We start from the raw sequence: 126,581 nt of genomic DNA on the forward strand, positions 1-126,581 counted from the left end.
AAAAATAGAACGTGTCGAGTTGTTAACAAGCACATGTGCTAAAACTTCGTTCTATCAATAAAATATATAGCCTTGACGCTAGAGACGATATCGTAAGCGGAAGCCGCGTGGACCCAGCAGTGGCAGCCGTGGGCTACCAGTACACTCAGTACGGCCAGAGTAAGTAAGACTATTATGCATTACGGCGGTGAAGCGGAAGCCGCACCAAAACCGCGCGCCGGTGTTGTGCCCAAATCCGACTCCCGTACAAAATCCCCCCCTCGCGTGAACGCGCATTCTGCTGCGCTTCCGACAGGCCGTCGCGGTGTCGTGCGTATCGCGCCCGAAAGTACCCGCGCCGCAGGTCAGGGGCTCGCTCGCGAATAATAAGGATAAGCGGTGCAGATAGTGAGATGAGATTTTTTTTTTCTTTTTGAAGAGGCGTCGCTACTTCGCAGATTTTCACTTTTTGCGGGTGGCTCTGCTCCCCATTAAACGGGTATAAAAAAATAATAATAATAAAAAAAAAAGTGTGTTTTTTGTTTTTGTTTTTTTTTTTCTCTTTGAAGGGGCGTTGCTACTTTGCAGATTTTCAGTTTTTGCGGGTGGTTTTGGTCCCCATTAACCGGGTCTAAAAAATAATAATTAAAAAAAAAATATATATATATATATATTTTTTTTTTTTTTATCTTTTATTTTTTTTAAAGGTGCACCGCTACTTCGCGGATTTTCACTTATCGCGGGTGGTTTTGGTCCCCCATTAACCGCGATAACCGAGGTCTTACTGTATCAGCAAAATATGTCATTATTTTCTTTGCTTTAGCTAACTGTTAGCCGCAGGGGTCAGGAACCTTTTTGACCCAAAGAGCCATAAAAGCAAAAAATGTTTTAGAAAGAAATTGAGAGAGCCACATCATATATTTTCAGACAAAATTGAAAAAACTGCCAAACACGCTCTCAAGGCAAAAGTTGATTCTTCAGCACATTTTATTTCTCTGTGTGTCATTTGATGATTTAATCAAATGTGTGAAATGATAACAATGCCAAATCCTGTGTCCCAAATCAATGTAAGTATGCCATTTACAATTTGTCTTCCACCTTCAGTTAAGAGTGTTGAGGCAATTTTTTCCATGAAATTTGTCCTTAATAACGGTTTCAAAACAATGTGCATGCAAAGTTCTTTTGTAAAAATGTCACAAATGACTGCTAACGATAAGCATATCGTCATATTCACTTTCGGTGTAGACTGCACTGAGCGAGAGAGAGGGAAGGAAGTGCCTTGCGCTGTGTGCAGGGATCCGCCCACCTGTACTGCTCACCCAATCAAAGTCGTTTGCCAGCGTTTTTATTTATCAGTTTAAATGGTTTCTTATCAAACTTCTGCATTAAGTTGCTTCGGCTTTATATGGAGCAAAATCGGGATGAAATCACTTGACTTTGGAACGCCACAGAGAGATGTGCAATATTTACATTTTATTTCGGAGCCATACGTACTCATGAAAAGAGCCATATATTGCTCCCGAGCCATATGTTCCCTGCCCCTGTGTTAGTCTTACCTCTCATCTCATTAGCTGCACCGCTTATCCTCAGTAGGGTCGCGGGGGTGCTGGAGCCCATCCCAGCTATCTTTGGGCAGTGGGCAGGGGACACCCTGAACTGGTTGCCAGCCAATCGCAGGGCGCACAGGGACAGACAACTCGCTCGCTCATTCACACCTAGGGACAATTTTGACCGGCCAATCCACCTGAAATGCATGTCTTTTGTGGGAGGAAACCGTTTATGTTTAAATATTAAGATATATTTGTGGCTCTGCAAAATACATGATTCATACCATTCTTCTTTTAATGGTAGTGGAAAATTGGCTTTTGAAAGTCCTTAAAAAGTGCTTGAATTTGGCCATGAAAAAGGTGCATGGACTTTAAGTCGGCCACAGTGTTTAAAATGTAGAAAAAAAAGGGCAGCTTGTAATCCAGTGGTTGGTTGGATCTCTTACCACTAGGGTGGTGGGGGCACCATTTCCTGTGGTGTTTGGTGTGTCTTGGGCAAGTACAGCCTGGTGGCGCACATCCCTCTCCAGGCCAACAAATGTTTTCACCCGTTCTATAAGTTGGTTGGTTGGATCCTGTAACCGCATGAGTTGTAGTGGCACCATTTTGTGTGGTGTGTCTTGGGCAAGTACAGCCTGGTGGTACTCATCCCTCTCCAGGCCAACACATTTTTTCACCCGTTCTTGAAGATGGTTGGTTGGATCCCGTAACCACACGTGTTGCAAAGGCAGCATTTCCTGTGGAGTGTCTTGGGAAAATACAGTCTGGTGGTGCCCATCCCTCTCTAGGCCAACAACTGTTTCCACCCGTTCTTGAAGGTGGTTGGTTTAATCCCCTAACCACTAGGGTGGTAGGAGCCACAATTCCTGATGTGTGTCTTGGGCAAGTACAGCCTGATGGCGCCCATCCCTCTCGAATCAGGGAGCTTTCGCGTGTTCGGCAAATGTGCTAACCACTGCCCTACAGAAAAATTATGGTAATTGAAATAACTGCTGAATTCACTTGAAACCCCTGGAAAATAAATCACCGTTTATTTATGCTGATAGTCTGTTTACCCGATTTTGCTCTGTGCAATGCCGGAGCTTGTTCTTGTTGTTGTCTGCCGCTATCAGGAACACATGGCAGCTTGCGTTTGGCTGAGCAGGGACAAATTTTCGTCTTGATGGGCGCCCTGCGCCTGCTGCTGTCCTTCACCTGTCACACGTCCACAAAAGAACACGTTGCCGCCAGCATAAACACCATCACGCTAACGGGGTTTTTTTTCTTACAAGAAGCAATTTTCCGCTGATTCGGGACATGGATCGAGATACTATGCAGGCACCGTCCTGTTTTTATCTTCCGGGAGATTTACTTTAAATATTTAAGGGTTCGTACAGGTGCTTGAAATCCTTCAAATTCCTTGAATTTTAATATTGTGTGTTTAAGGGTTGAAACGTGCTTGGTTTTGGGAGAAGTGCTTGTCAATGCTTGAAACTGTTGCCATGTTTCTCCACGAGTCTGCTTTAAAATGACGCAAACGCTGCTCTCCAGTGGCTTCGCTTTGAATTTCATCTTCCCTTGTGATGAACGGCAGCTGGCATTTGTTTGTATAGTACTGTCCTATGACGCGTCATTGCCACCAAGAGTACAAATGCATGCAACACCTAGACAGGGCACTATGAAATGTTAGTGCAAGGTTTTAAGCTAGCATTTCCCGATGGTTGTTTGGAATGGGAAGATCTCGCGTCAACTGAAAACATTTAGCTACATATTACATTCATTTTTCACAATTTCACCCAATATGGGGAGAGATTTGTCTCAATGATATTTACACACGTATTTGTAAAATTCACAATTATATTCACAAGTTCTTCGAGATTTGAAAATAATAAAAATGACAAATGCACACGCAAGATTGAAAGTTGCATATGTAATTCGCAGATATACTCACATATATGCAAAATAGATGATTCACCAAATTTCTTATTTTAATGTTAATAGAGAAGTTGAAAAATTGGCTTTCAAAGTACTTAAAAAGTGCTTGATTTTGGTCATGTAAAATATGTACAAACCCTGATATTTAATTTTAATTGGATCTATTTTTTTCTTTTTGGTATGTGCCGATGAAGCGTACCATTGCAGTCTGCACTATTTTCGGCCCCGATCCATTACCACCAATACTATATTTAACCGGAAGAATGTACTTATGTTGGGTGGCATGCTGTTCTAGTTTAGTCCGCTTTAATTGAAATGCACTGTTTTAGCGCCATTCCATTATCCCTGGTCGGCTATTGCTGAGAGCAGGGGGCCTGCAGGGTGCTTTCTCTTTCCTTTTTGGTTCCAGCCGCTGAAGTGCGCCATTGTGGCTTGCTTAGAATAAACTGCACTAAATTGGCCGCAACCCGTTATCCACAGTCGACTATTGCTGAAAGCAAGGGCCAAGAGCAAATTCGTGTTATATGTAGTGACTGTTTCATTCTTTCCGGCTATAAGAAACAGTACTCGTGCAGCCATGATCCATTATCCTCGGTTGACTTTTACTATTACTTTGAACATGTTAAAATACTGTTTTTGATATACGGCGGCGCAGTGGTTAGCGCGTGTGTGGCACTGTTCTGAGGTCATGAGATCGAACCTTCCTGTGTGGAGTTTGCATGTTCTCCCCGTGCTTGCGTGGGTTTCCTCCAGGCACTGCGGTTTCTTCCCACATTCCAAAAATGCATGTCAGGTTAATTGGCCGGTTCAAATTGTCCCTAGGTGTGACTGAGCGAGTGAGTTGTCTGTCTCTGTGTGCCCTGAGACTGGCTGGCAACCAGTTCAGGGGGCCCACTGCCCGAAGATAGCTGGGATGGGCTCCAGCACCCCCGTGACCCTACTGAGGATAAGCGGTGCAGATAATGTATGGATGTTAAACTTATCATATACTTGTATAGTGATATGTATAGATAACAAAATTGGAGAGTTTCTCCTTTCATTGCGAGTAAATAAAATTTAAAAGTTAAAAAAGGATGAAAATGTTAAAAAGCAAAAACTTTATTGATATATAAGAAATTACTTCATGTTTTCTTGCATATCGCGGTGGACAGGGCTCTGGTTCCTATTAACCGCGATTAACGAGAGATTACAGTATATCTGTTTGTATAGTATTGTGAGCCCTCATATCAATTCATGGGTAAAATAAGAAATTCGGTCTACTTGTAGTAAAAAATGATTTTGGCTGGTTTCTTTTGGGGGGGACTGAGATCCAAAGTTTAACTGACCGGTTCTAAATCGTGTGAACCTGAGGCGCAACATTGAAGGGAGGTGTCAAACTCAGTCATGGTGGATGCACAACTGCCATGTGATGCAACACACATACAGGGGGAGACGAGCCAATGAGGCATTTGGTGCAGACACACACTGTTTGTGACACCTTGTGGCGGAGGTGTGGGGGTGGAGAGAGAAAAAGAGAGAGCGAGAGAGAGAGCTAGAGAGAGAATGAAAGCCTCGGATGACGGGAGAAGTGGATGATTAGGACGAGCAGATGTAGCGGCGGCGCAGCCGGGGAGGAACGCTTCACTCTTCTCCCTTCCCCGTCTTCTTCATCTTCACCGCTGTGAGTCACGGGAATCATTTCAGGTGAGACCATCCTCCCCCGCCAACTTTTGAGCTCACTTCTTCAGCCTGCATCTTCCAGAAAGCGAGCGAGAATCTCGCTTGGGTTTCCCCCCGGAGCCGACATGCTGCCGCAGCCTCAGGACCGCCCGGGAACATCCGCCTCCTCCACTCTATCTTGATTGACAGCTGAGCATCTCCACAGACATCGAGAGGCAGATTGCGGTAATTACCCCTGATTTCATGCCGTATTTTCTGTAATGGGTTTAGACATAATAAGTTCCCGGTTTTAACATAAAAAAAAACTTTATTACCTCATATACGGTCCCTTCTCAAGGTTTCTTTATTTTCCTCATATTGAGGTTTTTGAGTTTTTCCTTGCCCTCATGTAGGTTTTAGATCAGGGGATGGTGTAATAATAGACTGTAGTTTGCAATAATCTGTGGTCTGTGCAGCCGTTTGAGACTCTTTGTGATTCAGGGCGTCACAACTAAACATGACTTGACTTGAATTTAAGGAGGCCCCTAAACAAATAATGGAATGGAAAGTTGATAAGTTTAAAGTTTAGTCGACGCTCAAAAAAAAATAGACTTGTGCTCGGATTCCAATGTTTCTTTTTGTAAGAGGTCCAATTAAGCTGACAAACAACATGATACAACAGAAGTGTTACATTCAAGGAAAGTGGGACATCAGCATGTTCCCATTGCATGCCAGGAAGTAAGCATCAGAGTCTCAACCAGCAGGCTCAAGGACAGCTTCTTCCATCAGGTTGTCGGGACTCTCTCGCCTAGCCCCTTTGCCTTCTGCCAAATCAAGGCATAAATGCTCTATTTAGATTCCAGCTGTACTTTCTACATTTTTAAATTCTAAACCTTATATATTTGTATATGCATACTTTTTCTTTTTGTACCTCGTTGTTATTTGTGTTGTGTCTTATTTATTGCATGTTTGCACGTGGGGAAGAGGAAGTAAATCCATCTGTGCTGTAGGTTTTGCATGGATCATTTTGGACAGTAAAGTTCAAGTTAAAAGTTGATCAGATTTCAAATTATTCACAAATATTGACTGATATTGATTTATCTTAGTAACAGGGTTGGGTAGGGTTACTTTAACTTGATTACTTTCAATTACTTTTGGATTACTCCAATACCAAATATGCTAATAAAAGACAAAAGAAACAAAATATGAATAAAATTACTACATTTTGTGCAGGCTTGGGGAGTAACGGAATACACGGAATGGCAAAAATGATGTTGGCAAGCTGTTTGGATTTATTTTCATTTTGTTTCTGTCGCATTTTATGTTAGTTTTGCCGGAGATCAAAGAGGTCAAAGCCAGGAGAGAAAGCTTACCACGTGTTGTGAGTCATAATACTATTCTTATTTAGTTTTGTCTTTTATTAGCATATTTGGTATTGGAGTAATCCAAAAGTAATTGAAACTAATCAAGTTAAAGTAACCCTACCCAACCCTGCTTAGTAATAATAATCACCTAACTCAAATTGCAAAGAACAATTAATGGGAATCAAACTACTTTGTTGGTTACTCCACCTGGACTCATCTGACGTAAGGAAGACCCTGAGAAGGGTCAACACAAGGAAGGCTCCAGGCCCGGACAACATTCCGGGGCGGGTACTTAGGGAGTGCGCCGATCAGCTGGCTTGTGTACTAACAGACATTTTCAACACCTCGCTAGACCAAGCCAAAGTACCATCATGCTTCAAATTTGCCAACATCATCCCAGTGCCAAAGAAACCCCAGATCTTATCACTCAACGATTACCGGCCCGTTGCACTGACTCCTATCATAATGAAGTGCTTTGAGAGACTGGTTAAAGAGCACATCACCTCCAGTCTCCCCTCCTCATTCGACCCCTTTCAGTTTGCCTACAGGACAAACCGCTCCACCAGGGATGCCATCTCCTCTGCGCTTCACCTGAGCCTGACACATCTAGAGGAGAAGAACACCCATGTGCGGATGCTGTTCCTGGACTTCAGTTCAGCATTCAACACCATCATCCCACAACATCTGGTGGACAAAATGAGACTCCTGGGTTTCAACACCCCCCTGCGGAACTGGCTGCTGGACTTCCTCTGTGACAGACCCCAATCAGTGCGGATAGGTCAGAACAGTTCAGATGTCATCTACCTCAGCACGGGCTCCCCCCAAGGCTGCGTCCTAAGCCCCTTGCTGTTCACCTTGATGACACACGACTGCGTCCCTAGGTCCGCCACAAACCACATCGTGAAGTATGCTGACGACACAACAGTGGTGGGCCTCATCAGGGATGACAACGACCTGGCCTACAGAGAGGAGGTGGAGCAGTTGGTGGGCTGGTGCAGGGACAACAGCCTGGTCCTGAATGTCGACAAAACTAAAGAGATCATTGTCGACTTTAGGAAAAACCAGCCCAACCATGCCCCACTTTGCATCAACAACAAGGCTGTGGAGGTTGTCAGCAGTATCAAGTTCCTAGGGGTGCACATTACAAACAAACTCACCTGGTCCGTAAACACTGCATCACTGGTTAAGAGGGCACAGCAGCGCCTGTACTTCCTGCGGAGAATGAGGAGAGCCCACCTGCCCCCACCCTCCCTCATTACATTCTACAGGGGCACCATAGAGAGTATCCTGACCAGCTGTATCTCTGTGTGGTGTGGAGGCTGCAGCGCTACCGACTGGGGTAGTGTGAGGAGGGTAACGAGGACAGCAGAGAAAATAATCGGGACTACACTTCCCTCCATTCAGGACATTGGCCAGAAGCACTGCCTATCCCATGCTAAAAACATTACCGGGGACCCCTCTCACCCCCATCATGGACTGTTCACTCTGCTAGCCTCTGGGAAGAGGTACTGCAGTGTGCGGTGCAGGACCACCAGGCTCCGCAATAGTCTAGTCCCCCTGGCCATTAGACTGTTAAATGGTCAATCTAACATATAGTTAACTTAAATCTAAACGGCTGCTAATCTGACTTTTGCACTACTGGCAGTTTTTTTTATAGCTTGCCACTCCTTGCACATTGCTCTCTGCACTATTGTAATTACAGCGTTATTGTTACAGTGTTAATGTTACTGTGTACCTGACTTGTTAACCTGACTGCCCATTTTGCGCATCTGGTTAGCTACTCTTCTTGCACTATCGACACTATGGTAAAATACTATACGTAGCCAAAATACAATACAACATTATTTATATCTGTACATTCAAGGAAACTGTGGGGGTCAGATGCATCGACATTTCGTTCTGTATACACGTGTACTAGAATGACAATAAAGTAGATCTGAATCTGAATCTGAATCTGAATCTGAATATTGCCCAAGAAATGCATTGAAGTTCTGACCATTCTGACTTCCTTGAATGCAACTAAAGAATTAATGTCTAATGCAGTGTTTTTCAACCAGTGTGCCGGGGCACGGTAGAGTGCCGTGAGATCTTGTCTAGTGTGCCGTTAAAATTTTCCCAATTGTATCTTTCCAAAAAAACAAGGAACTGTAATAGTCATCCATATCAGTAGGTGGCAGTAGATTTTTACATACTTTTTAAACGCTAATTATCTGCTCATGAGGTCGGACAGTACATTTAATAGCTCAATTTGTTCAACAAAGCGGTTTAATATTGCACTGTAAAAATAAAAACAAATCAAGCACATCATTCTTTTTTATTTTAGGTATTATTGTCTTCTTTTTATATACTAATTGTCTGCTTATGAGGTAGTACAGTGAAATATTTGACATCACTTCATTTTCAAACATTTTCGACGGACGGTGTGCCACGGATCTTTTTTTATAAATAAAAGTGTGTCTTGGTTCAAAAAGGGTTGAAAAACACTGGTCTAATGTGTAGCAAACAATAACTGACCACGGTTTGTTTTAATTTGTTTTTTTTTTTTTTCCTAACAGATATTTAACCCTTCATTAGGACTTAAGGACATGTGCTGACCAGCAGATGGGACACCACCCACGGAACTAGCCAAAAGGTAAGACAATAAAACTCAAAACTTCCTTGTTAGAACACATTTAGCAAAATGTTGTTGATTCACGATTAGACTAGGTATTGAATGGTGATTTCCAAATCACATAATATTTAAAAAAAGAGAATTGCACTCGTGGATGACATTGTTCGGAAATGAATCCCAAATACAGACGCTGCCCAACCTACGAACAATGGTTCGTAAGTTGAATTTGTTTGTAAGTTGCTTCAGTGCTGCATTTTGTATGTTTAAGGTTTGTTTAGGTAACCTGTATTGTTTTGTACTAAAAATGAACATTTAAGAAAATAATATGCTCAATAAAGATAAATAAAGTTGAGTTTAACATACTTTTGGATGATGCACTTCAAGAGGTCTTCCTCCGTGGTAAAAAGTGGCTGAAAAAAAGCGTTGTGACCATTTTCTCAACCGCATCAAGCTTCCTTATTCCACTTTTATTTCACAATCAATGGCTCGCCTCCTTTTTACACTTTACACCAACTATATTGAATGGATGCACAAAATATTAAACAATAAAATGTCAAATTTCTTAGCGCGCTGGAGATACAGTATAGAATGTTTACACACGAACTAGGAAGAGGAAGAGGATTTCTTCTGCGGGGTGGATGCTGGGTGACGTCTCACTGCACCACACTCCGGTAGTGGCGGAAAGAAGTGCTACAGGACTGTCCTGTACTCATAAAAAGGTTCACACAATACAAAATCTAACTAATCCAAAAGCAACGTCCGGATATTTTTTGACATCCCGAAAAAAATGAGCGCATTTACTGTTTTTCATAAGAATTAACGTCGTAAGTAGGGGAGCATCAGTAGTCACTTTTTCCGTTTACGGTTTTTTGTTTTTGTTTTTGCATCATCAAATGAAACTGAGGTGTTTAAGTTGGGGGAAAAAATATTTTGAAAAACATGACTCGTGAGGTTTTGGCATGACCTCAGCGATAACTAGCCACTTAAGATAGATAGATAGATAGATAGATACTTTATTCACCCCCGCAGGGAAATTCACTTCATGCGAAGTTGATAGAATTTTCATTTCTGAAATCATCCCTGAAACCCCGCAGTGCAGGCGAAAACATATGTAGTAATTTGTTTAGCGTTAAAAAGAAAACAATTAAGGAAATGTGGCTATATGACATGAGTATCTGTCCGGCTACTAGTGTGGTCTGATAAGCGGTACAGAAAATGGATGCTTGGACGTGTAATTTCCCTCAGCAGACACCCTAATGCGCATCCAGCGGTCGGGAACGACTGACGTAAGCAACTTCCACAAGCAATCATGTAAGTGGCGCTTAGCACAAGCTAACGCTTTTAGCTAACCTAATCTGCTCAGACAACAAATTTTCATGTAGCTTCACTTACCTTTAGCCTGGGCATGAACCGGATGATGCCATTGCTACGCTGGTAACTTGACTTCAAAAGTTTCAGTCTTCATTCGCATTTGAGTTCCTCAAAAACGTGCCCTAATTTTCGGTCTACTCTTGAAACTTGAAAACCTTCATTTTCTCTCTGAATGTTCCTAAAAGCGGTCCGTGAGATGGGATAATAAGTTGGATGCAATGCATGTAGTCAAAACAAATGTAGAGGATTTTGTCCCATTTTATGTAATAGATTAAGACAGGTGTCAGCAACTTTTTGGAATCTTAGAGTCCCTTTTCCTTAGTGATTAGCACAAAGTTAGGCAGCACGGCAGCAGAGTGGTTAGCGCGTCCGCGGCACAATTCTGAGGTCATGGGATCGAATTCTCCTGTGCGGATTTTGCATTTTCTCCCTGTGCTTGCATGGGTTTCCTCCGGGTACTCCGGTTTCCTCCCACATTCTAAAAAGCATGCGGTCCAAATTGTCCCGAGGTGTGAATGAGCGAGTTCAGGGTGTCCCCTGCCCACTGCCCGAAGATAGCTGATATTGGCTCCAGCACTCCCGCGACCCTACTGAGGATAAGCGGTGCAGATACTGGATGGATGGATAGCATAAAGTTCTAGAAAATAACATGTTATTACAATGTTATTACCAGGTTGTTATTATTAGAAATTAAAATAGGCTTAGTCAACTACTAAAACATCAGTTAGAAATCACATTTTCTAGAAAATCACAATGACCCATGATATATTTTCAGAACCAGTCCGTGGAGTACTCAGGTTGTCTTAAGGAGCACCTCATTGGAGACCCCTGGGTTAAGACAAGTTGTCAATTAATTTTCAAAAAACGAGATGTTGTCGCGTTTCTGCAGTTTTGCACTGATCAGTTACTGTTATATCCCTCTGTGAAAGTAGGTAGCAGCAGAACACATTTTTTTTAGTAATTATCTGCACAAAAGAGCTAGTCAGCGCAATTCATTTTTTGGGCATAAACTTTGTGAGGTTATGATCTTGAGCTTAAGTATTGAATGTATAATTGTTTCCCCTTTAGATGCTTTAGCACATTTTAAGTTTATTTTTTCACTTGTAAGTGAAATTAAAAGTTTTACAGGTAGCATCCAACCATTCATCCTGCTCAACCTAAGTCCACTTATAGTTAGGACCACGGCCAGCAGACACTCATTTTTTATTCGCTGCCTGGCAAAGCAGCGGGTAACAGCGGGAAAATCCTTGAATTTCGGGTAAAGTGCTTGAAAATGGTTGAAATTGTTGCCGTTGTCATGTTTATTGGCAGTCTGACTATAGACTAGGCGAAAAATGAAGAAATATTTATAAAGGGTGAAAGCGTGAAAATGACAACAACACGCCTGCTCTCGTTCCTTATGGCGTTGCCATGTGAAGCACCACCGCCCCCTACTGGTCGCACCCAAGAGGACAGCTCTATTTAGAAAACCGGAACTTTTGGTTCGGCTCCCTTACAAGAGCTCTTTCGGCTCCCAAACGGCTCCACAAATTTTCTTTTATAAATCATTATCAATTTTATTACAACTTTATGCACCAAATTATTTAGTAATTAGTATTTTCATATGTTTTGCAGGCGATTCCCGAACGCACATGAAATACAAATTATAATATTCACAGATCTAAAATAAATTGGTAAAATATATAATTTTAGCTTTTTACACACTGAACCTGTCATGATTACCGATGTGAATCACCTGTGCCCGCTCATTTGGCGCCAACCACTGCGGGCTCTGATTGGCTCCCTGTCAATATTTAAACCCAGTCCTGTCAATCCCCTGTTGTCAGTCCATCTGCAAACCTCTGTTGTTACAAGGCAACCCTTTTTTCGACCCTGATTCCCGCCTGTCCCGTTTTTGCTCCCGTTCGTCTCCGGCTACGACCCGTTTTGATTCCGACCATGTCGGCTCTCCCGTCCTGACTTGTGACCTGTTTTTGATCCCCACCACCTCTGCTCTCCCGTCCAGACGTATAACCCGTTTCTGACCCCGACCACATTTTTGCTCTCCCAGTCACAGCTACCGGCCATTTTTTTCCGTCCCTTACACCGCCATCGCTTGCTACGGAAGATCCACTTCCGTGTTCGGATCACAATCCGAGTACGAGAGCGACTTGCTTCCCGCGTCCAGCGAACATCGGATCGCGGGAGCTGCCCTTCCTCTTTCTTTCAATAAAATTGTGAGAAAACATTACGCTATTGGGTCTACAGAACCGATTTAAAGTCAAGCAATAACACAAAATCCCGGAAACTGCAAAACCAAAAAAAATAAAATTAATAATATTTCCTCTTCAATGCGGTAAATAAATGATAACATGGTAAATGGTAAATGGTCTGCATTTATATAACGCTTTTCAAGTCAATGAAGACCTCACAAAACACTTTACAAAGTTCTGCACATTTACACATTCACACACATACTCACACACAAATAGGGAGTCAGCCATGCAAGGTGCCTACCTGCTTATTGGGGGTATTAGGGATTCAGTGTCTTGCCCAAGGACACTTTGACATATAACACGGAGGAGCCGGGAATCGAACCTGCGACGTCTTGATCCCAAGACGAGCGCTCTACCTCCTGAGCTAATGCATGCAAAATTATTACCTATTTATAGTTTTGTCTTAACCACTTAAGATACACATCTTTGAAAAATATCAATTCAAATAAGTAAAACAAAAAGCAAAGGAGCAACAGTCTCTAAATTAAAAGATTGAATGCACTGTGCTTTGTAGCACTCAATATCCTTAAAATGAGTCCAAATGTGTCTCCTTTTTCTGCTTTTTGTATATACGATACTTTCTTTCTTGTCTCCATTATTACCCAACTACTGTAAAGCCCGTTCCGTGTTTGTAAACAAGTGTGACATACAGTAGCTAAGCCGCGCGTGCATTGTTGAACCGGAACGGCAGAATTCATGTCAGTTTATAGCAGCCCATTGACACAAAACGATCATACATAGATAGATACTTTACTCATTCCCGTAGGGAAATTCACACTTCCAGCAGTATCCTTTTGTTGTTTATTAACAGATTAACAGGATGGCTTTGGGGTGCTGTGTTGTAGTTAGGAACAGCGGAGTGGATGACGTCACAAGCTAGGCCAAAAGTTCGACGTCCCTGCAGAAGATGGAAATCTTTGTGCCCAGGGTTACACTTTCTCGTTTTCACGTAGATAGCGAGTCCACCCCCTCTCCGCTTCCCGCAGGCTTTTGTGTCTCTGTCTAACAGCGCTGAAGCCGGGTAGCTCCGGGTAGCTCTACGTTAGCGTCCGGGATGCTAAACGTGAGCCACGTTTCCGTAAAACACAGCAAACTGCACTCCCTGTGCGCTTTGATGTTTTTCACCAGCACAGCCAGTTCGTCTGTCTTATTTGGTAGAGATTTCATATTTACCATGATTACGGACGGTACAGAAGACTAATAACGCCGCTAGCCGCTTAGCCTTAGCTCCGACTTTGCATCCACGATAGGGCCCCATCATCACACCGGCACGAGAATTCTTCAGGGCAGGAAAGGAGTTGATTCCTCGAATAAATGCATTTTTGTGCATTAAAACCCATAACGATAGGATAGAAAGTAATCAAAAGTGTAGTTGTCAAACGGTACAAAAAACAGTATGTGCCAGCAGCATGATATTGACTTTATTTTATTCATCAAAGTCAACAACAATAAGTTCTTATGAACTGGAGCTGGATTTGTTCGTTTGACGGTACTGGAAAAAACTGTCTTGAAAGAGCTTGAAAAGCGCTTGAATAGATGTGCCGTTAGCAAATGTCATCAGAAACCGGTATTAACAGTTCTTGGCTCCATTTTTGATTTTGATCCATGTGATTTGGACACCCCAAAGAAAACAATATGTCAAACGTGCCCCGGTTTAACACGTATTACGGCTGCATATGAGTCAAAGCGCTTTCCCTGCCCACAATAGTTAAGGTTTAATAGCGGCGCTAAAGGAACAGGGGTGGAATGCGAGGCCAGCGGGGGTCCCGGCAGGCTTCATTATCTCGGCAACCTTCGGCGGAGGCGGCGACGGGAGGGACGCGGGGAAGGGGCCGGAAAGCTCGGCCTCGTCCCCGGATTTTCCCCTTACGGTTGTAACGGCGGAAAGGAACATCGACTCCGTTTTTGAAGAGGTTCTATTTCTAGGAAGGCAGTGATCGGAGGCGATGGCATGTAACTCTTTGAGGCGACATTGATCTTCCTGCTGTAAAATTGTCCTATTTGAAATATTCGATTATGATATTATTTGAAAGCAATAGGGACGTTTCTTTTTTTTTTTTTGCCCGAGTACCCCTAACCCAACGGTGTCAAACATGCAGTCTGCGGGCCAAATCACGCCCGTCAAGGCAACACTGAGTGAAGCGCAAGAGAAAAATGAGTTACAGTTTTTAATATGTTCACTTGATGTCTCCAAAGCCAAGCGCCACTCTCAGAGCAACTCTATTGCTCTCTGTCTTTCTCTCTCTCTTTTTTCTTTTTGTCTTTCTGTCTTTGTCTTTCTTTAATCCTTTTTTCCGTCTCTCATTCTCTCTCTTCTGTCTATCCCTCTCTCTGCCCCTCTCTTTTCTCTCCTCCCTTTCTGTCTCTGTCTCTTTCCATCTTCACTCTTTCTTTCTTTCTTTCTTTCATCTTTCCTCTCTTTAATTTTCTTCCTGTCTTTGTCTCATTTTTTCTTTGGTTCTTTTTCTTTCTTTCTCTCTTTCTCTTTCTTCTCCTTTTTGGTCTTTTTCTTTCTCTTTCTTCTTTTTCTTTATCTCACTCTCTCTCTCTCGCTCTCTCTCTCTCTCCTTTCCTTCTTGCTTTCTCTCTTTTTCTATATATCGCTCTCTTTTATTCACTCTTTTGCTCTCTCACTTTCTCATCCTCTCTTTCTCTCTTTTGTTCACTCACTTTTTCTGTTATTCTTTTCTCTCTCTCCCTCTATCTGTCCCTCTCTTTTGTCTCTCTCTCCCTTTCTGTCTTTGCTTCGTTCTCTTTATTTTTCTCTTTCTTTCACTTTTCCTCTCTTTCGTTCTGTTTCCGCCTTTGTCTCGTTCTTCCTTTGTTTTCTTTCTCTTTCTTTCTCTTCCTTTTATTTTTTCTTGCTCTGTCTCTTTCTTTCTTTTTCTTTATTTCTTCCTTTCCTTTTCACTCTCTCTGTATCTTTTTTCCTTCTTGCCTTCTCTCTTTCTTTTGCTTTCTTGCTCCCTAGCTCTCTTTTGCTCTCTTTCACCCTTTTCCTTTCTCTCTTTCACTCACTCACTTTTTCTCTTATTCACTCTTTTTCTCTCCCTCTCTCTCTCTCTCTTTTTTCCTCTCTTTCTCGACCTCTCTTCCTTTCTCTTTAATCTACTAGTCCGACCCCGAAGAAATGTATTTCCTACCATGAGGCCGCCGAGCCAAATTCAGTTTGAGACCTTTGCCCTAACCAGTACTTTTGGTCAGAAATAACCCAAACTCTGGCTGACAACCGTCAGCAGTAGAGACAGCTGTAATAGTTGGCCACTAGATGTCACTGTATTGTAAAGTGCAATCAAAAATGAGTGCTACAAAGCACAAGGAAGAATATAAACCAGTGTTCATTTTACCTCTGAAAAGTGATGGGTCCCGGGGACTCGCATGCTCAAAAATCTATGGGTCCCAACAGAGATCTACGGGTTCCCAAAATTTAGTGTTATCAAGGTTGAAATTGTAAATCGGCGACAAATATATGATATAAATCTATATATTCATTCAGTTTTAACCATCACAGTTTATTGGTAATACAAATCAGTTATCACTTCAAGATTTTTCAGTTCACAACAATATTTTACATTATACAAAATAATATTGCTGAAATAATTATATTAATCTATATTCTTTTGTTTATTTTCTTTTGTCGAATCGTTCGCTTCAACACACGTGTTTTCCTTGTCTCCGCGATCTTCCGAAGAATTTCTCCGCCGTTTTTTCGTGCCAGAATTATTGCCGTTGTTATCACTTTCTGTTTCGACTTATTATTGACACTGAAGAAATTACCAATTTTGTGTTGATTTTCACCTAATACTAACTGTTTTTTCGGAGGCATACTCATACCTGTCAACCTCCACGGCTCCATGCCCTTACAAACTGTCGTATTTTCCCTTACAAAATACAAAAAAAAATGTGTTTCCTTATATTATATATATTGTTAATGAACATTTTGTTGTAAGACACTGGGTTGCTTGACATGAATGAGGTTTATTATAAAAAAGGTTCCAAAAAAAATTGAAGTAGCTTGGACGTTCACTACAGAAGGAAAAAAATACATGCAAATATAATTAAGTAGAATAATACATTTTCTTATTCAAATTATGAATTCATTTTCTGCATTAAATTATTGTTGGTAATATACTGATTAAAGGGATAACCTCAAACCTGTGTTTTTTTATTTTCTCATTTTATACTTCCTTTTTTTCTTAACTTCTTCATACAACATAATAATTCGTAATATAATGCATCAAAGCAAGTGAGCCGTTTGAGAACCGGCTCTCTTTGATGAGTTGAGCCGAAAAAGCCGGTTCTCTAAAAAGAGACAGACTTTCACTACATAACTCGAACTTGTTTGACTTGATTGATTTGCCGTTTTCATGATAGTCGGTGTTTACTGATGGTACCCATGATTGGCAAATTTGCGTTTTTCTCGTACGTCGTACACGTCTTAAAATGCATTATAAACGTACTTTGTACAGCAAAAACGTACAGGTTGACAGGTATGCATACTTAACCTTCCCTTGCCGACAACCACCACAACAATGATGTAATCTCGGAGCAACGACATCTCGTTTGCCGAGATCGGCGTGCAGACGAAAACTCGAACCGCGAGACCAAAACAGCAATGGCGGATCTGCCTGACGAAAAGTTTGGAGTGCGGTAAATCTTTGTTTTTAAAAAAACATCAGGTAATAATGACAATTTTGTGTCAAAAAAGTTGCGTCCCGGGGACGGACGTTGATTTGACACTATGCGTCCCCAGCAAAAATCATGCATCTAGGACGCAGGGACACGGGCAAACGAGAACACTGATAAACTATGGAGACTCAAAGTGACGTTTGAAAATCTTGAAATTTGCCATAAAAACCTAGTTTTAATTGGATGGCCTCTTGAATACCGACTGAAAAAAAAAAATCGGTCCGATTGTGTGTGTGAGTCAGGGAATGGAATCCGTGGCATGTCACGTTGTAATCTTCTTATAACGCGCAGCGGGAGGAAAAGCAGCAAAAAGCCGCTTTTGATACGCATTTGGCAGCTGTAATCTTGTTCCCCCAGATGAAAATCCCCATCAGAGATCATTTTTACGTATTTTGGGGGTCGAAAATATTTAACTGGAAATGTGAGAATCATGCTGGCGTTTTTTTCACCGTCATTTCTCTTTTATTCGATACAATTCAATAATGGTAATGGTAATGGCATTTATATAGCGCTTATCAAGTCAATGAGGACCTCCCAAAGCGCTTTAAAATATAAATAAAACGTGTACCTAAACAAAATGATAATTATTGAATTATTACAATAATCAAAATTTATTTTTAAAACCTACAAATATAACATTTTTAAACCATTTACCGTTCCTTCCAGCAGCGCTTCAACAGCAGACACTCGCGCACTATTTTCTTTTTTAACTCACCTGATCGTTGCTGTCACTGTTTTTGACTTTTCCTTGCCTTTATTCCTAACTTTTTTGGGACCCAGAAGAAGGAAATACAACCCACCAAATGACAACAAAATGGGATGTGGTCCCTTTTCAAACGTGATGAATGACTGAACAGGTAGACGAGATTGAGCAGTCCCCATCTAGTGTTAAGGAGTGTAACTGACCCTTCGTTTTTTTTTCTTCTCCGTAAATTTCTTTGGCCTAGCCAAAGTTCAGTGACCCACTGAAAAAAGGACCTGCCAGTTGAGAAACACGGCTATAAATCAATAGAATTAAATTAAAAGGTAATGCTGGCAGCAAAAGCAGTGTCTTTAGTATCTATCTATCTATCTATCTATCTATCTATCTATCTATCTACCTACCTACCTACCTACCTACCGACCGACCGACCGACCGACCGACCGACCGACCGACCGACCGACCGACCGACCGACCGACCGACCGACCGACCGACCGACCGACCGACCGACCGACCGACCGACCGACCGACCGACCGACCGACCGACCGACCGACCGACCGACCGACCGACCGACCGACCGACCGACCGACCGACTTTGGTCATATCCCTTAAGAGGGGTGACCGACAGCAAGACAAACACATACAATAACAAAGAAAATGAAAGGGAAAAAAAAATAGCAAAAAAAAAAAAAAAAACACACAAAAGTGTTTGGGACACCAGAAAGCGGCCGTGTCACTCGGGTCAGGGTGACACAACACACTCTTTTGTTCAACAGCAGGGCCCGACAGCTTTTACTGGTTTACCCCTGCCGCATCATACGGGTGTCCAGCCCATCCTTAAGAATGCGTCCACAATCCCACTATCCTTTCACAACACCTCTCCTCTTCCTATCACAAACAAGAGATCTAGCTTCCATTATATTTAGACCTCTTTCCTGCAGTGCACTCATAACACCATCCATCCACGTCAATCGCGGCCTTCCTCTTGGTCTCCTTCCATTGACTTCTGCTCTGTAGATCCTCCGATAATATAATGCAATAGAATAGAAATGTCTTTTTTGTCATTGATACAGTACCAACATTGTGAATACTGTTTACAATGAGATTAGACTGGTACTCCAGAATAAACATGTGATGTAAAACTAAAAATGAAAAAATAAGATGAATAATATTAAAATAGCTATATTCACAACACTCCACTTATTGAAACATGAATATTTTGTTTGTTTGTTTGTTTGTACATGATTCAACTGTTTGTTTGTTTGTACATGATTCAAATTGAATCTTTTCTTCCGGCGCCGTCACGAATGGCAGCCACTCCAGCAGCTCCCGTTATTATTTTCGATTGTTCTCGATTGTTCTCAGCTCAGGGATGCTGCTGGAAATGTGAATTTCCCTTCGGGGATGAACAAAGTATCTATCTATCTATCTATCAACATTCGCTCCTCATCCATCCTCTCCATGTGTCCAAACCAACCGAGTACTCTCTTATCAACACGCTTGCTCAGTTCCACGACTACTCCAGTTCTCTCTCTCACAATTTAATTTCTCAATCTCTTTAGTATCTAGGGAATAGAATTCTTTATTGTAATGTATTAATACAATTAAATTCTATTGTCTTTCAGGAATCAAAATTGAACTGTTTACTGTAGAAGAGTGGTAGGATATTGGGCCCGGGCCCGAACCCGTTCCGAACCCGGCCCGACCCGGCCCAAAGACAGCCAAAATCACCCTTCCTCATCCCACATACAAAAAGGAAAATTTGGGCTTACTGTTCCTCAAATAGGGTTTAACGATTAATCTCGGTTCGGGCTTCTATACCCGTGGGTCAGATCTGGTCGGGCTCAGATTTTTTAGGCCTGATCTTTAAGTAAAGTTTTACTGCTCTCAGAAACCTTGATGCTCTATTTTTAATGCTTAAAGTAATCTTCAATATCTATAGCCATCAACGGCAGCTTGGCTAAATTGATCTTTGATGGTTCCAGCCATGTATGGTAGCCTAGCTAAAAAGAATCTACGACACCTCGAACAGCAAATGACTCTCTGCTAGAATGGATCGTTGATGTTTATAGGTGTTTAAGGCGGCCAGCAACGATAGCCTAGCTACAATGGATCTTTGACCTCTATAATAATCAACGGCCTTTTATGGCAATCTATCCAAAATGGATCTTTGGCATCTATAGCTGTCTATTGTTGCTTTTCCACCACATGGTTCCAGGTCGCCTCGCCACGGGTACTTTTCGGAGTCTCCTTTTCTATTACAACAGAAAGCTTGACAGATTTGTATTAAGCCTGGCCTTCTTTGAACAGTCTTGAATAAATTCACCCTCTGTGAAAGGTTTGCAGTGCTAGCCTTTGTCACATTTTCATTTGACCCGGAGGGTCTTGTGAAAAAGCGTTGCTTTGCTGTTAAAACATTTTGCAGTTGCTTCACCTTTTCATAGCGTTTGTTTCCAGTTAGCTTTTCGCAGTCAGCATGTTTCGTCTAACGGGCGCTCTTAATATTGTATTGTTTGAAAACAGCCACAGTGTCTGGGCTAATTAGCCAGACGCAGTTGTTTCAGAATTTCTGTGAAAAAATACTCCAATTTCCACTTGGCCCTCACAGTCAACTTCCCTTTTTTCCTGTCAGAAACTGGGTTGGTCTAAAATTCTCACAGAAAGCCAAGGGCAAGGTGTCCAAGGGTTACTGTCATCATCTGGAGAAATTACGATTTTGTTTTTTGAACGAATGTATTTTATACCGCGGTCCACATTACTGACAGGCCACATATTATTAATTCTATGACAGAGGCCGCGGACCACTAAAAATCACAAGCAAAAGCCCCCCCAGGCCCGACTTTGGATATACTGCATTATAAAGTCTGCTATATGCTAACAAATTATGCTGATGGATGCATGCTAACGAGTCATCCTAACAGCTACATGCTAACGCGTTATGTAGGCCTCAACGGCAGCCTAGCTAAACAGATATTTGATGTTACAAGCCATATATGGCAGCTAAGCTTTAATGGATCTTTGATGTCTATAGCCGTCAATGACATCCTTGCTAGAAAGGATCTTTGATTTCAACGACAGCCCAGCTAGAAAGAAAATTTGATGATCCGATCTGCAACCTCAATGGAAATGTTTAAATCTAAACTTAAAACTCACTTCTACTCCATAGCATATGAATGACCTACTCTTCTCGTCGGCTGAAAAATAGTCTGTGTAATATAGTGTAATAATCTGTGAAGCCCTTTGAGACTCTTCGTGATTTAGGGCTATACAAATAAAGATGACTTGACTTGACTTGACTGGATCTTTTTTATCTCTAGCCGTCTACCGCAGCGAATAAGTTAGTATACAAACATATAGATTATTGTGAGATCTATCTACCTTTTTGATGACAACTTCATAAATGAATGTCTTCACTCCCAAGAAGTGAAGACGGTCCCCGAGTTATTGTCAAGCGGGAGGCAACCACCCCCCCCCCCACCCCCACCCCCCCCAATGTGAGCAAGACGGAAAGCTCTCTCTCCTATCGGGCTGGTCGCCATGGAGACCAACATCTTCCCCTTGCATCTTATTCTCACTTTTCCCAGTGCAAAGCTCCCAAAGTAGCAATCACACCTTTTCATTTTTCCCCCTCCGACACCGTCATCTTCTCCCGTTCTCCTACTTCCCTCTGGAGCCCAGGTAGCGCCCACTCTCCCTTCCACGTCCTCGGTGACTAACAGCCCAAAATGTCACTTTGACATCAGATGGCCTCGCCCGCAGCGGGGGACGATCGACACGGCCCGGCTGATGTCATCCCCGTTGCCGCGACGGGCCGTAAAACCGCTCTCGTAAAATCAAATATCTTTACCGTGGTCTCCCTGCCGGACAAAGAAGCTTCGCCTCAAGCTCCTCGTGAATTATTCATGAAACGGCGAAAGGGGGTCGCGAGTAAGTTCAGACGGGGGAATAAATACGATGCAGGAAAACAATCCTTAGCCTATTTTATCAGTATTTTTCTATTAATTCAAGATATGTTCTCGTTTTTGGTTTTATATTAATGAGAACATTTACAGTAAAAGCAGCTGCCAGAGCAGAGTTGGGAAAACTTACTTTTGTGGTTTACGGTAGCTGGCATGAGTTTGTATGTTTTTACCCTATAAGGCGTCATTGCGCCCAAAAAGAAGGGTGCGTGCTACACCTAAAAATACGTACATGTCAAGACCAGAACAGGAGGAGGACCCAGATGCGTAATGTTTACTCACAAGTTTATTGAGATAAAGAGGAAAAACAAGCGCCAGTGATCCGGTGCTCTCTGGGCGAGGGAAGCAAGCCGTTCACGGGATCGGAGCGTATTCGGAATGCGGAAGTGGATCTTCCAGAGCGGGAGATCGGAGCGTGGTCAAACGGGTAAAAACGGGTCGTTAGAAGTGGTCGGGGTCAAAAAACACGTTGTAGCCGGAGACAAACGACAAACAGACGAGGGGGAAACCGGTGACAAAACGGGAGCGACGGGAGTCAGAGTCAAAGTGCTTGCCTTGTGTAAACGAAGGTTCGCTGACGGACTGACAAAGGACGAGTGGCAGCACTGAGCTTAAATAGGAGGGGGAACAAATCCGGTAACCAGCAGCAGCTGGCGCCAAACGAGCGGGCACAGGTGAGTGTAATGAGTAATCATGACAGTATATGCTAATTTAAATCGCAGATGTATCCGTGGCTCTGAAAAATATAAGATTCACACTGGAATTTTTCTTGAAATAGTACTAAGGAAACTGGAAAAAAGGGCTTTGAAAGTCCTTAAAAGTGCTTTGATTTGGCCATGAAAAAAGGTGCACAAACACTGTGTATTTATTTGCCTTAATTGACTACAGGGTATTTATTCTTTTCCAACGTATCGATCTGCGCTACAGCAGTACAGTGTTACTTATATCTCGCATGAGTATTACTGGACAAAAACATCGGTAATGTAAAAAAAATATGACTTTGATTGAGTCATGAAATTGACACCTATTACAATTTGGCTATTGTGTTCAGAGGCATAAACGGGCTAAGCGGCTGCTTAAAACAACAAGGGGGCCCCCAAGAGTGGTTTACTTTTTTTGCTTCCAACATTGTCCTCGTTGTCACTTTGTTTATCCACTCAAAAATACTTCTACAGAAATACAACAAAAATACTACACAATAACTGAAAAAACTAGATCTAAACTAAATCCAGTGCTTAAAAACAGGCACTTCATATATTATTTTGATTCCATTCTGGAAAAAAATAGTATAGAATTACTACAAAATACTACTACTGAACTATTTACTCCAAAAATAATACAAAAAGACAAATACAGTAATATTGCAAAAATACAAAAGAAATATGACAAAATACTACTATGGAAATACAACAAAAAATCTCCAAAAATACTACCAAAATACTGCTTTGGAAAAACACCAATTATACTTCTACTTACAGTAAATACTAAATAATACCAATACAACATACTATAATATAGAAACCTACGAGAGAAATATTACTACGAAAATACTACTACAAGATGATTACAACATAAACTGCACACTACATTATAATGATATTACAACAATTATCTTATGGAAATAACACAAAGATATTACAAAATCAAAACTAAAGTGGATAGATGGATGGATAGATGGATACTTTATTCATCCCCGTAGGGAAATTCACACTTCCAGCAGTATCCTTGTGTTGAAAATAAAACAATAATAAAGTAAAAGGAATATAATACATAAATACCCAATGTAATGTGTTGATATAGAGTATGTAGATAGTGCTACATAAAATACACACTGTAAAAAAAATAGGGTAATATGCAATGTGGGGGTGTGGTTTAATGTGGGCTTTTACTCCCCCGGGTGGAGTTAAAGAGCCTCATGGCGTGAGGAAGAAATGATCTCCTCAGTCTGTCCTTGGAACAAGACTGTGACAGCAGTCTGTCGCTGAGATGACGCTGTTTAGTGGATGTGATGAATTGTCCACGATTGACCGCAGCTTTTCCAGTGCCCGTCTCTCAGCTTATTTATATCTTTATGTTTGAAGTCTGAAATGTGGCAAAAGGTCAAAGGGACCGAATAATTTTCGCAAGCCACTGTATTTATGTGTGACTTTCATGGAATGATTCCAATGCTACAAATTGAAAAGCCATCAGATTTGAGGCCTGTTACGTTTTGGTTCCGATCCAGTGAGGAACTCCTTATTTTCGTGGCTTGGCCAAGTATAGCATTGAGCTAGCATTCATTTTTAAAGAGACGTGTTCGTCCCCTGCATCAGCGGGATGAGAGTAATTGCTGGAAGGGGAGAAACTAACTGCATGCTTTCCCCCCCACACACACGCACACACACTCACACACTTTCCCTCCGCCACTTTTTCATGAATAAGTAAACACTTACAAGCCGGCAGTTGCTTTAAAAGTCTCCGAGTGGGAGGACCGACAACCGGCTGTTTACTCCTAGATGATTGCAACGTGCACATACACAACTACGTACAACAACACGTGTTGCTAGAGAAACCTCTCACACATTTTTGTTTTTTTGAGATACTGATGCAGAAAACGCATAAAAAGGAAATTGATGGTGTATGTTAATTTCTAAGTGTTTCCTTCTATGAGGGAAGGAGAAAAGAAATGATCCGTTTACATTTTTATGCTGGCGCAACGTGCATTTCCATATTTAAGATTTCTGGAGTTTGTGCATCTGTTTTATCGTTTTTCCATATGAATTAGTAAAGGGTACTTTCACTAACACGTGTATTTAACTGAATTACAACACTGTACATTTATAATTTCATAATGTGTTAAATAAATGTCTACAAATATGTACGATTATAATATAAATACCGATGTCTAAAAGTTATTTGGTGTAAATGTCACAAAATACTGCAAACGAGGATGCCGACGTAGTTACCTTCAGTGCAGACTGTCACGGTTGCCATGGCGCCCGATTGGCCCCCACCCATGTGGCGACAGCCGCAGCTCGTTGACAGATTGGCTTCCCTTCTATCTGAGCTCAGTGCTCACTTATCCTTTTGTTAGTCCGTCAAGGAACCTCTGCACCCACAAGATGTGTGTTTTGACTTTGTCCGGTTTCCTGTCCGGTATTGTTCCCGTCTATTTTGTCCTGTTTAATTTCGTTCTCCAGTGTTTGATATCAATCCTGTCTGTCCCGTCCTGTCCGGTATCGACCCCATCTGTCCGATATCTGTTGGAACAATAGGTATCGATCTCGTGGGCCTCTGGCTTCCTGTCATTCCACGCCAGACTGCTGCCTTGCGTCTACCGCCCAACGATCGCCGAATCACTGGCGTTTGGGTTAACGTGCATGACTGCCCCATTTCCTGTAAAATATAACCTTGTGTGAGAAACATCACACATCTGGGTTCTCCTCATGTTCCGGTTCATGACACAGGCGGCGCTGGGCAAAGAAAATAAAGTGCACGCGTCCTGTCCTTTCCTGTGTATACATCCGCCCAGTCCTACAGCTCACCGAATCAAATTGCTTTGGGTGCTTTGCTAGAGCTTCTGGGTGAAACGCTTGTTTTGGGTTCAAATTAGTTCTGTTATTTTTTATTGTAAAGTGTCTTGACAGTTAACCTCAATTGTTTATTGATTACCTCATGTGCGGTCCCTTCTCAAGGTTGAGGTTTTTGAGTTTTTCCATACCCTCATGTAGGTTTTAGATCAGGGGATAGTGTCATAATAGTCTAGTTTGCAATCATCGTTGGTCTGTGCAGCCCTTTGAGACTCCTTCTGATTAAGGGCGTCACAAATAAACAGGACTTGACTTGACTAATGCGGTGCACTTGCTATACAAATTTTCGCAACTATTAAAAGTACGCATTGACGAACCTTGTGTTTGAACACTTAAATAACGTAAACAAAGAAACTCATCTCCACCCTAATTTTGTTCGTCATTTTGTCACGTGGATTCAGCAAAACATTAAATCAGTTCTCATCCAGATGCAGAGACCAGCCACATCAATTTATGTATCTGTCAATTGGATTCAGCGATTGCACTTAATGAATTTTTCAGTGCCAGTCAGATTCTGTGTAAGCAACGAGGACGCCAGTGGCATTCATCATCAGGAGATGAGAAGACAAGCAGAATTTTGAATTCCTATTGACAGAAGCTTTTGACTATTTGGATCCAGGGAAAGGGAAATAATAATGAATAAAAAAATCAATCATCATCAATTAACCAATAAAAATTTAACTGTCTTGAATAAATACATTTAACAATTTTCTGATAAAATATTTGGTGAAAAAGCAAATAAATTACAGTACTTTAAGGCAGTGTTCCCTCTAAGCTGTGCGCGTGCGCAATTGCGCACTGCTCGCACATTCTCACAAGAAAATCTAGCCAGCGCACAAAAAAGAGGGATCAAAATTACTAATTAAGAAGCGACTACAGTGCAAAAAGGTAAAAATACACGGGTTCCCCTGACGTTGTTTCCTAAATGCGGTATTTTGAAGTCAATGTCGAACGAAGTTCAAAAGTAAAGTTAGTAGAGTTTGTCGAGAACCGGCTTCTTCGGCTCAGCTCACTAAAAGGAACCGGCTCTTTCGGGTCCTAAACGGCTCTTCGGGTTGTTTTTGCTTCTTTAATCCCAACATGACCAAATATTATGTATAACTATGCACAAAATGACTTAAAAGAAATGGGGAATAGAACAAAAAAGGAAAAAATACCAAAATTAAAAAGTAGTGAAAAGCTGGGAAAAAAAGAAACAAAAGGAAGAGAAAAAAAGAAGGAAAAATTTAGAAAAAAAGAAAAGAAAGAAACGTAGGAAAAAAGTAAATGGAGAACAAAAAAAAAAGTAACAGCTCGGAAAAAATAAACTAAATGAGACTTTTTTTAAAGGAATTTTAAAAAAAGTAGAAAAAAAACATGGAAAAAAGAAGAAAAAGTGTGTTGCATTAAAATTATTTCCAATTGTATCAAGTGAATCTTGTTGCCAACATTGTACTTCCACTAAAAAATGTGACTAAGTACAGTTCTGTATCTTGCAACCGACTAAATAAGCCCCCAAAAATGTAAATATTATGCGACAAAATATATCAGGAAAAAAAAGAAATGGATATCTTGTGAAAGAATTGTAAGAACAAACGACCTTTGTAGGCCGTACAACCTGAGTCAATTCATGCAAAAGAGAAAAATAATTTTGGATTGCCGGAAACTCAGCAAAATGTCAAGTTTTGGACATGTTTGATAATTAATTATCTTGCCACACTTGGCATTATGGTTGCTCACTGTTGTTTCAAGCGTTGCTCACCGACTTTATGTGAATGCTCAGACCCGTGGAAAATTAGAGGGAACATTGCTTTAAGGGCATAGAAAAGTTCCAGCTTTTATTTCATGCTATTCACATTAACTATTGTGGAAATCAAATTAATCCATTCTTGAAGTTTTGCCCAATGGAGTATTTATTAAAACAGTTCATTCATCTGAATGCATTGGAAAAAACGATTAATCTGGATCTGTCGAACCCTTCATCATCATGGTTACTGCGGTCAAGCACACTCGGATTAATAAATTTACTGCAATCTATCGTTTTTGATGTTAAAAGAATCCCCCACAATCTGCACCAAAAATGTGTTCAGCCAGCCTCTGCTTGAAGCAAGAGTTTACCGGGGATATTGGATCGCGGCTGCACTGGTGCTGTTCATTTTAGGTGGGGGGGGGGGGGGTTGACAGGAACAAAGCTGTTACGCATGACACGTTTTTTCTCTCTTCAGCTTTCAGCAATAGTCAGTTGAGGATATTAAATTGCAGCCAAAACAGTACAGTTCATTGTAAGCAGGCCATAATGATTAGCCTAAAACCCCAAAGAAGCCCCTGCTTACAGCAATATTCAATTAGGGATAATTTAGGCCCTCCGCCGGCTCCAGCTCACAGCAATATGAAATTGGGGATTATGGATTGCAGCCTCACGAGTGCAGTTCACCTTTTTTTGGACAGTACGAAAAAAAAGCTGCAAGATCTGACAAAATGTGCTCTGCTGGTCCCGCTTTCAGTTAAGTGCAATGCGTGATAATGAATCTTGGAAACATTTTAAACCGGCGATGCGCTGAGGCTGCAAAGTAGCAAGAGGTTACGTTATACATTCAAACAAAATTTGTCCAAAGAACCCATTGCTACCATGATTAAAAAAAGATGGAAGATTATAAATGGAAAAAAAATGATATATCACAGCGCATGAGGCGAAAGTCCTGCGTGTCGTGGTCGCTACACAAATGTTTTAATAGCTCCCAATCACATTATTTTTGAATTTTGCAAGATACGAGGTTCGCGACGTTAATTAAAGCAGCCCAGGGCCATCGGAGCGTTGGGTTATGCATTGGAAGCGCACTCACTTGAGGAAATGGGTCACGTTTGCTTACTGCAAACCGACCGGCATAAAATTGTAAATGCAAACGTGCTCGTAGAGCAATTTTTTGCTCACTTTGTTCCTTGGTGAAGGTCATCCATCCATCCATCCATCCATCCATTTTTAGAGCGTTTGTCCCCTTTATGGTTGCTAGTGAGGCAGAGCTTCTGCTAATTGATTTCAGACAAGAGGCAGGGCAAAATTTGTATTCGCAAACTACAGGCAAGCCAGGATTTACATCTTTTTTAATCTAAAAAATCTACACAACATGTGTGCAGGGTAAAATGACTGACTATCACTTTTATACTAGGAGGGTTGCCTATGAGAAAAACTAAACTTAAGAGTTAGTGAAACAATCCTTATATCACACCAGACTTAGTGTGGCAAGGACTGATAAAACTCAAGGCCTTCTCTTAACTGTAAACTAAAAGCACCACTTGAAACGATGTAGAGACTGATTAATGCTACTCCCTTAAATGCCAGTACGAAAAATGAATCCTAATTTTAAAAATTGTCAGGAACAGAACGGAGACAGGACCAACTTGCATTAAGTTTCTCACAAGTTTTATTAGAGGAAAGGGAAGGGTTGCCCCCACGATCCGGTGATCGCTGGGTGCGGGAAACAGGTCGCACTGAATGCGGAAGTGGGACTTCCGTGGTGAGCGATGGCGGTGTCAGGAACCGAAAAACGGGCCAGTAGCTGGGACAGGAGAGGAAAAATGTGGTCTTGGTCAAAAGCGAGTCATAAGCCAGGAAAGGAGGGTAGACGTGGTCGGGGGCAAAAAGGTTGAAAACCGGGACGGGAGAGTAGACGTGGTCGAGATCAAAAACGTCTAAAGCCGGGACGGGAGAGCAGATGTGGTCAGGATCAAAAACGGATTGAAGCCGGGGGAAAGACAGGAGCAAAAAACAGGTGGGAGTCAAGGTCGAAAAAAGGCTTGCCTAGTATGCACTGAGGTTCGCAGACGGACTGACAAAAGGGGACGGATAGGAGTGGGTTTAAATAGGGACAGGGAGCCAATCAGAGTCCAAGACAGTTTGCGCCGAAGGAGCAGGCACAGGTGATGCATATCGGTAATCATGACAAAAGTATCTTGATCCATTCTGAAAAACAGTTTTGAATATTTGGCAACTCAGCTGTTTTAAAAATTCTGGTAGCCATTTTATGATGTATTATTTTGTACTTCGTTTCGAAGTGTCGTCCCTCCCCCCCGCAATGCTGCTGCGCAGCTGCTGGGCGTAGCCGCCGCTAACGCTAACAAGGATAGACGCTACTACGCAGCGGTGGTTCTGACCCACATTATTTCCCGCTGTGTCCCCAGGCCCGTCGAATCGGGATGCGGAATAAACGGCCCTTGCGTTTGATTTAAGTCTTTCGGTATATTTGTATGCCTTGAAAATCATATCATGATTTTATTTTTTCAGAATTTCCATTTTTTCTTTGAGATTATTTGAACATTTCCGACCATTTTCCTTTCATGCTTTATTAAAGGAGATGTACAGAATTTGTAACTTTTTACTCACGTCCGCCATCTCCTGGCTCGTGTCATCAGTGCAGCTTTGTCAGCTCGTTCATGATGCACGTGCAAGTATGTGCATTTCTTAGACCGCTCAAATAAACCCTTCTTCTTTTGTCTTTTTTGGGGGTTGGGCTTGGCGTTTGGACTCGTTCTAACCTGCGGGGCTGAACATGACGTCACTTTCCATCACTCCAAACGGCCCCCATTCTTCCTGCTGAATGTGTTCCGCCACATACAGCTTTACTTAAGGTAGATAAAGTAGATAGGCACGGTGGTGAGAAACCATAAGGGCTTTTTGATCTCAATTGGGCATTGTTAACAAATAGAGAAACTCTTTAACATTCCAATTCTCAAACACCTCAAATAATGGCCACCCCACCCTAAAGTAGGGGGAAAAAAATCTTACATTTTCGACATTGTGTCTGCTTTAAAATCCTTCACTCATCAGGCCACAGAATGTTTCTCTAAAAGTATTGAGGATAATCAAGATTCAAAACAGAACTTCTAGGAAGATGTGGCTATTGCGCCTGCGCTAGCGAAAATATGCGTCTTATTCTGTCAAGACCAGAATGGAGACAGGACCCACTTGCGTTGCGTTTCCCACAAGTTTTATTGGAACCAAGAGAAATGGTTGCGCCCGTGATCCGGTGATTGCTGGACGCGGGAAGCAGGTCGCCCCGAATGCGAAAAGTGGATCTTCCGTAGCGAGCAATGGCATTGTCAGGAACGTAAAAAAACGGTCAGTAGCCGGGACAGGAGAGCAAAAACGTGGTCGGGGTCAGAAGCGAGTCGTAAGCCAGGAAAGGAGAGTAGCCGTGGTCGGGGACAAAAAGAGGTCGAAAGCCGGGACAGGAGAGTAGACGTGGTCAGGATCAAAAACGGGTCGAAGACGGGAGCGAAAAATAGGTGGGAGTCGGGGCCGAAAAAAGCCTTGCCTAGGGTTAACTGAGGTTTGCAGACGGACTGACAAAAGGGGACAGATTGGAGTGGGTTTAAATAGGGACAGGGAGCCAATCAGAATCGGAGGCAGTTGGCGCCAAAGGAGCGGGCACAGGTTATTCTCATCGGTAATCATGACATATTCAGGAGAGAGTCATCAATGGTGGTATCGAACTAACTCGTAACATTGCAGCCCCCCGCCCCCCTTTGTTTTTCAACCGACTCCCCAACCATCTACTGTGTTCACTCATTCTCTTATTTGTAAAACTGGACATGTACCGATACTTTATATTGATATCAGTGCTAATAATTTTTAAGGTAAAAAAACAATCAGTCAGTTTTGGCTGAGGGAAGAAATTTTTATGTGCTAAGAGTTTGGGCAGAACGGAAGGTTTAGGTATCAAATTACAGTATCGGCTCACAAAACTATCTTTGATTTTTGGAGATCTCATTCTTGTTTCAATACTTTATGACTTTGATGTGGATATTACGCAGAGATGCTAGCATTACCGACCACAACTACAATGCTAGCATTTGTACTTAGCCATTGTAACACTAGCATAGGAGAAATATGAGCTAAATTTAGCCTGGGGACTTCTAGAACAGAAGTGCTTACACCCTAGTGACGATCTGATTATCTTTTAATCAGAGGTCTCCAACCTTTTTCAAGCTGAGGGCTACTTTTTGTTACTAATTAGTGCAAAGGGCACCTAGTTTCATAACATTTCTAAAATAAGAACTTATCATGTTATTACTGTGTTGTTACTATCTTATTATCAAGTTTACTATTGAAAGTAGGGTCAAATAGACTCAGTCAACCACTAAATATAATAGTTTACAAGAAAATCACAATGTCCCAGGTCTGGTAAGCTATTTTTGGAACAGGTCCGCAGGCACTAGAGCTGTCTTTAAGGGGCACCATGTTGGAAACACCTGTTTTATTGTTTCAGATCACAATCTTGCTTATGATCTTCACGATTTAAGATCATTACGGCATGGGTGTCACGGTTGCCATGGCGCCCAATTGGCCCCGCCCGTGTGGCACCAGCTGCGGCTCATTGACAGATTGGCTTTCTGTCTATTTAAGCTCAGGGCTCTCATTTTTCCTTTGTCCGTCCATCAACGAACTTCTGCCCCGCAAGACGTGGGTTTCGAATCGGTCCTGTTCCTGTTGGTATTTTTTGTCCGGTATTGTTCTTGTTTATTTTGTCCTGTTTAATTTTAGTTTCCAGTTTTGTTTCAGTCTATTTTGTTCCTGTTTATTATTTTCTCCAGTTTTCGTTCCCATCCAGTTTGTCCTGTTTATTTTCGATATCCTGTTTCATTATCTTCCCTGTCTGTCTCGTCCTGTCCGTTATCGTCCCCATCTGTCAGATATCAACTCGGGCAATTGGTATCTTGCTCGTTGGCCTCTGGCTTCCTTTCATTTCATCCCAGACTGCTGCCTAACGTGCACGATTCCCCATTTACCGTAAAATAAAAGGCTTGTGTGAGTAACGTCACGCGTTTGGGTCCTGATCCTTTACTGGTTCATGATAATGGGTCTCAGAATTGCAGCCCCCAGGATGATAGTTTGAGCCCCCCTTTTTAATATGAAAGTTAAAGGGACAGTTAATGTATTACTTTACCACTAAATGCTCCAGTATTCTGACGGGCCACCGAAAAAGAGCGCTAAAAGCACAACGGAAGAAGACAAAATATGGAGACTCAAAGGGACCAAAATGCACCTTATTACTTTTTGAAAAGAAGAGAAATCAAAAATAAAAAAGGACAAAGAGAAAAAAAAGAAAAGCAAAGAAATTAGTCAAAAATTAAAACTCAAGAAAAAAAGGAAGAGAAAAATGCATTTTGTATTTTCATTTTTTAATTTTGTTTCTTTAATTGCTTTCTTCTCTTTCTTTGTTTTTCTCCATTTTCCTTTTATTTGGGCTTTCTTCTCCCCTACTTTTCTTTTTATTCCGTTTTCCTTTTTAGCCTCGTTATCTTATTTCTTCCTCTTTATTTTTCATTCCTTTTAAAAATATATATTTTTCTTCCTTCTTTTTGTCTTTCTCTAAGAAAGCCTGGGTAAAAATTGGAAGAAAAGGGTGATTTTTGCTCACTTTCAGTCTCTGTAGTTTGTAGTCTTCCTTGGGTTCATTTTTGCTTGCACTAAATAACACAGTGACATCAGGTGGACACATATAAGACACTGTCCCTTTAAGAACAGCGCTGTTTTTGTGAATAACCCGGTTTGGCCCGACCCCACCCAAATCCTAGCTTCAGCGGGCCCCCACTCAATTGACTTTGAGACCCCTGCATCAACAGTATAGCTGTGTACAAAATGTGAATTTTCCAGCCATTTGCCAAAAGTGTTTGCCCTGATGAAACGACATGTCCGGAATTTCCACTTTCGATTTTAAATTACGGAGGGACAGCGTCTTTAGCCCCGCTTAGCATCCGGGCTGATTGACGGGGCCTGTCCGGCGCGTTGTAGCGAGAGGCTAAAGGCGTTATTGATGCCTCCCCGCAGCAGCTCGACAGCCCGCAAAGTCAAAGCAAAGCCAAGTAATCAATCAGCCAGCGTGAGCCGCGTTTACAAGCGAGCGCCTCGTCCATCTCCATGAGGCGGCGAGGGGTCCGAGCTCTGAGAGGGGGGCGAAAAAGCCAGATGAACCGACCCTACAGAGGGCACCTTGAAGATGATAGGCGATCAGAGATACTCGAACGTTGTCGTCAATGAAAAAAAAGAATGGAGATAAGATGGAAAACAAAGATTGCGGAGATGCATCCTGAAGTCGAGTCAACGCGCTTTTTCTCTTTGTTCATGCACTGACGTGACTTCATTTCCATATAAATATATTGTGAGTTGCTTTGTGTGAGGTGTCTGATTGAAGTTAAACAAGAAAAAAAAAGATCCTTTCTCGGCTAAGACTGTCTGGATTTCTCATGACTGACCCTTTGAACACACGAAACCATGACGGACAGTAGTAACCTGTAGAAAACAGTGGACGAGGCTGTTAAAACAACAGACGACAACAACAAAAACAGCTAAAGTTTGTCATCAAAGAGAGTACACCCCCTCACATTTCTGCAGAGATTTCATCCATCCATTATCTGCACCGCTTATCCTCAGTAGGGTCGCGGGGGTGCTGGAGCGCATCCCAGCCGTCTTTGGGCAGTGGGCAGGGGACACCCTGAACTGGTTGCCAGCCAATCGTAGGGCACACAGGGACAGACAATTCACTTGCTCATTCACACCTAGGGACAATTTGGACCGGACAATCAACCTAACATGCACGTTTTTGGAATGTGGGAGGAAACCGGAGTGCCCGGAGGAAACCCACGCAAGGACAGGGAGAACATGCAAACTCAACACAGGCGGTTCGATCTCATGACCTCAGAACTGTGCCGCACATGCGCTAACCACTGCGCCGCCGTAGAAAATAAACTTGCATTTGTAGAATAGATTTGCGTACATTTAGAAAGAAATGTTGAAAGACTTGCTCACAGTTGGGAGAAATGTTGTTTACATCTCGGGAAGGTCTCGGCGGATAAACAATCCTCCTTAAGGGAGGACAACAGATAACGGCAAAGGGCAAGGTGACATAAACTGACATAAACTTAAGAACACTTCCAAATAAGGACGGAACCCTGGGCATGTGAAAAGGGACGGGGCCAAACTGGGTACACGTGCTATGCTGAAAACTATAAAGACACACGCATATCTTTGATTCGCTGAGTCTCTTGTTAAAATTGTGTATCAATAAAAAGAACTCCTTCTTACGTCATTTTGATTCCTGCATTTCTTTGAACACGTATGAGACGATTCAACAAATTGGTCTTATCTTCATCAGAAGTACGGGGCATTTGCACCTTGTATAGAAATCACCTTTGAGCATGTTGAAGATGTTTATTTTGGCCAAATGACGTTTTCTATTCTGAACGTACGTCTCTCGTGTTATCCTTTGGTAATTTAGTAGTTCATTTCGGCGTGATAACTTTTATGGTAGAGCACATAACAATTTTCAATACATGTGATTTTCAGAAGATTACTGTTTTGAATCCCTGGTTAATCAAAATAAAAGCAGCGTAGTAAGAAATGGTAACTGTAAGCCACTAACATATAAAGTTAGCATTAGCTAACTTGTTATATTGAGTGTCTTTGACGTGACTCGTACCTCTTTAACATTGATTTGCTCTGAAATACATCAAACATACCTTGTAAAAAATGTTTGCTGTAAATCCTGGAATATATGAGTGCTGCCGGCCTGCCAGTGTCCCTCTGTTTGACTGCAGATAAACTTTGCCGTCTCCTGTCTTAATAAAAGGGATACAATTCCGAATTGGGCTTAGAAGCTTGCCAACCACACAGGAACAAATCGCCTTGGTAAAAAGTGGTGGTTCCATTCTTCTGCCGTGGTTATTAGTATTAGTTTCAACTCAACTGCTTATTCGACTGCAGTGCGCTCAAGTGCCTCTTGCCGTCCGTCACGGCTCTCATTCTGCCACAGCAGGGAACATGACATCACGTGCAAAGATTTAATACAGTAGATACCCTGAATACGATATGAATGCGTATTAAGGTGGGGCCCATGAGGTGAGACTGCCATATCAGGGATAGAGACGTATGGTAATGCTCATGTGTTCCAAATCCCCAGTGCTCCAGGTTAAATCATCTAACTTGTATATACAAGCGAGTTCTCGGGCTGATAAAAGATTGGATTCGGCTGATTGGAGTGATCGGTGGTCCAGAGTTGCAGTACCCGATTTGGCCACCGCAGGGCGTTAGAAACCCCACGATAGCAAACCACATGAAAGCAGGTGTTTACCGATTTTGTGGGTATTTATTGGGGGTGATTTCACACGCAACCTCGCTAAAGACATTTGCAGAGGCCTAAAGTACAACTGTGTACTTTTTTACAAAACCGTTTCAGAGACAATGAGTCACACAAAAAGGGATTTAAAAGTAGCTTAGATTAGATCGATTTGGATATGAAACACTACTGTTTTGCTCTCCTTGTGTGTATGATACAGGATTTTAGCAGCAGTTTAACTCCTCTGAGAAAAAAAGTGTGTCCAAGCTCCACTTTATTCCAAAATAGAGTAAAACTGTCACAATTGCCCATTGCTCTCACCTGGGCCCGCTTGTTTGCCGCCAGCTGCTGCTGGTTGCCTGATTGGCTCCCCTTCTATTTAAACTCAGTGCTCTTATTCACTCCTTGTCAGTCCGTCAACAAACCTCTGCACTAGCAAGGCAAGCATTTTGACTCTGTCCGGTATCCTGCTCCTGTTTCTAGTATCCGGTATCACTCCCATCCGTCCCGTCCTGTCCGATATCTTGCTCGTGTTTCCAGTATCCGGTATCGATTCTGTCTGCCTCTCCTGTCCGGGATCTTGCTCGTGTATCCTGTATCCAGTATCGACTCTGTCAGTCCCGTTCTGTCCAGTATCCTGCCCGTGTATCCAGTATCTGGGATCCATCTCGTCTGTTCCCTCCTGTCCGGTATCTTGCTCGTGCATCCCGTATCCGGTATCGATCCCGTCAGTCCCGCCCTGTCCGGTATCCTGCTCCTGTATCCGGTATGGATCCCGTTTGTCCCGTCATGTCCTGTACCTTGCTCGTGCATCCTGTATCCATTATCGATCTTGCGTGTCCGGTATCCTGCTTGTGTAGTCAGTATCTAGTATTGATCCCGTCTGTCCCGTCCTGTCCAGTATCTGCTCGAGTATCCTGCATCTGGTATAGATCCTGTATGTCCTCTCCGGTTTCGATCCCGTCTGTCCCTGGCTTCCTGTTCTTCTCTGTCTCACTTCTTCTGCCCAGTGATCGTCGAATCGCTGGCGTTTGTGTTCCTGCGCATGACTGCCCTGTTTCCGTAAGATAAAGCTTTGGTGTGAAAATGTTACGCGTTTGGGTCCACTGTCTGTTCGGGTTCTGACAAAAACTGAAACATACAAACAAAATACAGTGAGTCTGATACTGCACCACAAACAACTGACAAACCACAACTTAATTTGCAATTTCGGTGAAATACATAAAAATGTATATATATCTTCAAAGAATATATTTGGAAACTTAGACTATGGGTTGAAGGCACGACAACAGAAAAAAATACTAACAAAATAGCGTAGTAAGTAGTAATTACAGTACATGTGATTTATGTGTATATGAATGAATAGCATTATAAATAAATATATATATGTTATGGGCAAATGACTTTTTATCCATCTTTGTGTTACATGACTTAAGCTGGTGCACTAGAGGTTTTTGGTGGATGCACAGGTGAGTGGAAACAATGGGTAAAATTGATACTGAGTGTGAAGAATTGTCATGCCTCTAAAAGACTTTTTTGCTTTATTAACCTTCTTATTCTTATTGTCGATTGGTAACGGTCATATTTCTAAGCAAAGGTAAAAATGCATGTGCCTTCTTTCTATTTATTGGCAATAACAAGCTTTTTTTCCATGGTTACCATATTTTTTGCTTCTCCCTTTGGCATCACCGCAGGTCTTGGGATCCATAGCTCATTAATGCAGTACAAAAAATACAATCTTGTATCTCGTAAAATTTAAGAAAGCACACAAGAGTCTGAACTGAAAGAAGAACGAGAAGGCCATTGTGGGAGAGAGTTCAGCCAAAAGCATATCAGCATCTTCATGAAGCCGTAGCGGGATAAAATGCTGTGATGTGGGGCCCAAAAAAAACATCTTACTCCACATTGTAACGTGAAAACATCATCATACTGTGGATCGTTCTGATTTTTGTTTCTACGGTGGCTATCTTACTACGACCATGAACGAACCAGGAGGAAAACTCTCTTTTCCACCTTGACCCAAACGCATCATCACCAGATTGCTTAGTGCTACCCAGTTTGAGAAAATTCAAATGAATGTGTGTCTTGGCAGTGAGCGCGCCATGCTGAGGCTGAAGTGTTGGGACACCATGCGCATCCTGAGGAAGAGGTCCACGCTGCCTCTGCTGGGCTTCCTGCTGGCCTTCCTGCTGCTCTTCAACCTCTACCTGGACATGGACGGATATGTCTTGGTGAGGACAGAACTTGGTTTCCAGCATTTTTGGATTTTAAGTTTCAAAGTTGAAATCCTCACATGTTAGATTCCAGCACCCCTCCTAGACGTTAGGTCTCATCGTCAGTGTCGGGAGCATTCCAAAACAATAGTAAAACTTAAGTTACTTTAAAACCAGTTACTTCATTTAAAAATTAACTTAATTATGCCCCGGATTTCTGACAACAAAATGTAACGCGTTACAAATGACCGTATATACTCTCGCGTTGAAACCGACCCCAATCTTGCAAATGAACACTTAGTTGAGACACTCCATATACATTTTGTCTCTAAGCTTCAAACCCTTTGTAGTTCCCCATGTCTAGGAAATGAAATTTGTATGGGTGCTTGAAATCCTTGAAAATGGTTAAATTTTAATGTGGTGTTTTCAAGGTCAGGAAAATGCTGGATTTTTTGTGAAGTGCTTGAAAATGCTTCAAATTCTTGCCATATGATTTTTCTTGGCAGTATCACTTGACAGACCACGCATTAAACAAATAGATATAGAAAATAAAATGCAATATTGTATTGCACTTACTTTTAATTTTTTACAAAGCACACAAGAGTTTGAACTGGAAGAAGCCAAAGAAGGCGGGAGTTCAGCCAATAGCATATCCGCAAACCGTGCCCAAGGAAGCGTTTCCTAGTGGCAAATTGTAACACGAAGACGTTTATGCAACTGAAACTTTAAGCTAGAAATGACTGTCATTTTACCCCAAAAACTAAAAGTGGAGATTTGTCTCAAAAATATTAACACACGTATTCTTAAAATGCACAAATATTCTCGCGATTCACTCAAAATCTAAAAATCATCGGTCTTGATAATTGTACACGCAAGTTTAAAAGTACTGCAACGGCAGATATATTTGTGGCTCTGCAAAATACAGGATTCACACTGATTTGTTCTTTTAATGGTACTGGAAAAAATAGAAAATTGACCTTGATAGTGCTTTAATTTTAACCATGATAAGGGTATTCGACTGTGTGAGTACTGTCCAAAATGTTTTATTTTGTTTTTCTAGGCATGGTGTATTTCTAAAATAACTACAAGAAAAAGAAAGAAATTTAGCACTCGTTTATTGTCAATTCTGTGCTCACCTTCGCGCCATTGTTGTTCCTGTACAAGCCTTCCTGCTGGTGACACACAACCACACATCTGCATATAAGCTGACCACTTGATTTGAGTATTTTATTTCACAATTGAAAATTCGGCTTGAATGCGAGTATATACAGTAGGGAGAATATCTCTATTAGGAGAAACTCAGCCACCTCTTTCTCTGTGCTTGAGACAGTGCTACCAGGACTGTATTCAGTTCTATTTTGTAGGTAAATATAAACAGGCCCACCTTTCTTTGCTGTTGGCAGTGGATTAAGGACGTTGTAGTTCATGATTTGTGAATTCCCCTATGGGGATGAATAAAGTATCCATCTATCTATCCATCTATCTATCTATCTCTATCTCTCTCTCTCTCTTTCTCGTTCTCTCTCTCTCTCTGTCTCTCTCTGTCTCTCTCTCTATCTATCTATCTATCTATCATGATTTAACAAGTAACGGAGTAACACATCATGTTGTAACCACAGCGAACTAAAAAATGTTGTCTAACATTAGCCAGAAATGTAAATTACATTCCAACGCTGGACAAAACCCAATTTCCAGAACGAGGAGGAGATTTCAACTGTGGCTTTGGTGTAAAGCTTCTGAGTTTTAATAGTCTGAAGCTTTGTTTTTGCTCAGGGGATAAAGCGGGTGGCTCAGTATCCCAAAGTCACCTGTTTGATTTCGTCTCCCTTCCAGATGTCAAGTGCCGTTGTGTCCTCGAGCAAGGCACTTCACTCACGTTGCCTTCACTGGTGCATGAAAGGTGCGAATGTTCAGTGTCGGTTGAAGTAGGCGTGATCTGACAGCCACGCTTCCGTCTGTCTGCTCCGGGGCATCGAATGAAGCTCACCACCACCAAAAAAGTGTGAATGTGTGAGTGAATGAATAATGCACCCTCCAAGAAGCTTTATCAGTCAGTTCTTCTAATGTATATATATATATAAAAAATCGTTATATCTGTGGACCTGAAAAACACGTGTGAAGATTGTGGACATATTTGAGGAGCACGAGTGACTTTAAACAACAGGGCTATGGATTGATGCACATCAGATTCCTTCGTTTAATGGTACTGGAGAAATTGGAAAAAAAAATTCGAAAGTGCTTACAAAATGCTTGAATTTGGTCGTGAAAGGGGTGTACGAACCCTACAAATACTTACAATTTTCCTTAGCCTACTACGCTAGTGCTAGGTTTATACATTTGTAGACACTCAAACTTAGAAGAGAACATAAATTTAGCTGGCCAGAATATGCTGAATCATCCAGTCCTTATTAACAAGTCTGTCAGAACCCGAAGAGACGGAGGACCCAGACGCGTAATGTTTTCACACAAGCTTTATTTTACGGTAATGGCGCAGTCATGCGCGTGAACACAAACGTCAGTGATGCGGCGATCGCTGGGCGGTAGAAGCAACACAGAGAAGTCAGGCGCGGGAAAACAGGAAGCCAGAGGCAGACGGGCTCTATACCAGATACAGGATACACGAGCAGGTACCGGACAGGACGGAACAGACGAAATGATCCCGGATACTGGAGCTAGATACACACCAACATTCCCCGTTTTGTCTGTAAATAGCTAAATAATCCTTTATATGAAAGCTCATTAAACAATATGTTCATTGTTGAGACACTTTATGATGAAAAGCCACATAACAAATTATTTTAAACACCCAAAAGCTCTAGCAAAGCAGGTTGAGCAATTTGATTGGGTGAGCGCACTCCTTCTCCTCCTCACCCAGCGTTGTCTGCACAGAAGGAAGATACGGTATCCTTCTCGTTTGCAGTATTTTGTGACATTTTTACAAAAAAACTTGCACGCACCTTGTTTTGAAACCATTGTTTAGAATAAAAATGACGAAATGAGCCTCAACACTCTTAGCAACTGCAGGAGTGAGTCGAATTTGAATAAGTGGTATGGTTATATGGGTTCTGGCATTAGCTTTTGTCTAGAGAGCGGGTTTGGCAGTTTTGTTGAATTTGTTGAATTTGGTCAATATCAAAATGTTAGTGCTTTTATGGCTCTTTGGGTCCAAAAGTTCCTGACTCCTGATCTAGCTGGTACTCCCCATGAATATTACCATTAATATATAGATATAGAAACTACACAGAGACCGTCGTCCACACTCACACACACCCTGTTTACGGAGTTTATAACTGCGCAAATCGGAAACTGTCGCCCTCAATGAGGTATGCTCACGCACACAATGAGGCTTTTTCTTTTTTTTTTCAAAACCAGACATCGCTGCGCATAATAAATGACAGATCAAAACACCGCAGAGACCAACTCCACCACAACCTGACAAGGACGAGTATTACCAGGATTTCAAGTACAGGATTTGCACGTGCAAATCGTACTCACTGGCGATTCAGCAGATGTCTTTACTCCAGATGATACAGCTTCAGCCCCCAGAATGACGCTGATGTCCTGGGAAAAAAGATGTAGATGGACATCAATCTTTGTGCCTGAAAGCCTCAGGCGAATGGCAGACCATCTTTGAAGGACCAAAACGTTAAGTCAGAATAAGGAGAGAAGACATCAATGAATTTTAGAATTGCAGGGAGGACAGGGAGAGAAACCTTCAGATAAGAAAGTCCAACCTGTTCTAAAGGCGCCCTCCCCTGAGCCTTTTCTTTTTATAACGTCTCTTAGATTACTAAAGCAAACTTTCCCAAAATGATATAGAAATTGAAGAACAGCAATCTTCCCATAGCAGCCGATAGTTACAATGATGCAATAGTCAAGACAATGAATAATCCAAATGACAAACTGGCATCCTGTTGAATCTCATTTGCAGGTGTCCATTATTATAAACAGAATTAACTCGTCAATGGATTTTGAACTTGAGAGGAGAACAGGGAGAGCCCAAATCTTAGATGAGAAATTCCGAATTCTTCAAAGAGCCCTTTCTTTTTATTACATTTTATAGGTTACCAAAGTGTGTGGAAATCCAAGAACAGCAACACAATTGGCCAATAGTGGCAATGATGTAAAACGTGCATAATTTGTATCACCTGAGTAGAAGAAGGGAAACTTCCACAAACATGCAGATATTTAAGGGCCTGGCTTCCTATTTTTGCTTTATATTGTAATTATAAGGTGTTTTTTTCTTTCAGGGGGCAGAAAAGCACCAACTGAACGAGGTGTTGATGCATCCAACCAGCTCTGAGAGATACATGCACACTTTCAGGGACCTGTCCAACTTTTCCGAGACCATCAACGTGACGTACCGCTACCTGGCCGGTTTCCCTCTATCGCGCAAAAGTCAGTATTTGCTTGTTGTCATTCGAATTTATCAGCGCTGAACACATCATATTCCATCTGCCCCCTCAGAGTACCTGACCATCGGGCTGTCGTCGGTCAAGAGGAAGCGAGGGAACTACCTACTGGAGACCATTAAGTCTATCTTTGACCAATCCAGCTACGAGGAGCTGAAGGAGATCGTGGTGGTGGTTCACCTGGCCGACTTCGATTCGCTGTGGTGTGAAAACTTTCTACGAGAAATCGTACGCAAGTTCTCACACCACCTCATCGCCGGCCGCCTGCTGGTGATCCAAGCCCCCGAGAGGTACTACCCGAACCTGGACGGCCTGAAGCGCAACTACGATGACCCCGAGGACCGAGTACGCTTCCGCTCCAAGCAGAACGTGGACTACGCTTTTCTACTTAACTTCTGCGCCAACCTCTCCGACTTCTACGTCATGTTGGAGGACGATGTGCGCTGCTCTCGGAACTTCCTGACAGCCTTGAAGAAGGTGGTGGCCTCCCGGGACGGTTCTTACTGGGTGACGCTAGAGTTCTCAAAGTTGGGTTATATTGGGAAGCTCTACCACGCATGGGATCTGCCGCGCCTGGCGCGGTTCCTGCTCATGTTCTACCAGGAGATGCCGTGCGATTGGCTTCTCATCCATTTTCGTGGCCTTCTGGCCCAAAAGGACTCTATCCGCTTTAAACCTTCGCTTTTCCAGCACATGGGCTACTACTCCTCATACAAGGGCGCTGAGAACAAACTGAAAGATGATGACTTCGAAGAGGACGCCCTGGACATTCCTGACAATCCGCCAGCCCGCTTCTACACCAACATTGCTGTTTTTGAGAGTTACGACGCCGCTAAAGCTTACAGCGCCGTGGACGAGTACTTCTGGGGCAAGCCTCCGTCAACCGGGGACTTCTTCGTGGTGGTCTTCAACAAGTCAGCCAAGATCAGCAGGATCCGAGTCGCCACCGGTTCCGAGGACAGACGGGGTGACATCCTCCACCACGGCGCTTTGGAAGTCGGGAAGAGACGTGGGGAGGGGAAGCAGGATGGCCAGTGCGCCTCTTACATCACATTAGGGGAGTTCCGAGCCGGCGCCGTGGAGGTCCGGGATGTCGACCGCAAGATTGGTTTTGATGTGGACTGTCTGCGCATCGTGGTGACGGCCAATCAGAAGGACTGGCTCATTATTAGGACCATCAGCCTGTGGACCGCACATCCTGGTAGTCTGAATACCAAGTGACCAATCCAATATCAAAATATGTCTATTTTCCTGTGTGTATTATTTTTCAACAATTTTATCTGCTGGATAAATGTGAAACAAGGTTCCGAATTCAGCCTTTCTACTTGTTTTTTTTAATAAAAGAAATTGATTTTAATATAGCTTTTCCAACTGTTTTCATAATGAGGTTCGTGTCTGGTGAGGCACAGTCAAGAAAGCAATATATAAATTGTAGCATAGAAAAAAACATTTATTGTCTTACCTTAAAAAGACAGTGTGTATTATTTGACCACTAGATGTCGCTACATAGTGCAGTGCAACCGGAAAACGAGTGCTAAAAAATCACAAGAAAAACAACGGAGACTCCGAGTGACCAAAATTCACCATTTTACTTCTCATCTTTGACAGTCTTGAGGTTTCTGTGTACCCGTAGCAGCAAGATGATGAACAATTATATCAGCTCCCTTAGGGTGAGGCTCGTGTTATGTAAAATAATTTACTAGTGTTCTGAAAAATGCACTTTTGTATGATCGTTAATGTACTTTTAATTATTATTCAAAACCATTTTTTTTCAATGAATTATGTTTTTTTACCACTAGGTGGCACTAAATAATAGACACTGTACCTTTAACTTATGAATTAAGTCTACGAGCTGTTCCTAATGAATAAAAGCATTAATAGATACGTACCCCTCCATTATCGAAAAAAAATACTGTATGACTGGATCTGCAGTTAGCTTGCGAATAGTATCAATAATGTTTGGGGACAAAGTGTGCACCAAACCAGAATCCTTGATCTCACTTTCGCCCTCTACCAGGAGGCAAGAGAATTGCGTGCCTTACTCAGCATCTGCAGAGGCTCAGCACAGTAACACGTTGCATACTAATTGTTTTAATAATATGTGAAAATTCAGCGATTTGGAAATAGACAATCAAAAAATGTGAAGTTAAATGAGAAGGATTTTTAACATTGAATAAATACAACCATTTAACACAATTGTAAATGTATATTTCTATGACGCCTGTATGTCACTGATTTCTAACTAGCGTTTCTCTTTTTCCATGTTGTTTTCTCCTGTAAGCACATTTTCATTTTCTATGCTGATCAATTTGAATTAAATTTCCATTATTTTGATTTTTACTTGCCCTTGAATTTTGCAGCATGTGCTTCACTATTCATCCAACATTCTCTCTGTCTTTTATTTTGTTTCTGCTCCTGATGTATTAATTCTCTATTGTTTTTTTTTTACCATTGTGTTGCAAACCTCCATCCCTACATCAAGAAAATCAGCAGTTCTGATATGCTTGTTGCGCCCATCCATCCACCATTATCTGCACCGCTTATCCTCAGTAGGGTCCCGGGAATGCTGGAGCCCATCCCAGCTATTTTCGGGCAGTGGGAAAGGGACACCCACAACTGGTTGCCGCCCAGTCGCAGGGCACACAGCGACAGACAACTCACTTGCTCAGTCACACTTAGGGACAATTTGAACCGGCCATTTTTTGGGAATGTGGGAGGAAACTAGAGTCCCCGGAGTAAACCTACGTAAGCACGGGGAGAATGTGCAAACTCCAGACAGGAAGGTTTGATCCCATGACCACAGAACTGGCACTTGTTACACCCATTTTAACAAAATAATTAATGTAGAATATTGTGTGAAGATAATGTGTGTCCAGCTTCATTACCTCTTCATTAGGATGAGATTTTTTTCAACTTAGTGGCTATTGTGCAAATGCAATGCTGAAAAGGCCCCTTCGAAGAATTTGATACATAACAGCTTTATGGCGTTGCAGGGCTTGTCTCGTCGGGTATTCTACTTGAGCGAGGTTGTTGGGGTTGCGATTTGTTGAAAAAGCGCCAGGGAGCCACTAGCAAGTGCCAAATAACAGTGACTGCATGAAGCTCCTGAGTCAAGTCAAGTCATTTTTATTTGTATAGCCCTAAATCACGAAGAGTCTCAAAGGGCTTCACAGATTATTACACAGACTATTTTTCAGCCGACGAGAAGAGTAGGTTATTCATATGCTATGGAGTAGAAGTGAGTTTTAAGTTTAGATTTAAACATTTCCACTGAGGTTGCAGATCGGATCCCAGGGGGAAGAGCATTCCACAGCACCGGTGCCCAGATGGAGAACGCTCTCGAACCAGCAGAACACTTCTTTGCTCTTGGGATCACCAGAAGACCGGCACTCTCAGATCGTAGGCTTCGGACCGGGACGTAGGGGCAAATCAGATCTGAAGGATAAGACTGTAATAAAAACCTCATCATCCAGTCCAGCGTGAATGTGGATCTTTGGTGGGACAAGTACACCGCGGTTACATTGGTGCCGTGACCCGTGACTTCTATCAAACTCTCCGAACCGAGGACTGTCCTACCTGCCACATCAGCTCACAGTATTTGAAATTTTGGTTACATGAACGTTATCATTAAGCTCATTACCATGCAGTGTCACAGTGATGCAGATAGCTAAGTGTGCTATACAGTGACGTGTTACGCAGGCTGCTGATTAATTTTGTGATTTTGACTTATTTACATCTTTGAAACGTGTTTAATCAGAGCACGAGTGACATTTCAGAGGGTACACGGAAGCGAATGTTTGGCGATTTTGATGGTATTTATTGGGGGTGCCTTGTCACCAAACTTGGCTAAAGACACTCCTGGATGCCTAAAGTACTACTGAGTACATTTTTTACGAAAATGTGCTTCACCGTTTTGGAGCCTATAAGCCACATACGAATGCATTAGGATTTATATAATAGTCCAGATTATATATTAGTTTTTTGAAGGCTAATATTGATCTTGGGTTTGCTTCATTCATGCTTTTTTACTATCAATGCTCTTATCGTCTTTGTTAATGCCCAAATTGCAACGATTAAATATATTTTCCTAGAGGTACTATTACTTCGAGAACATGTTTCTTCATATGCATTCATATTATGCAATTTAAAAAAAACATTTGCACTTGGTTCTGCGATGCAAGAAATTAGAATGATCCAAGTTGTAGATCAATACCCATTCCCCTAAATAACTTGGGAATTTTACACCCGTAATCAAGTTTATTTGATTTGTTTTTGTAAACTGAAACTTCCAACGCCAATCGTCATGAAAGAAAATAATTCGATATAGCATTGACTCGATCCTGATTGGATGACACATGCAGCGACAGAGAAAGCGACCAATTGGGTGGCACACGCAAGGTTTTAGTTCAAATTCCATTCCTCCACCGATTACTGGAACGTTACCCCGTCAAACAAGAGGTTGATCCTTTTTTTGAATAAATTTTGAATTCATTTAAATAAACTAAAATGTCTTATAGTCGCTACGCAAAAACATATTACGTGTTTACATGGTCTCTATCCTGGCTGAACGAGACAGGAAACGACCAATCAGGCGGAACAAAGCGCTCGATGACGTTTACTTTGACGTCATCAACATGCGACAGATTGATATCAACAAACAAATAAAGCTTGCTTGCTTTTGTAAACTTTACTCAATGACTATCGAGGGGGGCGATATTTGGGTAAGCTTTTCTTATTTCTACAGCCACGAAAATTAACGCGTGTTTTTCAGAAACGTTCTTGCTTCCCTGGCGAGGTAAAAAACAACGCTTTCGTTTTCTGCGCGAGCCATGTTGTTTCATGTGACCCCTCGCAACCAGACAAATTGTGTTTATGAAACTCTTTCAAGGACAACTTACGTATGCTAGCCAATTTCAGAAAAAAATTCTGCAAGTCATATTTGTATTACCTCTTTTACCATAGAGTCTCAAAGAGTTGCACAGGGCCACCCTTTCGGTACATTCGCCGCCCCTTGATCTTAAAATCTACACGAGAAATACTACAAAAAAAAACCCCATCATTTTCCTCATGATCAACAATGAGAAGGGGCCTCCCATAAAGGTAAGCCCCTTTGCAGAATGACCAGGATGAAATTGATTTTGAGTGGGCACTAGTAGACACAACTTAATCATCTTCCCCCAGCATAAATATTTGTACATTTTAAATAATAATGCATCGAAATGGAGAATTTTAGGCCAAACTCAAGAAGCTATGATGAACGCGTGCCCTTGGAAACGATAGAATCACATATATATATATACCGGAGCCATATCCCCCTAGTGCACAGGTGTCAAACTGGCGGCCCGCGGGCCAGATCAGGCCCGCTAAGCGATTGAATCCGGCCCGCGAGACAACACTCAGAGAAGCACAAGATAAAAACAAGCTGCAGGTTGAAATATGTCAACTTGATGTTGCTAAAGAATGGTGCTTCTCACAAAGACACTGCACTTGTACTTATTTATCTCTCTCTGTCTCCCTCTCTCTTTCCACTCCTTTTTTTTCCCACTCTCTGTCTCTTTCACTCTGTGTCTCTCTTTTTCTCTTCCTTTGTTGCTCTTTGTCTCTTTCTCTCTGTGTCTTTTTAACTTATTTTGCTCTAATTTCCTTTTTTTCCTTTTCTCTCTTTTCTCTTTCTCTCTTCCTACCCTTTGCGCTTTCTTTTCTCTTTTCTCTCCTTCTGTCTTTCTATTTCTTTTAGATTTCTTTCTTCCTCTCCCTTTCTTTCCCCCTCTCTCATGACTTCTCTTTTTATCTCTTTTGTTTCTCAGGCTCTCCCCCTCTCTCCCTTTCTTTGTCCCCCCTCTTTCTCTTATTTCTTTATCTCTCTTTTTCTTTCTCTTTAATCTACTGGTCCGGCCCCCAACAGAATGTTTGTTCTATCGTGTGGCCCCCGAGTTAAAATGAGTTTGACACCCCTGCCCTAGTGGGAGGCGGCTAGTGTCAAAAACACGTTCACATTTTTGACTCTTTCTGGGAGATTGATACAGAGGAGGGGATTCCCAGCCCCCTCGCTCAACCCAACTGCTGTGTTGTAACATCTCGTTGGGAGTCATTAGGTGAATTACGGAAGAGTGTGCGCTTTAACACAGCGGGGATAAGCTGATCGACCAAGATTATTCTGAGATTATTGCATAGCACAAATGGCATTTGCGATAGGGCTGCACGATTTTGGGGACATTTTTCAGACCAATATTGCAATTTCAATGTGATTTTTGTTGTCAATGAAAAGTGCATTTTCTGGGCTAGTTTTGTTATTTGTAAGTGCCGGTACTTAAAGCCCCAGTGAGTAATAGTTGACCATTAGATGGCACTGTTGTCTAAAGCCACTCCAGCAGCTCCCGTGTTATTTTCGATTGTTCTCGATTGTTCTCAGCTCAGGGATGCTGCTGGAAATGTGAATTTCCCTTCGGGGATGAACAAAGTATCTATCTATCTATCTATCTATCTATCATTCCTAAGACTTAAAAAGTGGTCGGCGGCGCCCTCTGTTGGCTGCGGCTGCATCGGCTCGCTACAACGGGTCAGGTGCAATCGACATTTCGTTCTGTGTACATTGTTACACAGAATGACAATACAAGGAAATTATTATTATTATTATCTATCTATCTATCTAATGCAAATGAAGAACCAGTGTCACAGCAGCAACAAGACAACGGACAAACATGGCGGCGACCTAAGTGGGGATTCCACTATGTAAAAGAAATACAAATTTCTCAACCTATGATTTTTTTTTTAATAAAAATTAACATTGGTCTTATAGGTTGTGTATTTTGGTCTTTTTACCAAAATAAAGTTTTTTTTGTACCACTAAGAGGCACTAAATGCTACGCACCGGCCATTTAATCATAACGATATACTCTAACCTTAAGAAAACAGCACCCTCTTTGCTACTGTTGTGGTGGGCGGGTCTGTGTAGCGTGCTGCTTTCAAACTTTGCCTTGCCTTTGTTGGCTAGTGCCGTTAAAACTTACCTCTGATGTATCGACATTTCGTTCTGTATACACGTGTACAAGAATGACAATAAAGTATATCTGAATCTGATTAGCTGGTGCTGTTTAAACCCAAACTGTGATAATTTTGGTTGGCCAAACACTTCATCCATCAAATAACAAAGGGGAAAAACACAAACATGAAAGTGTAAAGCCTTGAAAAACCGCAGTGTCTTGCAATTACACAATCACACTACGCCACATCGCAATATCAATTAGATTTGGGTTGAATGTGCAGTCCTAATTTGTGTTATAATCATGTATATAACGAGAAATCTAAGAGTTATTTTGATTAACTTCTCATTTATACATGTTTGAATATATTACTATTTTTTTAATAACACAACGTGTAAAACTCCGGCAGGACCAGTTAAACCCTTGCGGCCTGCCAGGATCTTATATATGGGAAACACTCAATGCTCACGGTCATAAGTTGGACTTTTTAGTCTCTCTTATTCCATATTTGATGTATGCAACCCTGATCCCTTTCTTTCCGTCTCTGGCAGATTTGAATGCCTGCGCTGCGTTCCGATTGGCGCCCCCTGTTGCCGCCTCTGTGATGGGCCAGCAGATCTCAGGACAGGCGGCGCGTATCCCTGAGAAGTTGCTCAAACATGTCGGCCTGGTACGGGACAGCGGTTATCTTACCTATGAAGAGTTTTTGGCCAGAGTAGCCGAGCTCAATGACTTGTGAGTATATTTTTATCCTATTATTTTTTTCCCCCAAAATTCTGAAACTTCATAGAATTATGTTAAAATGTCGTTTATTTTAATTTAGTCTGCGTTTTCCTACCTGCTATCTTGTCGTAACCTCCTCCCCGTCGTCTTTCAACTGTGACGGTGACACAAAGAACATGCTGGGAGACCACATGTACACTGAGTTGCCAGGCATATTTGAAGCGACAGTTTGTTTACGTTCGGGAAACTCTGAGACCGGCGAATAGCAGCACGTACTGTAGTGCTATCCGCATCTGGAGGCAATGTTTGTATCTAGATTCTAATTTTTCCCTTCTGGAACTCGTGAGCTGAAACTTTCGTATGAAAAGACATGCGTAAGTAGAGGTACCACTGTACATGTTTTTCCCTTCTTAATTATGCACTTTTTGGCTGGTGCGACTTACACACCGTAGAGACTTATAGTTAGGAAAATACAGTACATAAAATTGGGCCATTTTCTGAGAAACACTGCAATAGAGTCTGAATTACCCACAGCTCATCACTAACCAATGACAGAGTACATCTTGGTCAATGGCAGCGCCCATGTTGATTTAAACCATTTCCCGCCATTTTCAGGACCGCGAAGCTGGCGGCCGGACAACGCAAGCACCTTCTGTTCGAGGTGCAGCCGGGCTCGGACTCCAGCGCTTTGTGGAAGGTGGCGGTGAGGGTGGTCTGCACCAAGATCAACAAGGAGGACGGCGTGGTGGAGGCCACGCGCATCATGAACCTCTACCAGTTCATTCAACTCTACCGTGACATGACCAGCCAGGCCTGTCAGGCCGCCGGCGTGCTGGCGGCGGAGGAAGACGGCGCCACTGCCACCGTGGAGGCGGCCTATGCGCCTCCGATGCCTCTCAGTCCTGACGCCTGTCAGGCCAGCATGTGGATGGGGAGGTCGGTAGGAAAGTAAACCAGAATTTGTTCTTTTAACCCTTTAAAAATGTGATGCCATAAAGAGTTTCAATTTCATGTTACGATTGTTTTAAAAGGGAAAGTATGTACTATTCATTGTTGGTACACCCTTTTCATGACCAAGTTCAAGCACTTCAAGGACTTTCAAAGCCAATTTTCCAATGTTCCCCGTACCATTCAAAGAAAAAATCCATTGCAGATCAAAAGAACAGGGCCTAAACCTTAATTCAAAACCCTAACTAGCCCCAACCTTATTTCGTTGTCTTAAAATGTTAACTTGTAGCCCAAACCCCAGCTCCTATCCCTGGTCCTACACCTAACTCGAGTCCTCACACTTTTTCAAACTGTAACCCTAGCTCTAAACCTATTTTGGAACACTGCATTCGGTATAGAACCCTAATGTGGAGCTGAAACCCTAGTACCTAAACTACACGTAACTCGTAAACCTAGCCCCAATCCTATTTCAAAGCCCTATAAATTGAGTTGAATACCCTAATAAGGAGGCTAAACCTTAAATTCTAACCCTAGCACCAATCCCATTTTGGAACCATACAATACGTTTAAACTCCTTATTTGGAGACCAAACCCTTTCTCCTAACCTTAGCCAAACACCTAACAGAAGAAACATGGCAACCATTTCAAGCGTTAACAAGCACTTCTCCTAAAATGTAAGCACTTTTCAAACTTTGAAAACACTATTAAAATTCAAGGATTTTAAGCACTCCTACGAATTCTGTTTATTTGACCATCAGAAGTGGCTGCATGGTGTAGTGCAACCGAAAACAATTGCTAACAAGCACAATGGAGATGACAAACTACAGAGCCTCACGGTAACCCTAAAAATGGACAACTACCGTATTTTCCTGATTTTGGACTGGGGGGAATTTATTCAATAAAATAATAATAACACCAAAAACATTCGTGTCATCTTGAAAGGCAATTGACTTGACTATCATTCTGAGAAGAAAAAAATACTGCAGGAATACTTAAAAGTACTCCTACAGTACTACTATAATAGAAAAATACAACTACAGAAATATTACAACAAAAAAATACTGCAGAAATACAACTTTGGAAATTCTATAGACATACTACGAAATACTACTATGGAAATACTTCAAAAATCCTTCTGAAGAAATACTGGAAAACTACCACGACAGAACTACTTTACTACAAAAATACAACTACAATAATACTACAAAAATACTACAGATATACTAAAGAATTTCCATTATGGATATATAGAAAATACTAAAATAAAATAATACTACAAAAATACTACTATGGTAATATTACTAAAAATACTACTGCTGAAAAACTACAAAAATACTATATATACACGACAACATTTCCATTATTGCTAAAACACAAAATACAACAGAAATACACAAATACTACAAAAAATACTATCGTGGTAATATTACAGAACATACTAGTGCAGAAAAGCTACAAAAATACAACAAAAATCAGACTGCGGAAATACTACAAAAATACAATTATAGTACCAGGGTAATAGAAATTTAGTGTTAAAACAGGGACCTTATTATACTATTTTATATATAGATATATATGTATATGTATATATATATTATACTTAAACTTTACTTTGATTGTGAGCGTTTCGAAACCAATTTGATGAAACTAATCTATTTAAAAACACAGAAATAACAAATAAATATAACATGTAGATGTCTGCTTCTACAGATATTTACGAATAAAAAAATGAAAATAATTGGATAGGTCTCCTGGATCGCCCGCTTTGGCAAATCTTTTAACCCCATGCGGCCCCTAACCCCAAATAGATGCCCACCCCTGCGCTATAGACTACAGGCAACATCTAGCGTTCAAATATCCCACACTGTGTTTTGGGGTGGTGCAACGACGACTGTCACAATGTGGTCTCCCTTAGGGTGAAGGAGTTGACGGACGAGGAGGAATGCTGCATCTGCATGGACGGGAAGGCCGACCTCATCCTGCCGTGCACGCACAGTTTTTGCCAGCGCTGCATCGACAAATGGTGAGCTCACGTCCGGAGATAGCCGTCGCTAGGGCTGAGCACTTTTGGACAAAACCCAATTGCTGTTTTTTAGACCGGTCTTGCAATTTGGATTGATTGATTGGCATTTGTATCATTTTCCACCGGTCACCCTGTACAAAGGTTACCATTCATTTAAGATCAACAGCTCTGATAGACCATTGACATAACAGAAGGAAAAAAAAGGGCAGACGGGAAAAAGACTGAGCTTATCTTGGTCCTGTCCCCTCGACAACCCAAAAAACCTCACATTGTTATAGTCATGTTATCAGATTTTTATACCAAGGCATTTATGTAACGTAAATCACACAGGAGAAATATGATATTCGTAAAATCTAGATTACGTTCAGTACAATATGTCAATTTCATGTTCACCCCTCCATTCTTATTGTTTTCGAATTAATTTATTTTATTTCTGCGAGAAGAGCCAAAAGTCGATCTTGATCCGATGCAACCGGTCTAGCCGGTCTGTCAGTCAGTAGTTCCATTTTGACATTGTCATAGAACTTGTCGTGGAGGTCAGTTTCTCCAAGGATGGCATCACGGCGTTGAAGTGAGACCTCCGTTGCGCCAATCTGATCTCTGATTAGTCGGTCAGACATTTTCCCCAGCCTTGATCAAAAACTCCATATGTTTCTCAGACGAGAATAAAGAACAAGTTTCACTTCAACGTCTTCAATGTCCGGTTGTGTTTAACACGATGATTTCCAATTATTCCAGGAATCTTGTTACGTGCCCTTTTGGCAAGATCTTTCATCACTTTCAGCTCTCCTAGTGGAATAGATACTATCAATTCCACTGATTGCCCAACTAAGAAATTCCATTTTGGCAGCGCTGACTTGTCGTGGGAGCAGTGAGGTGTCATGCAAACTTTGAAAGTCTGTGGGTGCATTTTTTTTGCTCTCTGTGGAACGCTCAGCGCAGATGTAACACAACAGTTGCCTTGGTCTGGGTTCACCAATAACTTCTTGTGTTTGTTTGGTCAGCTTTAACCTTGATAAAGTACACTCAGTAGCAGGCCTATTTATGTTTTTGTGAGTATTTAATCATAGTAACATTTTTTTAATCTAAAGGAGACATCTCTCTCTTCCTGGTGCCTTGTTCGGGTTGCTGTCTGCTAACTAGGACCGCACGATTTTGGAAAAATACCTACTTGGGATTTTTCAGACCTGTATTGCAATTTCGATGTGATTTTCAATTTGACAAGAAAAGTGCTTGTTTTGTTTTCGGGGAGAACTTCGACATAGCGACGTGCAAACTTACCTCGAGATGATGTCCTGAGAGACCGAGAGTATACGACAAGTAACTAAATAACTATGGAGCTACAAAAAAACAGAATTGCAGTTGAACAATTAGTCTTTATTGTCATTATACAAAAGTACAAGGAAATTGGAGGGCTATTCTTTTGAGTGTAAGAAAACGATTTAGAGAGAGGCTGGCTAGCTACACGCTAGCGTCGGGTAACAGTGACTTCTGCAAGGTCTTTGTGATGATTAAAATAAGAGTCACAAATGTAGTTGTTTTCACAAGGTGTAGCTCCAAGTCGTCCGTTAATGGGTAATGGATCTGGCGTTGGTGACTAGCCACATTTGGCAGTGGTGGCTTAAGAGTTGTTAGCCTAGGGCTTCTCCTTTTAGAGAAAGAAAATGATTTAGAGAGCGTCCGGCAAGCTGCAGGCTAGTATCGGGGTAACCGCAACTTCAGCCAGGTCTACGCTTTCATTAAAACACATGGGTCATGAATGTAGTGGTTTCCTATGAGTTGTAGCACCAGATGATCCTTTTCATGGGTAATGGATCTGGTGTTGGGGACTAGACAGGCTCGGCATTGGTGGCTTGTAAGAGTTGTTAGCTTAGCCGTAGCAGTAGGCCGAATGGTAGCCTCGCTATTGCTTTCTCTCCCGACGTCGCCTCAGTCGCTTTTCGGACCCGATAACAATCCACGGAGCACCTGCTGGTGATCACTATTTCTTTTTGATTGAATTTTATTTATTTATTTTATGTAACAAACCGCTAAAGCTACTAACTGTCGCGTTTGTTTTGCTGCCCAGTTAGGCTTTTTGATTGACAGCATACACCAGCCTTTCCCAGTCGCGCACACAGACTGTCACGCCCACCCAACACACGCTTGCCTCTGGTTGGCCGGCACCGTTAAAGCCCAAACTGACAATTCCGGTTGGCCAAACATTCCATCACATGGAACTATAAATCTTTGATAAAAACGGCTGATTCCCGCGATTACGCAATTGCAATATCGAATAATATTGGGTAAATCGTGCTGGCAAATAGTAATAGATTTCTTGCCCTTGCAGGAGCCGCAACTGCCCCATGTGCCGCCTGCAGGTTACGGGCGCCAACGAGTCCTGGGTTATGTCCGACTTCCCAACCCAAAACGACATGGCGGGTTACATCCTAAACCTGGCCGACGAGGCCGGGCACCCGCATCGGCCGTGACGCGGCAAGTAAACTTCGCCAAACCGCAAAAAAAACCTCAATGGACATTCTGCGACAAATTGAGGTGCATTGTTGGGAGATCATGTGAAGACAGAACCTCCTAGGTGGAACACAATCTGGTATATCGCAAATTCAGTTTTCTGAAGGAATGTAGTCCGTTTCTAGTGCCATAGAATTATCTACGGAAGTCCAAGAGCCAAAAATGGAATAAAGATTTATGTACCGTATTTTCAGCATGTATAAGGCACACCGGATTATAAGCGCACTTGAAGACCACTTGATATGTTTCTCAAAGACAAAACAGTTACTGTATGCAGTATCATTTCATAGTATCTATCCACCATATTTTCTGGTATATAAGGGGGTTCTAAAGCTCAAATTCTGACCAATTTGAGTTTTTACATGCGAAAATACGGTCATAGGACTCTTCATTTTTAAAATAAGGTGTATTGATTGAAATTCTAAATTCATAGTATTAGTAAATATTTTAAAATCATGATACCCTCTTCAAAAAATGAAAAGCTATATATATTACTGAGTTACCTGCTATTTAGCAGAATGTTGTTGGTTTTTTTAAATTTCATAATGTCATTTTCATTTATTGCATTTTGGCACTCACGAGCTTCCATACAAATGTTCTGTTGCTGTGAAAAAGTTGCTATTATGGACCCTTTTCTTAATGATGAGTTTCAAATTCTCCATTGTAGAATATATGAGGTTTGGCTGGGTTGAAATGTAGCCATTAAGCTAACAAGTGTACTGTATTACGGAAATACTCCTGACGATACTTCCTGGTTATGTCATCCAAAACAATTAGCTTGCTGCTATTGGAAGGATATCTATTAGAACCCCCGTTAGCATCGGAAAGTTGAATTTACTTTCCTGATTAAGTTCACAATTTCTTAGAAAACAAATTTCTCTCCTAACTATATTTATAAATGTAGTGTAATCCCTTGCTACTTCGCACTTTGTACTTCCTGGCCTCTCTGGTTGAAAAATATTCGGCGATCCATTATCCCTGATCACATTTTTCTGCGAGAAGCGGCAAGCAGAACACAATTTTGTCACGGCTTGCGACTCAACTTCACTCGTGCGTCCGAGATCCGTTATTTCCGGTTGTATATTGCTGCGAACTGAGGCACTTTTGTCGGGCCTGGCGCCTTTTTACCATCACTGTATTTTTAAAAAAACGAACCGCACTTGTGCAGCCGCGATCCTTTATCACAGATTTCATATTCCTGTGAGTGGAAGCCGAAAGAAGACACTTTTGTTACAAGGCATGCTGTTCTGGCCTGACGAAAATGAAATGTACTGGTGTGGTCAAAATCAATTATCCCTGGTTGACTATTGCTGAGAGCAGCGGGCTGGCGGAATGCCTCTTTTAGGGAGGGTTTGAGCCGTTGTAACGTGCCGGTGTGGCTGTCTAAAATGAACTGCACTGTTTTGGCCACAATCCATTATCCCCTGTTGACTATTATGGAGAATGGGGGATGAAAGAGAGATCTGTGGCATGTGTGGCATTTATTTCCCGTTTTTGCCACCTAAAATGAACAGCATCTGTGTGGCCGTGATCCATTATCCCCGGTCGACTACTACTGCAAGCGGGGACCGTCAGAGTGCATTTTTAAAAAAGCAGGTGGGGAACTTTGTGAAATTTCACATAACGTATGGAGTTCTGGTCCCCATTAATCGGGATGAACGAGGGATTGTGGTGGACCTCTCTTTGTAGTTTTTGAGGCAGTTTTTTCCCTTCCGAATTTTGGTTTGATGGGAAATATTGCAGAGTTCCACTTTGGAGGTTTTTCTTTGTTAGAAGTGAAATAATGCCATTTGCAACACAATTTTTATACGCACGGATTGCACCTTGAATTCCTTCTGTATCGAGCCGGGGTCAAAGGGCATCTTTAGCTGTACTGACTGAAATGCAGGGGCCCTAACAGGGACATAGTGTGGTCACACTTTTTTTCTGTGAATTCCCTTTTATGTTTTTTTTTTTTGAGGTGGGGGGCCTTTGTATTAAAATAAATTGAGTTGCAAGCTTACCCACGTAAGGAATTGAACACTTAAATCAAAGTTCAGGCTCCAGCATGATACCGGTTTTGAACGAAGCTTACGAGAAGGAAACTCATTATATTCATAATTCATTTCATTGTTTTCTAAGCCAGCATGTTTGTATTTGTGTCCGTGACAATTTAGCATAATTCATGACACATACTGCTTATTTTCAAGTTTCTTTTTTTTACAATTACTCTAAACTTTAAGTACTGTATTTTCTTTTGGATTTTACTTTATTGTCTGATAAATTTCTAGTACACAGATGAAAAAAAAATTCAATATTGTGATTGATGAACTGACAGCTCTTTAATAGATTAGCATTGTGTATTCTGATGAATATCCAGAGTCTATTTATGACATTAATTTTTTGTGAATTTATTGATTGGTTAATTTTTGATAAATATTGTACCGATACAATACCTGCTTAACTATAAGCTGACCTTCCTGTACTCGATTTTACACTTAAACAAATAATATTGTATATGTCAATATTTATTTCACAATAAACCTTTTATTTCATTAGCTAATTGCAATGTTTTTTTTTTCTTATTGTCACGTTTAACTCTAATTGTAATGCATTGATTGGCCCTAAGGTGGCAACCTAACACTAAGGAGGGGATGGTTAATTTAGTGGTCATTTCACGAACACTGTTATTACAAAATTATTACGGTTATTACCCCCATTTTCAATCTAAATTTAGGGCAGGTTTTTCCTATATTTTCCTAAATATGCTTTAATTTTTCACATTTAGTTGGTTTTATTGTTTTTTTGTGGCTTATGTAATCATTTAAATATCATATATTTTCTAGGGAAATATTTACAGAAAGCTTGAATGCATAAGAAACTGATAACAGCGTTTTTATATACATGATCGAATTTTACTATAATTCTAAATAAATCTTTTAGAAACACCCCTTTCAATTACCGTATTTTAACGGCTATAAGGCGCACCCCCCAAAAATATTTTTTTTGTCATATATTTCCATACATAAGGCGCAGCGGACTATAAGGTGCTACAGTGGGAACGTCAACAAAACAGTGAGATGGTTCAGTCAATCTTATTAACCCCTTAACATTCCGACGGCTCGCAAAGAAGCAAATATGATGTCACCGATCACTCAAATGAGTCATTCTACATATAATTAGGAAGGTTCAACTCTTGGGATTCAAGAAATGGTTTCTATTTTCTTTTTCACTGGCAACTATGTGGACAGCTAAGTAAGAATTTCATTGTGCCGGGAATTTTGGTTCTTTACTGTGCATATGACAATAAACATTTTAAATTGAATTGAAAATAAAATCAGACTCATCACAGAAACACCAAGATCAGTCAGAAACAAAATACTGGGAAAATATAAAGCCAGGGTAGCTCACCAACGTCGTCTTGCAGCCGTCACATTCGATAATAATACGCAACCATGCTCCTCTTACATCCATGAGTGTAGTAAATCCAACCGTGTCAAATATTGACACACTCAAAGACGCTATGATGCCGACAAGTGAAAGAAAAAATTCAGCTGAGAAGCATCTGCATTGATAGACGTTGCTTGATGCTAGCTGTCTGTTCAGCCCTATAATTCCTGTTTACAAATACAAACTAGTAAATAATGTTTTCTCCATGCCGTAGAGCAACCGAACGTGTGATTCACATTCATCCTTTTCGGCCAATTGTAGGTTTTGTTTTTCTCCGCTTTAGCCTATGCGAGCCTGTAAATGCTAATAAGGACCCGCCTACTTTACCTCCGAATAACTTTTGCCAATAGTGACTGATTCAAATGATGATTGACACATTGGTTAGGAAAAGAAACACCGGTATATATATCCCAGCATACACCGCAGACTACTTCACCTACGGGGGAAAATCTAGTCGGCTTGCGTTAGTTGTGAGACCTTGCGACTCAATATCGATCCATCTATAAGGCGCACTGTATTATAAGCCGCATGGACAGCTTTTGAAAAAAATAAAGGCTTTTAGGTGCGCCTTATAGTCGTGGAAATACGGTATAAGTTATATCCTTGTGCCCCTTTTCAAGCAAGACGTTTCTATGTCGACTGAGCCTTTATTACGCTATTTTAAAAAACTAGTAATGATATAGTCATAACAACATAAGGCCTGTATATCATGTATGTATATCAAACTGGAATCCTTAAACATTAATCCGTTTCAATAGTACTATTTGGGGAGGATTGCTTCAACTTTATGCGTTTTTCCTTGTTATTAATGAAAGTCGTTTATTTCAAACCTATCGCTAACTCTTTCAAGTGTGTTATTTATTTAAATGGATCCATTTTGGAAAAGTTATAGAAACATGTTTGTCAAAAAAAATGTTGGTACATTTGTAAACTTGATGTGTTGAACATGCAAAATGTGCTCAGATTTCTGTTACAAAAAAGGGAAAATCTCAGAAAGTACAACCCACGTTAACATTAACAATGGTGGTGTGTCTTGGGGAGTACAGCCTGGTGGCACCCATCGCTCTCTAGGCCAATATATGAAAATATAAAATGTAAAAATATTGAAAGAAATTCATTCTACCAGTGGAACTGCAGCATCGGCTTTCACGGCATCCACCAAAAAACTGAGTTCGTTGCGCAGCGTCTCGTGGCGATACGCCATGCGGATTTGCGCCACGTTGGTGCGTCTGATGTCGTTGCCCTCAGGGCCGTCTTGAAGGTAGTTGGAGCCCAGGAAGTGTTTCTTCTCCTGGTGGTAAAAAAAAAAAAAATGGAGGGCCAACCAACATTTGTTAGACGGGTCACAAACTTGGTGCCCACTGACACGACATAGAACCCTGAGAACACCAGAGTAGTCATTAGCTAATAAGTTCCAGAATCCTGGCATCCCAGGTAAAAATATCAAAATTTTGTATTTATATTTAATGTTAATAATAACATCATATATGGTCAGTAAATGCGTGTAGTAGATCAAATAATATTATAAATCGTCATGTTCTTAGAAGACTATTGCTTTAATTGTCCTGATCGTAGAGTGGTTTGCACATTGTTCCTTATCAATGCATGGCCTTCTGTGATAATCGCAGGCTTTGTTTCCATAGTTATCATGTTTTTGCTTCTCCCTTTAGCACCACTGCAAGTCTTGGGACCAGAGGCGATTTTAGGTTCTGAGCAACCAGATCAGCGACTGGCAAACTACAACCCGCCAAACAAAAATTGTCCAAATATAATGAAGACATTATATAATAGTAAATACAGTAATAGTAAATACAGTACTAGTAAATACAGTACTAGTAATGCAAAGTATTTGTCAGTGCCAACCATTGTCCATTTGTGTGTCTGCAACAAACATACTACAACATTACTAAAAAACTAAATGTCAAATCTTGTGCTTAAAAACAGGGTTTAACATATTATTTTGTCTTCATTGTGATTAGAAAGAAAACTACAGAAATACTACAAAATACTAGTACAGTAATACTATGATACAAAAATACTATCGCAGAAATATTAAAAACACCGACAGTTACACTATAAATACAAAAACAATAATACAACGGAAATACTACAAAATACTTCTACAGGAACATTATGACAGAGATACTACAATTAACAACTAAAATAATAAGGCAGATATACGACAAATATTCTACTATAAAATAAAACAACATACTACTGTAAAAGTAATACAAAATACTACAAAATAAAAGTACAGTAATACTATAAAATACTACAGAAATGCTTTAATTATCTGATTGCAGAAATACTACGAAAAAATACCACAAAAATACAAATCAAGTAATACAGGAAAAATACCACAGATATACTACAAGGATTCTATTTCGGAAATACTACAAATATAAAACTACAGTAATATTACAGCAATACTACAAAACCATGACTACAAAAATTCTGCTATGGAAAATACTACAAAAATACTACTCTAGAAATACTACGATGTGGTGCTAGGAATGAAATAGACGTAACTATTTTAAGCAGTGGAGTATTTCCGATGCTGTGTTATTCACATTTCCGTTTTGTTTACCTGTTTTAGCGTTTTTTTTTTATCATATTTTAGCCTATTCTGTCTTTTATGAAGGATAATAGTTTAAAATATAGTATAATTTTTGGGGGGGGATCTTGGGTTGAATTTGGTCACCCCCCAAAAATGGACTAGTTCTGGCATGCTTGGGACCCATAAGTAAAAAATACAATGTTGTCTTGCACAAACTCGCTAATTATTTTCATTCTGTTCCTAATCACAGAAAGAGGCATTCTGGGAGGGATATTAGCCAAAAGCAAATAGGCATCCTCATAATACCGTTGCGGAACCAATAGCAGAGCAGCAACTAATATGACATCGACCAATAGCTAACGGGCAAATTAGAGACAACTCGCATACACATACACAGGTAAATAAATTTGTGTAACAGACGCTGCCCTTCTTATGAAAATTATCGTTCGTAAGTTGAATTTGTTTGCAAGTTGCTCCAGTGCTACATTTTGTATGTTTAAGGTTTATATAAGCAACCTGTATTGTTTTGTACTAAAAAAATAAACATTTCATAAAATAATATGCTGAATAAGATAGTTTAACTTACTTTTTGGAAGATGCGCTTCAACAGTTAAGCAACTTCCTCCTCCGTGGAAGAAAGTGGCCTAAAAAAAGCGATCCAACCATTTTCTCAACCGCATCAAGCTTTCTTATTCCTCTTTTATTTCAAATGAAACAGCACGCCTCTTCTTTACATCATCCATATTGAATGGATGCACAAGATATTAAACAATAAAAATGTCAACGTTCTTAGCGTGCTGGAGATGCAGTATACTATACTATATACAATACTATTAAATTATCTATCTATACTGAGTATAGTATGTTTACACGCGATCTAGGAAGGGGAAACCAGATTTCTTATTCGGGGTGGATGCTGGGTGACCTCTCACAGCGCCACACGCCGTTAGCGGCGGAAAGAAGCACTACGGTACTGTCCTCTATTTGGAAAAGGTGCACATAATACAAAATCTAACTCACAGCAATGTCCGGATATTTTTCGACATCCTGTAAAAAATGATCGTACGTCGAATGGTCGTAAGTAGGGGAGCGTCTGTAGATGTCACCTGGTGGGTACAATGCCATAACAAGGAGGCGAAGAAACATCTTATTCAGCATGGTAACCTGAAAACCTAGTGGTCTACCATATAGCCCTTTTGAGAATGCCACCCATGTCTGGATCCCCACTCCAAACTCAGTCCACATTAAAAGTCACCTGGTGAGACAGGCCACTTTGCAGCACGCTATTCCTGGCGATCTCGCACAAGTCGCACGTGCTGAGTTTCCAGAGCTGAGCCGCGATGGCGTACTCCTCCATCAAGGCTTCCTGGGAGGGATTTCAACTGGTTTTCAACGATACCTGCGTCATACTCTCCGTTTTACATCCGGCCAGTTCAGACCTTTGTGTAGTGGAACTGCATGGGGTCGTCGGTGGACAGCGAGACGCAGAGGCCCTTCTGGAGAAACTCCCGCAGAGGGTTTTTGGAGTACTGCAAGAACAGACTGTTGTTGCTCAGCGGCGACATGGCGATGGGGACTTGGGCCAGGTAGTACAGGTACTGCAGCACTGGACTCTGGTGGATAAGAGATCAGAATGTAAGGAAAAGATTGTCACAATCAAGGAGTCCGAGTAGGGGGTGAATGAGGTGACGACCTTTTTTGTGGTTATATAAGTCCTGCGGGTGATGGTTCAAGATTTACTCTAGAGCAGGGGTCACCAATGTCGTGCCCGCGGCCACCGGGTAGCCATTGAAGAACAACTGTGTAGCCCGCAGACTGGTTCTTAAAATAGCTCTCTAGTGGTGGGTTTTTGAGTTTTAGGAAATTAGATCTTTGACTGGGATGATGTGGCTCTGTTGAGGGTACAGAACTGGACAGCCTGACAACTGAAGCTGAGAGACGGGCACTGAACAAGCTGGGGTCATGGACAATTCATCACATCCACTACACAGCATCATCTCCAAACAGAAGAGCAGCCTCAGCGACAGACTGCTGTGACAGTCTTGTTCCACGGACAGACTGAGGAGATCATTTCTTCAACATGCCATGATGCTCTTTAACTGCACCCGGGGGAGTAAAAGCCCACATTAAACCCCACCCCCACATTTGCATATTACCCTATTTTTATTACAGTGTGTATTTTCCGTAGCACTATTTAAATACTCTATAGCAAAACGTTATATTGGGTATTTTTGTATTCTATATCTTTATTTTATTATTTTATTTTTCAACACAAGGATACTGCTGGATGTGCGAATTTCCCTACGGGGATCAATAAAGTTTCTATCTATCTATCTATTGGTTGACTGAGCCTATTTTTTACACTACTTCTAATAAACGGTTGGTTGGTTGTATTCCTTAACCACTGGGGTTGTAGGGGCACCATTTCCTGTTGTGTGTCTTGGAAAACTACAGCCTGGTGGTGCCCTTCCCTCTCCAGACAAACATATGTTTTCACCCGGTCTTAATACGAAATGGTAATTACCCCAAAAATAACATAGTGAGAATATGATTATATATATATATATATATATATATATATATATATATATATATATATATATATATATATATAAACGCACATTGAACTGATAGCTCTTGGCACTATTTGGTAACAAAGTATTGCTTAGCTTCAAAAAAGTTGGTGACCCAAGCTCAAAAGGGAAGTGTTGGTCTATAAACTTAGGTCCAAATTCTAACCTGGGCTCAATGAGAGTTATATTGTGATTTTGAGTTGTAGGTGACGGACACAGGTTCTTAATTCAGGTCTGGGTCTGTTAGAATGGAAAAGTTTGCAGAGACTAGCCCCTTCTTATCTTTCTGACTTGGTTCTCATGTTCCTGCTCAGAGCCTCTGCTCGGAAAATGCTGGTTTACTAGTGACTCCAAGGACCAAGTTCAGATTTTTTTGGGTAAATTGACATGATGTGTAAGCACAAATATGGACATTAACAACTGTAAAACCATGAGTACTATGGTTTTCCCAAGGGTTGAACGCCCGTTAAGGTTCTTTTGGAATCTATATCCGGGTTCTGCAAAAACATACGGCGCAATTACCTTCTTCAGGTTGAGACCATGGGAAATATTGTCCGCCAACAGGAAGGCTGACACCAGGTGAGTGATGGAGCCGGCTTCACCACAGTGGGGACGGAACTGGAAGGTGTTCAACCCACGCTCCCTTTGGATGGTTTAAAAATAAAAAAAGGGAGATTATTTATTTTTGTGTCAATATTTTTTTCTTCTGGGCTGATCAATCATTAACCATATGAAAGAACTGGAAAATAGATAAATTAAGCAAAAAATAAAAGATGTTTAGAGTATTGCTTCCTTCATGAATAATGCTAGGGCACATTATGAGACTATGTTTGAATTAATTCGGGCGGGAAACTGTGAGCATGACCTGTTGGCCGAATCGTTAACCACGGAATTAGATTCTGCATTAAATAGAATAGAATAGAATATGCCTTTATTGTCATTGTTACAACATGGGATATGCTGTGACAACGAAATTGGACGACTCCAGTTCCACATTTACAGTGAGGATAAGGAAACAAAGAGATAAAGGAACAAAGAACTAACTGTCTTTGTTGTAAGTAGGCTTTGTTTTCCTCCGGATTAGGTTAATGAGGGGGGTGAGGGACAAACAGAGTTGCTGGATACAAATGAATATAATTTAAAGCAATTTTCTCTACCCAAGGGACCCAAGGGATATGGCGACACCACTTTACGACGTTTTGACTCTACAGTGTGGAATGAAATGTTTTTTTTTCGGATCCACTTTACAGTTTTATCCTCACTTGACACCCCCTGACATCAACAAACAATATTGTGTGTGCCCCAAAAACATACAAAATTTAAACTTTGCAGTATTTGTCTATATGTAGTTACATCTCTTAGATGCCTGTCTGCTATTTTTTGACATCCTATAAAACACTGGTTTGCTATTGGTTTGCATCACTGCAACTTTAAAATCTATATATGCTATTCTTTGAACTCCCTATGACAATACACTTCTCTTTCTTCATTCATTCATTCTGAATCTTGTGTGCTTTATGTAGAATTTACAATACTACAGTTTTCGAACTGTAATTATTCGGGTCCTAAGGCCTGAGGTGATGCTAAAGAAGGAAGCAAAAACATGATAACTATGATTACAAAGCTTGTGATTATCAAGAAATATGAAGAGGACACACAAATGGCTACCCTTCCTAAGTTGCATTGCTGCAACCAATCAATATTTGGGACGATAGTTCAAAATAAGTACAACCATATACTATTTTGTATTTTCATGTTTTTTATCTTTGTAATTGGGGATTCAGAATGTTTTTGCTATTTACAGGTTTCTATGCCCCGTTATATGGTAATTTCAGTTAGCAACGCCTACCTCAGAACTTCATCCATCCATTATCTGCACTGCTTATCCTCACTAGGGTCGCGGCGTTGCTGGGGCCCATCCCTGCTGTCTTCGGGCAGTGGGCAGGGGACACCCTGAACTGGTTGCCAGCCAATCGCAGGGCACACAGGAACAGACAATTCGCTCGCTCATTCACACCTAGGGACAATTTGTACCGACCAAATTAACCTGACATGCATGTTTTTGGAATGTGGGAGGAAACCAGAGTGCCCGGAGGAAACCCACGCAAGCACAAGTAGAACATGCAAACTACACACAGGAATGTTCGATCTCATGACCTCAGAACTGTTTGAGGTATCCCGGGGTACTACAGTATTGGATTGAGCACCCAAATAATAATCAAGCTCCATTGAAAGTGACTCACTTGCGCAGGTTGTTGAGCACCATGATGTTGGCGTACATGTAGAACAGGTAGTAGGTGTAAGGCGGGTTATCATCTGAAGTCCACGACTCAGGTTTTGGACTTTTGTAGGAGAACAAGTGGTCACTGTGTTTGGATTCGTCATCTACGCTGTCGAATCCCGTCACCTGCAGGGCGAGATCAGGATCGGCGATGAAGAGACGTTAAACGGAAAGGTGAGCGTCGCTTCGGGTCTTTACGTATTTCAGGAAAACATGAAGAGCCGGATGCTTTTGCGGGTTGACTGTGGCCTCAAAGATGGGGACGAAGATGTTTTCCAACATCTTGCCGAAGTTTGGTATCAGCTTCTTTGATCTAAAAATGTCACTGAGGAAGGACAGTGGATTGCATTGATATGTGCGCATCTGAGGATTTTTGGACCTGGATCAAGAAGACTCACTAGATCCTAGGAACCTGGATCATCCATCTCATGTTGGGTGAATGGACCTTGTGCTGAATAAACCAAGTGGCAAGGCCTTCCCATTCGCTGCTTGATCGTCCGTAAATGGAGAGTCGAGGTTCGGCGTGTTGGTATTTGCTCTCCTCTAAATCTTTTGCCACTTCCTGAAAAGGTTTGACCAAAGGTATTGAGATGACAGCTTATGATCTGCAACTTGAACAGCCCTGCATTACAGATTTTCAAAGTTGACAAACCTTGATGAGACGAGCAATATACTCCCCCTTGATGAAGTTGTCTGACTTAAGGTAAATCTCCCGCAATTCGCTGGCTCCCACCGGGTTGTACTTTGAGTTGAACTTGTCAAAACGATGGAATGTTTGTCTCCCCTGAAAAATCGAAAAATATCGAGTAGACCTCGGGATCCAGCGCTCCCGTTTACGGAGTGGAATAAGATGTTATTTCAGCCCCTCTTTACGGCATGTTCACCACTATATGAGAACAACATATTATTTCACGTTTTTTTGGCAGAGGTCATGCGTATGACAAATTATCTGCCTAGGATGACTACATATACATTATGTCACAAAAGTGAGTACCGGTACACATTCCAGCAGAGATTTCATTATTATGTTCAATTGAACAACACCGAAGAAACATCGCTTTGACAGAATGAAATGTAGTCTGTGGAAAGCTCATATAGCAGTGTAAATTTATTTTTACCCTTAAAAGAACTCAAAATATAGCCATTGTTAGCTAAACCCCTGGTCACAAAAGTGAGTACACTCTAAAGTTAAAGTTCAATACTTTGAGTGGCGACCATGATTTTTCAGAACCACACTAATCCTCCTGGCCATGGATTTCACCAGAGCCTCACAAATTGCCACTCGGAAGATCTTCCACTCCTCCAGGACATGACAGAGCTAACGGATATTCGAAATCTTGTGGTTGTCCACCTTCCGCTTGAGGATGCCCCAAAGATGTTCTATTGGATTTAGATCTGGAGACATGCTTGGCCAGTAGATCCCCTTGGTCAGCTTAGAAGTGTATTTGAGGGCCTTTGATACGCTGGAACATTGCCCTGAGACATCGTTTCTGGAAGGAAGGGGATCGTTCCTTGCTGTAGTATTTGACTTTACATGCTTGAGTTCATGTTTTCCTCCATGAAATGAAACTCCCCAACTCCAGTTGCACTCATGCATCCCCAAACCATGACATTCCCAACACATGCTTGATTTTAGGCACAACACAAACATATTTGTACTCCTCGCCTGGTTGCTGCCACGCATGCTTCACACCATCTGAGCCAAATGAATGAATCTTTGTCTCATCAGACAAGAGCATATGTTTCCAGTAATGTGGTTTAGAGGTAAGATCGGGCCAAAAAAAAGCACCCGAGCCCGACGCAGGCCCGAGGGGTATTAAACCCGACCCGGACCGAGCCCGACTAATTAACTGGATTTGCTGGCCCGGCCCGAGGGGGCCCGAAATTACATATTTTATTTATAAGGAGGGGTGATTTATGATAACAAATTAAACTCTGCCTTTTGTTACAACATCTAGGCCTAAGTTAAATAAAACTGTATAAACATTTACATCTTTTATATTTCTGTGTCTGCACTGCAGATGTTACATTAAGCGACAATCTGTCATTGACGGTTTTTTTTTTTTGAGGTAGCGAAAACATTTAAGGGCGTCCGTCATTTTGACGACTTGATCATTGGGCCATAATCCACAGCAGCAGTAGTAGTACGTCCTTAAGATTTTAGCGCAGCACTTTCATTGAGGGGGTGTTGACGTGTTGTGCCCTTTTCCGACTCCTATGCAAATCCCCCCCCCCTGATCGTATTCTATATAAAACGCTTATTAAAACAATAAAGCGAGCTAATTATAATAATTGGGAGATCCTAGTCTATATAACGCGTTTATTTAAACAATAAAGCGTGATTTTATTCTGCAAATTGCGTTTTTTAACGCGGATGAAAATGTCACCAACGTCAATGTACGCTTCCGACAAAAGCGATCGTATTCTATATAATACGCTTTAAAACAAAATAAAGCGAGCTAATTATAATAATTGGGAGATTCTAGTCTATATAACGCGTTTATTTAAACAATAAAGCGCGATCGTATTTTACAAAATGCGTTTGTTAATGCGGATGGAAAAGTCACGCTATGATTTCCGCAATCACAACTAATTGTACACAAATAATATTTATTTGATTTACTATATTCCTTGGTCTAGTATCCATACATAGTTTAAGTATATATTTTTAATGAACATATATTTATAATTATTAATTAATTAAAAAAAAAAAAAAAAAAAAAGCAGGACCGAACCCGACCCGACCCGACCGTATGACTGACATTTCAGGCCCGACCCGGCCCGAAATTGCCTCGGGTTCGGGTTCGGGTTCGGGCTCGGGCCATAAATCTTAGGTCTAATGTGGTTACATAGTGTACTTCTTTTAATTGTGTCAAACCGATATTCCTTCGGTGATGTTCTAATAAATGTTATAATGAAATCCCTGCAGAAATGAGAGGGGTTTACTCACTTTTGTGACATAGTGTATATTGTTGGTCTGCTATTGGTTTGCATGATGGCATCATTAAATTTCAGATACGTTATTGGCTGAACTACATCCCACAATGCCATCCCTCTATTGTTTGAGCTCAAAATCTTAAATACTTTGCAAAGGCGGCGATTCAGCAATAAAATAAAATATATATCTGTATATATTTACTCAATATCCCAAGACTAGCTGTGTCGCTAAAGGTGGAAGCAAAAACAGGATAACCGTAGAAAAGAACCTTGCGATTATCAAGGCATATAAAAAGTTCACACAAATCCATCCATCCATCCCTTGTCTTCCGCTTATCCGGGGTCGAATCGCGGGGGCAGCAGCCTTAAAAGGGAAGCCCAGACGTCCCTATCCCCAGCCACCTCCTCCAGCTCATCCGACGGGATCACAAGGCGTTCCCAAGCCAGCCGAGAGACATAGTCTCTCCAGCATGTCCTGGGTCGCCCCCAGGGCCTCCTGCCTGTGGGACATGCCCGGAACACCTCCCGAGGGAGGCGTCCAGGAGGCATCCTTATCAGATGCCCGAGCCACCTCAACTGGCTCCTCTCAATGCGGAGGAGCATTGGCTCTACACAGAGTCCCTCTCGGATGACTGAGCTTCTCACCTTATCTCTAAGGGAAAACCCAGACACCCTACGCAGCGAATTCATTTCGGCCACTTGTATCCGGGATCATGTTCTTTCGGTCATAACCCAAACTTCATGACCATAGGTGAGGGTAGGAACGTAGATCGACTGGTGGATCGAGAGCTTTGCCTTTTGGCTCAGCTCCCTCTTCACCACGACGGACCGGTACAGGGTCCGAATGACGGCAGACGCTGCACTGACCCCGTCTGTCGATCTCCCGTTCCATCCTACCCTCACTCGTGAACAAGACCCCAAGATACTTGAACTCCTCCACTTGGAGCAAGATCTCATCCCCAACCCGGAGGTAGCATGCCACCCTTTTACGATTGAGTACCATGGTCTCGGACTTGGAGGTGCTGATCCTCATCCCGGCCGCTTCACACTCGGCTGCAAATAGCTCCAGCGAGAGCTGAAGATCACGGCCTGAGGAAGCCAACAGCACCACGCCATTTGCAAAAAGTAGTGAGGCAATGCTAAGGCCCCCAAACCAGACTCCATCCCCTCCAAGGCTGCGCCTAGAAATTCTGTCCATAAAAGTTATGAACAGAATCGGTGACAAAGGGCAGCCCTTGCGGAGTCCAAACCTCACCGGGAACGAATCTGACTTACTGCTGACAATGCAGACCAGACTCTGGCACCGGGCGTACAGGGACCACACAGCCCGGATAAGACTGTGCAGTACCCCATACTCCCGAAGCACCCCCCACAGAGCCTCCCAAGGAACACGGTCGAATGCCTTCTCCAAGTCTACAAAACACATGTAGACCGGACAGGCAAACTCCTATGCACCCTCAAAGACCCTGCAGAGTGTGTAGAACTGGTCCTGTGTTCCACGGCCAGGACGAAATCCACACTGTTCCTCCTGAATCTGAGATTCGACCTCCTGGCGGACCCTCCTCTCCAGTACCCCTGAATAGACCTTACCAGGGAGGCTGAGAAGTGTGATTCCCCTGTAGTTTGAACACACTCTCCGGTCCCCTCTTCTTAAAGAGGGGAACCGTCACCCTAGTCTGCCAGTCCAGAGGCACTGTCCCCGATGTCCACGCGATGTTGCGAGGTGTGTCAACCATGACAGGCCCACAACACCCAGAGCCTTAATGAACTTCGGGCGGGTCTCATTGACCCCCGGGGCCCTGCCACCGAGGAGCTTTTTGACCACCTCGGTGACTTCAACCCCAGAGATGCGAGAGCCCAACTCAGAGTCCTCCGGCTCTGCTTCCCCAGAGGAAGACGTGTCAGTGGGATTGAGGAGGTCTTCGAAGTACTCCGCCCACCGATTCACAATGTTCCGGGTCGAGGTCAGCAGCGCCCCATCGGCACTATACACAGTGTCGATGGCACACCGCTTCCCTCCCTTCCTCCTAAGACGCCGGATGGTGGACCAGAATTTCCTCGAAGCCGTTCGGATGTCGGCTTCCTTGGCCACGCCAAACTCCTCCCATGCCCGAGTTTTTGCCTCGGCAACCGCCGAAGCCGCTTTCTGCTTAGTCAGCCGATACCTGCCAGCTGCTTCCAGAGTCCCACAGGCCAGGAAGGCCCGATGAGACTCTTTCTTCAGTTTGACGGCATGGGCGGAGGGAGGCTAACCTCTCATCTACTGGGGTGAACCCCAACGTACAGGCGCCGAGCCTTGGTGCAACTAATATGCCCACACCGGCTCTGCGCCTCTCACTACGGGCAACTCCAGAGTGGAGGAGAGTCCAACCCCTCTCGAGAGGACTGGTACCAGAGCCCAAGTCGTGCGTGGAGGTGAGTCCAACTATATCTAGTCGGAATTTTTCAACCTCACACACCAACTCAGGCTCCTTCCCTGCCAGAGAGGTAACGTTCCATGTCCCAAAGCCAGTTTCTGTAGCCGGGGATCTTCGCGTCAAGGACCCCTCCCTTGGCCACTACCCAGCTCTCTGCGCACGCGACCCCTTTGGCCCCTCCTACAGGTGGTGAGCCCATGGAAAGAGGGTCCCACGTTGTCCCTTCGGACTGTGCCCGGCCGGACCCCGTGGGTAAAGGTCCGGCCACCAGGTGCTCGCCAGCGGACCCCACCTCCAGGCCTGGCTCCAGAAGGGGTCCCCGGCAACCCGCGTCCGGGCGATGGAAATTGAGGACCAATGTTTTTGTCGTCATAAGTGGTCTTGTGATCTGCGTTTTGTCTGGCCACTCACCTAGAACCTGTTTGCCATGGGTGACCCTACCAGGGGCTTAAAGCCCCCGACAACATAGCTCCTAGGATCATTGGGACACACAAACTCCTCCACCACGATGAGGTAGCAGATCAAGGAGGAGGTTCACACAAATCGCTATCCTTAAGTTTCATGGTCGTAACCATTCAACGATCGGGACTATTATTAATAATAAGGACTTCTAAAGGCATGCTATTCCTTGCAAGTGGAAGTTTTAAAATCAGTTTTAATATGACTCTGCCACCACATCCCCCTCTGCATCCACCCACTAATTCCACTGTACCAGTTTCAGTTACATCATACCAAATGTAAATAAAATTCCTTTTTCTTTTACATGCATAGTAACAGTATATTTATCTATAAATTGATTTAATCATATGCACAGATATTACGCATAAGTAATTCCTAATAAATATATATATATATATATATATATATATATATATATATATATATATATATATTTATTTTTTGAATGTTTACTGGGGGTTCGGAATGCCTTAGCTACGCATTACCGTACATTTCCATCCCCAATATACAGCAATTTCACTTTACGATCTGCACCATAATCGATTAATGTCATATCCCTGGGTCTACTCTAATTTGCAACGATTGTTGACCACTGCGAGGCGTTTTTCCTTACCGCATGCACATCCAATGAATCCACGGTGAGGTCGTAAGGGTCCATGTGGAGATTTTTGAAGACCTGTTCAAGCGTGTAACTTTGTCCGCCCTTCTCCAGGACAACGCGGCCTTTTTCCGTCTGGTACGTGGTTTTGATGAACTTCAGCAGGTGCTTTTGGTTCATGCAGGCTGCAGCATGTATGTGGGTGTCCACCTTGAGTTTGATTAAAGCCTTGCCTTAGCCTTGATGTTTTTGATATACGAGCTTAGATAAGTGTAAGTCAGAGAAACTGACCTTCCTGACGTTGTAAAAGTCTCTGTGTGGGACACTCTTGAGCTCCTTCAGCTCGGCCATTTCATTTAGCATTTCGTGAAGGTAAAATTTGGAGGCCAGAAAGTTGAGTCGTCTGTGGCAGTATGTCTTCCTGCAACACATCGAAGAGTCAAACCAGACAGGACCAAGGTTTTATTTGCGATGTATCTGTATAATGTTAAATAACATTATAAATATACATGTAAAGTAACCATTACATTGTGGTGTCACATGACTTGAGCTGGCAGAGTAGAGTTAGTGGTTGGATGCAAAAGGGAAAGAGACAGCAGGTTGAAATAACGTAGCATACAGTAATTACAATCTATTTGTAAAATAAAAAAATATTTAAGTATTAATTTCCACCTATTTGTGATGAATAATAAATATACTGCACATGTAAAGGAAAAGTTGCATGTTATTTACCGTTGGCGTGATGTAGATTAAAATGGCTCAGAGAAGTTTATGGGTGGATGCAAAAGGGGAAGAGATAGTGGATTGAAATAATGTATCATATAGTAATTACAACTCATGTGTAAAATATGTGCATATGATTGAATAAGAATGTAAATACAAATACACGAAGAGGATAACGAAATATTATTCACTTGGTTGAGTAGAGTTGGGCGAATGTAGGAGGGGGAAAGAGACGACAACTGCGTATTTAACTAAGACTGATTTTTAACCTTCCACTTTCAAAGCTTTTCATGTCCTTCAAAGATTTTGTTGCTTCAATCATCTTCATATTCTTAATAATTCTCCCGATTGTCGACCTGTTACAGCCATGCAACTTAGCAAGGGTTCCAGTGTTTCCATTCGTGCGCCTTCTTCAGGATTTTTGGAAATCATAAGCTTTGGTAGCATGGTGATCAGGTTTTTGGTTCTCTATCATCAGCGCAAGCCTTGGTAACCATAGCAAATAATAAAGTATCTTGACTATTGTATCAGCGACTCATCAAGTTGTTTTCAGAGCACACACATTTCTTAACTGAATGAAGAGAAAGGCATTGTGGGAGGCTGTTCAGCCAATTGCATATTAGGATTTTCATGATGCCGTGACCCATAGCAATGGCAGACAAAATTATTGTTTATAATAAACCTGACGTTGAACAGGCATATTAGAAACATAACACTACATATGCATGAATCTCGCAAAGTTAGAATTTTCAATTTATTTGGGCAAACGTAAAATGTTTTGTTAGTGATGTCGTATGGAGGAAAAAATGCCTCATAGAGGGGCTAAAAAAATAATTTTCTTCCACACCGTAGAGTGAAAAGTTGTAAGGCGGGGGTCGCCATATTCCGGGGTTCTACTGTAGGCTTGTGTCCAGGATCAAACCCCAGGTTTAGTTTTTGTGTCTTTACCATGAGCCACCGTTTACGTCTGCTGTGAAAAATCGCTTTGTTCTTACGTGGGACCATCAGCAATCATGGCTAGGACGTGACTCAAGTCGATGGCAAAGGTCTCCAGATCTGGATAAGGTAAAGTCCGTGGCTGCTGCTGTTTCAAAGCCTGCGCGTTGTTGTAAACGTGAACGATGCCATCCTTCATCTGCAGCTTGTAATCCAAGTTCTCGGGGATGCCCTCCATGGAGTATGGGTCCTCGTCTACACGGGGGAATGGCCAGATGTCTACAGAGCATGCCAAAGAATTTTGGTTGAAGTTGAGAATATAATACAAAGAGAAAGGGAAAATTTATTTTCCACCTGGTAAGACCTCCTCTTCCTCTCGCCAGTTCTCCCCTTCTGTGTTTCGGAGGAACCGGGCTATAGTCCTGGGAAAACGATGGTAAGCCAACCGGGAATACTTTTCCCTGATGGACAGAGCTCTCAGGAGGCTCTTCGCCGCCTGCTCATAATCCTCAACAGTGATCTGTATTAAACACATGGATTCGACAATAAAAACCAACTTGGCTTAGGGGTTTGCCAAGCTCTCTTACCCCGGCGCAGTAGTCCCCGCTGATCGTCACCCTCTGAAAGTCGGGGAAAATGTCAGAGAAAACCGGTTCAGGCGTGGTCGGGGAGAGCATGGGCGAATGAGTCAACAGGCTCCAGTCTCTGGAGGGAGTCTGTAGGGACAGTGACTGGGATCGCTTCATCATGAAGTTCTTTTTCCTGGTGACACACAGAAGACCATTCATCTCCAAAGAATAATAGTAAAAGTGGACGCCTAAGGTACCTCTTAACCGTCTCCTTAGACTGTTGCTCGGCAAGTTCTTTTTGAAGGATCCGCTCGCGGTCTTCCAGCAAACCAATAGGACAGTCCTCTGAAACGGTAAACAGGGCCATGACGTCCTTGTTGTCCTCCTCCTTTAAGGCTGAGGCGTAGACCTTCTCGGCCAGGAGACGCACCTTCTCATCTACCTCACTCATGGAGATTTTGGGGAAGAGCCGCGGCATGTCTGCAAAAGAGCGCATACTTTGTGTTACTTTTGAAACGCAGGTAGACGCTTTTCCTTAAAAGGACAGGAAATCAACAGAATTTGGTGTTCCTGTAATATTTCATTCTTCATTTTAAAAAGGCCCATTGCAGAGGGTAACCGATGCAGTAGACCCCAAGGTTACTGCGTCCTAACCTTCAAATATTTTTACATTACCATGTGGAGTATGCATTTTTCTGTCCCTCATTAATTTATCTTCCCCACTAAACAATATCAACAAAAAAATATTTTGTGTGCCCAAAAACCTTGTGGCATTTGTGCATATGACTGTTTGAGGTACTCTTTCATACGTCTTTAAGATGCCTGTATGCTATCGGTTGACATTATACAGGTCGATGTTATGCTATTGGTATTATAATTATGCCGATATGATTTTGGCTGAACTGCCTCCCACAATGCCTTCTTTCTCAGTTCACAATCTCCTACGCTTCATAAAACTTTGCGAGTTAGTGCAATACAATCCTGTATTTTTGGTTCCCAAAACTTGCATTGATACTTAAGGGAGAGGCAAAAACATAATAACTATAGAAGTCTAGAAACACGATGCACATGCTTAGTTAACGTTGCTAAGGAATACGGCTGTAACCCATCGCCAATAATGACATTTATTCTGAATTGCTGGCGATTGAAGCTATTGAATTTCTAAAGGGATGATAATATTCACAAATGGAAGTTTTGAAATCATTTTCATTTTGAATCCAAAGTCTCTGACACCCTCAGCATCCACCAAGTAACTCCGCTGCACCAGCTCAAGTCACGTCACACTAAATGTAAATAGAATTTCATGTCTCCTTTACATGTATATTTATTTACAATGTACCTTAATCATATAAACCTTTATTACAATGAATGTCAAATTTCTGGCGTCTACTGTATGAGTATCAGTCAGGGAGGAAGTACTGATACACTGTCAAGGCTGGTATCTGCACCAAGACTGTGAAAATTATATATCATGCTTACTGAAAAGGGGGCATTGTATGAAATTAAATTAAATGATCTGCATTTACAGTGCATCCGGAAAGTATTCACAGCGCTTCACTTTTTCCACATTTTGTTATGTTACAGCCTCATTCCAAATTGTATTAATTGAATCTCTTATCTCAAAATTCTACATAAAATACTCCATTATGACAATGTGAAAAAGTTTTTTTTTTTACTTTTTTTGAATTGATTAAAAATAGAAAACTAAGAAATCACATTTACATAAGTATTCACAGCCTTTGCCATGAAGCTCAAAATTGAGCTCAGGTGCATCTTTTTTCCACTGATCATCCTTGAGATCTTTCTACAGCTTAATTGGAGTCCACCTGCAGTAAATTCAGTTGATTGGACATGATTTGGAAAGGCACACACCTATCTATATAAGGTCCCACAGTTGAGTGTGCATGTCAGAGCACAAACACCAAGCATGAAGTCAAAAGAACTGTCTGTAGACCTGCGAGACAGGATTGTCTTGAGGCACAAATCTGGGGAAGGATACAGAAAAATTTCTGCTGCTTTGAAGGTCCCAATGAGCACAGTGGCCTCCATTATTCGTAAATGAAAGACATTTGGAACCACCAGGACTCTTCCTAGAGCTGGCCGGCCTTCTAAACTGAGCGATCAGGGAAGAAGGGCCTTAGTCAGGGAGGTGACCAAGAACCCGATGGTCGCTCTGTCAGAGCTCCAGCGTTTCTCTGTGGAGAGAGGAGAGCCTTCCAGAAGGACAACCATCTCTGCAGCAATCCACCAATCAGGCCTGCATGGTAGAGTGGCCAGACGAAAGCCACTCCTTAGTAAAAGGAACATGGAAGCCCGTCTGGAATTTGCCAAAGAGCACCTGAATGACTCTCAGACCATGAGAAACAAAATTCTCTGGTCTGATGAGACAAAGATTGAACTCTTTGATGTGAATGCCAGGCGCCATGTTTGGAGGAAACCAGGCACCGCCAATCACCAGGCCAATACCATCCCTACAGTGAAGCATGGTGGTGGCAGCATCATGCTGTGGGGATGTTTTTCACCAGCAGGAACTGGCAGACTAGTCAGGATAGAAGGAAAAATGAATGCAGCAATATATAGAGATATCCTGGATGAAAACCTGCTCCAGAGCGCTCTTGACCTCAGGCTGGGGCGAAGGTTAATTTTTCAGCAGGACAACGACCCAAAGCACACAGCCAAGATCTCAAAAGATTGGCTTCAGAACCACTCCGTGAAAGTGGAGTGGCCCAGCCAGAGTCCAGACTCGAATCCGATCGAACATCTCTGGAGAGATCTGAAAATGGCTGTGCACAAACGTCTCCCATCCAACCTGATTGAGCTTGAGACTTATTGCATAGAAGAATGGGCAAAACTGCCTAAAGATAGGTGTGCTAAACTGGTGGGATCATATTCAAAAAGACTTGAGGCTGTATTTGCTGCCAAAGGTGGATCAACAAAGTATTAAGCAAAGGCTGTGAATACTTATGTAAATGTGATTTCTTAGTTTTCTATTTTTAATAAATTCAAAAAAAAGTAAAAAAAAAAAACTTTTACACATTGTCATAATGGAGTATTTTGTGTAGAATTTTGAGATAAGAGATTAAATTCATACAATTTGGAATGAGGCTGTAACATGAACAAAATCTGGAAAAAGTGAAGCGCTGTGAATACTTTCCGGATGCACTGTATATAGCGCTTTTAAGTCAAGACTTCCCAAAGCGCTTTACAGTGTGCTTCACATTTCCGGCCGTGCAGCCATGTAAGGCGCTAACCTGCTTATTGGGGGTATTAGGGGTTCAGTGTCTTACTCAAGGACCCTTCGACATGTAACACGGAGGAGCCGGGATTCGAACTTGAAAAATGGGTATTCATATTTTGTTGCTGCCGATTGCTTGAAATTCAAATCCAAATTTATCTATATAGCACCTCTCAGACATAGAAATGCAATTCAAAATGTTGTACAGAAACATTGAATAAACAATAAGAAGACATCCAACGAAGTACTCTCATTCTCCTCTGATGTTGCAACCCTTTTTTATTTCACTTTATTAAAAAAGGAGAATCTTATTGCACTTCTTATTATTGCACCATTTCTAATTAAACTCACATTACGAAAGAAAATTACACTCCACTAACTTAGGCGAGTCTCCAAAAACTACCTTGTGAATAGTTAGCCAGTTAACCCACTCTTTATTTTGTCTCATTTTTCCTCTTTTAAGTCTTTATTACGTGTTCATCTCGTTTATCCCGGAGTGCCATGTCTAATCTTGTTTACTACAATGTTATCAGCAATAAAAAAAAAGACTTTTCTCTTCTACTCTATACTGATAGCTGGTTTCAATACTTTACATGGTTGTTTTGGTGATCCAAGAATACGACATATTCCTCGAAACGTGGCACCCTCAGAAGATTGCGATTTCACTCAACAGAAAGGATGACTCAACATCCTTGAGCACCTGGCATGTTTTGAAACCACACACCGGTAAACATGTCCCGTCCAGGCTTGGGTGTCACAGCCCGGGTGTCCCACGCATACGTTTTTAATAGACATTGACATGTATATAGCGCTTTTCAAGTCAATGAAGACCTCCCAAAGTGCTTTACAATGCGCTTCACACTTTTCCCTTTTACACACTAACTAACCGATAGCAGAATCAGCCATGCAAGGCAACTACCTGCTACCAGGGGCATTAGGGATTCAGTGTCTTGCCCAGGGACACTTCGACATATAACACGGTGGAGCTGAGAGTCATACCTGCGATCTCTGGATCCCAAGATGAGCTCTCTACCTCCTGAGCTAATGCCGCGCCCGTTTATTTAGTCAATAAAAAACACACTCGTCGAAACCCTTTATGCACATCGCTTGCATAGGACAATACTTCCCGTTTTAGAGCAATTTTCTCTATTATTTTAATAACTTTTTATCTTTTGAAGATGTGACTTTAAGGTGGCAGTGCTAAAGATATTAGCATTAGTTTGGGAATGAAACAAACAAACAACCAAGGCTTCCATCATTGCCTGTAAAAAACGGCATTCCATAATTTGATAATCAAGTCTGTCATGTGTCAGATTATTTGTATATTTTATTTGTACATTTATTCCCCTTTTTTAAGACTTTTTATCTTATGTAGATGATACCTTGCAATTTAGATGGCAGTGCTAGCTAACAACATTAGTGCAATTATAGGAGGAAGGAAAAAACAGCCTGGGATGCCATCATTTCTGCCAAAGATTCAGTTACTTGATAATCCTGTTTGTCACATAGTCAAGTCAAGTCACATTTATATATATATATATATATATATAGCCCTTAATCACAAAAATGTCTCAAAGGACTGCACAGGATTACAATTACACAATTGCACAATTACCTGATCTTAAAACAACCTTGCGGGCAAGGAACAACTCAAAACCTCAGTGTCATACCAATTTTTTGTTGTTGTTTTCTCAACGTGTTTTCCTTTTGTTTTTGACTTTTTATCTTTTAGAGATAGAACATTGCAGTTTACGGTTGTCATGCTAATGGAATTAGTACTAGTTTGGGAAGAAAAACGACAAAAACCCAGGCTCGCTGTCATGATTACTGATGTGATTCACCTGTGTCCGCTCATTTGGTGCCAACCGCCGCGGGTTCCGATTGGCTCCTTGTCCCTAGTTCAACCCAGTCCTGTCAGTCTCCTGTTATCAGTCTGTTTGCGAACCTCAGTGTTTACTAGGCAAGCCTTTTTCCACCCTGCTCCCGTTTGTCTCCGGCTTACAACCGCTTTTTGTTCCCGACTACGTCTACTCTCCCATTCTGGCTTATGACTCGTTTCCGACCCCGACCACGCCTTGCTCTCCCAGTCACAGCTACTGGCCAGTTTTTCCGTCCCTGACACCGCCACCGCTCGCTACGGAAGATCCACTTCCGTGTTCGGATCACAATCAGAGTACGAGAGCGACTTGCTTCCCGCGTCCAGCGAAAACCGCATCGTAGGCGCAGCCCTTCCTCTTTCCTTCAATAAAACTTGATAAATGTTATGCAATTGGGTACTGTTTCCGTTCTGGTCCTGACACTCGCGTCATCTGCAATATTATAATAAACATTTAATAATCCTGTAAATGTCCTACTTCAGATGATTTGTATAATTTGTTCATTTTCCCCCTGTTTATGACTTTGTCTTTTGAAGATGCATCTTTGCAATTTAAGGTGGTAGCACTAACCAAATTAGTGCTAATGTGAAGAAAAAAACACTCAGGTTCTTGTCATCAATGACAAAAACCGTGTTCCGTCATTTGATAATCCAGTCTGTCATACTTTTGGTTGTTTTGTGAAAATGTTTTCCCTTTGTCCATTACTTTTTTATGTGTTAAATATGTAGATTTTGCGATTTTTACCTGTAGCGCTAACAATATTAGCTGAGGTTTCGGACATCGCCGCCAAAGACAGAATTCAGTCATTTGAGAATCCTGTCCCGTCATATTTAAGATTATTTGTATATTTTTCCCCCTTATTTATGACTTTTATCTTTCGAATATGTGATTCTGCAATTGAAGCTGGTAGTGCTAACAACATTACCGCTAATTTTTTAAAAAACAACAAAAAGCCCATGTTCCTGTCATCGCCAAGATCGCCTATATTCTGTGATTTGATAATCCAGTGTGTCATACTAGATTATTCTATTATTTTATGAATTTTTTTCCCCTTGTTCGTTATCGTGTAAACAGTCTCAGTCAGAGTCCACTGCTGTCAATCAAACGTAGCTTGTCTTGGAAATAAAAACATAATTTCCCCTTGTCAGATCAGTGGAAACGTCTATAAATATAGTTTATAGTTTTCGTTCTCAAGCCCTTTTGGCCTGAAGATTTCTTCCCACTGTTTTGAAACTGAGCTTAATCCCACGCCACCGGGGACAGCCGATGTTAATCTTGAGTTGGCTCGACCTAGGGAACCTAAACTGCATTTTGTGGAGCACCCGGGAGAACCCGCCATAGACGCACCGTGTGCTAACACGTAATTTTATATCTTGTTATGTGCTGCCGACCTGGCGTGCTTGCCGTCCAGGCCTTCAAAGCGACAGCTGAGCGATTCCTCGCTCGACCTTGACCCACATCTTTAAAACATGGCAGACAACTGACACGGTGTCGTAGTAAAAAGGTATAACTGGGAACTTCAGTTTAAAGAAAATGATCACATTCAGGTACATTTTTTTGAGTAATTGATAGACTATTCGGTATTTTAACAAAAAATAGGAACTCAAAAAAAAAAACCAATACTGCCAAGTGTTATAAGCGTCCTTCTTGCTTACTACGGTCTGGTCGGTTAGCATCATTTTGAGAGAGATCGTCAGTCCGACAACACGTGTTGAGAATTGAATGTGATTTAGTGCGTTTTATTGTCTTTTTATCCAGGAATAATCGGTCCCAAGAAAGTTGGTGAACAAAAAATAGGAACTCAAACAAACCTCAATACTGCCAAGGGTTATAAGCGGTCTTCTAGGCTACTATAGTCTGGTTGGTTAGCATCATTTCAAGAGAGATCGTCAGTCCGACAACATGTGTTGAGAATTGAATGTGATTTAGTGTGATTTATTGTCTTTTTATCCAGAAATAGTCAGTCCCAATGAAGTTAGTGAACAAAAAATCTGAGTTCGAAAAAACCCTATCACAGCCGAGGGATATGAGCGGCCCTCTTGTCTACAATAGCTGGTCGGTTAGCATCATTTCGAGAGAGATCGTCAGTCCGACAACATGTGTTGAGAATTGAATGTGATTTAGTGTGTTTTATTATCTTTTTATCCAGAAATAGTCGGTCCCAAGAAAGTTAGTGAACAAAATATCAGAGCTTGAAAACCCAATCACAGCCGAGGGATATGAGAGGCCCTCTTGGCTACAATAGCGGGTCGGTTAGCATCATTTCGAGAGAGATCATCAGTCCGACAGCATAAGTTGAGAATTGAATGTGATTTAGTGCATTTCATTGTCTTTTTATCCAGAAATAGTCCCAAGAAAGTTAGTGAACAAAAAATCGGAGCTTGAAAACCCTATCACAGCCTAATGATATGAGCGGCCCTCTTGTCTACGATAGCTGGTCGGTTACGATCAATTCGAGAGAGATCGTCAGTCTGACAACATGTGTTGAGAATTGAATGTGATTTGGTGCGATTTATTGCCCTTTTTCGCCAAGAATAATGGGTCCCAAGAAAGTTAGTGATAAGGGGAAGGAAATTATAAAAATGATTGAAGAGGGAAAATTTTAGTGATCTTCAAGAAGGGTTTACGTCTCTGCCATTGAATCGCTGCTCAGATAAACAGTAAGTAGTTTAATATTTTACAAGCAAAATGACTCTGCGTTGCTGGGCCGATAGAAGATTCGGCTGCTTGGAGTGGTCGGGAGCTGCAGTACCCAATCTGGCGACGAGAGGGAATTAGAGTCCGCATGAAAGCAGACCACACAAAAGCAAAAGTTTAGCGGTTTTGTTGATATTTATTACGATTGCCTTGGCACGAAACAGTTAAAGACACTCGCAGAGGCCCATAGTAAAACTGTAAATTTTTCACGAAAATCAGTTCAGCCGTTTCATAGCCTGAAAGTCAGAAACACACACACACAAATCGGGATTTACTAAGTAATCTAGATTATATTTTTATCTTTGTTATGGTTAATCTTTACTATTTACACATTTTCATTATTATCGTGGTTTGGATCCACGTTTTATTAAAACCAATCCATTATTGCTGATCACTTATAAAGCCAAATTTGCAGATTTTTGCATATCCTAGGGGTTCTGCTCCCCCTTAACTGTGACAAAAAAGGGATTACAGAATTGTATTCATTCATTTGTCTTAAATATATATACATTTTTTTAAATGTAATTGTTTTTTTAATTTATTTTAAATGTTTTATAAAATGTCTCTCCAAGGCCTTATGGGATTGCTTCCTACCTTCAGTAGTGGCCTTTGCCATGCTGCCTGCTCGTACTCCTTCACCCCTGTGGTTGAAAACTTTTGTCGTTGCCGCTTGCCCCCTTCTAAAAAAATGTCGCTAGCTTCCCGGAGCTCACGCCTTCTTTCTCCCGGGCCCGCTATCTCTCGTCTGATTTTGAGTTTAATGGCTAGCCTGTTTACGCGTTAAGGTGTCGGCAGTAATGCAGACGTTGTGTGGAGCGTCCATCCACACGTCTCTATATTAAGGCAGTGAGTGCTATGGCAACAAGGGGCATCTAAATAGGGCAGCGGTGTCACAAGCAGGGTTGGGAACACGAAGGAGGGCAAAAAAAGGCTAATGAGTTTGTAAACAAAGAATGTGAATGCGTTTTGGTGAGCAAGAGGTGGTACAATACGTACGAGCAGATTCAATGTATTGTTAAATTGTCTGTCTACTTGAGTTGTTTCACTATTTGTACCACTTCAACTGCTTCTGTTTTGCTTTACAGTAATCCATTGCAGTAGCTCAGTTTACTCTGCGGTTTCACAACTTTACAGATATTCATCGCTGCATTGTGTTCTGCTTTGTGATTGGCTAAACAGTCGCCCCGCCGCTTTTCTGCCTGGGCATCGATAACGTTACAGCCTAAGTTCTACACGCATGTAAAACAGTTTGAAAACCCAACATTACTTACGTGCAAAAGTTTTTCATTTTCCAGTTTCTCTAAAACCCATCATGTCAACAAAACACTCTGGACCCACAAAAGCACAGAAAGGCAGAGGAAGATGCTTTCAACTGCCAACAAAGTTGGACTTCTCAACACGCTGAACTAAAAGCAATTTTCTAAAATGTCTATATGATGGTAACAAAATATGACCTGAAGTAAAGTGGATACGTTTGAAACGTTCAAAATTAATATTTAATTATTTTAAACATGGCTTGCCAAACAAAAATGGCAAAAAATGCAATAATAATATATCATCACACTAATAACATAAGTGCATTACTCATTTTTTTAAGCCAAATTGTGATTTTTGCATAAATCAGGTTTCCAAAACAAAGCTGCTTTATCCGCACATGTCATGATTTGCCCATTGCCCTCACCTGAGCCCGCTCGTTTGGCTCAAGCTGCTGCTCCTTTCCTGATTGGTTCCCCTCCTATTTAAACAAATCACTCTCATTCACTCCTGGTCAGTCTGTCTGCAAACTTCAGCGCATGCAAGGCAATTACTTTTGACTCTGGCTCCGGTTTTGATCCCGACCTGTTTCCTGTATCGATCCCCAATCCAAGCTCCGTTTCTCCTGTCCCAGCTACCCGTATCCCGATACTATTATCTGTATTGATCCCCGATCCACGCTCCGTTCTCCTGTCCCGGCTACCTGTATCCTGATTCTGTTTCCTGTACCGATCCCCGATCCTTGGCTTCCCGCACGTCCCGGCTACCCGACTTGTTCCGGTCTTCGACCACACTTCATTCACGAGGGCTTTCTGCTCCTCCTGCCCAGCGAGCACCAGATTGCGGTCTTTTTCTTCTCGCCCTGACTTCCCCTATCCCCTTAATAAAGCATTGTGTGAAACGTTACGCATTTGGGTCCCCCGCTTATACCGGCCGTGACAGCACAAATGCACAAAAGAGTTCACCAACCATATTTCAGATTACCAATCCATAGGGCAATTTACATTAGTAGTGTAGCTATATTATTTTTTAAATTGTAATTTGACAGTGAAAAGGTTATATGTATTTTTTTGATATAAAGTACAAGACTTTCATTTGTTGATTGTGATGCTCTTTTCACGCCACATTTTTTACCGAATGACATTCTCAAGGTGGCGACACAATATTATTCGATGTAAAGTGGGTCGTGTCCTGAATAATAGTGCAATTTAACAAGATTATTTTCAAAATCATAATTTGACAGTACAAAGGTTATTTGCAAAGAAAAAACCTTGATAAAGTACAGGATTTCTTTTGTTAAATAAATGCTTGAAGCATGTAAAAAAGGTTTGTTCTTTGATGAGGTTTTAATAAACACATTATGATTTTTACTGCGTGGATTCAGTCTGCGCCGGTCCTTTTTGGAACGCAACCGCCGTGAAAAACGAGGGATTACTGTATTGCTGAATTGTTAGTCTACATGAGTTGCTTTAGGATTCATATCACTTCAACTGTTTTGTCTGGCATTACCTGCCGCCCTCTTTTGCACACGTTCACGAGGGGTTTACATGCTCATTTAAAGTTCGAACGTTAGCCACCTCATATAGAGCAGGTCGGCAGAAAACAATGTCAGCTTGACGATATAAATAGACGTTGAATGCCTGCTAACAAGTCATTGGGTGGGATGTTGATAATGCTCCTATAGCATCCTTCCCACCAAACAATTAAAACAAAGACAAATATTGCAATGGTTTGTTGATTAAAATTCAGATTCTTGATTTGTTGGTATTGAGTTATTTTCAAGTTTCAGTATTTTTTTTCAATAATTGATTATTCAGGTTCTATATAGACCTATATAGTTATATTACTGTATTGTATACACTAGGGGTCACCATGGTGTTGCCCAGAGGCCCCCGATAGCCTCCTAAGTACACCCAAGTAGCTTGTGGACTCGTTCCAAAAATAATAATGGGTAATTGTAATTTTCTAGAAAATCCACTGGCAATGACATAGTAATAACATAATATAGACAGCTGGATAGATAGATAGATTCTTTATTCATCCCCGTAGGGAAATTCACAATATGATATGATGTTATTTTAGAAATGCATATCAAACTGGTAGTGATTCAAAAAATGGTGAGTCCTGGTAAATACAATTATATTATTACTCATAATTATAACTAATTATTTTTTGTGCCTTAACATAATTTATTTGTTTTCTGCTACTAGCATTTTTAAACATGTAATAAGAAATAGAGATAATAATCCTTGTAAAATGTTATATTGCCAATAATTTAGTAGAAAAATAATCATAAAAAAATTGCAAACATAAGGAAAATAATTTAAAACTAACCAAAATTATGTGAAAACCAAATTGCAAAAAACAAAAAATCTTGACGCCTTGGCAGATAATTTAGAGAATTTTTAGTATTAATTTGTTTGTATTTTACAATTTCAACTCAACTTAATTTATAAATCCATTTTAGAACAGCCACCGCTGAAGACAAGGTGCTGTACATACACAAAAATAATTAAAACAGAAGAAACTTATATGATAAAAAATATTTTAAAAGTATTAAAATATTAAAACAAGAACAGAGTTTAATGTTGCGTCAAAAGCCAATGAATAAAAATGGGTTTTAAGACTAGTATCATAAATAAACAGTGAGCGACCTGTCATGATTGCTGCTCGTTTCCTGATTGGTTACCTTCCAATTTAAACTCAACGCTTCCAGTCACTCCTTGTCGATCAGTCAACGAACCTCTGATCGATCCTGTATCGATCCCGGATCCAAGCCCTGTTAGCCTGTATCCGGTATCGCTCCCGTCTGTCCCGTATCCTGTAACCTGTATGGACCCCTGATAAAAGCCCCGTTATCCTGTATCGATTCTGTCTGTCCTGTCCTGTATCCTGCTCATTATGGATCCCGTCCATCCTGTATCGATCCCGTCTGTCCCGTCCTGTCCGGTATCCTGCTCGTTTTCTATCTCGTCTGTCCCGTAACCTGTATCGATCCCTGACCCAAGCCTCGTTATCCTGTATCCGATTTCGATCCCGTCTGTCCCGTCCTGTCCAGTATCCTGCTCGTCTATCCCTGGCTTCCTGTTTTCCCGCGCCTGACTTCTCTGCCCCGCTTCTTCTGCCCAGCGATCGCCGAATTTGTAAAACAGGATATATTTAAGAGTTGATATAATTATGTTATGTTATGTTGTATTTCACGCCTTGCGTGACACCAATTTTGCAGAACTCTACCATCGTTTAGATGTAAAATGCATGCTGATGTAACAGGAAGTGCATGAAGAAACCAGAAAAAGTACAAATCTAATAAAAATAAATAGAAATTATCTTAAAACGTCACTGTTCATTAAGGCAAGTTTTATGCATTGATGCCAACAGCTCAAATTATTTTAGGAGAAAATTACTTTGAATATGCAAAATCGGGAGAATATTTTTTCGGCACTGCACTTGAAAAGAAAGTCAAGTTGTACTATAAGGTGATCTAAAATTTTCAACACATATTCTTAACACTTTTCTTAAACAAAGAGATGAACCAACTCAATACGTGTAGTTGATGCCGAAATCCAGCTGGTCATTTCCAATCAAGCCCATAAACCTTTGAATCTTTCTTGATAGCCCCGAAATGTCACTAACCTCTCCCAAGGCATGGAGTTGACTGCTGCTTGCAGAGGGGGGCTTCCCTTCTCCTCATTTTTTGCAACCTGTGAAGATTGCCAAAAAACCTTAGTGCAACAGGAAAACTACGTAACACACACACCAGACAAATCTTTCGACAACAGACTGTGCTACCTCAAATGGAGAAAGTCCGTGCAGTAAATATGCTCAGTCACGTTAACAGAAAGCTATCTATAGATATTTCCGTTTTTTTTTTTTTTTAGGGGGGGTAAGCTCCTGACATGAGTCTTGGAGGAAGAGGCTGCTCATGCACTCCTCCCTTTCTGATAACAAAATGTTAACAGTGCTGGAAATTGGGAGATGTCAGGTAGAAAAGCAATGATTCTTATAAGTGCAAGACGTAGTGTTTTGTTGAGTGTCAATTCATTGCCTGAAAACTACTTTACGAAGACAATTTAATTTGACACTTTGATTTCAGGATAAACAGTGAATAGGTGCAAAATTACTTTTTGTGAAGTTATATATTTTAGAGTGGCTTTCTGGTAGCTTGGTTGTTTTACCCAACAAGGGCCCCAGGTTCCATCTTATGTCCTTTTTACAATGTGTCAAGTCACATTTATTTGTGACGCTCTTAATCACAAAAATGTCTCAAAGGACTGCACAGGATTACAATGACACCATCCCCTGATCTAAAACCAACATGCGGGCAAGGAAAAAACTCAAAACCTCAGCGTGAGGAAAAAAGAAACCTTAAGAAGGGGCCTCACAAGTGGTAATCCGCCTTCCAGGATGACCAGGGTGGAATAGGTTTAGCATTGGGTAACTTCACAAACATAGTACACATCAATAGAAGAGAACATTATGTTTAAATTTGTCTGCAAATATGCTAGAACACGAAATTCGAACTGTGGTCGTTTGTGAAGCTCAAAGAGAAATTGGAATATAAAGTACTACTATAGTAATAAAGTAACTCTCAATTTAATATAATGGCCCTTACAAAGTACCCTAAACAACACTATGAAACATGTGAAATTGTCCAAAGTCGTATTTTTGACACCTACATAAAGTAAATCCTCCCGTTTTCATCACTTTAGAGATGAAACGTGTTTTAAAAGATCAAATTGGAAGTTATTTTAATGTACTAATATCAATAACGCTGGAACGCAAGATTAGTGCAAGGCCTGTGGCTGTCACGACCGGGACGGAATCAGTACCCAAATGCGTAGCGTTAATCACAAGTTTATTGATAGAAAGAGGAAGGCAGCGACCGCGATCTGGTGCTCGCTGGACGCGTGAAGCGAGCCGCTCACACAATCGGATCGTGTTACGAATACAGAAGTGGAGATGGCGCTGTCGAGGACGGAAAAAACAGGTAGATAGCCGGGACAGGAGAGCAAAAACGTGGTCAGGATCAAAAACGAGTCGTAAGCCGGGACGGGAGAGCAAACGTGGTCGGGGTCAAAAAACAGGTCGTAGCCGGAGACAAACGGGGAGATAAGGAACGGACGGGTGTAAAAAACGGTCAAAGTGCTTGCCTTGTAGAAACAAAGGTTCGCTGACGGACTGACCACAGGCGAGTAAAAACAGGGCTTAAAAAAGGACGCGGAACGAATCAGGAAGCCCGCAGCGGCTGGCGCCAACGAGCGGGCACAGGTGCCACTAATCAGTCATCATGACATAAACAAGACTATGAAAACATATGAAATTGCCCAAAGTTGTATTTTTGACACCTATTTAGAGTAAATCCATCAGTTTTCATCACTTTAGAAATCAACCATTTTTTAAAAGATCAAATTGGTCGTATTTGAATATACCAATATCAATAACGCTAAAAAGCAAGATCAGTGGAAGGCCTGTGGCTCTCAAACAGGAATTCCGGAGCCACCTGTAAAGTTAGGGGGTCTCGATACACCATCATCTCTATTTTCTTTTATTTTAGTATTCAAACTTTATATTCTATCTACAGTATATGAATACAGGTTCAAAGAATTTCAAAAGAGAGAATTGTTCCCCAAATTTACATTATTGTACACCTTGATATGGCAAATCCCTGCTTCCCATGTGTAACAGATTATTCAATCTTTAAAAATGACTTCTCTGAGCCTTTTTTTCTTTAACTTTGAAATGTTTTATTAATCCGGGTGATTTTTTTTCTTAACGTTGCCTTTACATGCCACTGCACACTTTTCTGTGCATTGTTTCTGATGCCGTCTACAAGCGTGACCTTGTAAATATTCCTTAGTTATTGTAATATTCGTTTATCTGTTTTCCCTTCATCCTGGAGTGACATTTCTTGTAACCAATGTTCACTCTTTTATAATCAATGGCAATAAAGTCCATTTAATCATAATATTGTATTGCAAGTTCGTTTATTGGGGAAGAGAAATACAACTCTTGACGAAAATGGATCAAGAAAACTCAAAAAGAGTAACAAAGCACTTACTTGTGTGTAGTTATCCTCAGTGATCTTGAAGTCCGAATAGTGGAAGTTGAGCAGGAACCTTGTAATGAACACACATGAATGCAAAACAGGCTCCCAAGGCCACGCCCCCATGTTTTTAAGTCGATGTGCACGTTTAGGGCTTTGTAACAATTTGAAACTAGATATATTTTTTACATTTTTACTGAGTCGTTAAATCATCACAATATTAAGAGAACGTCAAATAACGCCGGTTTGAATATTTGCAGGAACTTACGTATGAAACTGGACGCGATGGCGCCATCAAGTGGTGGGCACACCTACAAATTGATCGTCACAAATCGTTTGAAAATTGAGGGAATGTAAAATAAGACAAATACTCATTTATGGTTTCTTATATGCACACAAGTATACGAATATTAAGTGTTCGTTTTTTAATTTCAATTATCTGCAACATTCTTACTGTACTCTTTCTGTCCATGTCGCTCCAGCCCGCAAAAAATTACTTATAGTAATAATACTATGGTTTAATTATTTGTTAAATTGACTTTTTGTAACGCTAGATTTTGGAATGGCGTTACAACTTAGATTATAACATATATACATATTAAACATATATACATATTAAAAAATAAGAAAATCGTACAAAAAAACACGTGTTGAGATGAGCTAAATTATCAACAAAGAATACACTATATTTACTATTTTACTACACTTTCTCGATATCTTAGCTGGGCTTTCTGCTCTGTATAATTAAGATAAATACATAACCTTGACCTGACTTAACCCCAAACTACATATGAAAAGTTACTGGCTTATAACAATATTTTAAAAGTAATTTGGTTTGAGGTCACTGACGCATGCTTCCTGGATCAAAACGTCCATTTTGGACTTTACCGCATGAGTCACGTGATGTCCATCCATGCCACAATTGGTCGCGTTAATTCAGTTACGCGTAAAGACATTTCCGTTGTTGTTGTTCTTGCATAGTGTTTAGTTCTGTCAAACTGGCAGAAAAAAATGACATATTGTTGCATTCATTTCTTTTTAATGAGCTAAAATGGACCCTTTAAATAATTATACATTTAAATACAAAGAGATGCAGTTTATCAACAAGTAAACTTCACTTCTGTAACGTGAACGCTAGATGGTAGCCTTGCAAGATACAATCAACGGGCACTTCGTTTGAAAACAGGTAGCTATCTCACAAAAGTTCTGAATAAAAAAACAAGGATTATTTTACATAAATGAAATACTTCACTGAAGTTAGGTTAAAAAGACTCAATGCAGTTTATGTTAAGTATACAAGCACATAGCACATTTAAATACAATAGAACAGGGTAAAACATTTATAATCATAATAATAATAATAATAAATACGCCTTTTTATGGTTTAGCGCAATCTTGTGTATCAGAAGGAGTACTGTTCCGTTTTAGATTCGATTTTCACAAGCCAATTTCTGAATTAAAGTCATTACAAAGGTTCATTTTGACAAAGACATCTCTTTTATGGGAGGGACATTTGTTACACTTTGCTAACTTTAAGGATAAATCGAACACATCATTGTTTCTTATTCGAGATGGTTCCTTCAACGGGCAAGTTGTTTTTTTTTGTTTCTGGTGGTAATGGTGGTAGCGTTGGCGCCATCTTGAGGATTAAACAGAATGCGTTTTGTCTTGAAAAGTAAGTTTTTCCTTAAATTGAAATAGACATGTTGAATGGTACTTTTATGATAGATTAATGTAATGTATCAAATATCATAATTAAACTCATTATATAAATTCAATTTGACACCAGATCTATTTTAAGTCACTTGCGATACTTTGGTAACTATGACGACAAGCGAACAAAGACTTGTTTCTTAATCAAGATCAGCATCCTAATTTTTCGTTTCCGATGATAGTACAGTTTAGGTGTTTTTCTTCTCAACTGCTGGGGAGTTAAACAGATGGATTGGTTATTTCATGGTAAATTACTGCAAAGAGTCTACTTTATCTTTTTATATAGATTTAATGTGACATCAAATCCATGTTAAAAGAGAGACACCTGCGATAGTCTGCTATCATGTAATTAATTCAAGATGGTTCCCCTCCCCGGACAAATGTTTTTGTTTCTCCTGATGGACGATAGGATTGTAAATGGTCGTACTGTGATGTAATCGTTTTATGGCTTGAACTAATAATTTGAAATTTGCTGTAAATTCATTGTGATACTTTGTTAAGTATCACATAGCTACCAAACCTACCGCTTTAAGGGTGTCAAACTTAATTGAGTTGGGGGCCGCTGAAGCTAGGATCCGGGTGAGGTTGGACCAGTTGGGTTTTTCATGAAAACAGCGCTGATAAAAACATTCTGCTGTTCTTAAACGGAGTGTTTTAGATGTGTCCACTAGATGCTGCTGCAATGTGTAGTGCGACCGAAAATGAGTCCAAGGAAGACTACAAACTACATAGACTGAAACTGAAAGCAAATGGCACCTAGCGCTTGTAATGTCACATGATATTTGTGTGGTATTCTACATTGTTTGTTTTGCTGTGAGTAAATAGGTACCCTGTTGCAGTGGTAAGTTCTTGAGCCCAAGCCCGAAATGTCAATCATTACGTTCGGGGTGGGCCAGGCTTCTCTCTCGATGCCCTTTATTTTGCTATCCGCCCGTTTTCTCCCTTTCTGTCTCCTTCTCTCTCTTTTAAAACGCTGCGCTAGATTCTTAAGGACATGGGTTTGTTTTGGTTTTGTTCTCTTTTTGTTATTTGCGGTTGATGTGCGTATATTGGGTTGATTTATTTTATATTATACTGCCATCTTGGACGAGCGTCTGACCTGAAGCATGTCAACGCCTGTATTTACCAGCTGGCAGAGATGGGAAGCTGCCTCGTGGCCGTCATAGAATTTCTGGACTAGTTTACAGGCTGGGGGCGTCGTTGCTGTCATACACTTTCCGGACAAATTTTTAACATGTTACCTAGTGTTTATTATGTTTGTGTACTGAATGCTAAATGTAATTCACCCTGGTCATCCTGAAAGGGGGATTACCACTTGTAAGGTCCCTTCTCAAGGTTTCTCTTTTTCCTCACGCTGAAGTCCTTTTGTTCCTTGCCTGCATGTTGGTTTAAGATCAGGTAATTGTGTCATTGTAATCCTGTGCAGTCCTTTGAGACATTTTTGTGATCAAGGGCTATATTAATAAATGTGACTTGACTTGACTTGGAGGGCAGCACGGCGGCACAGTGGTTAGCGCGTGTGCGGCACGGTTCTAAGGTCTTGGGAACCTCCTGTGTGGGTTCAAATCCAGCTACCGGACTTACTGTGCGAAGTTTGTATGTTCTCCCCGTGCTTGCGTGGGTTTCCTCCGGGCACTCCGGTTTCCTCCCACATTCCAAAGACATGCGTTTCAGGTGGATTGGCCGGTCCAAAATGTCCCTAGGTGTAAATGAGCGAATGAGTTGTCTGTCCCTGTGTGCCCTGCGATTGGCTGGCAACCAGTCCAGGGTGTCCCCTGCCCACTGCCCGATGATTGCTGGGATGGGCTCCAGCACCCCGTGACCCTACTGAGGATAAGCGGTGCAGCTAATGAGATGAGAGATGACTTGACTTGGATGCTGTAACATTATTGTACGAACTAAAGTACGTAGTATTATGTTTTCTATCCCCGTTGAGCCGTCCCCATCAACTCTTGAAAAAATCCATCAGCGATGGAAAATTAATATAAAAAATATAAAATACGTAAATGTTTATACAGTCATGTTGAACTTGGATTTGGTTACAAAATCATAAATCACCCCTCTTTCTCCCGAGGCTTCTCAAATAAAACGGGAAATTTTGGGTTTGCTCCTGGCTTGGTCCTGTTAATCAGGTTAATTGGCCGGGCTCGGGCTGGATTGGGCACTTATTCCTGCGGGGTCGGGCTGCATATTTTAGGCCTGATCTTACCTCTGCTGTGTTGTGTTTGTACGGAGAATTGCAATCGTTAATAAGGGGAGCAATTGGTTGAGGTTGACAAGTATGTAATCGCTGTATGAATTGAACTCATAATTTCAATTTTATATTAAATCTATTGCGCATACAATGATTAATTATGACTATGAGCAAACAAAGAATTGTTCCTCATTCAAGTTGATTCACGCCCTGAGCCAAAAGCTTCTCGTTTCTTCTGACGGACGACCGGGTGTAAGTAATTGTTAAAGCTTTGGCGTCATCTTCTGGATGAAATAGAGTACTGCTCTCGGTAAGTTTTTCACCAAACCGGCGTGGTCGCCGTGGAACACGCAGGTTGTGTTGCGTGGGGCCGGGGCACCCCATCCTGCGTGGGTCCCGATGACGCCCCGAGAGGGTTCCCGTCCTCATCGTTGTCCGTTGCCATTGTGCAGACCCAACAAGGGACTTGTACCATCCTGGTTTTAGGCCTCGGCGCTTCTATGGGTTGCTCAATACCTCGACGACGACGACGGCCTATGGATTTCATCTTTTCTTTGGGGGCCACGGGGACCTTTTTGTCATTGTCGTGCATCTGGCTCAGGCGGTGGAGAAGGTCGTGGTAGGAGCAGGAGAAGAGGAAGCAACCTGAAGTTTTGGGTGGTGAGCGGCGTCTTCGGATGGTCACTAATAATCTGCAAGGGGAATTGAATGGTATTGTTCGTGTTGTCAATGATATAAACGTTGTGAAGCATTGGAAGCAAAAAGATGAAACAAAAAGGCTGCATTATTGTGCATACGTATAAAAGATTAGAAAATTGTGTGCGATAGTAGCACCAAAGTGATTTAGTTTGTATTCGGCGGAAACAGATTATTTAATGTGAAGTGGAATACTGTACATAAATCTGATCCAATGAATACAATTTTGTTTTAATTGTCATGATTTCTACATTGTAAACACGGTACTACGTTGTATGTCATTAACCGAAACAGGAGGAGAACCCAAATGCGTGACGTTTCTTACACAAGCTTTTATTTTATGGGAAATGGCGCAGTCATGCACGTTAACCCAAACGCCAGTGATTCGGCGATCGTTGGGCGGAAGACGTAAGGCAGCAGTCTGGCGTTGAATGACAGGAAGCCAGAGGCCGACGAGATCGATACTAATTACACAATCAGATATCGGACAGAGGGGGTCGATACCGGACAGGACGGGACGGGACAGACAGGATTGATACCAAAACTGCATATAATAATAATAATAATAATTTCCTTTGTATTGTCATTCTTTGTAACAATGTACACAGAACGAAATGTCGATACACCTGACCCGTTGTAGCGAGTCGATGCAGCCGCAGCCAACAGAGGGCGCCGCCATTATACCAATTAGGTATGACTCGGCCGAGGCGCGAACCAGCGACCTCCCAGTCTCAAAGCGGGCACACTACCATCTAGGCTACTGAGCTGGTATCGATATTAAACAGGAATAGGAAAAATCTTAAGTTAATAACAAATTTATTGAATGATTTAAGTCAATTTATACTCCTTTATAATAATAATAATGATGATAATAATACATCACGTTATGTACAATATGACATATTATTAAGAGTAATAGTAATAGTAATAATAATAATGACATTAATAATAGTATTGAAAAGATGAATCATTATGTTTTTATTGATAATAACTGTACAATTTATTTAAGGAACATTTTTTTGTAAAATAAGAAAATTAGGAAAATATCTGCCTTCTGCCACATTTAATAATTTTGCTCTTGTATTTTAAATCTTGCTCTCTTTTTTCTTTCTTTCTTTTTCTCTTTCCTCTCTCTCTCTTGCTCTTTTATTTCTTTCTTTTTTTCTCTTTCACCCTTACTTTTTTTCTCTGTTATCACTTTTCCTTTTTTTCTAATACTTCATCATTCTTTTGGTCCTTTCCTTCTCCATTCCTTCACAGTTTATTTCCTCCCTCCCTTTGTTTCTTTCTTTCTCTTCTTCTCTTTTTCCTCTTCATTCTTTCTTTCTATGTGTATCTCTTCCTTCTTTCTCTATTTCTCTCTTCGTTCAATCTTTTTCATTTCCCTTCTTCCTTCTCTCTCCCTTCAATTATTTATTTTCCTTTTATCCTTGCTTTTCTTCTCTCTCCCTTTCATCCTGTATTTTTTTCTCTTTTCCTTCAGTCCCATCTTTCTTTAGTTCTCTCTTGCTCTTTTTCTCTCTTTCTTCCTTCTATCCTGCAGCCCTTTGAGACACATTGTGATTAAGGGCTATACAAATAAACATGACTTGACTTAAATGATTTCGTTCATATTTTAATACTTTAATTTCACTATTTAAAAAAGTCATAAGTATTACAAAGCAAAAATACTGTAAAACAAAAATTTGTTACCTGGGCTTTGTTTGGGTCATAAATCTGCATGTTAATTCTACATTGTAAAGAATCAAAAAAAAAAATAATGATACATCATAATATTTAAAATGTTAAAAAATACATTGAGAGATTATTATTTACTTTTTTTTTGTCCCTTCAATTTTCCATCTATACTTTTCTCAGTATGGAAAAAATTGCCTATATAAAATACAAACTAAACACATATCTCCTGAGAGTGCCTGAATTCTGTTCATTTTTCTACACACACAACAATACAGTACTGTTTTTGATTTATTTATCTATTTCAAATACATGGATCGTTTGAGGTGTCTTTAAAAAGTTGAAAGTAGAGTATTTTCTCTATTAAGTATCATTTTACAATTCTCATCTAAGTTCAAAGAGCCTTTATATTAAATTTCCCACCGTCTATTTTTTTTTTTATCACTGTTGTTCCAGGACTCGCAACATATTAGGTAGTGGGAAAGGGGGAAGGGAGGGGTGGAGTGGAGAGTGATTTTATTCTCTTTCCTGGATTTTTTGATAGTGTAGCCTGAAATTGGTGAAAGTAAGAAAATGCCTGTTTTAATTACAGGCCAAATCCCAACCCAAACAACCGAAAAGATAAGAGTTTATCCGGTGGAATGAGTTGATTGAGGCTGCAATCATGATTTTGAGCAAGGAGAAGGCGACAGAGAGTAGCAAAATTTTAAGTTACGGACACCACCATTTAAGATTGTTTTTTGTTTGCCATGCAATATTCTATCAAATCCAGTAAACGTAAGTACCTGGAGCCTGGCGATTCAGTTTTTGTGTCCCCGCCCTGTTGTGGCACCTCCATGTATATTTCTCCAGTTGTGTCTCTCTTAACCTGTAGACGTCCTTTAAGCCTGGGAGAGGTTACATGACACGTTTTCGTATATTTTACAAAATTCACGTTACGGTAAATATGTCAGACATTCAGCTATTTCGTAACAGTGTGTAGAGTAATCCTCAGACCAGAGAACAACTGGTCTAAGTTTTGGTGCAGGTAGTGGTGCACCATTTAATATAGAGACTGCTGATTAATTTCAGCGGCCTTTCTGTGTAATAACATTTCTTAATGGCTGATTTGATGAATTCCTTAAACAAAAGTGCTCACTTTTTCCTTAGCAAGGCGCTTCTCCCAGACGGCATCACCGCCGTCAATATGCAGCAGCAGATTAGCGTATGTAGCGCTAGCCTCATGTTGGCTGAAAACGACAAAGAAGAGCTTCTTAAGGTGTGCAGTAAACCTTATACAATGCTGATATTGTGACTTTCAGCTTATCCAATCGGGGGCGGGGTCATAAACCAGACACTAAATGTACCCAAAATTCATAAATCCCCGTATTTGATTGACAATGTAAGCTTGCAAATATCATTTTCTTAAAGAAAAAAAAAATGAAAAACTATAGAAAGGGGAAGAAAAAGAAAAGAGAGAACAAGAAAAATATAAAAATTAAAAAAAGAAACAAGAGAAAAAAATTAGAAAAAGAGTAATTGCATTTTTTTGTTTTTGTCTTTTTCTCTTGAATTACATTCTTTTCTTTCTCTCCTGTTTTTCTTTATTTTCTCATTTTTTGCTTTCTTTTCCTCTACTTTTTTTATTCCTGTTGTCCATTTATTGCATCTGTTTTTTTTCTTCCCTATTTTTTATTCCCTTGTTGTTTATTCAAGTAAGTAAGTAAGCAGTACAATGTGTTTTTTAAAATCTAAATAACAAAGGTGTGTATGATTTATTACGAATATTTTGTTTTAATTAATATGAATCAAATTAAGTTTCTCCCTGGAATTTTTCAATGTATTTAAATAGAGAGAAATAAAAGCATATTAATGTAATGGTTGCCATGGCGCCCAATTAACCCCGCCCGTGTGGCGCCAGCTGCGGCTCGTTGACAAATTGGCTTTCCGTCTATTTAAGCTTAGCGCTGTAACGCTTTCCTTGTCAGCCCGTCAACAAACCTCTGCCCCGCAAGACGTGGGTTTTGACTCGGTCCGGTTTTCCTGTGGGTATTCTCTGTATTGTGCCCGTTTATTTTTGTCCTGTTTAATATCGTTTTCCAGTTTGTTCTCGTCTATTTTTGTCCTGTTTATTATTCTCTCCAGTTTTTTCCCCGTCTAGTTTGTCCTGTTTATTTTTATCTATCCTGTCTGTCCCGTCCAGTCCGGTATCGACCCCATCCGTCCGATATCAACTCGGGCAATTGGAATCGATTGATCTCGTCGTTCTCTGGCTTCCTGTCTTTTTACGCCAGACCCCTGCCTAACGTGCATAAATCCTCATTTCCCGGAAATAAAAGGCTTGTGTGAGATACGTCACGCGTTTGGGTCCTGATCCTGTTCTGGTTCATGACAATTAAATGTGAAAATAAACCAAATACTGCTTAATTTTAGTAACATGTTGACATCAAATACACTGAATTATATATATTTTTTAAAGTGCATACTACCCCAGGGAAGTCACAAATGGTCAGATATCTGAGAAAAATGTTCAATTCATGTTTTTCTTGTTTGTACATTTGAATTCATCCTGACGTTTACTTTTTACCCTGAATATTATTTACCAAACTTCGAATAAATCACCGACAATATATCAATCCGATGTACTTATTTTGCTGATTAGAAATTCATAAAGGTTTAGGTTATGAATTATTTATCTAATTCATGTATTCATTTTGTATTACTGTTTTATGTATTCATGAAAAGTTTCTTTTTTTTAAAATGTATTTATTTATTGATTTATTTGAACCTCTTATTGGTGTGCATGTCCCATTATTTTGCTAACATACTAATTACCCATTTGTGAAAGGTTTATATATTTAACTTAATAATAATTTGATTTATTTATCCATGTATTTATTATTATTATTTGTTTATTCATAAAATGCTTATAGCTTGTATTTACTATTTTTTTAATGTATTTATATTTTTATTGTTTATTAAATGTTTAGCTGTTAAGCATGAATTCCTTTTTGTATTTATTTATTTGCATGCACATTTCCCATGAGTTTTTTTCAGTTTCCGAATTACTCTAACAAATAATTACTGTGCAATGACCATGACTTTTATTTAAATGTTTTATCATTATCAACGATTTTATAAATATATATAAGGTAATTTGAGTATTTGAAAACATTTTTGCATTTCTAAGGAACGAAAAATTAATTATTTCACTAATTCTGAATTTGAAGGTCACAGGTATTAAACATTATAAAATCCAGTGAACCCCACAGGAAATGCGATGAAATTACTTGAAATATTTTTAATGACAAAAACGGATGATAAAATTGAGATTTTTTTTTTTTTAAATTTGCACAATAGTCTTTAGTCCCAAATAATAAGGGATGATTCAGTTCTTTGTATGATTTATTTGTTTTAAACATAATACTACTTATTTTTATACTATTACCCTTATTATGAAAATCTGTGGCATGTTATCCTGTAAATGTTATTCCACCATCAGGGTGGCATCTTTTAATTCTGTGGGGCGTTTCACATGTTACCATGACAATATATTTTATTTAATTTTATTCTAAAAAATGTTTAAGCGTGACAGCAAATAAAGGGAAAATCCAGAACTTCCTTACCTGATCTTGAAAATCTTGAAAATGTGCAGAGATCTGACGTTTACGCAGAAGAAGTGCGATGTTTTATAGAGGCGGCGAGGAAGGGGATGTTGGGGGACGGAGTTCCATTGGGGGGGTACCTGAATGCCAGAGTGGGAGTGGGAGGGGCCCCAAGACACTCCAACCCCACATGGAGAGGAGAGGCCTCCGTCATTTGGTCTCAAAGAGTGTTTCCGCTTCGTTGATGAGTAAAAATCACATTTGACGACTTCGACAACAAAAGTGAAGGTTCATCATGAGTAAACACGTGTGAAACATTCAACCTGGTTTGAAACGCAACCTTGAAACCATAACCTGTACGAGTGGCAATCATAGTTTGGCCCCTGACTTGAATCCTCTTGGTTTAAAAGAACCCAAGCCCTGTTCAAAACACACTTGAAACCCTAATTAAATGTCTCACCAAAACCTGGATTTAAAAAGAAGTACTTACACAGTTTTTACCAAAAACCCTACTTTGAAACCTGAACCGTAACCCTTAATTGAAGCCATCACAAGGTATTGTCACAACCAGAACGGAATCAGGACCCAATTGCGTAACGTTAACCACAAGTTTTGTTGAAAGAAAGAGGAAGGGCTGCGGCCACGATCCGGTGCTCGCTGGACGCGGGAAGCAAGTCACTCTCGCAATCGGATTGTGATCCGAATACAGAAGTGGATCTTCTGTAGCTGGCGATTCGGTGTCAGTGACAGAAAACAGGTCCGGTGCCGGGAAAGGAGAGCAAAATTGTGGTCGGGGTTGGAACGAGTCGTAAGCCAGGACGGGAGAGCAAACGTGGTCGAGATAAAAAACGGGTCGTAAGCCGAGACGGGGGGGGAGATCAGGAACGGGCAGGTGGAAAAACGGGTGCAAAAACGGGACAGGCGGGAGTCAGGGTCACAAAGGCTTGCCTTGTAACAACAGGGGTTCGCAGACGGACTGACAAATGGAGAGTGACAGGACCGGGCTTAAAAAGGGACAGGGAGCCAATCAGATGGCCCGCAGTGACTGGCGCCAAATGAGCGGGCACAGGTGATCCAAATTGGTAATCATGACAGGTATGATATTAAATCTGACTTTAAATTAAATGTTTTTTCATTTTGTAAGATAAAAATAAAATACTTGCTAAAATCTAAACTGGATTTTTCCTGGTTAACTAAAGGAAACAGTAAATGAGTTCATATATTTTATAAAAGAACTGTATATATGGAACCTTACCTGAACGGTAATTACCTTAATCCTCCAGTTTTGCAACATTTAAAACCTAGCCTTGTTTTAACTTTAAACCCTGTCTTGAAACCCTATTTCGAATTAAATCATGACTCTCATTGATTGAAACCCTATTTTGAAATCCTAAAGACGAATCCAACATTTTATGTAAAAACAACCAATTAAAACCGTCATTTCGAAAGCGGAACTTTTTCTTAAAACTTAACTTGAAACCCTAGCTTAACTTCGAAACCCATCTTAAAACGTTGACCCCGTTTTAAACCCTGATTTCAATCCCTCACACCTTTTACATCAAAACCTGGTGTGAAACCCTAACTTCTCCTAACCCTAACTATAGTTTAAAACATATACCATACCATGAACACTTCATTTGAAACACTTATCATTATTTGACACCGTAAACCCGACTTTAAGATGTTTTTCAAAACCGCACCCTTTCCTTTAACCTCTAACTTAAGGAAAACGGTACTGAAAATGCTAAATTAGCGCTAGCCTAACCTTATGTTTTGCCAGCTTAACGTTTAACTGAAGTAGCCTCTGGAATTCTGTATTTCATAAATAAATGACCCAAAAAAGGCTAAAAGGTGTCTACGGATTCTCCGGGACATAACTTTCAACAGGAAGTTAAAGATTCGGACAGGAAGTGGAAGCCAGAACGAGTGTGGCTTAAAGATGCCTTAAACATTTCACGGGTTATTAAAGCCGATGCGTGTCGTGGCATGGCTTCTCTTGACTTAAGCGGCCATTTAGTAGCTTTGAATGGCTCCCTGGTTGCCCCGGCAACCGCACGCGCCATCGCCATAGTCATCTTGTATGCATTTCTGGTCCCATGTAGTCATTCTAGAAATGTGTACTAACTGATTTTTGCAATCCGGAGATGGAATAAGAGCTTGCTCTGTCCACCCTCTTGCTATCTGTGTTCAGTGAGGAGGTAATAGGCACCATACTTCTTCTTCTATATGTGTATGTGTGTGTGTAGCAGCAAGGCTTTGATGCCAAGTCCTTAGCTTGGCCTTGATGCTAGGTCCTTAGCTTGGCCTTCTTGGCCTTGCTTGGCCTTTTGATGCTAGGTCCTTAGCTTGGCCTCTTTGATTTTTGCATTTCGGAGATGGAATATGAGCTTGCTCTGTCCACTCCACGCATCGGCCCGGTATTGCAGTACCTCCGGGAACGGTGCATTCGCAAGGACCTTAGCTTGGCCTTTTGGCTGAGAGTAAGTGTCCCGGCTCCTAGGCTTTGTAGCGTATTATGAACTGACCGATAACGGATAATGGATAATGAATAACGAAGATAGATCAATAACCCTTAAAACCCCCCCCCACTCCACGCATCGGCCAGTACCTCCGGGAACGGTGCATTCGCAATGATCGCAGTAAGGCTTTAAGGCTTGGACCTTAGCTTGGCCTTTTGGCTGAGAGTAAGAGTCCTTGGCTTTGTAGCGTACTATGAACTGACCGATAACGGATAATGGATAATGAATCAAGAAGATAGAACAATAACCCTTAAAAAATCCCCCCCCCCCTTTCTATGTTTGCTTACACAATCATTTGACTCTAAATACTTAAAGCAAAGTAAACCAAAAATACTTTTTTAACAATATAACATGCTATAAGACACAGTGCTAGTCTAGTCTGTGTTTGTACTATATAAGTTAAAAAGGAAAATCCACTTGTTTATATGATTCCCTGAGGGCGGCCATTTTGAGAGTAAAGTGTCGGGGGGACGATGACATCACGAACACTCAAGCCTTCGCTAACACCCAATCATGGCTCGCCTTTCTGAAGCAGTGCCGTGATTGGCCTGAATAACATTGATCATAAGTTAACACCAGATTTCAAAATGGCCGTCCCAGTGATGAATAAAAACAGGTGGATGCTGCTTTTTAAGTCATATTTTACACAAAATATCGTTATATAAGTCGAGGCTACTTTGAGTATATTTCATTAATACTGTATAAAGATGTTAAAATGCAGTGGTTGTTGGCTAATATTTTAATTAGGTCAACTATTTATATTTTTAAAATTTTTGTTGATCAAGCCAATGTGTATGTCAGGCCTACATTCTGTTGTTTCTTAAAAATACATTTTTTTTAATCAGTTAACCACAATATCCAAGTCTATTTGCATTGATCTTTCTTTATAATTACATATATAAAATATTATCTGTAGTTTAATGTGGTCATAATTTTTACTCACTCCAGCGTAAGTCACCAATCTGGTGTCCGCGAGCCCCAGGTAGCCCACTAAGAACCCCTCAGTTGTCACGATTACTGATGTGACTCAGCTCATTTGGCGCCAACCGCTGCAGGTTCTGATTGGCTCCCTGTCACTATTTCAACCCAGTCCTGTCTGTCCCGTTTTCAGTCCGTCTGTGAACCTCAGTGAATATTAGGCAAGCCTTTTTCAACCCTGACTCCCACCTGTCCCGTTTTTCGCTCCCGTCTGACTCCGGCTACGACCTGTTTTGCTCCTGACCACGTCTGTTCTCCCGTCCCGGCTTATGATCTCTTTTTGTCCCCGACTACTCCTACTCTGCCGTTCTGGCTTACGACTCGTTTCTGACCATGCCTTGCTCTCCCAGTCTTGGCTACCGACCAGTTTTTCCGTCCCTGACACCGCCATCGCTCGCTACGCAAAATCCACTTCGGTGTTCCGATCTCAGTCCGAATCTGAGAGCGACTTGCTTCCCGCGTCCAGCGAACAGCGGATCGTGGGCGCAGCCCTTCCTCTTTCCTTCAAGAAAACTTGTGGTAAACGCTTTGCAATTGGGTCCTGTTTCCGTTCTGGTCCTGACATCAGTAGCCCGCAGACTAGCTCACCAGTTACAGGTCATTGTGATTTTTTAGGAAATAAGACTTTTGTATGTTTGAGCCTTTTTCACCCTACTTGTAGCAATTCTAACACAATAACAACATAGTAACTATATAGAAATAACATGATAAGTTGTTGCCATATTTATGAGTGTATAACGCGCATTTTCTTACCTAAAAAAGAACTCGGGTGCACATTTTACTCGGGGGTTTGTAAATTATTGAATATCGCTGATCATATTCATAAAAAAATGGATGCAACAGGAATCAAACCCGGGTCGCCGCATTCTTACGACAGACTATCTGTTTTATAGATGACATGAAACGACACAAGGTGTTATCTCACTAGCACATAATTTTTATTCAGTGTACCAGAGACCAATGTTAAAGAATGTGTCACGGTTGCCCATTGCCCTCACTTGGCCCCGCCCGTTTGGCGCCAGCTGCGGCCCGTTGCCTGAGTGATTTCCCTCCTATTTAAGCTCAGTGCTCTCACTCAATTCTTGTCAGTCCATCAACGAACCTCTGTGCACGCAAGACGTGTGTGTTGACTCTGTCCGGTATCCTGCTTGTGAATCCTGTCCAGTATCAATCCCGTCCATCTCGTCCTGTCTGATATCTGACTTGAGTCTCCAGTATCGATCCTGTCTATCTCGTCCAGTTTGATATCTGACTCCAGTCTCCAGTGTCTGGTATCGATCCAGCCTGTCTCTTCCTGTCTGATATCTTGCTACTGTCTCCGGTATCCGGTATCGATTCCACCTGTCTCATCCTGTCCAATATCTGAGTTTAGTCTCCGGTATCGATCCAGTCCGTCTCGTCCGGTCTGATATTTGACTCCAGACTCCAGTATCTGGTATCAATACAGTCTGTCCCGTTCTGTTTGGTATCGACCCCGTATGTCCGGTATCTGTTCGTGTATCTGGTATCGATCTCGTCGGACTCTGGCTTCCTGTTTTTCCACGCCGGACTTCGGTCTTACTTCTCGTGCCCAACGATCGCCGAATCACTGGCGTTTGTGTTCACGCGCAAGGCTGCCCCATTCCCTTAAAAAAAAGCTTGTGTAATAACGTTACTGATCTGGGTCCTCCTCCTGTTCTGGTTCTGACAGAATGTAGAAAAACGAGAGTTGTCCTAAAAGATTTAAATCATCAAATTAAGCCCGATGAGGGAAACTACTCTTCTATGCATCTGATGATGAATCAGACAACGAATGAAATTGAATAAATACATTGTAAATCTTAAAGTTTGTATCATGTTCACAGTTTAAGTTGTCAATCAATTATTCACTCATGGCTGCATGTATTCACCCATGTTGGTCACTTAGTTTGAGGTGATAAAATGTGACACAAGATTTTATACTGGTTTTTAAATCTGAAATTGGAGTGTGCGTCGCACACGTGGGCCTGTCATTGTCAGAACCAGAACAGAGGGTAGACCCAAACGCGTAACGCTTCACACCATCCTTTATCGCTAAAGAGGAGAAGTCAGGCGCGGGAAAACAAACGCCAGCAATTCGGTGATTGCTGGGCAGGAGAAGCAGGAAGCCCACGAGATCGGAGCGCAGGCAGTAGGCAAAACGAGTCGGACAGGGGATCGATACAGGATACCGGGGCTTGGATCAGGGATCGTCACAGGATACAGGATACTGGATACAGGAGAATGGGGCTTGGATCAAGGATCGATACAGGATACAGTATACCAGAGCTTGGATCAGGGATCGATACAGGATACAGGATGGGTTGGGAACAGAACGGGAGCCAGAGTCAAAAAATGCTTGCCTTGCAAGTGCGGAGGTTCACTGACGGACTGACCAGGAGCGAATGAGAGCACCGAGTTTAAATAGGAGGGGAACCAATCAGGAAACGAGCAGCAGCTGTAGCCAAACGAGTGGGCACAGGTGAGAACAATGGGCGAATCATGACATTTATATATGAATGTAAGTGTTTTAGAAAGGCTAACTGGCAACCGTTCGAGCTAATCAGTAACCAAAAAGTAGTTCTCGGCTTCAAATAAGGACGGTGACCCTTCATTATATTATGCAAAAAAAACTGTAAACATGTTAATTGTGTATTTTTAAACTAGAGTACAGTATACCCAATAAAATGGCTTGTGAGGGTACATGGCAATCCAATTATTGTAACGGTTGCCCATGGTGCCCAATTGGCCCCACCCATTTGGCGCCAGTTGCAGCTCTTTGACTGATTGGCTTCCCTCCTATTTGAGCTCAGTGCTCTCACTCACCCTTTGTCACTCCTTTAACGAACCTATGCACCGGCAAGATGTGGGTTTTGACTCTGTCCGGTTTCCCGCCTGTGTTTCCTATCCGGTATCGTTCCAGTCTATTTTTGTCCTGTTTAATATCAATCTCCAGTTTCGCTCCCGGCTATTTTGTTCTGTTTGTTATTGATCTCCAGTGTCTGGTAACGTTCCCGTCTATTTTGTCCTGTTTAATTTCCATATCCAGCGTCTGGTATGGTTTCTATCTCGTCCTGCTTGTTATCGGACTCCAGTCTCCAGTGCCTGATATCAATCCTGTCTGTCCCGTCCTTTCCAGTATCGACCCCATCTGTCCGATATCTGCTCGTCCAATTGTTATCGATCTCGTCTGCCTCTGGCTTCCTGTCATTCCACGCCAGACTGCTGCCTTATGTCTTCCGCCCAACGATCGCCAAATCACTGGCGTTTGTGTTAACGTGCATGACTGCCCCATTTCCCATAAAATAAAAGCTTGTGTGAGAACCCAGAAGCATCTGGATCCTCCCCCTGTTCCGGTTCTTGACAATTATAATTTGGTAATTTTGAAACCTGGGCGGAGTTTTACCTGCAAATATACTACAATGGGATATATATATATATATATATATATATATATATATATATATATATATATACGGAAATTACAGATTACAAATTGAAAAAAACTCACTGGGTTCCATTTCCCGGCGTGGGGTCAGTAGAACACACCGTGAGCGAAGAAAAGCCGGCCGCCTCCCACTCAACGGGATATTCTTAGAGCCATTGTTTCTATTTATAGGCGCCGTCTGGTTGTTATTACTCTCCCAGATGGAAATGTTTGAATCGGTGTCCGCTATGCAAAAAGCGCATGGCCTTGTGTAAAAATTGTCACACGTGTCACATACTTTGCAATTAGAGGCGCACATGGAACTTGGTCCAAGGGGATGAGCCACCAGGATTCCGAGCCAGTTTCCTCAGTTTGGGGATGTCAACATTAGGTTTTTCTGGTCAAACAAATAATTAGAATAAAAAAGGGGAAATCTTTTGACTCATTCGCTCCCTAGGTTTTGTTTTTTTGTGTGTGGGATGAAAGTGAAAAAGTATTAGTATTCAAATGTATTTATTTTATTATTAATATATCTTATAGTTTTCACTTTTTTTTTCTTGAAAATAATATATTTTTTAATTATTTTTTTTTTTACATTTTTTAAATAAATTATAGTTTTGACATTCTTTACATTTTTTAATTTTCTTTTTATATTTTTTTTTGTTTTTTAATACATTTCACACTTGTACTGTAATATAACATATTTTTGTTTTTTTATACATTGCCTTTTTAGATTTAATTTTCAAATACGCTCATTTTATATTTTCCACATTTAATAGCTATATATATTTTTTTAATTTAATAGTATTTGTCTTTATTTCCCTTTCTTTCATACTTTTAATATATTTGATATTTTTCAACGGGACTTAAAGTATAATACTTTTACGATTCACAAAAACGAACTTTTTTTCTTTTTACTAAAAATAATAATTAGCACTGCTGTTAGCGTAGCATATCAGAATCAGTTACATTTGTATTGTCTCAAAACAACTCCAGTCTTCTTCACAACATCATTGCAGTTTAAAATCACAAATTAAAAGCGCAACAATATTATCAAATATATATTATATATATATATGATAGAGAGAGATCAATTTTCCAAAAGGAAAAAAATCTTTCCTCAATACAGTAACTTCATTAAGCTAGCTCTTATTTTGTTGTTGATGCTAGCTAAACTAGCAAATATGACCAGTAACAAATAATAAAATAGTAACCTTTTACGGGTTGAAACAACCTGACTGACAATACTAATGTCCAGGTTTTTTTAAAAAAAACCTCCAGTCAATCCTGAATGTCAAACTCCACTGAGTGACTCATTTCCTTTTCTAATAACAATTTGTCGGCACAATATGTAATGTTATATTTTCATATCGTTGCTAATTGGTAATAAACATGTTATTGATGCTACTACCTATTTGTTGCCCTAGAACTGGCTGTAATTACTTATTAGAACTAAAAAGACAATATTTTCCTGGTTGAAACAAACTAGCTAGCAACACAGTTGACAAATCTCTTCACACTCTGTTGTTTTTATGAAAAACCCGTAAACAATGCCTGAAACGGTTCTGAAATTTAAGCTAAACCGCAGAGAGTAACTAAATTCTGTTTTTACTGAGCATTTGTTAGCATAATGATCTAATTATTTCATTGTTGTTAAGAGGGAATACAAAACAATTGATGTTAGCTAGTTCTTGTCGCCATTGAACTAGTACAAACTAGTTAAGTAATACATTTAAAAAAGATAAAATCTTGGCATAAACAAGCGATTTAGCAACGGAATTGACAAATGTATCTTCACATTCTGTTGTTTTTATGAATAACCCTTTAACAAAACCCGAAACAGTTCTGAAACATTAGCTAAACCACAAAGAGTGACTAATTCCCTTTTCTACTGAGGGTTTGTTAGCATAATGATTCAATCTTGTTCTTGCTAAGTGGGAATAAAAAAACTTTATCCACAATTAATATTCCTGTAAATTGTAGACAACCATTTTTGTGTGTTGTTTACGTTTACACAATCAAGCTAGCGTCAGAATGCGGGGCCGGTTAGCGAAAAGCGAAAGCTTTCGTCGCATTATCAAGTTTTGATTTATTGAAGAACAGTGTGACACTATCGTTGCCATTTGGCTTTTTCTTTTGCGGCGTAATGAAACGCAGAAGAGCGGTGGCGACGTGACTGCCAGAAGCCGAAAGATAAAATGCGTGATTGCGATGCTCCAGCTCATCTTAAGATCGTAAATAGATGCCGATTTCACTCTGGAACATGACATACCGCAGAAAAAAATGTTCCGGAGGACACGGGAAGGCTGCCATTTTGAATTCTAGTTAACATTTTGACAATTATACGTAAACCTGGAAAGTGACTTCAATGTTAACAAAAAATAGAGATAGATGGCTAAATCTAAGGTAAAGGATTCTTAAAACTTGTCTGTAGTCAATACAATGCGAAGAAGTTATCGATATTTGGTAAAAAATTGCATAGAAATGTAGATTTAAAAAGTCCTTGTTGGAAAGATAAATGGTCTGTTATGTATTACTTTCTTTTTAAAGGTATTGTCCGGAATTAGGAAATTGTCTACTCGCTGGCGCAATCCTCTGGATTAACTCATCGTTGCATTCTCCGTCAAGCTCCTTGTGTGGCGCATTCAAATACAGACAATCCCCTACTTACGAACATTTGAGTTACAATAAATGGTAGATACAAACATTTTTTTCGGGATGTCGAAAAATACCTAGACATTGCTGTAAGTTAGATTTTGTATTGTATGCACCTTTTTCAGAGTACAGGACATTACTGTAGTGCTTCTTTCCGCTTCTACCGGCGTGTTGTGGTCAATGTTCCCTCTAAACTGCGCGCGTGCGCAATCGCGCACTGCCCACACATTTTCAGCACACAAGAAAAATCTATCCAGCGCAATGTTGCCTCTAAGCTTCGTGTGTGTGCAATTGCGCACTACCCAGAGCTTTTCCGCTCACAAGAAAATCTAGCCAGCTCACAAAAATGAGGGCTCAAAATTGCTAATTAAGAAGCGGATAAAGTCAAAGTTATGGTGCAAGAAGGTAAATATAGTTGAGTAAAGTCAGTAGAGTTTTTCGAGAACCGGCTTCTTCGGCACGGCTCACTAAAAAGAACTGGCTCTTTCGGGTCCCAAACGGCTCTTTAAGTTGTTTTTGCTTCTTTAATCCCTACACGACCAAATATTATGTAAAATTGTGCACAAAAAGACTTAAAGGAAGGGGGGGAATAGAACAAAAAATCAAAAAAAATACTAAAATTAAAAAGTAGTAAAAAGCTGAGAAAAAAAGAAACAAAAGGAAGAGAAAAAAGAAGGAAAAATTCAGATAAAAAGCCAGAAAAAAGAAAAGAAAGAAACAAAGAAAAAAAAGTGAAAAGAGAACAAAAAGAAAAAAGTAACAGCAAGGAAAAAATAAACACAATGAGACTTTTTTAAAAGGAATTAAACAAAAGGTAGAAAAAAAAACACGGAAAAAAATAAGAAAACGTGTGTTGCATTAAAATTATTTCCAATTGTATCAAGTGAATCTTGTTGCCAACATTGTACTTCCACCAAATTTTTGCATTGCCGGAAACTCAGCAAAATGTAACTTGATGTCAAGTTTTGAACATGTTTGGTAATGATTTAGTTGCCACACTTGGGATTGCCGTTGCTCACTGTTGTTTCAAGCGTTGCTCACCGACTTTGAGTGAACGCTCAGAACTGTGGAAAATTAGAGGGAACATTGGTTGTGGTGCTGTGAGAGGTCACCCAGCATCCACTCCGAAGAAGAAATCCGCTTCCTCTTCCTAGTTTGCGTGTAAATATTCTAAGAACTTTGACATTTTTATAGTTTAATATCTTGTGCATCCATTCAATATGGTTGGTGTAAAGTGTGAAGGAGGGGCGAGCCGTTTTATTGGAGATGAAAGTGGAGTAAGAAAGCTTGATGCGGTTGAGAAAATAGTTGGATCGCTTTTTTCTGCCATTTTTTACCACGGAGGAAGAAGTAGCCTAACTCTTGAAGCTCATCTTCCAAAAGTAAGTTCAACTTAACTTTATTTATCTTTATAGAGCATATTATTTAATGAAATGTTTATTTTTTTAGTACAAAACAATAAAGGTTACTCATACCAACCCTTAAACATACTTATATAAACCTTAAACATACAAAATATACCACTGAAGCAACTTACGAACCAATTCAACTTACGAACGATCTCATTCGTGGGTCTGGCAGCGTCTGTAATAGCAGTTGAATTAATGGTTTCATTGTCGTTATACAAAAAAAAAAACGAAATTGGAGGACATTTGCCAAAAGCACACATGGCTAGAGCACCCACTTCTACACGCATGCCCTTGCACCCCTGTGTTGTCCAGGCTTTATCGCCCCAACCCCCAATGCCGAAAACGCAACGCTTGGACATTTGGTTTTATTGCCATTATACAAAAGTAAAACGAAATTGGAGGGCTTCTCCTTTCAGTGTATAAAAGCAATTTGAAGAGCGGCCGGCTAGGTGTGCGCTAGCATTGGGTATCCTGGAATGGAAACATATCTTCTAAAATAAAACTGTCCCGAATGTAGTGGTTTACCACGAGTTGTGTCACCAAGTCATTCATTTTATGGCTAATGGACCTGGCGTTGGCCGACGGCATACAGGAGCCTATCACGGCCGGGCATTCAAACAGTCACACCCAATAGAAACAGAGCGCCCTCAGAGCGCAACATAACAAGGACAAAATCAATTCGTGAAGGAGTGAAGCAGCGATAATCGAAGTAGCGAGGGGTTTCTGTACAGTACTTCAATTTACAATGTCTTGTCACTAGAATCAACTAAAATCAGACAATATTTAACCATTAATAATGAATATTCTAGAATTCTTGGAAGGTTAAAAAAATAGAAAAATCCAAAGTACAAAATCCATTAAAAAAAAAAAATCCATGCCCGACTCTTTCACATTTAAGCATTGATTTGCCTTTTTTGTATCACAGGTAAGATCCATCCATCCATTATCTGCACCGCTTATCCTCAGTAGGGTTGCGGGGGTGCTGGAGCCCATCCCAGCCATCTTCAGGCAGTGGGCAGGGGACACGGAGACGGACAAGTTTTTTGCTCATTTACATCTCGGGACAATTTGGACCGGCCAATTAACCTGACATGCATGTTTTTGGAATGTGGGAGGAAACCCACACAAGCACGGGGAGAACATGCAAACTCCACAAAGCTGCCGTGCTGCCCTCACAGATAAGATATAAAACAATCTCCCTTTTTATCCTATGATTGTTTTTTCACACAGTGCGTTGACATGCAGTGATATTAAAAATAAATAAATCAAAGAAATGGATTCACCTTTCCTACGCCAAGAAAACACTAAAATATGTCGACTGTCATTACAGTGATATATCAGTCGCAGTTGTTTTTGAATCAACTTAGCTCGCATTTCAAAATGTTTTATTGACTTCGATGACTTGCAGCAGATGGAACCCCCCGCCCCCACATAGACCCCTTACGCCCTTCCAAAAATAGCATGTTTACTAAAGTAAATGTTAGTACGTGATTCATTTCTTCATCTTGAGGAATTTTGTCATGAAATTAGGGCTGTCCGGAAACAACCTTTTCACTTCTGATCAAATACTGAAAATGCATCCGATTATTTCCCGATCCGAATGGATATCATCACTACTGTATGTGTTTTTGCCTTACCAGTTGAGGGTGTTCGCTGCCCACTGCCCGAAGATAGCCGAGATGGGCTCCAGCACTCCCGCTACCCTACTGTAGATGAGCGGTGTAAGATTTTATCGGTTATCAGTACAGACGCTCCCCTACTTACGACCATTCGACTTACGCAAAATGGTAGATTCGAACACTTTTTTCGCGATGTCGAAAAATATGCGGACGTTGCTGTTAGTTAGTATTTGTATTGTGTGCACATTTTTCCGAGTACAGGACATTACTGTAGTGCTTTTCTCCGCCGCTACCGGCGTATGGTGGCGCTGTGAGAGGTCACCCAGCATCCAGCCCAAAGAAGCAATCCGCTTCCTCTTCCTAGTTCGTGTGCAAACATACAATACTACGTCTACTTTATCTCTAGCGCGTTAAGAACTATGACATTTTTATTGTTCAATATCTCGTGCATCCATTCAACATGGTTGGTGTAAAGTGTAAAGAAGAGGCAAAACGTTTCTTTTGAAATGAAAGTGGAATAAGAAAGCTTGATGAGGTTGAGAAAATGGTCGGCACGCCTTTTTCCGGCCACTTTTTACCACGGAGGAGGACCTCTTGAAGCTCATCTTAAACTTAACTATTAAAGTTAAACTTAACTATTTATCTTTATAGAGCATATTATCTTGTTAAATGTTTATCTTTTTAGTACAAAACAATACAGGTTACTTATATAAACCTTAAACATACTTATATAAACCTTACATATAAAAAATATAGCACCAAAGCAACTTGCGAACAAATTCAACTTACGAACGATCATCCAGAACCTGTCTTGTTCGTAAGTAGGGCAGCGTCTGTATTGGATATTTACATTCCTAGTTACTATCTATTATGCTCATAAAACTAAGTCATTCAGACGGATTGTTAGTTTGATCACGAGGGCGCTGCATTTAACATGAATATGCTGCTGAAGACAAAAAAAAAAACAGAAAAGGGATCTGGTATTTACTGGTTGTGTGAGAACGCCAATAACTGAGATTGAAATCCAATACAAATAATTGGGGTGATATTGGACCGGTATCGGATATCGATATCGGATCGGAACACCCCTAGTTATAATGTTTTGTTTCTGGCATTTGAAAAATGTTTACACAAGTGCAAGTGATCCAATGTTCCTGCCACTTCTCATTTTGCTTCTCGGTGACCGCAAAAGAACGGAGTCGGCGTTTTGCGGCGGCGGCGCCAGTTTGCACCTGCTTTCCAGATGTGGCGGAAAATCCGGCGGATGAAACGCGGGGATTTGCGTATTGTTTATTCCACCAAGAAGGAAACAAAATGGTTGCGATAGTGCCCGTTTGCAGGGTCGGAGAGAACGTCATTATGTAGATGGAATAGAAAAAAATCTAATCAAATTACAGGTACATTGAGTTAAAGTAAGGATTACTTTGTAGAAGTACTATTATATTTAAAACTATACTAGGCTAAATTTATTCTTTTGTCTGAATTTAATTTCTCCTTCAATGTAGCACTCATACTGTTGAATTGGCTTGAGACTGCAGTTTCGTGAAGGCGGCGCAGTGATGCGTTTAGAATAGAATAGAATATACCTTTATTGTCATTGTTACAAATGGGCTAACATATTGTGACAACGAAATTGGGCATGACACTCCAGTTTTACACATTCATAGTGAGGTATGAGCAAGAAGATAAAGGAACAGAGAAGATAATGTTATAAGACAAGGGGGATAAGGCTATAGTTATAATTTACATGGTATTTACACAAGAAATGTCGGCATGTGGGATGTTACATACAGGGTTGTCGTGATAACGTTGGTATCGTAACGGTTGTGCAATATTGCATTTGGTGCAAAGTCATCATAGTGCGAAAATAGTCAGCATATGCATTGGTGCAAACATAGACATCATAGTGCAGAAACAGGAAATGGTCAGACATTGTGCAATTTGAGCATTAAACGTAGTGCAGTCGACATGTGCAAGAACAAGACATGAGTAACATTATATTCGTATGAGGAAGTGTTGGCACGAGTTTTCAGTTTTTTTTTGTGCGGTGTCTGTTTGAGCAGTGAACAAACATAGTGCAGACAGCATGTACGTGAGTACCATTTTACATACGTGTGAGGTAGTTTTTTTGCAACAGTTTTCAGTTTTTTGTGCGGTGTCTGTTTAGGGTGGTAATGGCTGTGGGGAAGAAACTGTCTCTGAGTCTGTTCGTTTTTGCTTTGTGTGACCTGTAGCGCTTGCCGGAAGGCAGCAGGTCGAAGAGATGGTGGTCGGGGTGAGAAAAGTCCTTGATGATGTTTTCTGCTCTGCTGAGGTAGCGAGAGCAGGCAATGTCCTCCAGACTGGGCAGAGAGCAGCCGACGATTCTCTGGGCTGTTTTGATGATCCTCTGGAGCTTTTTCCTGTCTGCTGCTGTGCACCCAGCATACCACACCGTGATGCAGTATGTTAGGATGCTCTCCACTGTGGCTTTGTAGAAGGACACCTGCAGCTGCTGTTTTAGGTTATTTTTCCTGAGCAATCTCAGGAAGTGCAGTCGCTGCTGGGCTTTCCCTACCACCGCTCTGGTGTTTGCAGACCAGGAGAGGTCGTCGGAGATGTGCACGCCCAGGAATTTGAACGAGTGGACTCTCTCTACACAGTCTCCTTTTATGATGAGTGATGAGTTTAAGAACATTCACTAAATATAAATGGTAAATGGTCTGCATTTATATCGCGCTTTTCAAGTCATTGAGACCTCCCAAAGTGCTTTACAATGTGCTTCACACTTACCCATTCACACACACACTCACACACCACTAGGGAGTCAGCCAGGCAAGGCGCCTACCTGCTTATTGGGGGCATTAGGGATTCAGTGTCTTGCCCAAGGACACTTCGACATATAACACAGAGGAGCCGGGAATTGAACCTGCAACCTCTTGATCCCAAGACAAGCGCTCTACCTCCTGAGCTGATGTAATTGTCTTCTTTTTGTATTTCGCTGCTATTGGTTTTCAAAATCACCATACGATCGCTGTATTGTTATATAGTGAGAATGTTTTACTTAGCCTAGTAAATGTGAATATTGTCTAGCGGACTGGCATCCCGGCTGCACATTTCTGAGGTCATGGGTTCAAATCCAGATACCAGCCTTCTCGTGCCGAGTTTGCATGTTCTCACCCTGCCTGCGTGGGGTTCTGCCCGGCACTTCAGTTTCCTCCCACATTCTAAAAAGATGCATGGCAATTTACGTGGTGACTTCAAATTGTCACTAGGTATGAATGCGCGTGTGAATGGTTGTCTGTGTGTGCCCTGCAACTGGCAACCAGTTCAGGGTGTCCCCTGCCCACTGCCTGAAGATGGCAGTAGGCAGTCCCTACTGGTGCAGATAATGGATGGATGGGTTTGGCATCTCCACTTTAACCCTTGTGTAATGTTCATGCTGTTGTTACTCAGCCAGTGTTTGTGGGTCTGATGGACCCCTTGCATTTTGTGGCATTTAATGCTTCACAATCAAACAATTAATGTCTTAAAATACTGAACAGATGTTTACCTTATCCAATTTACAACCAGTATAAACAATATATATGTCACGACCAAAACGGAAGTAAGACCCAGATGCGTAATGTTAATCACAATCTATTGAAGTATGGAGGAAGGTAGTGCCCGCGATCCGGTGCTCGCTGGACGCGGGAAGCGAGCCGCTCACAGACTCGGAACGTGTACGGAATGCGGAAGTGGATCTTTCGGAGCGGGAGATCCTTGTGTAGTAGACGGAAAAAACGGGTCGTTAGTCGGGACAAAAGAGCAGAACGTGGTCTGGGTCAAAAACGAGTTGTAGCCGGAGACAAACGGGGAAATCAGGAACGGACGTGTGGAAAACGGGTGAAAAACGGGACTGACGGGAGTCAGAGTCAAAAATGCTCGCCTTGAGGAAACAGAGGTTTGCTGACCGACTGACAACAGCCGAGTGAAAGGATGGAGCTTAAGTAGGACGGGGAACCAATCAGGAAGCCAGCAGCGGCTGGTGCCAAACGAGCGGGCACAGGTGAAAGTAATCAGTCATCATGACAATATATTGTTAATATTTACCCTTTAACTTTTGTGAGGTCAAATGTATACGTTATAATAAAATGTAATTGGGAAAATCAATAAAATCTAGATATGAGTGGAAAAACATTTTCTAGTGAAGCAAGGTTTTATTTCTTTGACCTTGAAATTTTGACCTTTGTACAACACAAGCTAAAAGAATGAACAAGATGAACATATCAGTCAAGACAACACATCAGCCCCATTGAACACATAGCCTTTAGCCACTTTCAAGATGGCGGCGCATACAATGGATGCTGCGGCTCGATGCTTGATTGTAGACTTCGGGAGACCAGAGAGTAGTGCATTACAGTAATCGAAACGGGAGGTAACAAACGCATGAATTATAATTTCCGCATCCGACTGAGACAGTATAGAACAAATTTTAGCAATGTTACGAAGATGGAAAAAGCGGTTCTAGTAATTTTCTTTACATGCGTTTCAAAGGATAGATTAGGGTCAAATATGACACCTACATTTTTAACTGAGTCACTCTGTGTGATGTGACATTTGTCAATGTTCACAGCAGTTTTTAAGAATAAGTCGCGGCATTTAGATGGACCAATGACTAACATTTCGGTCTTTTCAGAGTTAAGACGCAAGAAATTGAGTGACATCCACTCTTTTATCTCAATGAGGCAGGCCTCCAAATTTCCACAGTTTAGTGTGGCAGATTCCTCCAACGGAAGATATAGTTGAGTGTCGTCTGCGTAGCAGTGGAAGCTGATATTGTACTTGCGAATAATATCACCTAATGAAAGCATGTAAATGCTGAAAAGAAGGGGGCCAAGCACTGAACCTTGCGGAACACCACAGGTAACACTAAAGGGCTCAGATGTCATTTTGCCATATTTAACACAGTGCGTCCTATCTGAGAGGTAGAATCTGAACCATGAGAGGACGGTTCCCGAGAGACCAATCCATTTTCCAACCGTTCTAGTAGGAAACTGTGGTGCACTGTGTCAAAAGCAGCACTAAGATCCAGCAGAAGCAAAAGTGATGAAGCGCCAGAATCCATTGCCAGTAGGAGATCATTTGTTACCTTGTTCAGAGCTGTCTCAGTAGAGTGGTTAGCCCTGAATCCTGATTGCATAGATTCAAAAAGATTGTTCTCGGATATGAAATCATTCAATTTCTGTGCCACTACTTTTTCAAGTACTTTAGAAAGAAACGGTAGGTTTGACACAGGTCTATAATTACATAAGATTTCTGGATCAAGGTTGGGTCGTTTCAGTGTGGGTTTACTAACGGCGGACTTAAAAGCTGCTGGAACTACACCTGAGGAGAGTGATATGTTTATAATATTTAGAACTGAAGGTCCAAGGGAGCCAAAAAGACGTTTATTAAGTGAACCAGGGAGCAGGTCGAACTGGCAAGTTGTCAGTTTGGCCGCATTCACCACCTGTTTGAGATCATCAAGTGACAGTTCACTAAAACTGGACAAATTCCCTGGACAGCCACCCTGTCGTGCATCTGTAGATTTCAGCCCTTTAATATGTGTTGTATTAATAATGTCTTTAGCAATTTCTTCCTGTATGCATTGAATCTTCTTAGTAAAGAAGACCATTAAGTCATGAGCAGAATGGGTCGAACTATCTGCGATAGTCTGTTGCCTTGTAAGCGATGCTACAGTGTCAAAAAGGGCTTTGGGATTGTTCTTTTGAGACGCAATCACCTTCGAAAGGTAGGCCGATTTAGCAGAGGCAAGGGCCGCTTTATACTTTAACTAGCTGTCACACCAGGTTTGATGGAAAACCTCAAGCTTGGTAGCGCGCCATTTTCTTTCCAATTTCCTGCATTCTTGTTTAAGGGTTCTAGTTTCATCAGTAAACCAAGGCGTGCATCTTTTAGGACGTGATTTAAGCCTTATGGGCGCTATTGAATCCAGGACACTAGCCGGGGAGTATTAAACTCATTCATGAGTGAGTCAATAGGGCCATTGTATGAAGGAAAGGACGCAACTGCTCCAGGAAGGAGTTCAAAGAGCTCAGAAACGGTGCCAGTGCTTATAATGCGTCCGCTAAATCCTTCAGCTTTTTTAGCACTACATTTAGCTAGCACCTCAAATGTAACTAAATAATGATCCGAGATAACGGTAGTACACGGTAACACCATAATGTTTGAGGTTAAAACTCCTCGAGTCAGAACCAAGTCTAGCGTGTTTCCATCTTTATGGGTTGGCAAATCAACCAGTTGATTAAAACCAAATGCATCAATTAGAGACCGAAACGCAACAGTAAGTGAACTGAGTGGGGAGTTCATGTGAATGTTAAAGTCCCCCATAATTATAATTTTGTCTGCATAGGTTACTAGTTCAGACAAAAGTTCAGCAAATTCGTCTAAGAAAGTTGTGTATGGCCCAGGTGCGCGATATACTGTAGTTATTACATAAATTGACAATAGAGAGGACCGCATCACAAGAGCCTCAAACGCCTTGTAATTATTAGAGGTACGAAGATTAAATTTGAGCGTTTTTTTTTTTTTTCAGAAATGAGCGCGACACCGCCACCCTTCTTCAATGTGCGTGCTACATGGCTACTCACGTAGTCTGGGGGAGAAGCATAATTTAGCGGTAAAAACTCGTCTGGGCGTAACCAAGTTTCACAAAGACCGATACAGTTAAGTTTATAATCACGAATAATGTTATCAACAAGTAAAGCTTTAGGAGCAAGCGATCTAATATTTAAAAGACCAAATTTTAGCTTTGCTGAATCATTCGACTAAGCTGAAGTCTTTGTAGTCTTTGTAGAGATCGTCACAAGATGTCGCCGTTTGTCAGCGTTGAGTTTAAAGCATCGGTTGTCCGGCGAGAAATGGATGGTGGAATTAGTCACATCTTCGCGTCCTTCTTGCTCCTTCGACTTTGCACGCTTTACACATTTACCCGGACGGCAACCACGCTTCTGTTTTCTGTCTTTATGGTGCCGTTGTTGTCGTTTAGTAGGAGGAATAGTTGTCCACAAGGATGCCGGATCTCTTTGAAGCTCGTTCGGTATATTATAGGCGATGTAAAAAGTGCCCGAAAAGTCGAAATTTAGACGCCCACCCAACCGAATAAGTTCGTCCCTACTGTAAGTATTTTTGGCCACGCATGTGTCCAAAAAAGAAAGCAAAAAAGACAAGAGAACGGTAGTACATAGAAGATTTGCTGGAGAGCATCGAGCCGCAGCATCCATTGTATGCTGCCGCCATCTTGGAACTCCCGTCTCGATTACTGTAATGCACTACTCTCTGGTCTTCCGAAGTCTAGAATCAAGTCTCTTCAGCTGGTACAAGATGCCGCAGCGAGGCTTTTAACTAGGACAAAAAAGTACGATCACATCACACCGATTTTGGCTAACCTGCATTGGCTCCCAGTTAGCCTTAGATGTGATTTCAAGGTTCTCTTAGTATTATACAAAATCATACATGGACTTGCTCCCTCTTATCTTTCAGATCTGATTTCCCCCTACGTCCCGGTCCGAAGCCTACGTTCTGCGAGTGCCGGTCTTCTGGTGATCCCAAGAGCAAAGAAGAGTTCTGCTGGTTCAAGAGCGTTCTCCATCCGGGCACCGGAGCTGTGGAATGCTCTTCCCCCTGAGATCCTATCTGCAACCTCAGTGGAAATGTTTAAATCTAAGCTTAAAACTCACTTCTACTCTACAGCATATGAATAAACTACTCTTCTCGTCGGCTCCAGAGCAGGGAAATGCATAATAATATTCTGAAAAATAGTCTGTGTAATGATCTGTGAAGCCCTTTGAGACTCTTCGTGATTTAGGGCTATACAAATAAAAATGACTTGACTTGGCTTGACTTTAGCCCCTAGCATAGTGTGTTCTGGTGCAGTATTCTGGTAAAAAGAATTGTAACATGTGATGTTGTATCCACTGGGTACCTGAGACATGTTGAGGACAACTCTTATTCCTTGTTTTTTCTCAGGGTTTCCTCACCCATGTTTCCCTGTGTAAACATGTAAGTTCCAAGCATATGAGTATGTGTCATCACAGGCAACCCGATCTTGTCACCATACTTTGCAGGTTTAGATGTTAGATACTGCCAAAAGAGGCAGCAGCCGCTAATTGACAGCTGTTCATCAATGGTAACATTTGGCCCAGAGTTGTACAGCAGAGAGAGGTGGCGTACCCACTTGTCCCACACTGTCCTGATGGCAGCTAGTTTGTCTCTCTGCTGTCAAGCTGCTCTGTCATATCGGTTATAAAAGCGGAAATTCCTGGAAATGATGAGAAGGTTTTCCGGAGACACTGTTGCAAAGAACATTTCTCTACCAGTTTCTGAATCCCACAGGGATGCTGCAGATTCCCCCTTGGACCTGAAAACTCCAACGAGGATGCCAAAGTAAGCATGTCATTGGGTTTGGGCAGTTTCCTTCCAAATCTCCCCAAAAACACGTTTTCCTTCTAGATAAGTGGAGTCAGGAATAATTTCCTGGATGTAATCTGGGATTAAGATCATGTCCTGTGTGTGAGTAACTGTCATCCGTGTTGGGAATGATTGAATCCTTGTCACATTGGCAGCCAGCCTTTTGGTGTAGCTCTCTTCTTGGGCGAAGAAACAGTTCAATTTCAGATACTTTGGACATTCATATTTCCTCACTTGTTCCATGCTGACTGATTAGCTAACAACCCGTTTTTGACCACTGACCACGCTCTGATCTCCCTCTCCGGCTATCGACCTGTTTTTCCCACTTGGCCACGCTCCGATCTCCCGCCCCGGTATACCTACTTCCGCATCCGATCACGCTCCGATCCCATGAGCTGCTTGCTTTCCCCGTCCAGCGAGCACCGGATTGCTGGCATTTGTTTTCTCAATATCCCAATGAACTTTTGAGTGAAACATTATGCGTTTGAGTCTACCATTTGTCCTGGTTCTGACACTAGTTATACTGTCCCGCCTTAAATCTGTAGCAAATAAAGTGTGAGAAAATACATCTTCCTGTAGGACAGAGGGTCAAATGTGCGATAAAATTGCGGCAACAGCTCTTTTGTGTTTCTGCACCTGCCATTACCAAAGTCACAAGGTCTCATTTTCTCACACATTTGACCACTTAATTTTCTGTGCACCTACACCTCCTCCTGCCTAGACATTCTTCGTATGTAGGTGTGGTACACAGAACATCAATTTCCACAGTATTATAAACCCTGGGTCCATCTTATATGTAAAAGAAATGGGGCGGGGGGTTTATGGTGTGTGAGTCAAAGCCAGTGAGTTTCAGGTGGAAAAATAAATCATTGTATTGTTTTTCTTTTGACGAAAAATGAAAACGTGTACCACAGACCTGAACACCACATAAGGGTTAAACAAAGCATCTTGGACAAAAGACATCCCAAAGTTTTTGGGAAAAGTAGTAGGTAAACACATTCTTGTTTTAAAAATATTGGATTCTTAAAACAGCATTTCTTGTCCGCCGCGTGAAAGAGGATGTTTTATTTTTGCTTGATAATGTATACTATGTGGTTTGAGCACAGAACTACAGGAGTGTACCTGAACTTGGTTTCCTTCAATTCTTTTTCAAGGTTACATTGTTCATTAATATTAAACACAGTCAAGTAATTTTATTTTTATTGTATTTATTTTGTCTTTTATTAGCATATTTGGTATTGGAGTACATTCGCTCCCTTACTAACGACTTACGTAAAATGGTAGATACGAACATTTTTTTTCAGGATGTCGAAAAATATCTGGACATTGCTGCAAGTTAAATTTTGTATTGTGTGCACCTTTTTCCAAATAGAGGACAGTACTGTAGTGCTTCTTTCCGCCTCTACCGGCGTGTGTCGCTGTGAGAGGTCCCCCAGCATCCACTCTGAAGAAGAAATCCGCTTCCTCTTCCTCGTTTGTGTTTAAACATTCTATTCTGTATCTCCAGCGCGCTAAGAACTTTGACATCTTTTATTCTTTACTATCTTGTGCATCCATTCAATATGGTTGGTGTAAAGCAGGGGTGTCTAACTCATTCTAACTCGGGGGGCCACACGGTAGAACAAACATTTTCTCGGGGGCCGAACCAGTAGATTAAAAAAAGAAATAAGAGAAAGAGAGGGAGAGAAAAAGAAAGAGGGTGGGACAAAGAGAGAGAAAATGACAAAGGGAGAGAGAGAGAACGTGTAAAACGAAAGAGATATAAAGAGAAATAGTGGGAGAGGGGGAAAGAAAGAGAAAGAAAGAAATCCAAAGAAAATAGAAAGAGAGAAGGAGAGAAAAGAGAAGATGAACAAGAGAGAAGGGGTGAAAGAGAGAAGGGGAAAGCAGGCGAGAGAGAGAAAGAGAAAAGGAAAAAAGGAAGAGAGAGCATAAGAAGGTAAAAAGACACAGAGAGAAAGAGACAAAGGAACAAAGAAAGAGAAAAAGAACAGAGAGAGAAAGAGAGAAAGAGAAAAAGAAAAAAGGAAGAGTGAGCAAAAGAAGGTAAAAAGACACAGAGAGAAAGAGACAAAAGAACAAAGAAAGAGAAAAATAAAGAAACACAGAGAGAGAGAGAGAGAGAGAGAAAGAAATACAAGTGCAGCATCTTTGTGAGAGGCACCTGGCTTTGGCCACATCAAGTGGACATTTTTTAACCTGCTGCTCGTTTTTCTCTTGCGCTTCCCTCAGCGTTGTCTTGCCGACCCGATTCAATCCTTTAGCGGGCCTGATCTGGCCCACGGGCTGCCTGTTTGACACCTCTGGTGTAAAGTGTAAAGAAGAGGCCAGCCGTTTCTTTTCAAGTGAAAGTGCAATAAGAAAGATTTACGCGGTTGGATCGTTTTTTTTTCGGCCACTTCTTGCCACGAGGAGGAAGTCGCCTAACTATTGAAGTCCATTTTCCGAGAGTAAGTTAAACTTTACTTTATTTATCTTTATGGAGCGTATTATTTTATCAAATGTTTATTTCTTAGTACAAAACAATACAGGTTACTTATACAAGCCTTATACATACAAAATACAGCACCGAAGCAACTTACGAACAAATTCAACTTCAACGAACGCAAGTAGGGCCGCGTCTGTAATCCAAAAGTAATCAAGTTACATGACTGCAAAATTATGGTATTGTGAATTTTTAACGGACAACTGGAAACTGTATGGGATTACATTTTTAAAGCAACCCTCCCGACCCTGCTCGTTAGGCAGAAGTGGTCCTGGGTTTTCAGTTACACGTTTTAAGGTGAGAACTTGAAGAAAGCACTCGGGAATTCGGACTTTCTTTCTTCATCGAAAGCGTCTCGGTATCGGCGGGAGGCAAACCATTCCAATTGTTACTGGATGATGCTAGTAAACAATGCGGCACCGGTGGCGGGCCAAGCCCTTGATGCGCAGCATTGGTCCACGGGGGGGTTGAAAGACGCCAGGTTTTCTTTCTCCCCCCGTGGCCTCAAACTTGTGTTTCATATTTGCGCCTCGCCACACATTCTTTGGTCTTCACGGGGGAGGGAAGCGACGACGGCTGTCACATTAAAAAAAGAAACATCCCACGTGGGGAAAGCAGCTCAGCGAAAACGAGCTGTTCTCCTATTGGCCGATTTATCAGTTTGGGCGCATCTTTTTGGGTGTCGGCTTTGCATTATTTCAAAGGGACACTGAGTAATATTTCGCCATTAAATACCGCTGTATTGTCTAGTGCAACTGAAAATAAGTGCTTAAGAGCACAAGGACAAATACAACCTACAGAGACTCAAAGTTGTGGCTCGTGTTGTGTAGAATAAAAACGAATTCTCACTTAATAATACTGAAAACTACACCTTTATAATAGTTCATGTATCTTTACATATCATTTAAACAAATATTGCTCGATGTTTTAATGAATGTAGTATTATACCACTAGGAGGCGCTAAACAACACACCCTGTCCTTTTAAGAAAATGGTACCCAGAATGGAGACCAATATGAGTACAGTATAGTATAGCTTAAAGGTTTAAAAAAACAAAAGCCTGAAATTACTAGAACTTGCCATGAATTTAAAGCAATGAGGAATCCCTTCTGGTAGAGTTTAGATGTAATTCTTCAAAAGTCTCATCTCATCTCATCTCATCAGCCGTACCGCTTTTCCTCATTAGGGTCGCGGGGTTCTTCAAAAGTCAGTTTTTAAAAAGGAAATGGAATTTTATGTAGTATGTAGTAATCTTAAAAACCAGTGTCAGCTGTAAAATAATTTTAAAAGTCCGATATCACGTTATACATACAAGTAGCTTACCATGATTACTTTTAACTTAAGTGTTTAATAATAATTTTAAAATAATAGTGAATTATTATTATAATAAATCTTGAAATTTACCATAAAAATCACTGGCTTTGTGCTTTTCGATAAGTTCCATATTATTAAATGTGGTAAATGTAAATTTAAAAAAATATTTTTTTTTTATGCCTGATGTAATTTTTTACATGTTAGCTTTTATGTAACTTTTAACTTTCATATACGAAATAACATTAACATGGGACATATTCATCTTTGGAAAAAATACAATAAATCATAAAAAACTACACATTTACATTAAATGGTGCCTTGAATCATGAGAAAACTTACTACACAAGTTGGATACTGTTGATTTTCAGAATTACGTATTATAATGATTTGTTTTCGACGGCCTAGTGTAGGGAAATACAATAACTTCTTATTTTTGATGAAGCTGTTTAAGATTGCCTTGCAAAAAAAAAATAAACTAAGTAAAAATCTTGCACATGATTATGCTGATTATGATTTCAACACTTAATTTGTTGTACAGGCAGGGATGTTTTGTTCAAATGAAAAATTGCTTTTGGTTTTAATGCAGAATAACAATATACTAATATATTAAAACCTGAATTTGAAAAAAGTAATAAAATCCTTTATTACAACAAAATTATGTGTCATGATTTGCCCATTGCCCTCACCCGTGCCTGCTCGTTTGGCTCTAGCTGCTGCTGGTTTCCTGATTGGTTCCCCTCCTACTTAAACTCAGTATTATCATTCACTCCTGGTCAGTCCGTCAGCGAACCTCTGCACATGCAAGGCAAGGACTTTTTGACTCTGGCTCCCGTCTGTCCCGTCCTTTCCTGTATCCTACTCGTCCTCCCCTGGCTTCCTGATCGTCTCCGGCTACCTGACTTGTTTCTATCCACCGACCAGACTCTGATCTCCCGTCCCAGGTGTTCGACTCGTTTCAGCCCTCCGAACACGCGGGCTTCCTGCCTCTCCTGCCCAGCGATCACCGAATCGCTGGCATTTGTTTTCCCGCGCCTTCTCCGCTTACGCAATAAAGCTCAATGTGAAACGTTACAAGTTTGGGTCTACCGTCTGTTCTGGTTCTGACATTGTGAACCAAAATGAATAACCTGTATTATCCCCAAAGCTACTATGACCACAAATTTAAAGAAAAACGATCAAACCAGGCAACAAGATAATAGAAGTTTATAAAAAAAGAAAAAACTTGACACAGATGCCGGGGATTAGTATTCAAAAATGTTGTGTGCCTTGGTTCAAAAAAGATTCAAACTACTTAACCATTATAAAGAAAAATGTTCAATTTTTAATGGCGGAATTACTTTAAAAAAGGGTTACTCCGCAAAGATGCGGGCAACAGCGTACCGGATATTTTCTCCCCGTGCCGGTTTCGTTAACATGTGTTCAGAATCCCGTAAGGTGGTTCCAATCACATCCACGTAGCGCTACGCTATTTTTGCCTTCAGATGTTGCCTTTAACACAGCACCCCCGGGGTACATTAATTGTCCGACGCATTTTTATTTTTTTTTACCAAGTGCATAACTGAAATTCCTCAGAGGCTTTGCATGTAGGATGCTCGAGACGTTAGAGGTTGGGGGGGTTGGGAGTGTCTTGACCCCCACTTTTGAACCCCGTTCCCATCCCGCGAGCATAAGCATAGAGAGCATTTCTGCTTTGCATCACAGGGATGGAATGCGGCACGCGAGCCTAAGTGCTCGTAAGCTCCAATGTGAGGATGTCTGAAACGGCGTGATGGGATGCAGGCGCCGCTGGGGGTGATGGAGG

At 41.1% G+C, this 126,581-nt stretch overlaps 4 protein-coding genes and 1 pseudogene across 11 annotated transcripts; 3 read left to right on the forward strand and 2 right to left on the reverse strand.

Moving 5' to 3' along the window:
- Positions 1 to 4,419: 4,419 nt before the first annotated feature.
- Positions 4,420 to 44,600, forward strand: LOC148362889 (alpha-1,3-mannosyl-glycoprotein 4-beta-N-acetylglucosaminyltransferase C-like). 4 transcript variants are annotated; one of them, XM_088339347.1, is made up of 6 exons: positions 4,420 to 5,123; positions 5,182 to 5,324; positions 8,998 to 9,074; positions 37,782 to 37,920; positions 42,153 to 42,300; positions 42,370 to 44,600. In XM_088339347.1, exons 4-6 carry the CDS (start codon positions 37,792 to 37,794, stop codon positions 43,533 to 43,535), a joined length of 1,443 nt encoding a protein of 480 aa, XP_088195473.1. In that variant the 5' UTR covers positions 4,420 to 5,123; positions 5,182 to 5,324; positions 8,998 to 9,074; positions 37,782 to 37,791; the 3' UTR covers positions 43,536 to 44,600. The 4 variants fall into 4 exon arrangements, with proteins under 4 accessions (XP_088195473.1, XP_088195474.1, XP_088195475.1 ...); XM_088339348.1 differs by having other exon boundaries at positions 4,420 to 5,100; positions 5,168 to 5,324; XM_088339349.1 differs by having other exon boundaries at positions 4,420 to 5,100.
- Positions 44,601 to 46,905: 2,305 nt separating this feature from the next.
- rnf141 (ring finger protein 141) lies at positions 46,906 to 58,039 on the forward strand. 2 transcript variants are annotated; one of them, XM_088340479.1, is made up of 5 exons: positions 46,906 to 47,035; positions 49,849 to 50,032; positions 50,636 to 50,956; positions 52,884 to 52,991; positions 55,321 to 58,039. In XM_088340479.1, the coding sequence occupies exons 2-5, from the start codon at positions 49,902 to 49,904 to the stop codon at positions 55,460 to 55,462; spliced, it is 702 nt and encodes a 233-aa protein (XP_088196605.1). In that variant the 5' UTR covers positions 46,906 to 47,035; positions 49,849 to 49,901; the 3' UTR covers positions 55,463 to 58,039. The 2 variants fall into 2 exon arrangements, with proteins under 2 accessions (XP_088196605.1, XP_088196606.1); XM_088340480.1 differs by lacking the exon at positions 46,906 to 47,035 and adding an exon at positions 47,051 to 47,414.
- Positions 54,348 to 87,750, reverse strand: ampd3b (adenosine monophosphate deaminase 3b). 4 transcript variants are annotated; one of them, XM_088340477.1, is made up of 17 exons: positions 87,678 to 87,750; positions 75,412 to 75,461; positions 75,239 to 75,326; positions 75,000 to 75,174; positions 74,767 to 74,932; positions 74,472 to 74,691; positions 73,045 to 73,174; positions 72,769 to 72,963; positions 66,995 to 67,126; positions 66,741 to 66,904; positions 66,541 to 66,667; positions 66,305 to 66,468; positions 64,584 to 64,704; positions 62,928 to 63,101; positions 62,744 to 62,854; positions 60,055 to 60,222; positions 54,348 to 54,639 (listed from the first exon to the last, which is right to left on the reverse strand). In XM_088340477.1, the coding sequence occupies exons 4-17, from the start codon at positions 75,159 to 75,161 to the stop codon at positions 54,628 to 54,630; spliced, it is 2,046 nt and encodes a 681-aa protein (XP_088196603.1). In that variant the 5' UTR covers positions 75,162 to 75,174; positions 75,239 to 75,326; positions 75,412 to 75,461; positions 87,678 to 87,750; the 3' UTR covers positions 54,348 to 54,627. The 4 variants fall into 4 exon arrangements, with proteins under 4 accessions (XP_088196603.1, XP_088196600.1, XP_088196602.1 ...); XM_088340474.1 differs by having other exon boundaries at positions 75,239 to 75,461; positions 87,678 to 87,744; XM_088340476.1 differs by having other exon boundaries at positions 54,348 to 59,002; positions 75,239 to 75,461; positions 87,678 to 87,744.
- A 5,800-nt stretch (positions 87,751 to 93,550) lies between these two features.
- On the reverse strand, positions 93,551 to 100,087 carry admb (adrenomedullin b). The gene is made up of 4 exons (XM_088339350.1): positions 99,970 to 100,087; positions 97,503 to 97,593; positions 97,150 to 97,251; positions 93,551 to 94,686 (listed from the first exon to the last, which is right to left on the reverse strand). Exons 2-4 carry the CDS (start codon positions 97,586 to 97,588, stop codon positions 94,314 to 94,316), a joined length of 561 nt encoding a protein of 186 aa, XP_088195476.1. The 5' UTR covers positions 97,589 to 97,593; positions 99,970 to 100,087; the 3' UTR covers positions 93,551 to 94,313.
- Positions 100,088 to 102,239: 2,152 nt separating this feature from the next.
- On the forward strand, positions 102,240 to 102,399 carry LOC148362893 (U2 spliceosomal RNA; annotated as a pseudogene).
- Positions 102,400 to 126,581: the final 24,182 nt, after the last annotated feature.

Source organism: Urocampus carinirostris, chromosome 7 (assembly GCF_059441175.1).
Source record: "Urocampus carinirostris isolate Australia breed hairy pipefish chromosome 7, RoL_Ucar_1.0, whole genome shotgun sequence".
In the NCBI taxonomy this organism is placed as follows: domain Eukaryota; kingdom Metazoa; phylum Chordata; class Actinopteri; order Syngnathiformes; family Syngnathidae; genus Urocampus; species Urocampus carinirostris.

What these genes read in the sequence shown, in the direction of transcription:
- LOC148362889 (XM_088339346.1), top strand. Translation starts at nt 37,792, where the DNA reads ATGCTGAGGCTGAAGTGTTGGGACACCATGCGCATCCTGAGGAAGAGG. An exon ending in ACATGGACGGATATGTCTTG is followed by an intron (nt 37,921 to 42,152) that starts GTGAGGACAGAA and finishes TTTTTCTTTCAG; the next exon opens with GGGGCAGAAAAGCACCAACT. An exon ending in TTTCCCTCTATCGCGCAAAA is followed by an intron (nt 42,301 to 42,369) that starts GTCAGTATTTGC and finishes CTGCCCCCTCAG; the next exon opens with AGTACCTGACCATCGGGCTG.
- rnf141 (XM_088340479.1), top strand. Translation starts at nt 49,902, where the DNA reads ATGGGCCAGCAGATCTCAGGACAGGCGGCGCGTATCCCTGAGAAGTTG. An exon ending in GTAGCCGAGCTCAATGACTT is followed by an intron (nt 50,033 to 50,635) that starts GTGAGTATATTT and finishes CGCCATTTTCAG; the next exon opens with GACCGCGAAGCTGGCGGCCG. An exon ending in GCCAGCATGTGGATGGGGAG is followed by an intron (nt 50,957 to 52,883) that starts GTCGGTAGGAAA and finishes GGTCTCCCTTAG; the next exon opens with GGTGAAGGAGTTGACGGACG.
- ampd3b (XM_088340474.1), bottom strand. Translation starts at nt 87,735, where the DNA reads ATGAGGAGAAGGGAAGCCCCCCTCTGCAAGCAGCAGTCAACTCCATGC. An exon ending in ATGGTCTCAACCTGAAGAAG is followed by an intron (nt 63,102 to 64,583) that starts GTAATTGCGCCG and finishes CTTATCCACCAG; the next exon opens with AGTCCAGTGCTGCAGTACCT. An exon ending in TGCAGTTCCACTACACAAAG is followed by an intron (nt 62,855 to 62,927) that starts GTCTGAACTGGC and finishes AATCCCTCCCAG; the next exon opens with GAAGCCTTGATGGAGGAGTA.
- admb (XM_088339350.1), bottom strand. Translation starts at nt 97,588, where the DNA reads ATGAGGCTAGCGCTACATACGCTAATCTGCTGCTGCATATTGACGGCG. An exon ending in AGCGCCTTGCTAAGGAAAAA is followed by an intron (nt 97,252 to 97,502) that starts GTGAGCACTTTT and finishes AACCTCTCCCAG; the next exon opens with GCTTAAAGGACGTCTACAGG. An exon ending in ACTGAATCGCCAGGCTCCAG is followed by an intron (nt 94,687 to 97,149) that starts GTACTTACGTTT and finishes TTCCCCTTGCAG; the next exon opens with ATTATTAGTGACCATCCGAA.